This window comes from Struthio camelus, chromosome 3 (genome assembly GCF_040807025.1).
Source record: "Struthio camelus isolate bStrCam1 chromosome 3, bStrCam1.hap1, whole genome shotgun sequence".
In the NCBI taxonomy this organism is placed as follows: Eukaryota; Metazoa; Chordata; class Aves; order Struthioniformes; family Struthionidae; genus Struthio; species Struthio camelus.
The window spans coordinates 117,636,360-117,780,538 of NC_090944.1; the positions used below are offsets into that span (position 1 = coordinate 117,636,360).

The following is a 144,179-nucleotide window of genomic DNA, read 5'->3' on the forward strand; positions in this document are numbered from 1 at the left end:
AAACACATGTCGTTCCTATATATACAGCTTTAATCCAGTCTAACGATAGCATTATGGACAGGCAAAGGCTGGATGATGATAGAATGAAGTGATAAACTTGCTAATTTATCTGTAGATGTTATGAGGGTAAGTTGTCCTCACTAAGGAAAGCTTTCCGAGATCCTGCTCTGTGCCTGCAGATGGAGAGACTGGGAACACTTGATCAGGATTTGTCTTGTTCGTATCCTCTCCTGTCAGGATGTTCCTGCTTGCTGGAAATATAGCCAGTGTATATGCTAGCATTAAGAACAGCTAAAATTCGCTCAGGACAAGCCTGGAAGCACTCCAGTGAAGTCATGCTGGGGTTACCCTAATGTGAGGAAAGGATGAGATCCAACAACTTTATGCTTAGTTTAGACAAGTAAATTAGAGGTGTTAAACCTGTGTCCAAGCCATACCCATTTCTTTCTACTTTCAAGACACATTTTGTTGAAAATTGAATTTTGAAATTTTCACCTGTATGGAAAACTGAAGTTCAGTGTTAACTTAAAGACAGTTTTGAGTGGACCAAGAGTGCCAAATCTATGGGGATTTGGAGGGCTTCATTTTGCAGGCAGGGAGGAAGTGAGAACTTGGGTTCGGTGCAACTTGCAGACTGCTTTGGCATACTGGGAAGTCATACTGGGAGAACTTAAGTATCCAGACTTTAAGTAAGCAGCCAAGTTCAGGCCCCTTCCCTAACACACACACCCGGGAATCTGACAGGTTCCACTTTTCTATCCACACAGAGAACAGAGATGAGGAAAAGCAAAATTATGCATAGTCTGTTCAAACTTGCAGTCTCTAGTGGAATTTCTCAGTATGTGTCATGTTATGAGGGAAAGGAGGTGGGGGGAGGGGGCAAGACAAGATCTTTAGTTTGAGGATGAGGGACTTGGGTCACTAAATTTGGAGAAAACTAGGGTACCTCAATTAAGGTACCTAAGGTACCTAGGTCTCCATTGAGTCAAGATACTCCAGAGTCCTCAAATTCATCTTGAGGAGACTTGACATCATCTGTGCTGGCTAAGGTTGCCAATTTTGGCTCCTCTGTTCCTCAAGTGGACTGACTGGTTGCATCCCCAGTTTCCCTGCTCTATAGGAAGGCTGACTGAAACAGGCCTCCCATTTTTTAAGTTCATTTAATGTGGTCTTGTGTTCTCTGCTCTCTCCACTCCCCCTAAAATACCTCTGTTCCACAGGAGAGGAAAGCGGTGTTGTCAGGTTCTCCAACTCATAGGGCTCTTGGAAAGGCACCTGGAAACTGTTGCTTTCTTAAAATTTGGACTGAAAATGTTTCCAATTTCTCTTGTCCCTGTGCAAGGGAAAACGGCCTAGGATCTCCAGCTCACATGCCCCAAGCTCTCAAAGACTGAGGTTAGAGAGATTCTTCCAAACACAGGCATTTAATGTCATCAGGTGCTGAGGCCTCCTCTCAGTTGCAGGTTCCTTGGGTTCTCCCTAACTGAGGTGTCCTGGACCCTGCTGTGTTAAGGCTTTTCTGATACTCACTTCGAGAGCATCATAGGAACCCCCCACTGAGCTGTCAGAGGCCTAGCTGGACTTGGGCCCTTTTAAACTCAGACAATGCAGGTCACCACACATGGAGATATTGGAGCCGTCCCAAAACTGAGCACAGATCCACAGATTCAAAGATCATAGTGAAGCTTCCCTGGTCCCACAATCTGAAGCACTGCTTGCCCCTCCAAACTGAGATATTGTAGGGTGCTAAACTATTTTGAACAGAAAGGTACCTCTTTGGTACAAGCAAGGGGGGCTTAGCAGGTTGCTGGTTTTAGACAATTGATCATGATCTTTTTAAATTCCTCTTCTCTATTTCTTCTCCATGTGAGTCAAAAAACTATCATTCTTCATATAGCACCTGATTTGTTCCTTGGAGCAGCAGACTCCCAAGCTTAGGTTTCCTGGGCCTCTCCCTACTACGTCTTCTTTTGGACTTTCAAACTGAGGTATCACAAGCTCCCTAAATAAAGGAATCCCCCTCAGAAAGCCAAAACCAGTTGTCCTCAGGTTGACTTGAACAGAGGGGTCCTTCTGCCTGAGCAACACCGAGGTGCCTCAGGAGTCTGCCCTATTTACACAACCACATAAAACCCAGCAGAGGTCAGGGCATAAGAAATGCCACACAATTTCCACACTCACAGTGCGAAAAATCAGCAACTCATTCCAGGTGCTCTTTGGAAAGCACTGGGAAACATGATGGATGGATACTCTTTTTTCATCCCTGCAGGAAATAGGCATTAATTGATGGAAGTGGCATTCCTCTTTTCTGCCTTCAAAGTAACATAGGAAAGATTCAGTTGGTAATCTGGCAATTCAGGTTGCATACGGCCAGTTGACAAAGGCTGTAATCTCCAAAGGGAAGTGCCTTCTTTTGTTCTGGTTAAGTTCAGTCTTTTGTCTTTACTTGAGAGGTAGTTGGATGATAACACTCTAATAAATGATTGCCCTTTGTTTTGCTTAGGCTAGTGTTTTTAATTGTTTAGGACCGTTTAAGACTTCTAGTTAGGGACAGCTGTATGGAGACAGGACTCCAGAATTTGGTAAACAGCCTTTCTTTGTGCCTCCATTTCTTCCTAGAAGCAGAAGGTATGACCTAGCTCTCTGTTTGTTAAGTACAATTAATGCAAATAAAGTACTTAAGGAAAACATTAAGAAAATCCAACAGCCTTTCTGTCAGATACCCAATCAGAAATGGGGAAAAAAAAAAAAAAGGACATTGTTTCAGTATTGATTGTTTCAAAGAAATCACCGCAATAACTGGATTAGTTCAAGCTGTGTTGTCTGCACACAAGGCCTCATGTACTTAAGTTTCTTTATGCTAGTGTGATTCCTACCACTAGACTGAAAAGACAACGTCTCTATTCTCGTACACAACTTGAACTTGTTGCATAAGTATCTTGAACCTGGCTCAAAGATACAGCCTTCCTAAAAAGGAGAGCATACAATAAATGCAAACAAGAGGTTTAAAAGATTCAGTAAGTAAAATAAAATATACCATCATGAGAATCTGATGAAAAGGTTGATATTGATTGGTTGAGTTCAATTAATTCTTTATGCTACAAAAATAGCTTTTAAGTATTCAGCTGAACTGTTTCAAAACACATAAACCCCTAGCTAACTAAGACTTACTTTAGTTTTTGTAGCTCTAAAAAAAGGCCATAGAATCCTTGCAAATGATTAAATACTAAATTTAATCGGCTGGAAACCGCTCATTTTACATATGTATGATAAAAGTCCTGCAGGAAATAAACTGCCTCAGTATTGTTTGTGGAAGCCCTTCTTGTTAAGGGAAGCCAAATAACCACAACCAAACCAACTCCATTCCCTCCTCAAACATATCCCTGCTTATAAAAGAACACATTTCACTTCTAAGAATTGAACCTATCAAGTTTATTATAAAGGGCTACACTATTAAGATAAATTCTCAGTCCATTGGTATGTAACACAACCCTTGTTGACTACCTACAACAACAACAACAATTGCACAGAGTAGGGTAAATGACTTAACATGATTTTGTGCCCTGAATATTAAGATGATTTTTGGATGGTAGCATTATGATTAGCTATGGATTCAGCACAGTCGTATCACATGAAGAATGATATGCTGCTTCCAAAAAAAATGGAAAACAGCTACAGAAGAAAAACATCACCATTACAATGTGTCTGCGAAACACAACTAAACAAATTGATCCAACAATATACCTGGATAGCCTGTATGTAATTTTGAAATTATTGAAAAGCCTAATGTAAGAATTAGGCTCAAAGTTTCAAGCTCAGTATCTTCTTTCTTCTTTTTCCTCCAAGCTTGCTTTATCAGCTTTCCAGGACAAGTTAACATCCTCTCCCGCTTTAAGGCACGAGAGATTGTTTAACAGTGTTGGGAATACAACTTGCATAATAATCATAGTTCCTCAAAGCGGCAAGAACCCCAGCTGAGTTCATGTGTTTCACTTCCTTGTTATAATGAAATGAATTTCCATGGATATCAGTTATCTTGCCTGCAAAATAGAAAAAGCTGTATTCCAGCAAACACGATTTGGAGAGAGATAAGCTACCAGTACAAGTGATATAAGTAAAAACAGAGATAGGCTTTGGGTTGGGTACAGGCAGCTGTCTTCAGGTGTGAAATAATATCTTTGCTCCCTTTTTAAGCACAACAGCCTTTTCTTGGCTGAAATCAAACAACTGATGGTTTTCTTTTCCTTAAGCAATACTTAAATTCCTCATGTTTTAGAAAAACAATATGCATCTCTTCTGGATTACTTAAAATGTTTCCTGTGAATTTTATACATTGGCAATTGACAGGAAGGAAAGGAAAGCACAGACTGCAGTTCAAGTAAAGGCCACTATGATGCAGAAACACCACAGCTGATTTTAAATGAGTTTCTAGAAATCACCTTTGTAACAAGAGAGCAACATAAATCTTTATGCAAGCTAATTTAACCAAGAGATGCCTACATAACGAAGAGGCTAAATAAAGCACTGTGCTGCCCCAGATTGGTTGTTTTTTGTGCCTGAGCTAACCTGTTTAAAGCTATCCCAGTTATCAACATTATACTGTAGACTGCAGAAGAGACAGATAAATCATACCAAGCCCATTATGTTTGCGTGACAGAATTCAGGTGATATTAATACAATTTCATCTTACGTCTTGTAAAAGGTCTGTCAACATGAACAGCAGAAGTATGATAATTATCTAATTGTTGTTAATCAGGCTTCTCATAACTTTTCTAGCCCCTTAATCCCCAGAAAAACAAAGCGGTTTATTCTGTCTGGAAACCGCTCATTTTACTCAATTACACAAATGACTCAATTTGGGGGTTTATACATCTGAGCAACGACGGCATGATTTGGCCTGTTTTTGCTTTGAAGGATACAGTGCCCACATATTACACAGTAATATGTTATTAATAATGAACTACTACATCCAGTTAGTAGGACAATGTGATTTTATTGTAAAATAGTAGCCAGCAGAAAAAGAAGCCATTAGTTTGAAAATATCAATATACTCAGAAGTTTGGAATTTGGCCTTTTTTCATTATTTGACAGTTACTGACGATATTACTCCAGGGCAAAATAGATTATACAGTGCTTTCCAAAGCCTAATTTGCTATCCCTCTGGAGTTACTGTTGATTTCAAAGGGCTTGAGGCCCCTAGTATATCATGACTATTTAAAAAAAAAAAAAAATCAAATGTCCTTCCAAAGACATATTAAGAAATTATTTTTTTCTATGAAAAGTATTAAGAACTTAAAATTGTTGCAGTTTCACTTATCTCAGAAATACCTGTGAATATTATTAACTTACCTCCCACAGCATGTAAAATAGCTTCAGGTGCACATGTATCCCATTTCTTGCACCCAGGACTGGCAAATACATAAGCAGATGCCTTGCCTTCTATAAGCTGGATGATCTGTTACGAGTAGAGAGTAGTAATCATTGCAAAGGACGTAGGCATTCAGAAGCGGGGGGAAAGAAGCAAGAACAGGGATTAGATCAGCTTACTCTATACCCGTATGGTTAGAAAAGGAGCATCAACCACCCCCTTTCAGATTATTCCAAAAATTCTTACCAAGATTTAGAAAGCTATGATCTATTTTAGGTTGTTGCAAATATAGTCTATAGGATGAGAATCTTCTCTTCGCTTCAAAGACAAGATTTCTCGTCTTGTGCAAGTACTGAGAAAGTAAAGTGGAAACTATCTCCATGCTGTATTGGAGAGCTTATAGCCCTTGCGCATGTTGGGGAAAAGGGTGTGAAGGCTCCCTTTTTCCTAGGTGTGGAAGCATGATAAAACTAAGCATGCAGGAAATGAGTATTCCCTGGATACTGAGAAGGTTTGCAAAAGAAATACCACTGTGGGCTGGTTCTGTTTTTATCTTTTGATATCTGCTGCTAGATGGTTGGAGCAAAACCAGGAGGGCCATTCTTAGATAAGTACCAAATTCTTAACTCTACCTTACAACAAATGGAGTGCTAGGAAGAGAAGTTGGGCTAGAGAAGGAGGAAGACGACCCCTGCACATTCATGTAAGTAAACAAAAGGATTTCTTTCAAAATTCTTCACTCTTTTTCCAAAGAGTGCCTCCAACTGCCTCCAACCAATAGAAGATTTGGAGTTTGCATACCTTGTTTCCTGCTCCTCCAACTCTGATGACACTGTCTGGGTTCAAGGCACTAATGCAGTCATTTACCAGGGTGCTGCTGTGAGAACGGGTGGTAACAATGATGTGTTTCCCAGCAGGTGCTTCTGTGAGCTCAAATCCAAAGGCACCTATGCCCAAGACTCCCCAGATTGTCCTACCGAGTACAGCATCAGCTCCTGCCTATGCAGAAGGAGCACAGGCAGGGGGTCAGTGTTTAGTTTAAAACAGGAATGTAAAGGAATAGCTGGAGACATCTTTGCATCCTAGGGAGTATAATATTAATACTGAGATATACATTTAAATAGTGTCACTTAAAAAGAAACATTGTACAGCCCAGAGTGAGAAGCTAGGACACCTCAGCTCTTTCCCTCTAAGATAATGACTTGTAAAACCTTCAGTAGTAGATCATTCACTGTTTTTTCATCTGTGAAACTGTAGTGATGCATTACTGCCTGCCTCCAATGAGTGTGACAAATTAATGTTAGTATAATGCTCTACTTCAGGCACAATTTGTAACTGAAGATACCTTCATTGTCATTTCTGTATATTTCATCATATACACCACATGGAACATGTAGCGTCAGTGATGATGTGACTCACGTCAGCTCAAGAGCTTTCTCTTTAAATTACAGGAAGTCTTATTTCCTCATGTCCTTGGACGTTCTTTTTTTTTGCCTCACAAATAATACTGAAATAATCTCCTCACCTGTCTATATGCCTGAAGGGTGATGCAAATCCACCCTGAGATGAAGGTGATGTCTGAGGCCTGGCCTGATACACTCTAACCCAGCTGCCACCAACAGGTGCACTTGGTTTCTTTAGAGTGGGAGATTAATGCGAGTTACCATATATCATAAGTGCACCTTCCGCGTGGGCTTAGAATCTCTTATCCTAGAGTGCAAAAGCACTGATCTGCAAGTGTTTCAGAATATGACACTGCTTTACACGTACTGTAGAATTCATTACACAAGCCTTGAAACTCACTATGACTGTTAATAGGTCCTTGACATTCAGTTCTTGCAAACCAATAATCAAAACTGTATATAGAAAAACCTACCCTTACATTACAACATTAACTCCAATACACTGCTTTTTAGCTGAACGTGTGCTAACTGGAAACGTCTTAGAAGTGACAGTTACAAATCACCTAATGCTCTCAAGCAGATCGATGCATTTAATACCTCATAGTTGTAATACGGCTGGTTAATAACTCCTGCTATTGCTTTGCCTCCATAAGCAATTCCAATAAGAACTGTTACGTGGTCAAGGAGACCTGTACAGAAACAATAAAAATGTAGTTAGGCTTGAAAAAGAGAAACTAAAGGTATTCAAAAAACTCCTGAACATTTAAGCGTTCAATAAAAGTCCACAAACCAATATGGAAGGTGCATATGCAACATGAAAGGTCTTAAAATGCAAATACTAATCAGAATTTTCAGATGTAATAAGTTCCTTAACATGCCTTTTTTTCTGTGCAAAAAAAAAAAAAATGCCCTGGATAATTCATATTAGGAAAATTCAAATTACATTGTAATTAATACATAATGAGAATGAAATTCAAAGATACAACTACCTAGTAGTATATGGGTGACATTCTTCTAAATTTGGGACCCGAATTCTTTAGTAGTACTCAAAACCAAGTAATTCAATAGCAGTTGGACAACCTTTCTTTCCTGGGGTGAGGAGGAGGATGGGAGGGAAATCTGATGCAAAGAAACGATGTTAATCGACTAAAAGATTCAACAAGAGGCTGAAGAAAGTTTTTGACATGTTGATTTTTTCTGCATATTAGGATCTATCCTATGGACACAAATTAGGCCTTGCTGAAAACAGTTTCCTTCCATGACCAAAAAATTATGATTTTAGGGGAAGTTTTTGTTCTATTTTAAAAGGGTTACAAATACAGCTATAACATTTAGATAGTCTGAGACAGGAATGTAAATATAATTGAGCGTATTCCCATACAAACAGGAGATTTAGTTCCACAATAAAGAGTATGTGCAAAATAGTAAGTGTATTTTGCTAAAATTTTTTTAAGACATCCCACTAGCAATCAAAGGCAGCAAAGGTTTCTCCTGTAGAAAGTGTTGAGGGCCCTCAGTTCCCTGAAACGACAAAACTCGTGGGCACTCAGCAGCCCATCAGGGGTATTCAGTACTGGCAGGAAGCAAAATAAGTGATTAAAAAATTCCATAGAACTTAAAATATACAAGCAACATCAGCTTATAGAAAACAATGTCTTCAACTTCTATCATCTGCAAAGCCATGTGCATGTATGCGCTACTTTATTAATCAGAATTGAAAGAGAAGCCAACCTTCAGTGTATTCTTTGGTCCCATCCAGAGGATCAACCCAGACAACAAGCTTAAAAAAAAAAAAAAAAAAAAAAAAAGGAACAACATGAACAAATACAAATCATATTAATTAACATGCAAAATATGTACTTTTTTAATGCTCGTAGGGAGGGGAACTTTACAATAGCGATGATATTAAACAGACATTCTAACTTCTTAGCATTATGATATACAAGACTGAAGTCTACATTAATATTTTACACTAAAGAAAAAGACACACACTGAGTGGAACTTGTCAGCAAATAGCTTAACAGAGATATCAAGACTGAAATTAAACATGGAAGTGACATTACTTTCTCAAGTCCAAAGTTGGTTCATTCCAAATAAACTTGAATCACAAAGTGTAAGGAAGCAGATTTCCATTTCCTGTAAGGGTACACAAGGATATGCAGCATTTCCATCTTTTGAGCTGTGAGTCTCATGAGTACCTTTCAGCATTCAAGGCAAAAAGAGAAACTGACAACACTGAAATAACTTATTTTGTTCCTTAATAATTTCTTAGTTAAAATCAGTAATATCGATAGATGACGGTAAAACATGCAGCCATATGTGTAACATTACCTCTTCCTCTTTAATTCCTGCATACTGAGGAGGACAAGTTTTCTTTAGTATTTCTTCACAATGGCCATCTTCAATCAATTCTTCACTTACATCATGAGGGGGCAGTTCCTAACAAAAAGATACTCAAAATTATTAGTAGAAGGTACTGGGCTCCATCTCAATTTGCCTTAGGATTTGCTTGCAGCTCTCTTGACAAAGTCAGTGCAATAGAAAGATGACTGGGATGGAAATAAACTTTTTCCTAAACCTGCCAATGCAAATTGCAATGCAAGTTATGTTGTTAGTGTGAAATGAGTTAGGTCCTTACCTCTTCTCCTATGATTGTCACTTTGGGGAACTTCCGTGCCAGTGAAGCACAAATGCTCATTTGTACCAGTCGATCAGCTTTGGTCTGTAAGTCATTGGCTCCACACTGTCAAAGGATAGATAGGAATCTGTTTATTAAAACAAACAAACAAAACAGTACAACGGCCTTTATGACTCTGAATACCTACCTTGCAATCAAAAAGAAGTCTAATTTGACAAATTATCAGCCTAAAAAATAGTCTGAAGAGAGGCAGGCTAAAGACTGAAAAAGTCAATGAGGCAGACCTTATCTCCTTGTTCACCTCAGAGCTAAGATACACTGGTATCTTAAGGACACTCACCTCAATGCTGTACATGCTGTGTCTCTCTGATACACTGATTGTGATGGTGTGCTCTTTCCCCCCGCTGAGGTGCTCTCCCCCGCCCAACCTGACCTCTCCGTAAACAGCACATAGCCACAGTCTAATTAAGCATGTGCCCACCCAAATACGGTTGGTATGCAAATATGACTATGAGTCAACCATCTTACCCCATAAATAGGAGGCAGCCCAGAGTCTGTTGAGCTCTCCTGCACACCAGTGGGCTGCATGGCAGACTCTCCCCTTGAGTAGGGATGCCTCGCAAGGTTACTCCTCGAGGTCGAGAGATGCCTTACCCGCAACAGATCCTTGGAAGAGACTAATAGCATGCTAAAACTTTGCAAACTTTGCTAAGTTACATCTCTGATTGATTGCGCACATAATCCTTTAGACATAAACCCTTGACCAAGTCTGTGACTAAAGACTGGATCCAGATTAGATCAGACTCCTCTGAAGAGGAGTTTGGAAAGCAAGGGGGTCCATTCTGAACCTCATGACTCAACAAGAAGGTCTCCTTGACACTTTCATCTGACCCTGTGCTCCACGCAGTAAATAACCAAGTCAACCTTGCCAGTGACCCGTGTTAAATCACTGTCTTATTTATGATTGAACTTTTGTTAAATCACTATCTTTCCTCAGTAAAACCTATTGCTGCTTCTCTCTTATGAGTGAAGTGCATCACTCCTCACTCATCTGCGACAACTGATGTAACTGTACTGCATGTCTATTTGTGTAAATGCTACGCTATATACAGAACAAATTAATGCAAGTATAAAGTCTGATATAATACAAGAGGGAAAAACAGAAATTACATGTTAACAAGGTAAAAAAAGTTTGAACGGTCACTGGAGAAACAAGGTAAATTAGGAAAGAGAAGAAATATAGAGGTGTTTTTTATACAAGCTGTGTTAAGGTTAGATAAGAGAGATGATCCTTGATTCTATGAAAAGGGTAGTAGTAACGAAGTGGGGCAATATTATCTTAATATACAGATTTTGAAACTGGCATGGAAACATTACGTTCTCATGTTCCCAAGGTTAAAGATGTAAAAATTGCAATGTTAAAAGCCCCAAAAGATATGTGAGGCCAGGGACACAATGAGAGATTTAAAAGTCCAATTAATCTAGCTTGTTAAAAGGAACGGAAACAATTATGATGTATAAACTACTGAGTAGTAACAGGCTCTTTATTCTAGCAGAGAGGACATTAGAAATGTCAAAAACTAACCCAAGAAATTAAATTGGGCAGTAACTCCTACACATTTTTCCCAGCAAAAATACTCTAGAGAAAACCATGGCTCTGCCATCTCAAGATGACGTGAAACAACGACTGAAAGCCTTTCTAAAGACGTACTGCAGCCACAAACATTGCTAGGGGGGTTATGGTGGTTTCTTCTTAAATATCAGTATCCTGCTACAGGAAATAAGTAATTCAATAATACTTTCTAGTCTTTACCTTCATTAATTGATGAATGGAGGAGCCCTTTAGCATGATCCAGGGATAGAATCTCAGTAAGACAGTAGTGCTGTGAGCACAGGAATTAATAAAGCCGGTTCATCCAATGATTTGTGTCTTAGCTGAGTTCAAGAAAGAATTTACTTATCTGCTTGTATCTTATTTGGTGACAACGTGGAAGCTGTTTTATTCAGCTACGGAAATTAGCCATAGGGATGGAAGAGTATAGGTTAATTTTGCATGCTCAAAACCTAGTCCTGCCATTATCTGATTGCCTGTTTTTAGGAAACTTAAAGATACTTTGTTTCTTTGACATTTCCCTCTCAGTCCCTAATAAATTTGGTTGAACTCAGCACTGTGTTCAGACCTAGGAAGATCAAGTTATTGGTGTCCTTGTTTCCAGGAATCCAAGCTAATAAAAACAATGTGCCGTGTTCTTCACAACAGTCATCAATGATGGAAGAACAGCTGGACAAGGAGTCTACCTACCAAAAAAAAAAAAAAGTAAAAGTGATACAAGGAGAAGCAAAGGAAATGGAGAGCTTAGGGTTGACTGGGAGAAAGAAAACTCAAAGTCAGGGAGAGAGACTAGCTAAAAAATCCAACCGATCCACTTTTGCTCATCTAGATAAATGATTTTTGATCACGACAAATGATCAAGACAAATCATTGAGGCAAATGTTGCAAGGGAAAAGGTGGAACTCTGGGTCTTCCTATCTTTTCTAAAGCTTTCACAGTGATGCCTGCTGGAATTCGTCTCAGTGGTGTTTTCTGAGTGCAGAAAGGAGGCAAAAGGTGACAGGCAGCACTTCTGTTCTTGCACATCTCTCTCCTCTCCAGGCTGTAGAGCAGACAGATATACATACAAGTTCTCTCGCTCACTCTCTTCACCAGCCACCTTTTACAAGAAACTTGCAGGAATTCTCTGCGGTCAGTAGCTCCTCTAAACAGGAACCTTTCCTGTAAATCATTGTTTTCAATATGATTTTGTATGTTTATTGTTTGTTGTCTTCATAAAGAAAAGTTCATATAAGCAGTCATCTTATTTATAACCAGTATCACCTGTTCCTCTTGTTCATTTTACCTGATCAATTATAGAGCTTAAGATGTGCTCATTTGCTGGTTTTATTACATTAGAAAATGTAATGAGCTGATGTAAATCGCTGATTTACTGGGAATAATATTAACACAGCTGCATTTTTTTAAAATGAAACTGAATTAGTTGATAAAACCCAGCATTTCCTTTTTAGTTAAGTTTACCTTAATCTTGCTGGACTGCAAAGTTTAACAAAACTTCCTTATGTATTTAAAATTAACTGGATAATCAGGCTAACTTCAGACAGTGCTTCCTTTGTGCCTCTAGACAAAAGTATTTTAAGGCATACTATATAGCTATCTTACAAGATTTTCCAAGAACCTAAAAGCAGGTTCAGTGGGAGAGCCAGATCTATTTACATACTTTTGAAAAGCCTGCTATGCTTTTGAAAACATGGATCATTACCTTCCAGGTTTTTACAGTTCTCTGCCCCCCCCACACCTAATCTTAATTGCCTAGGAAAAAAAAGCAAAATTTGCATGTTTTCTCAGTGGTGAATATACTTGACCAAGTGGATAAAAAGAAAACTTTCTTTTTGCATCTACTGGCTGAACTGACACTAGAAGTCATAGAGGATCAGGCTTCTTTGCACAAATGGCTGAACATACTAACTTTTTGAAAAATGTAAATATCGGCAATCACTTCAAAATAAATACTGAAAATGATATAGATAGTTAAGGCAGTCCATAATATTGTGACATACCTATAAAGCTTGAATTAACCTTCCAAGTTCATTCCACCGATCCCAGTATTGTAGTTAAAACCAAGAACCTGGCTCATCAGTGCAGCATACTAACTTACAGTAAATTAAGAATTTAATGCAGATGGTTGCAATTTCATTTCTATTTTATATTTAGAATTAAATATGAAGTTCCAAATTAATGTTGAAGAGCCTAAGGTTCTCTTTTTTGTTTTAAGAAACAAAACACAGATTCATCTTATTCCAAAATGATTAAGGCACGCAATACTAAATGCTATACTATAGATATTAGAACGCAGGTATGGAAATTCCTTGGAATTATTATGAATCCTGACATGCTATCCAAAGTCTGTGTTTTGTGAAGGAAATCCAGACAAAATTATGGTGTGTTCCTTTTAGGTGCCTGAACATCCTTTAGAAATATGGGTCAAAATACATTATTTCTCTAGTGCTCTTTTAATCCTTGAATAAGGAATATTCCTTACATCAAAGAGGTAAGGCTGAGTATCTTGGATTGTTTTTATTTCCATCTCTATTTGCATAAGAGCAGTCTGATCTTCAAAAATACCTCCTTGACCTGCATCTAACTCGGCATTAGTAAGAGAAATGAAATTGGAACAAAGTAAAACAAATACCTTTTCCACTATCCCCAGATCTCCGGTAGCCATTACATTTCTAACAATTCTTGCAGCTTTTTCTGCAACAGAATATGCAGAGGCCACCACTCGCATGAGTAGAGTTGGAGAAGAAGCCATACTGAATGCTGAAAACAAACAAAAAGCAAATTTGTAAGCTTCCTTTGACATTAGAAAGGAGAAGAAGGGAAATATTTTACATAAATAACATTCCAAACACATGTAAGTTATTTATTTAAGCTGAGTAGAAAGGGGACAGTGAGTTGCTGCACATCAGTAGTCAAAAAGTGAGCTGTGATTTAAAAAAAAACAACACAATTAATATAACACAAGGATATGAAACCTACTCAAGCTATTTCAGACAAGAGTTTCAAATATTCATGCTCTGGCAGTTAACCTGTTTTTCATCACTAAATTAAAACTAGCATAAAAAAATAGCAGCAGCAAACATCTTTATCGTAAAAGTTAAGAAAAAAATGTAAATAGTCTACAGTGGATTACGCATGTACTAAATTCATTTTTTCAGAACTGAACCTACAGAGTTGGTTTCTGTTCAGATTCAAACACAAGGCTATCAGAAAGTATGACAAGAACAGCTTCACTTTTTTTAAACAGATGAAACAGGCTTTTGTAGATGGCCTGACTGTAGGTACAAAATAGGCTGATTACCTGCAGATATTGCAAACACTACACTCGTATGTGAAAGTCCGTTCATCTCCATTTTACGATCCTTTCTCTATTTCTGTAAACTTCTCTTGATTTTTTGATAGAAACCTAATTCTATTCCCCTGCTCTTCTCAACATTGTATATCCTATCTTTCTTCCTGTTGTATTGTGTTTTACCTCTGTTCCCCAGAATGCTTCAGTGCAGTTTAGTCCCAACTAAAAAGATAAACTACCCCTCTTGCAAAACACCAATAACCCTCCATTCCTCCCTCCTTTCATCTACCTCAGGAATAAGAATTATTCACAACCCCTCTGTAATTTTAAAGTGCAGAGCTAATTGCTTTTTATTGTTTTCCCGTCATTTTCTTTTAATCTATGGAGACTGCCTACTTTTTGGACTGTGCTTGTATATATGATATACTTCAAAGTTAATCACTTGAGCACAGAGCCAGAAAAAATACAGAAAAAGAAGTCATTAGCAACTGAATCAAAGATGATATATATTAGGCTTGCCTCACAGTCACATAGTATTTGCAGCAATTGCAGCAGGTATTGCATAAGCAGCAATCAGTCATTATATGATATCGTTCCTTTATTGCTTGAGAAATCTACTGAATATAGTAAAGTATCATATAATGAGGTGATAAGACCTGCTACTGTAGATGATGTTGAGGTGACCTCAAGTTCACGTTTGTTTAAAGTAAACTTAAACAGCAAAACTACAGGCATCAAAAACCCACACTTAGGCGATTTTCTAACCTTTTCTAACATTTTGGAAACACTGTACAAGCATCTCAAAAAGTCAGAAGAGCACTGAAGCTAAAAGAGGAGACTGATTGTATAGGTACATTCAAAAGCACAGTTGCTAACGTTAATAATTACTTACTGCTCATGGAAGGGAGCAAAGTGCTCTGGAGTAATGTAAAATAGCCAAGGTCCATGCCCAAAGCATATTCAATCTCTCTTGGACAGATAACAATAGGTACAGAGGAAATTTTGAAAACACTATCTGTGGCAAAAAGCAACTCTTAAAACAATTGAAAGTAAGAGAGCAAATATGTGTCATAACACATGGGAAAACAGATATTATTTTAATTATGTGAAACAAGTTAGCAGGAAGGAAGATTGAATGTAGTTCATTCCATAATAACACAAAAAACCCAGCAACATCCCAGCAACTCTGTGTGCCGTTATGGATGATACCATTTGCATGACAGAGGTAAGATCTGCTCACCAGATTCCTTGGTTTCCTACAATTTGCTGCTAAGTATATTACTCCTGCATGCATTCCATCTGGAACGTGAGCACTTTTGAGAGAGACAGTAGAAAATCTAGCAGATTAGAGGGAAAGCTTGGGGTTATCCTCGGCTCAGCTTCTGATTCTTCATATGAATCTGTTTCTGCTTTCTAAAATTAGGTTAAAACTTACTTCTAATAAATGTTTATTAAATAAACTTTCAAAAACCTCAGAAGGCAATACAGAAATACTATCTTACACTCTTAACGACTGAGCCTGGATGTTTTAGCCACCTTTCTTGGATATTCTTAAAGGAAACAAATCTCCTTTCTTTCTGTAGTGAACATGCCTGAAATCTACGTACAAAGCTTAACGTTAGTAAATCTGTTGTGTGGCACATTTTCCAGTGAGTTCGACACCTTTTTGGTTATTTAGGTAAGTGTATGTGCTAGTTGCCCGTAAGTACCTCATCTCTGTCAATTTGTCGATCTCTAATTGATTAGTTTGTTCCTAAGTTCATGACACATTCTTTCTGATGAGGAAAATGTCTAACGTATGCTTCCACAATCCATCGAAGAATATATTGCTTGCTTTAGACAAACAAATTTGACTCTTAGAACTCTGTACAGCTTACAAGGATTGCAGAGCAACTGCCCCCCAAATTTAAATTTGCCTACTATTTTCAAAAAACATCTCGTCCCCCACGGACCATCCATCCTTTCCCCCAGCCTTAGTAACCATACTGTTCAATATAATGGTCTCAGCTTGACGAGTCCACCTACTTTTCAAATAAATGAGTTCTCCAATTCTTGTTATACATTGTAAGCTTGAGGTCTATTTAAAAATTACAGAATGGCTGCCACCATTAATTTATCAAAATAGGTATGAAGTACCTGCTGATGTTGACATTGTACTGTCTTTTCTGAAAACACATTCATTTTCAGGTCTATAATTTCATGTGACGAAAGGAGAAAATGAACATCATGTACAGCAAGCCTTTAAACGCAAGTGCTAAAATATATCTTCTTCCTCTGCATTATTCAATGCCCAAGAGACTACAGCTCCCTATTTATTTACAATAACCTTTATCTCACATCTTCTAAAAAATGAAATTTTCAATTTGCATATTGCTTAGCTTAAGGAAATAAGAGTATTTATCCACTATCAGTTGTCTAGCATTTAGAGTTTTCAAATTAATTTAGTGCACTGTTTTATTTAAAAAGATACCATTTAAAATAAAACAATGCCATTCCACTAGGAACATAAAAGTTGTCTCCTTTTATAAGCAATTGACAAAAGGCAAAATTATTTCTATTTTGCAGACAGCTTTAATAGGAAGAACTGCCTTTCTCTCCACCTTTACCTGGGTCCAGCAGGTCCTTGTGGGAAGGACACCACAGTCCTTACCACCACAGTCCAGAACTTCAGGTCCTTAAGACTAGTATGTTCACTGTTTTTTAAAAAATCAAATGCCTAATTCTCTTGCAAATAGCATTCCCACTGGTAAACTGCCTACAGTTCAGTCCAATCCAGACACTGTTACTTAACGCTAAACAGCGCTCTCTTAAAGTCATTTCACTGAGCACTACGTAATTTAAAAAAGACGGTTGTGGATTACTGAGAAAGATCTCAGCTTTTGCAATAGCTAACTCACCTCCTTCAGTCTTTTTCCTTGTTCTCAGCAGTATCATCTTACACTTTTCATGTAATTGAGCAATAAACTGGTTTATTTAAAGGGACGCTGCCAAAATTAGCCTGCATGTAAGTTTTTTATTTATGCGAACAATACGCAGCTTAAAAAAGATCCTTCTTACTAAAATATTTTTAATTTTAACCTATGCTATAAAAAAATCTCTTCACTCCACAGGAATAGTCCCACATTTATGAGTCGACGATAGTCACTGTGAAGAGATGACAGGGGAGAAAACGCTTTAAGTTCACCTTTGCAATCGATTAAATAATCAAAAATCAACTTTCAGCTCCTCACCTCCCAAAACACCTTTTGAAAAAGCAACAATCTCCTTCCTCAGAATAATTATTCTGCTGTCAGGTAATAAACCATTACCTTTGCTGTTGTTCTTCTCCAGGCAGGCTCTTTATATTAACACTCCCGTATCTATGTCTAACGACACATATAATTAGCTACGTGCGCGATCCTTTAAAACCCTGAGTGAAAACACTCCGAATCGCACCTTCAGGCTGCAGGTACTACTTTTACAAAGGCAGAAACGCACCCAGCTCCTTCCTGCTCCGGCCAGCCGCCGGGGAGGCCGAAACGCCCCCATCCCGCCCCGCTCCCCTGCCCTGCCCTGCGCGCCGCCCGCTGCCGCGCCGCTCACACAGCGCCGGCCGCCAACGAGCGCCGCGCCGGCGCAACGGCCGCGCTCCCCCGCGCGCCGCCGGGGGGGGGGGGGGCGGCAGAGGGAGCAGAACGTGCCGCTCCCCGCGTCGGCCGGACCCCGCCCCCTCCCCCGCCTGCCGCAGGGCTCGCCCTGGCGTACCGGGCCGGAAGCGCGCGCCGCCTGCCCTTCCGCTCACCCTCCGCGGAGCGAGAAAAACGCGTTGTGACCTAGCGCGTCCCTTGCCGCGGCCCGTCGCCGCCTCGGCGCTTTCCGTAGCGAGGGCGGAAGTGTTTCCTCAGCCCGCGTCTCCGGGAGACGGCGAGGATGTTGTGGGCCTTGAGGGCGCCGCCGCTCGCTCGGGCCGCGGCGCGGCTGCAGCTCCGGGCCCGGGCGGCGGCGGCGGCGGCGGCTCCGGGCGGGTGGGCGCGCTCGGCGGCCTCGGAGGCCAACAGCCGGCAGCCCGCGGCGGAGAGCCGCGAGGACTCCCAGTACCGCGACACGGTGCTGCTGCCTCGCAGCCGCTTCCCCGCGCAGCTGCCGGGGCGGCTGCAGCCCGAGACCGAGCTGGAGACGCAGCAGGTGGGGCCGGCCCGGGGCCCGGGGGGCTCGGCCGGGGCCCGCCCGGCCCGGCCCGGCCCTTCTCGCGCCACCGGCGGGGCAGGGGTGGCCCCGGCGGGGCAGCGGGGCCCGGGAAGGGGGCGGGGGGGCTCGGGCTCGCCTGTCCGCGCTCCGCCGCGGCTAACGTCGGGCGGGCTCGGCCGTTCCTGGCTGCCTGCGTAGGCCGCTTCAAGTTGGCTGTCAGAGGAAGCTGAAGTTTTGAGGGTTTATTTATTTATTTACTTTTAATCTTTTTTTTGTTCCCTATCGTTCGGTTACTATTAAACTTGCCACAGCTGTTGTTTGGGGAAAGGATAACAAGCCTTTTGATAGCGGGGAGCCAGAACAATAACGTTAAGCTCGGTGTTGCCCTCTTCTCAAACTTTTTAATACTTTTAAACTAGTAATATCTTCTCTTACAGAGTTAGAGTAGTCAAATCTTTGTGTTTGTCTTACATGTTTTGCCATCTAGTTGCAATCCGTATTTGTGTGAAGATATGTGATAATTTAGGTTTTTCATGTTGTCTCAACAGAAATGTGGCTTTTCAGAACTGTATTCATGGCAAAGGCAAAGGAAAACAAAGCAGGAATTTTGTCTTCATGATGGTCCGCCTTATGCCAATGGAGACCCTCATGTTGGCCATGCGTTAAATAAAGTAAGTATTTATTCGTTTATACTCTTCTGTTTTAAAGTGGTAGATGCTTTTCGTAACGTACTGTCTATTCTCTGTTCCCATTTAAATTGCTAACACTTTAAAATGTTTGGTGTTTTGGGAGATAGGGCTCTTGATTTTTATTTTACGGATAAAAGCAAATGATAGGACAGAATGTGGTGTCTGTACACTTGAGGGCTCAGTTTGAGGCTAAATACTACACTTTAAAGGGAGAAAAATCTTTTAGAATATCTAGTCTGTAATTCATCCCTGAGAAGTATAAATGTACAACTTCTGTGTGTACAGACGTCATTGCACCTCTGTGTGTATGTTTTTATATATATGTATATATTAAAAAGCTACTGTAACGCACAGTTGAGCTATGACTTGGTGTGTTTCTTTTCCTGTGAGTGTTTTAGAAGCTTGTTATATTGCACTTTTTTCTTTAATTTTATCTAGGTATCCTCAATGCCACCACAATGATGAAATGTTGTTTTTTTTTTTTAAGTACCTATTTTTAGCTTCAGAATAATACTATTAAATAGGTGTGGATATATTTAGATTGAGTCCTGAGAACGGCAGTATTATATATACCACAGAGTGGGAAAGAATAAAAATATGACCCACGTATTAAGGTAAGAGTGTGGACTTCTGAAAACCAAATGTTTTGGCAGGTGATCACTTATACCAGGAAGCAGTAATGTGCACTAGGCTAGCATTGTAGCTCGACCCCTGTTTAAAAAGGAGGGAAAATAAGATTTGTTCACTTCAAGCCATGCAAGTTTTTAAACCGCATCTTTCAGTTGTCCTCAATGTGAATTCCTTTGATCAAAAGTCCTTTGGTGAGATTCTGCCAAGGTGCAAAATGAAGGGCAAAAGAAAGCACACGTGCAAGGCCTAAAATGCAGTTACGCCATTAATCATGCATTCTGTTAAGTTCGTCTTTACAGGAAGATCTTAAGTAATGTATGGCTATTCCACCTGGGGGAGCTACAGTGATAATTGTCCCTTCTATCTTACCAGATTTTGAAAGACATCACTAATCGTTTTTACATGATGAGAGGTTATAAAGTACATTATGTGCCAGGATGGGATTGTCATGGTTTACCAGTTGAGTTGAAAGCATTATCAGAAGTCAAAGGAGCTGCAAATCTTTCACCGATGGAAATTAGGCAAAGAGGTAAACTACGATTTGGAACGTTGGCTTAAATAGTTGTTCATCTTTGTCATCGTATTTTGAATTTTATGATTTTTAAGTAGTTTTTATGCTTTTTTGTACCTTTTTCTGTTAGGTGTTGGTGACGCTTTCTAGGATCACGTTATTGGCACTTTATTGCAAAGCAGATGGAGTACAATGTAATGTTATGAAGTGGAATAATTGAACACAAGCTTAATCTGTTGTTGTCATGAGCATGCATAGTATTGGCTATGAATGTAAAGAACAAGAGGACTTTCACTTAACTGTGTGGCAGCCTGAAACTAGTGTTTATCAGATCAACGTGCTTCTTGTGCTTTTGAAATCTGGGAAGAGCCACTGAACTTAATTACAAACTAAAAAAAGCACATGAAAATTCAGGCTAACTTGGATCATGTTTAGAAATGTATTTACGGACTCTGTTTCTAATAACGCTACAAAACTAGAGGTGTGATGCTTTCAGAGAATATTATTTTGCATTAGATGGGAACTGTTTTGAAAAAATATTTCAAATACCATGTGTATTGAATGATGTTAATGTTCATCTCCCAACTATTTACAGTGAACAATTTAGACTGCTTTAACTTGAAACAGCAGCAGTGAAACTGGCTAGCCTTAATTTCAGATGCATGTTGCTTTGAAGAGTTTGGATCAGCGTCGACAGAAGTGATTAATTTTCATTCTTACTAGTTGATTTTAGATCGTTTCTCAAAATGCAAGCAATCTTCATAACTAAAAATACTTGATTTATTTTCTTCCGCCTTAAAAAGGCGGCATGTGTTCTAGAGTCACGTGTACTATATGTCCTCGTGTTAGTCAAGTAGTCTCTCTCCTGGCTCCTTCTGCCCTTGCCAGTTATTTTATTTAGCTACTTCTGTGAAACACATTTTTGAGGCTTAATAATCCTTTGAATGCACATCATTAATTAGTATGTAGTTTCCCTGTATTCAGCTCCAGCTCTTCCTTCTCAAAAATGTCAGTAGCATATTTTAAATGACGTTAATTTAATCTTAGTGGATCAAACCATATGCTTAATGGAGCTATTCCTTTCAGCCAGGGAATTTGCAGAAAGAGCAATTGAGAAACAGAGATCTGCCTTCATCCGTTGGGGCATAATGGCAGATTGGGCTAACAGCTACCGTACATTCGATGGAAAGTATGAAGCAAACCAACTCAGAGTCTTCTACAAAATGTATGATAAGGTACGTTGAGCTGCTTTTGAACTGTGTTTTGACTCGTTTGTGTTAGGAGTTTTGATTCTATTAACTTCCTTTCCTCTGCTGCCCCCCCTTCTGCTTTAGGGTTTCATTTACCAGGACTATAAACCTGTGTTTTGGTCTCCTTCAGCAAAGTAAGAATCAGCTTACTATTTTGTCTCTGCCAGTTTAACAAAGATCAGTGACTTTTTATGTTCACGTATGTTAACCTATGTTTGATATCCACCCAGTACAGCCTTGGCTGAAGCAGAACTTGAATACAATGAACAGCATGTCAGTCGTTCTGTGTATATGAAATTTCCCCTGTTAAAGTCACCACCTAAGCTGACCTCTGTATTAGGTATGACTTACATTTAGTTCTTAAGACCGGTAGCTTTGTTTTATATTATTATTACATGTAAAATACTTCTAACTTACGTCTGTAGATGGATCGTCCCCTGCTAGTGTGTTAGTCTGGACCACGCAGCCTTGGACTGTGCCAGCCAATCAAGCGATTTGTTACATGCCAGATTCAGCGTATGTATCTTTAATTCAGTTTGCTGGTCTGCTTCAGTTCTTATCAATATTTATCAGCAAAGTTAAATTAAGACATTTTAGACTACTATTAACTTTTAAGTGACATTGTCAGCTTTGTTCTATCTCTCTATTAATATATTATTTTCTGCTTTTATTTTTAGCGTTTTTAAAGTTATTTCTTCTTGGGTTTTTTTTTGGAAATTCTTTGGAGATTTAAAAGTGAATTGGATGTGTAGATTTAAAAACAAGTTCTGTTTTGTTGTTTTCTAGAGTTTAGAGTTTAAACTGCTTTTAGCTTTATGGCATTTGTAATAATTTAGTATCATAAATATTTATTTGTATTGTAGGTATTCCATTGTGAAATGCACAAATACTGGTGAATACTTCATTTTGGCTGCAGATAGAGTTGAATCTACAGCTGCTGCTTTGGACACACAGTTTGAGGTTATCTCAACTTGTAAAGGTAAATAGATGATAAAATATCCTGTCAATGTTAAGTTGCTTAGAAATCTGTTTGTAGGTGTCCATAGAAACTACTTCTGTCAGATTTAGTCTTGTGGTGTATTGTATCTGTCTCTATCAAGCATAGATTTCAAAATGCTTCTTATAATCTGGCTTTGTCTTTGGAAAATTTGAATGTGAAGTTGGAGTCTGTTTAGTACCAAAATCTTAATTACACTGAATGCAGTTTGTCTCCTTCATCCCTGGCCAATGTAAAGAAGGGGCTAACTTTAAGAATGCTTATTGACCTCCTATCTGCTGAAGTCTTCCTAAATTGTTGAAATTACCTAGTGCAGCAGAATCAGCAACAGTATTAGCCGTTGTTGTTATCTGATATTGCTTTTTAAGGTTTTGATAATTATGTGGTGTCTTAAGCATTCACTATAACCGTGAAGACGAGGTATCCCGGGTGACTGTGGGCTTGATTTTTATCTGTAGAATAGCTAATGCAGTAAAGTTTGCATCCTGACATACTGACTAGTAATATCTCTTAATAGGCACACTTCTGATTCAGTGTTTTGAGTTGGGAGTTAGTATGTCATTTGTAAGCTTTATTTTTTTTTTTTTTAATCTTAATGTGTGATTCAAAGCTGGAAATGTGCATGCACAAAGGAGGTGAGAAATACGTTTCTGTCATCTATTCTTTTCAGGTTCTTGGTGCTTTTCCACTCTTCCTCCCCCCGGCCCCAGAGGAATAATTGGTCCATTTCTTTACTTAATCTCATTTTTACCTAATGATAAAATTGCTTCAGTGTGTTCTTTCTACAAGTTGACACCTTCTTGAGTTGCATGACTTGCAGATAACATACAACAGTAGAGCTGGACTATCTCATCAAGAGATTTAGTATTAGAACCTGTTCTTTCTATCATGCCATATAGTCAGTAATAGTCTATACCTGTTACAGTTCTGTATTTGAGTACCTAGTTACCTAACAGCAGTTCCGAAACAACATCTTCTAGGAAGGAAGAGTTCAATGAGGGCTGTTTTGTCATATAAAGAACTGCGCAAGCTTTGATTCTTGACTTTCAGGAAAGCTTTACCTTAAGGTTGTTTTATGTTGTTGTTGCGTTTTTTTTTTTTTTTAACCTTAACTTGTCACTAGCTTCACTTGTGCTGTGTTCTTTATTTGTATGTACTGTAGAGAGCTGCAGTGAATTGTTCATGATATTGTTAGTATTTAGTAGCAGAAGTAGGAACAGATTCGAAGTTCGAGGTTTTTAGCCTAGTAAATTATTACATGTCGTGGCTGCCAGGCTTGATATTTTTAGATATCAAAATCAGTTTCTGGCACACTGAGGTAGTGGACCCCAAGAAATGGGAATGTGTGGAGTGTCTCTAGATGGACCATCACCAGCGATGGACTATCATCACCAATGGACTACGACTGCGTAGCATAGAAGAAAATCTTTTTTTCCCCCACGAAGAAATGTGCAACAGTAACGGTGCAAAGAATTTGTAAGCATTTGAACGGAGACCCACAAAGAAGATAAAATCACATCTGAATAATATCCTGTTTATACTATTGCTGATTTCCATTCTGTTCTCTGATAAGAGAAGCTGAGTGCATGGGTTGTCTTTTCTGTTCTCTCCTTGGATTTTTTTTTTCCCCCCTCCAGGTGGAGATTTAGCAGATGGTTCTTGTGCTCATCCCACAATTCCTGGCAGAGTCTCTCCTTTGTTACCTGCAAATCATGTGACAATGACAAAAGGAACAGGATTAGTTCATACAGCCCCAGCTCATGGTATGGAAGACTACAGTGTAGCTTCCCACCATCAGCTACCCACGGTACGTCTATTTTTTCAACTTTTGTTACTCTTTTCTTGCAGTTGTTTGATCACATTTTAAATCCTAGTAAGTGACTTGATATAACACAGCTGTGGTATGTTTTCAAAGTTAGTGATGCTCATTTCTTCTGATATGTTAAACTCCCTTGTCTGTTGGTAAATTACAGATTAGCAGTTTGCTAAATCTGAAATATACTTACTTATAGCATACTTTATTTTTCATTAGAAAAAATGTTACACAGCAAAGTACTTAATTGCCTTTTTAATATTCAAGAGTGAGTTAATTGCCACACAGTATTATATTGACATGATTAACATCTTAATTTTTAGGATTGCCTTGTGGATGAGCATGGGTTTTTCACAGAAGCTGCAGGTCCTGAACTTCAAAACAAGAATGTACTTGAAGAGGGAAATGAAGCTGGTGAGTACTTGATATTTAGTCAATTTTAACTTCGTAAGGTATCTTCCTTCACGTGTATTTTCAGGTGGTTATAAATCTGAACATATGTTGCATATGGATGAGATATAGGCATCACTTCTTGTGATGTTGATCATGGAAAGGGAAGAACTGAGATTAACAGTAACACTATGTTCAAATCTGATTTTTTTTTTTTTTTTTTTTTTTAATCTTGCCTCTTCTTTTCCCCCCCCCCCCCACCCTAGTCATTCAGATGCTTCAAGCAGCAGGGAGTTTGTTAAAAGAGGAAAAATACGTGCATAGCTACCCATATGACTGGAGGACTAAAAAACCGATGATTATTCGTGCCAGCAAACAGTGGTTTGTAAACACAGCAAGTATAAAGGCTACAGCCCAGGTATCTTGCTTTGTTTTTTTTTTTTTTAATTGTGGGCAGTTAGAAGGTTACTGATGCCATTGGAATCAGCAAAACAGTCTTGCTATGTCTCACTCAAGATTTTGTTCTTCTCTACTGTTTACAAACGCTGCCTAAATCTACATGATGGTTAGTAAGTTGTAGAAGTGATGAATGTTGTCATTTTGTTTTTCGTCAATATTGATATAATGCAACATAAATACATTGACTCTGATTTCTGGTTATCGTATTTACAGGAGATGTATGAGTTTCTTAGAGGTATTGGATTTTTTTCCCCAGAGGACTTTTAAAGCTGTCTCTTGCTTGAAGAAAAAGCTGACTTCCTTGGAACATAATATTTTTATCACTCTTAAAGTTACCTTTTTGTATGTGGTAGCTGTGCATGATTATACATCTGTGTTTCCTCTCACGTTATTTCTGCTTGAATAATAACCACATCCATATTTTTAGTAACTTAAGAACAAATTTAAAGGAAAAAAAAAAAAGCAGTGCTCTTTGAAATTATATGCGTCCATAGAGAGAACTTGGACAAACAAATAGCCTGTGTTGGGATTACAGTGATTTCATTCTAGTTAGGGCATGAGGTGTTTATTCCATATTCCATCTAGCGTGGAGGGAAACACGTCAGTTACTCAGCATAGTTGGAAGTGAAAGTGGTACCCCACGCTCTGGAATACAGGAAACGTTCTTCAAGATGCAGTTTTGAAGCTGGCAACAGCACAGGACACAATGACTGATTAAATGTTGAGTAGAGATACTGAAGCCATTTTACTTCACCTTTGGGTGTGTCTGTTAGAGTGTCAGAGCTGGCACAAAAGCAGTGGCTGCTCTATGGGAACACATGCAGTCTATATGATTTTCTAAGTGTATTATTGAAGAGCAGTGTGCAGTCATGTAAATGCAATAAACGCGATGGCTGCCCAAGAACACGTTATGTAATGGGAGTGTGGGCCTGTACCTCTTTTTCACTGATAGTATAAATAGTGTTTATCTGAATGCTGACTCTTGTTCCTACAATTCATTGTTTACTTTGTAGGAAGTGCTAAAAAAAGTGAAAGTTATTCCCACATCTGCAATGAACAGAATGCTAGAAATGCTGGATAGAAGGACGTTTTGGTGTATATCACGGCAAAGAAGTTGGGGTGTTCCAATTCCTGTTTTCTATCAGAAGGACACAGGAGAATGCCTGATTAACAGGTATTTGTCTAGCTTTATATACACCAGAAAATGAAAGGACAAGAGCACTGTCTGTTGTTCTGCAGTTTTAGTCTTACAAAACTTAACACCTATTTCAGTATAAAACATGGTCTTACTTGTAATTGCTTATGCAAAGAGTTAACTTAGGTATCACAGAATCACACAGAATGGTCGAGGTTGGAAGGGACCTCTGGAGATCAGCTAGTCCAACCCCCCTACTCAAGCAGGGTCACCTGGAGCATATTTCCCAGAATCGCGTCCAGGGGGGTTTTGAATATCTCCAGGGAAGGAGACTCCACTACCCCTCTGGGCAACCTGTTCCAATGCCCTGTCACCCTCACAGTAAAGTTTTTCCGCACGTTCAGATGAAACCTCCTGTGTTTCAGTTTGTGCCCGTTGCCTCTTGTCCTGTCGCTGGGCACCACAGAGAAGAGGCTGGCCTCATCCTCTCGACACCCTCCCTTCAGATACTTGTAGACATTGATGAGATCACCTCTCAGTCTTCTCTTCTCCAGGCTAAATAGGCCCAGCTCTCGCAGCCTTTCTTCATAGGAGAGATGCTCCAGTCCCCTCATCATCTTGGTAGCCCTCCGCTGGACTCTCTCCAGTAGTGCCATAAGTGCCAGTATAAGTTAAAGTAATCAAAAACTCATTACTGAAGGTGAATTTTATGTAAATAATTGGAGTCAGTTTACCTAGATCCTTAAGTTACCTGATGAGCGCCCCCCCCCCCCCCCTTGATAGTAATTTGCAGTTTCTTCCCCCATATTCAAGTTAAGTGAGCTGGCAATAGTCACTGGCTTTTATGCTTCAAGCAAAGAGGGAAATGAGATCTGTAGCTGGAAGAGAAGTTAGAAGTGTAATCCTAGCATTATGAATTGAACAATGCAGATACTTGTTAAAATGAGTTTTGAAGCTGAGTAACTGACAGTGACAAACCTGAAGTAGTATAACAAAGCCAGTTGCAGAATAAATAACTAAGCCTTGTTTCAAAGTTAAATTACAGTGTTCTCTTGAAAAACTGACTTCCATAAATGTAAATAAGTAACTTTTAGGTAAACGATTAGGTATGCTTAAAGTCTCGCATGCTAGCCTTCCTCTATCATATTTTGATGAAGTCAATAGTATACAGCTATTGCAAACAGTGCATTTCAGGAATTCCAGACTATGTGATGCAGATGACCCAAGCTATCCTTTAAAATAGGAAACATCAAATATGATTTTAAGGAGTGTTAGAGAGCTTCTTTTCCCACTTTAGGGAACAGAGGTTTTCAGAAGGTTTTACAACGTCATCAAAAAGATAGCTTTGTAATAAGATAGTATTGTGGAGTTCCACCTTCATTGTTTATTTCCATAATTGTTTTCTGTCTTAAGATACGCTAGTGTAACTCCATTTTATGTGCTTTAACCCCAGAAATACTTGTGCAAATTTATTAGGGTAATAAGATTGCAAAGATGAAAATGAACTTAAGTTATATTGCAGAACCTTTTGCTTTTGATGGTGAACACACTGCAAAGAGTCCAGCTTGTTTTCCAGAGCCTTAACTGAGCAAATGAGTATGGAAGTTGGTGAGGCCTGGGGGATGGGGAGCAGGGAGTGGACTTCAGGCAGAGTTGCTCCACAACTTCACCTAGCGTGACTGTGTATGTAGGTGCACAGGTATGTACTTTGCCTCTCTGAGCGGCAATAGTTATAGTCATTTATCGTACTCAAATAATGCTGAGGCACACCAGAAAATAAATGGATGGAAGCTCTGTGGGCTGTGAAATCGTTTTGCCTGCAAAAATTGTACCTTATTCTTAAAAAGTCAAGTATATATTCACATCACGCATCACAATTTTGGGGGAGTACTTATTACTGTTTTTCTAGGCAGTAGCCTTGAATTTACTTGTACTAGTTTAAAAATATGCTAAACATGTGGCTTAACAACAAAATAAGAACGTAGTGAAATATAACTTGGCACTTGGCAGTCAAATGTGAAGGGCACCATTAAGCAATAGCTACTTCAGAACTTAGAGGAGTTGACCCAGTATGGCAGATCCAGCTGGTGCAGAAAAAACTTGGAGGGAGGGATATACGGGAATTCTTTCAGGTTGCAGTCAAGCAACCTTAAAAGCCTATATCAAATGGGAAGTCTTTTTTAAACCCTTGAGGTGTGTGTGTGTGACTATTGCTGGAGTTGTATGAGGTACAGCAATCGAGTTATTAATCTTTGCAGTAGGTTAACAACTCAACCTTTGTGTGTTCAGATATTGGCCTACCGGTTACACATGCAGGTGAGTGGGCAAAGGGACAGTATGGCATGTTTGGTTAGAATTGATCTAGAAAAAAAAAGACATACACATGATATGCTTGAAAAGTAGATTTATTTCATTTGACTGACAGCTTTTGATGCCTGTTTATTATCAGTAGTCCTTAGTTTTAAGTTATTTTACAGCAGACATGAAGTTTTCAAGTAAGAGTTTAAAGCACTCATTTAAATATTTAAATTAGCCATACCAAACTTCTGGAACAAGAGTAGGGAGAGTGTACAGAATATTGGCCTATAGAAATGACAGGCAAATTTAGAACGCAGTCTGTCAATTCATAGGTCATTTTCCTGGACACCAGTTCTTACTGGAGTAGACACAGAAGCTTAAATATTTTCCTCCATTTGTGTGTTGTCATTTTGAAAATAATAACACAATGGGATGCTGACATATGAAACTTCTGAAGCATTGGAAATAGGTGGTTTATGTGAATAATTCAAAATCATTAAAAACAACAACAACAAATAACTTACATTTTGAAACAAAAGGTGTTTTCTTAGCTTGAATGCTGGGTAGATACGCTTCTAGCAGCAGCTGCTCCAGAGTTTTTGAGTGGCTATCAAAAGTAACAGCACCTCCACTGGAAGTTAGTGTAGTCCACATGGAGTTGCTGTTACATATGAGAGCACTGATGGTTGGTCTTGAATGATCCCCTCTATTAATCACCTGTAAAAGACTTTTTCTTTAAGCAGTTTCCCTAAAATAAACTGCTAGGATTTCCTCTGTTAATCAGACAGTTTCCCCTGACTTTGTCGTTTGAAAATGTGTGGAAAGCTTCTCTTTCACAATGTAGTTGCTTGTCTCTAGCAGAGTAGTTTCCAGACATTAAAAATCCCGTCTTTCTAACTTGAAAAACAAGAGCTGGATTGTAATCTTGCATGCAACAAGTTTAATGCCAGACCTCCGTAAGAGTCCTCCTGTTTACTGTTGTGGCCGCGTGTAGACCTAAAAGACACAGGGTTGTGTGACACTTGTTGTCTATGGTTATAAGTAATACACTGCTGAAGATTTGATCCGTTGTACAGGGTGCAGTACGTCACCTGCATATATCATGCAATCGGGTATTCAAAAATAGGATAAAATAACAAAATCCTGTATGGCATAGAGAAAAGAGAGAGCACTTGTTCATTACTGCAATTTTCCAGTAGGAATTATGAAAATATAGATTATAGAAAATTACATAGAATATAGTGATTGTGCGTTTTTCTTTAATGAGCAGAAACAGAAGAAGACGACTTTAAATAGAACGCGTGCAAAAATAAACATTTGACTTAGGCAGTTTGTCTCTCAGCTTTCAAAGTTGAATAGATTTCATGGCAGAGGAATCTAATTCTAGGAAATGCTGTAAAAACAGATCTGTTCCTGTCTTAGATTAAGTAATAACTGTGAAGTTAAATACATGCTTTAATATGACCTCATGCAATTACTTCTTAACTTTACAAGTTAACTATTCAAATATCAATAACTTATTGCAAAGGTTATTCTAATGCCAGGGAAGATTTGCCCCCTCTCTGTCCCCTCTTTGTTTAACAGGTAACTTAAATTTGTGACACCAAAAAAAAAAACCCTCTATTTTTGAAGCAGATCTGCATTGCATCTAATTTGCTTTCTAAAGTATTAAAACATATTTTCGTGACTTAAAAGCAGTAGAAACTTACCATAGCCTAAATACTTATCCTCAGAGTATCAAAATTCATGCAGAAGAAGATAACGTGTCCTCTTTACTGTTGTTTGAAAAGAGGTCGAGAGAACATCAGGAACTGTTTTCTTCTCCTCCTCGCTATATCTTAATGCTGCCTAATTTCTGTTAACACGTTAAGTAAGTGTTCAGCGTAATCAATATCAGACTCCAGAGTGATTGGCTGGTGTCGTGGTAGCGTGAATTGCCGTAGAGGTTTCTGTGTTAAAAACGTAGCAAGTGACACGTAATGCAAGCTCTTCTAGATACGGTGTATGAATACAGGGCAAAGTTTTACAATGGTGTTTATTGCTAACTCTGGGAATTATCGTGCTCACATTGAAGCCCACAGGTTATAAAGTGATGAGTACTTATTTGAGAAAGGTGGTTTTCACTTGCACCTTATATAAATGTCATTTATTTAAAAAAAAAAAAAATCTTTCTTCCTTACGATGCAGACACTTCAAATATCATTTTCTCTCTATTATGGTAACAGTTATTCATCAGGATTCTAGGAAAAGATCAGAGTAACAGGGTTTTTTGTTTGGGGTTTTTGAAACTGGAGGAGGAAAGTGTTTGAAATGATATATTTGGAACCTTTGGTCTTAAATATCTCCTCTTTAAAATACTAGATTGCATGACTATCAATATTTACCAGAATGCGTTTTCAGTAGAAAAGAAATTTGAATTGCTAAAATGTTCTTTATTACTTGATTTGAAACTGATCAAATTTTGAGAACATTGGTCGATAAGAAGTTGACAGTCGTTGACTGTTTCTTGCAAGCGATTCACAAAAGAAATCTGACGCTCTTCTGACTGAGAACTTTCGTTCGTGGCGTAATCGTATCTGTTCACGTTTGTGTCACAGAAACATGCCTTTAAAATAATCCTGCCCTTCATAAACTAACCCCATAAGCTTTTGCACTGCGTAGCAGTAAGCTTGGTAAAAGCTTAGTCCGTGGTATGTTTCGTAGCAATGGTACACCTACAATGGTAGCTAATTGGCGTGTGGTGTTGGCTGTGCTTACTGTACACGAAGGCAGTCATTTTATAATGTTTCCCAAGGGAAGCTGATAGCAAGGTGTATTTCCTTCTTGTCCCTCCCGCTCTCTGTCTGGTGGAGAGGGGAACAACTTGTCCTCGCTAGAAGGAAGAGTTGGCCCTGCCGCAGGGTTCTGTCCCCAACCCTGCCAGCTTCTCCCCCTGCTTACGTGAAACGCCTGAGGAAGGTGCCTCGCAAAGTACGGCTGGGAGAAAATGCTTCTTTGTACTCTTGAAGAGATAAGTAGGCAGTAACTTGCTCTAAATATAATCTTCCCTTCTTGGTTCTGTAGGATGGTCATCGTTTCCTGTGAAATGTTAGTGGCTATTATGCATATTAAAAGCACATAGATATAGGTACACCTACATACAAATAAATGTACTTAATTTAAAAAAAAAAAACCACACACACACACACTTGGATTAGAGACCGGTATTTTAATAAATGCTGTCATACAGTTTATTTTGATTGGGGTAAGTGAAACGGTTGCCAAATAGAACTAGTATCAGCTGCAACTCTCAACGAACCTTGTCATAGTTCGTTGAACCTTGTCATTACCCCTGAAGGACTGTGAAGTGTTCGTCAGAAGCTACCAGTCTAACTCATCTGCCTCTAAGATCAGCAGAGCAGGCATGGCACGGAAACGTGCTCATCTTCGTGGTAAATCTTCTCGTGCTAATAGTGGTCCCTAGCGGGACTTGTTTGGTTGGTTGCTTTGAACCTACAGGAAGATGAGGGCTGCCAAACTGATTCTAAGGTTAGAGCAGCTTTGACGCGACTCTGTGTCTCTCGAGCGCGCCCAGAGGGACTCGGGGGTTGTTGTGTTTGGAATCCCTCTTCTGTGTTTCTGTAGAAACTCTAGGATAAATTGACAGTTGCAGTGTCAGAATACTGATGGCGCTTCAGGATGCATCTCCTTTACTCGCAGTTTAGAATATCTGACAGATTGAGATTTCTGCTGTCAGTTTTGGCCTGTAGCTGAATTTATCTCTTTTTTAAGATTTGATACGAACAGTGGTTTCATTAAATACCTGTTGAATGCTTTTAAAAAAGTACAGGCTAGGAATGAACTTATCGCCATAGTTTGTGCTGCTCCACTGAGGTGTCTTCCACGCAACTTTCCCATACTGCAAAAACAAGCTTAGTTGCTGTGTAAATTTTTCTACTTGTTATATAGACTTGTTTTTAGACTTTGTTTTACAGACTTTATTAATAGACTTTTCTACTTGTTTGTCATACTGATTAGGGGAATGATTCTCAATTAGAAAAGTTTTTAGGCTCTAACTTGATGCCAGAGCCAGTAGTCAAGCACGGAATTATTTCTTTCGTGAATCTCTCCAAGTGCACTAAAATTTTACTTGGTAATAAGCATGTTTTCGGAACAGTAGCCCGATCGAATGTTAATCGTTCCCTTTTAATATAGGCACACTCTAAACATATGTGAAAGGTTAGCATTAAAGCTGACAGTTTTATTTGGCTTGACTTCTTCATTCCTTGCTATTTTATGTTACAAGATATTTTCCAACATGAGTCACGCTTACGTTCTGGTATGTTGCTTCTCTTCAAAAAATATAAATGCTGCCAGTCACTTTCACAGGGTAAGAGTAGGCCTATAACATTGAGACTGTTACCTACAATTGGAATTAAAGATACACTGATACTGTATCGAAAGAGTCAAAGATGGAGCCGTCTTTTGGCAAGGAATGAAAAACGATGTTGTGTATTGCGTTTTCTGAAGTGTTCCTGCGTGCTACAACTTGTGTCACCCTTGAAAAAGTTGGCTTTACCTCCAAACCTTCAGTAGAAGGTGCTCACACAGTAGGAAAGAGTCAGATTCAGTGGAATAGTTTATTCCGACCTGAAACAATCACAATAAATTTAGTCTTGGCTTATATGATTTTCCTGAGAGCTTTCTGAATTTGCAGATTTAGCCTAAAGTAGGCAAGGCACAAAGGACATTTATTGGCTAGCCTAGGGCAATCTATAAGGGCTGGATTTGTTGTTTGCTTCTGTTTTGGAGAAGTAACACTTAACAGCAGAGGTATCTTGTTGCAAATAGACCTCTGTAAATATTTCTGGAGGGAGAAAGCATCATTCATTGGAGCTCCTAAATTTTCTTTTGCCAAAAGAGTTGTTAGCAGATATATTGCAAAGTCATAAATTGTGTTTTGTGACAATTAAACTTGAAGGTGACTGCCATCCATTGCAGCCTAAAAGGCTGAGAATGCCAGTGGATGCTAGTTAGCTCCGATATTGTAAGTGATACCAGTTAGTGGTGGTGTGTTTTCTCTCCAGAAAATGTACTCGGATGTTTTAAATGGACTTACATTGAAAAGACTGTGATTGGTTAATACAAAATCCTTGGTCTGTCACTGTGATTTTTATCCTCACAATCAACAGCAAAATTGCATTGTCCTCTTACTATCTTATCTCATGTTGTGTTATTATATAGCAATTTGGTTTATATCTTCTTGAAGAACGTAGATTTTCATGCTTAAGCTCTGTCTGTAAGAGGATGCTAAATGTGGTGGTGATGTAGCCCAGCTTATCAGCAGCACAGAGAATGTAGTGTGTGGAAGTCCAAATATAAAACCAAGCGATGATACTGAAGAAGCCAGATCATCTGCATTTTTGTATTTTCAAGATTAATGTGCCAGGGCACTGTTTTGCTTTTTCTCCTATTGCAATATTGTGTCAAGAACTTAGTTAAGTGGCTAAACATGTTTTCCAAGTTAGAAACACACTTCTAGAGGCTAAGGTTATATAGTGGTCTTAGCCTGAAGCTAGCAGGCCATGATGATCTAATATATTCCTTAAATACAGCAGATGCTTTTAAAATAGTCTTTTTAGTAGATGCTCTGTGAGCTAGCAAAATGAAGTTTTTTGGTTTTTTGCTTTTTTTGCCTAGCTTAATGTATGTCTAGACTTGACATTAAATTATATTGAAAATCAATTCCCTCTAGCCTTGCCTGCTGTGGATCACGATTGAATGTGTCATAAACAGTACTGAGAACTGCATGCCATTCTGTTCTGCTCACATCAGGAAAAATGCTTATTTTAAAAAATATTTTTTTCCCGTAGTATCTATTTATTTCAGAATCTTTGTCCTTGCTGGAGCTATTCTATATTGACTGATACATTGCCCTCAGAGTGTACGTTCAATGGTTGATTACATCGCTCCTCTACTGGGGACAAGAAGTACAGTTTCCCCCGTTATTGGGAATGATAGCTTTAGTATATATCTGTCTTTATATTTTAAAAGTGTGTTGTTAAAAGAGAGGAATCCAGGCAGCTGCTAGTGTAATATGAGGTCTGTGCATAGTTTGAAATGCTGGTATTTCCTAGCTCCATGTCCACGTGAGTTCTCAAGGTCTCTCACAGTAAAGTGGAAAAGAGAAGCCTATTATCAAAAAGAGCCAATATTTGGGGGGAAATAGTTTGGGTTGGTTTGTTTGTTTATTTTGTTGCGATTCCGAGGCCAAGAAGTAACAAGTGAAATGGATTTTAGAAATCTTCAAGCTGCTGGCATCTTTTCTGAGTGCCCAAGCTATTGATGATGATTTGCAGAAAAGCTAGCCAGAATTATATGCAGGTTTCTGTATAAGCAGGCTTTTACGCAACCCTACAGCTAGCATCTTAGAAGACAAAAGTGGAAAGCTGTCCATTTGGGAAGCTGATAAATCACAGGTTTAAATAGTTTGATCTCTTTATCAGTATACTTCACCACTTTCATCTCAGGTGCTTGAAGAAATACGTGGTAACTTACCAGTTCATACAGTCTATTTTTCCTTCTAACCCAGTGAAACAATCACAAATATCGTTAACATAGTGGAGCAGCAAGGGGCAGATGCATGGTGGACTCTTCCTATTGAACAGCTACTATCAAAAGAGGCTGTAGCAAAGGTAATTTTTTGACTTCAAATGCAGAATAAGGTGGTTCAGCGATGGGAACTAGTTATAAAGCTTTCACATATTCTTGTAATATTTTTCAACCTTCTACATTTATGAGAAGGTATCTTGTGAAGGGAGTGTTCTACATACTGCGAGTATGACAAAATACGCACAGTCAGATTTGTGCCGTTAATTCAGGGCATAAAATCTGTTTTCCTCCTTTTAGTCCAGGAGGAAACTGACATCCTATTTTACCAATTTATGAGCCCATACTCATATTTAATACTTATGTATTAAGTCTTTTTTTGACATTAGAACAAGTGGGTTTTTTTTTTCTTTCTTTCTTCCTACCTTCTAATGTTATGTTGATAGTTAAGTTCTTAAGCTTACAAACAAACCATCGTGTTACTCTAGCATCTGAGTTTTTTTGGTAATTTTTCTTTGTTCTGCTCGTTTTGATCATTAATAATCTGAGAACTATTGTAAATAATTATTTAAGTTATTTTGTGTTCACTTGCAAAATTGCTGGCAGAACTTATGCAAAACTGGTGCAGAAATCAGATCTGCTTTGTTTCTAGCTTTGAAAAGCACTAATGGTATGGAACGTTCTATTTGCATTATTTAATAATTGTTTTTTCCAATAGGCTGGTGGTCGTGACGTTTCAGATTACGTAAAGGGAAAGGATGTCCTAGACATCTGGTTTGATAGTGGAACTTCCTGGGCCCATGTTTTGGAAGGTATGGAGTTACTCTGTTGATCATCTTCTGTAACACTTGGGGAACCAAATAGACATCTGCATGATGCTGTTGGTATCAGCAAAACTGAATTGGGTTGCACGACCCCCAGTTTGCTGCTGGCATAAAGATGCTTTTACTGGTAAGGAGTAAGGTTTAATGTTGATAGACTCATTTTTCTGTGTAATTGAAGTTGAAAATCTTCTAATACGCTTACCTGACTGACCATGCAGCGTGCCTTTTATCTCCTAACCAGAACACGTTTGTTTTTTCATGTAGAATTTTCATGACACAAATGGTCACTGCTACCTAACAGGTCTTAGATGACTTTCAGTTAACACGTTTCAGTTTGTGCTAGTGCATGCTATTTGAAAGAGGACAACATTGAGATTAGCTGCTGTATTTTAAAAAGTTTGATCATTTTTAATGGAGTTTGTGTATGTTAGTACTCTTTCACTTCTGGTTACTTTCAGTAAGTAAAGCAGCTTATTGCGGTTTAAAATGTTTGTACTCGCTCTATATTATTACATATGCCAGCAGTTGCTATGATGCAGATCTGCTGTAAAACATGAGTGTTATGCTAGAAAAATCATTACTAATTTGTATTTAATTCAGTATATATTATATATAAAATATACGATTTGCCCAAAGGATAATTCAAAGTCAGGAGTCCTTTTTAAAGGAGGAGACTGGTCCAGTGCATCAAGTTTGTTGGACTTTAAACCTTCAGTACACAATTGTGTGATAACAATCTTGTTGAATTATAAAACACGTTAGTACCAGAGGTTTTATTTCCTAGCAACGTGGTCAGGCAACAGTACCATCAGCAAACATTCATTTTTTTCTAAAGGATCTTTACATACACTAAAGTTTATACTCTTTAAAAATGTTTCTGGTTTGGTTTGGTTTTTGAAAAGTTACGTAGTAATGGTATTTTACGTGCAGAGGTACATGCTTGCGTTCTTTAAGGGCTTAACATCTCAACATGTTCTATACAGGACTGAAAATAGTTTTTATAGAAGAAAAACAACATGTTTAATAAGCAGTAGCAGTGTCAAGACCCTTGATTCCCTGTTAATTTGCCTCAATCTCCCATACGGATTCTGTGATGTCTGTTAAATGTTGGGTCTTTCACAATACAAAGTTCCTCTTCTGTGGAACCATTAGAAATGTCTATTCCCCCCCTCCCCCTTCCCATCTAGTCACCTGTTTTCATGAAACTTGCTGGAATTCGGTGTGTTTAAGACTACTTATCTTACTCTTGGACCTGAGTGGATTGGCCCAACAGGTTCAGAAGCTGGAGGGACACAGCCAGCAGGTAGTGTGATCTCAAAAGCCTCTTTATCTTTAGAAACCAGGCAAAAGTTGCGTTGCCTTTTGTTCTGCGTCATTGAGGCTCCCATTTGCTGCCAGAAGTGGAAGTACAGAGTCCAATTCAGATGAAATGGCTGGTTGAACTTAGCATTTTTGAAGAACGCCCTTTGCAAGAGCTGTTGCATGAATAGCGTTGTCTTGTGTTTCACTGTATACACCAGCTTTTAAAACCGTATGCAGAGCCTCTTTCTACGTGATAGTGAATGCTGCCAATTACTAACATACGAAATGATGGGCTTGCTTTCCAAAATGCTTCTGCCGGGGGAGGAGCATGGAAAAATCCAAAATTGCTCAGACAATGTCACAACAGAAAGAGCAACTCCCTGCGGCTAAAATTCCTGAAAGCCTACTGGCATGTGGGAGCTGACGTGCTGCCTGTAAAGGACCATCTATTAAACTTTTTAGAAGATGGTCAGTGATAACAGAAGTTACTACTTATCTTCTGAGTATAGAGTCATGTGTGGTAGTAGTCCTTATAAAGGACAGTGGCACATGAGTTAATTTCAGGACTGCTAGAGGGTTTAGTGGATGACTAAAACTGTGAGACTGATATACATAATTGTTGCAGTCTGCTGTGAACTCAAGTTATTGAAAATCATAAATCAACAGCATTTCTATTAGAAACCAGCAGGAAAAAAACGCTCCTACTGATTTCCCTACCAATTCCAGGCTGGCAAAAATAAGTAATTTTCTTCAACAGTTGCGTGATGTCAGTCCTAAGGAACTTGGACCTGAGCTTTTACTGGACTTGAACTAGCTATGTCAGAGAAAAACAGCTATTAAATGAGGGGCAATAGTTGGTAAATTCATTGTTTTAGCTAATGGCCATGCATATCGTATACATGAAATATGGCAAGTTGGAAAGGGGAAAGGAAGAGGAGAGATCCTGCAATACAAGGTTTTCAAACAGGTTAAAAAGTTGCTCAAGAGCAGCAGTCTGAAGGGTCTAAGTAATAGTAGCAGGGGAGCAGCAGCATTTCCAAGGCTGCACTGTTGCATTTCCCACCAGAGGCAGTGCATAGTTCTAATGGTAATGACTTGAAGTTGTCCGTTACACTAAATTAGCGTTTGCTTCCTTTTTCCAGTGTAGAGGTATCAAAAATACAGATTCTAGCTAAATAACAAATTAGCCAAACTTGAAGTTAGCGTGCTGTTCTGTGTTAGCCTTGTGACAGGAGGGTGCTACTTAACGTTAAGATGGAAGATTTAGTTACCATAGCCACAAAAGCAAAAAAGCAAATGATAATTAGATTGTGTGCAAAACAAATGTTAAACTGCTTGCACCGTTGAGAGCCAATCCACATCTGCTTATTGCAACACGCTCAGAAAAAACAGCGCTAAGGAAATATTTCTGGTGATGCTATTTACTTCACTAATGCTCTATATGCATAGCATTAACTTCATGGAAGAGTTTCTTGTTGTGCAGTCTAATCCTGTTTGTTCCTTGCTGCAGATGCCTCAAATATCTTTGAGAGGAAGCTTTTTCCACTTTCTTTTATAAAGTGTTAAAATGTAAAATGTCTAAATGCTTCATACAGTAATAAATTCATTTTCACAGTATCACTGTGAGATAGTGTTAATCTGCTACCTACAAAATGAATGTGTAGTAAAGGCAAAATTTGGTTCTAAAGCATCTGCCAATTTTGAATACCCAATTTTGTGATTCCTAGGACTCAGTTGTTAACTTTTTCTTCAAAGCTCAGTTCAGTTTGTGTTCAGCTCTCTCTGTGATAAGCATTTAATGGAACTGCAGAACTGAGAATCCTCAGGTCAGACGCAAAGAAAATAGAAGTTGTGAAAATTTAGATTGAAATGACTTGCAAAATCACCATGTGGGCTTTCTGTGGCACAGCAGGGCTGGACTGGTTCCTTGGACTGTGTTCAGTTGCTTTAACTGTCAGCCCATGCTGCAGACAGTGTCTTGCTATGTTCTTTTTTTTTTTTCTAAATCATGCTGTAATGAGTAGAGTCATAGACAATTTCCTTCAGTGTGCGGCCCTGGATGACTTCTAAACAGCGTGTACTGTATGTTCAACAGCCACGTAACTAAAAATAGTTTCATAATTCAAACAGGAGGGTGGTAGATTAAGAGTGGACAAATAACTGCAAGAGTTCATAAATGCCAAAGTTGAATGCTTGGCCTCATATTTCTAATACTTTTGTAATGCAAACTTGTGAAGGTTTATAAGTAGTATCCAAGCTTTAGAGCAAGTACTTTAATTTGAATAACCAAAACAAGTTATTGTTTCTTGGAAAATGTTTTGGAACAAAGAACAAATCTGAATGCTTAAGACATATGTTTTTTTATCATCCCTACCCTCATATTTTCAATGAGTGGAAATCTTCAAAACCCTATAGAAAACAGCACGCTAACTCCAAATTGCAGGGGCAGACTTCCTGTAGCGTGGTCAGTTCCATATAGTTTGCCAATAACTAGAAATGCGCATCGTCTTCTCTGACAGTCTTCTAGCAAGGGGTAAGTGCATCCTTCTCCAGAGTTGACCGGAGGCCCCAATGGGACAGAGCACCGGCTGTGTTTCAGGTGGTGAAAGAGCACCTCTGCCTCAGTGAATTCCAGCTCTGTTCCTTTTCGTTAACGTGTGTCTCTATTTAATGACAATATCAGTTATTAGGTATTTAAACAGAAACATCCTCCAAACTGATCACGGAGGAACTTCTACAGTAACTTTCTTCCCCTTTGATAGTGCTCGTTCCAGTAGCTGTCTTTGGGGAAACCATTTTAGATAAACCTTTACCAACTTAAAATTCTTTTACAAATCACCTCATTTTCCTCCTGGCAGTGTATCTTACACAGTGAACATGGGATTATTATTTCTGAAAATATGTTATATAAAAATGCACCCTGAACTGAGATGTGATCAAACAGCATATTACCCCTAGGCCTGTATCACAGTGATGGTAGTCTTCAGCATCATAATTCTTGTCCCTATCTTATTAGATAATATTTAACTGTATGAATGTAATTATTTTACAACTTGCCTATCTATGTGCTTAAACTTTAGTGCTGACTGAGAGACTTAAATTTATCTTAGCTGATTCATTCCTGGCATTAAAATACAATACGTTTAATCTAAAAGTCAAAGTCTGTAAGATCAAAGATACAGAATCTTGAAATCCAAACCAAAAGGATCATAAATTTTAATACTCTTTAATGACCTATGTACTGTAACGCAGTGTAAAATAAACCGAAAAGTCTCTTCTGGGTTGTTGAATGTATTCTTCCATTTGCAAAGAAATATGCAGAATATAAAAGCATTGCAATTTCAATAAAACTGAGGTGGGAGAGCTAGCAGTAAACTTCAGAAACAGGTTTTGTGTATGCAAAGACTATGCTGCGTTTTACAGAGGTAATTAGGTCTTCACTTAAAATATGTAAGTTATATTAGCCAGCCTCTCAGACTTGCTACTTCCTGTCAGCAAATTGAAGAGGTGTCTTCTGTTTGCCGTCAGGTGTTTGTTCAAATTCTTCATTTGTCTAGATGATTTAGCCTTCTTATTGCAAGGGTTTTTTTTTTAGTTGCCAGAATTTGCAACAATTTTCACTTCTATGTGAAGTTCACCTCTATTTAAAAAAAAAAAAAAAAGGGGGGTGGGGGGGATAGGAAAAAAGAAAAAAGTATCTAGTAAACTGGCAGTAAATAACAAGTGTTGCTACTGTTGATTTTTACAGGTTGTTCTGCTGTTTTCTCCCTCACCACAACTGTTCTTACAGTTTTTTTTAACTGCCCTCACAAATATTATTGCAGTCTGATCTAGACTGATCCCTTTTCAGTCTGCTTTTTAAAACCAGGCTCTTTTGTTTATTCCTTCTGAAAAAATCTACAATGTGCTAAAAACCGTAACGTCCACCCACCCATCCGTACTTTTTTTTCTTGAGCTAGCAGTAACTACGTGACCGTGACCTTTGTAATGTTGAACTTCATTTTATTGCAGGATGGATCTGAATATCGAAACTTCCATTAAGTTAAACAAATAAATCAAGTATGTCAGCAGCAAAAAGAAGCATTGTCTCAGGGGTCCTAGGAGGAGCATAAAAAGGAGCTATTAGATAAAACTGAGCAGAGGAGCTTTTGTCTGGGTATCTGGAAAATGACCCCACCGACTTTTAGAATCGATACTAAATTCCTGCCCCGGCGTCCTCCTGAACATCCATATTTCACAGGCTGTTGGTTTAGTGACTTGCGTGTTCTGCTGTGCTCCGCGTTATTCTGTTCTCACTCTGATGCTGACCTGTCTGGGATTTTTTTAGGACTAGGAGGGACTTGTTGAGTCAACAAGTCTTGTACCTTTCTGTACAGTGGTCGCGTTCCACCTGTATAAAGCCGTGAAGGCTTTGCTGCCCTTTTTCAGTCCTGTGGGAGGGCTGGTTTTGCTCCTTTGCTTTGACTGTGCTGTCCGCTGATATCTGGCCTGTGTGTATTCTAGCCCGTTTATTCTGATGCCAGCAGCGTTCGTTAGTTCAAATTGTTCTTCTCTAGCATTCTTCTCTTTGCGTGTTTATAGAGAACAATTAAATTCTCGCTCAGCCTTCACGTGGATAAGCTAAACCCCGCCAGGTGCCTTCAGGTTCCTCTCTCGTACAGCCGGCTTTGTTTCCCCTGCTGTCTTCACCCTTTCCGAAAAATGTTAATTGTCCTGGAACACTAGTGACCAGAAATGTAAATGCTGTTTCAGGTGTACTCTGGTCACTGCTATGCTGCTAAAGCTTACTGGTCCTACCTGAAAATACCTCGGGCGTTACAGAGGCTAGCCAGTCATGTCACATCTGTGACTTAACACGTTGAGCAATTCCCGGTTGAGGAAGTCTCAGTTCATAGCATAAACTCTTACTAATTCCTAAGCATGTGATCTTACTATGAATCCTTCAGTTTGTTTGAGTGTTTGGAAAGTACTTCTAGAACCTCTTAAGTGCTCCGAGTGTCATAGCTTCTATTTTCATAATTAATTACTTTGGGGGAAGGCAAGCTAAATGTAATTAAACTAAGTTAAAGCATAACTTAAGCTAAGTCAAATTGCAAAGTTCAATGCGTCTTGGGTTTTAATGATTTAAATTTTATGATACTAATGAATCATTTGTATCATATTCAGGAAATCATGTGTCTCATAAAAGCAGCTATCTACTGGATTTAAAGAGTTAAATCAATGGTCCTAATCACTTTCAGAGGGTTTTTTTGTGTATATTAATTACTTGAGGATCTAATATAGGCTGATATTAAGAAAAAATACAAATCTTCTGTTTTTAAAGATGCAGAGCAAAGAGCAGATCTATACCTTGAAGGAAAAGACCAACTGGGAGGATGGTTTCAGTCCTCTCTGTTAACTAGTGTGGCAACAAGGAAAAAAGCACCATATAAGTAAGTGCATGGGTGGGGGGGAAAAAAAAAAACACTTGTTCATTTTTTTTTTAATAATGGGCTTTTTGTACTGTGAACAGCGTATAAACAAGTGAAATCAAGCCATTACTCAATGTCTGATTTGTTTTTGCATTTTCAGCATAAACTTTATTTTGAGAATAAAGATGGTTTTTACAGGTTATTTTTAATGGATTTATTTATTGCTTAAACTGTCCATCTAAGTTTTAATAGCAGTTTCCATTCTCACTTGTTCAGGTTGTATTCCGTTATGCTAGCAGATACAGATCTGTTCTTTTGCCATCCCTCACGCTCCCATAATCAAAGCCTTTTGAAATGCAGTCTGAAAAAACCCCTTAAGAGCATTGGCACATGCGAAATGACCAGCAGACTGTAATGAATTCAGAATCGCTGTGTGCGTGTCTTATACTGGGGCTGTGACATACTGTCTGTCCCCCTTACAGATGAAAAAGCACAGAGAAAGGTAATATGAGCCGGTTGCAAGGGGGCTGTGCAGTTTTTGGAAATGTATTGGCTTAAAGAATAAATAATACTTTAGCTCATCTGAAATACATGTGCCCCGGATATCTGTAAACACTGTTGGTCCCGTGGCAAAATGAAATGAGTAAAATATATTAAAAATGTATGCACTACTCAGATGGTTGTACAGCATGTGGTTGGTTGAGGTCCACAGATGAAGCCCCAGGCTTACCAAAGTAGTGGATTTCCATATGTTTAGACATATGAATGTCTTCATTAGAAATGTATTTCTAACAGTAGATTTTTTTGGCTGGGTTTTGTTTTCACTAAAACCTTTTCTCCAGGACTCTGGTAGTTCATGGATTTACCCTTGGTGAAAAAGGGGAAAAGATGTCTAAATCTATTGGCAATGTGGTTGACCCTGACGTGGTAATCAATGGAGGCGAAGTAAGTCAAAATTGCTAGAATTGCTAGTTACAGTTTTTCGTTGCCCCTGTCTTGTGGCACGTTGTTCTCTGTATTGCTGCCTTGTAGCAGAATTCTAGGAAGCTTTTCTAATGACTTCGGGTACATTTTAGTCCAGCCGAATGGAATTGCAAGCTTTGAGTTGTTTTACTTAAACTGTAGTGCTTAAAAATACTTTGTCCTGTGCTAAGAGAAAAGAAATTCTATGATATAGAAGATGTAGAATAGTGCTTTTTATCCAGGAACACGGTGGATGGAATGACTGTGGCGGGGGAAGAATTAACCCCTGCACCTTCAAACACTGACTCAAAACCTTGTGGTCACAGTTACAAATAATGTTCACAACCTGGAAGTGTGGTGTTTTCCAAGCTGCGGGACCCCTGTCAGGTTTTGTAGTGTGCCTTCCTTTCCCTACATAGGATCACACCAAGGATCCTCCATATGGTGCTGATGTTCTCCGCTGGTGGGTAGCAGAATCAAATGTTTTTACTGAGGTGCTCATCGGACCTATTGTGCTTAATGCTGCAAGAGATGATATCAACAAGGTAAGAACCAAATACGCTAATGCTCTTTGTTCTAATGACAGGTCCTCTTTATATTTGGTTGTATGTTGGCTGAGTAGAACCCATTGCAAAGCCTTTCAATCTTTAAAAGAGCTTTTCCAAACCCGGTTAGGTAATAGTGCTTTGTACACCTGTGAATCGAATAGCAATATGTACTAAGGAAAAAATGTCCTGCAGCATGCTTACCCACAGTGTATTCTTTGTTCTTCTATAGGTCTTTGTGGCGTACATTCTGCATGGTATTTTGTAATTATTTAAACAATCAATTTGAAAAACAACCATATTTAGTTAATTCATGGGAGAATAGTATCATCTCATGTTTCATCTGAAGTGCAAAACGTTACATTTAACTCGTCTGGTTTATTCCTAGCTTCGGAATACGCTACGCTTTATGCTGGGAAATGTGGATGGCTTCAATCCAGAAACTGATTCCATTCCCACTTCAGAGATGTACATAATAGACCAATACATGCTACATTTATTGCAAGATTATGGCAGCAAGGTAAATTGTATTGATTTTTCACTATATCCATACTCCCCAGGTAAAAAGCTTTAAGTCGGCGTGTTGTATTATTTTAAAGAAGAAACTTTGACATGTAGCTGTTCTAACAGTTCATACACAGGAAGGTTTTTTTTTCCTGTGCTGCAAAAAAATTGATACATGTTTTCATTATACCTTTGATAAGAAAAAAATGACTTAAACCTTAACAATGTTCATTTGAGTTGTTTAAAGGCTGTTGAGGCTTTTTAGGCTTCCATTTAAAAAACAAAACAAACCTCCCCCCCTCCTCTGAATATCTAAATGCTAAATTTTCCCTCTGGCATAGGTGTGCAACTTTCATTGGAGCTATTGGAATAAAGAGTATGTATCAAATAGGCAAATCATGACTGCTAAGGTTTTCTTAGATACAACGTGAGAGGAAGTCTTTGGTTTTAATACTCTCAACTTGTTTTTGATATGAACCAGTCTTTTCTCCTACTTCCCTGTGTCCCTTTCCCCCAGGCCTCTAGATATTAATTCTAAAAATTTCTAACTAGAGTAGGATCTAAAGAATCTAAAACTTCTAGAGCTTTGGAAATTTCTATATTCCCTAGAATAGCAGTTTTTATCACTCAGTACCATTCTGCTGAATGGATATAGCTTCCGTGGTTCCCCCTCTCCTCCAACCCCCCCGCATTTGAATTGAAATGATTTCCTTGTTATGATTAACTGAATGAATACGTTTTCCCCTCCGACAACCATTAAAGCAAAGATTATCCCAGACTTCCTGTCACTCAGTACAGTTTGTGTAAGTTCAGGTTCATCAGGAGTTGTCGTATCCAGTGCGATCAGGATCGCTACTTAACTCTTTCTGCTCCCTATCCTAGGTTACCGAAGCATACAAAGAATATGATTATAGCAAAGTTGTTCGATTATTGCAAGCATTCTGTTCCAGAAACCTGTCTAACTTTTATTTCAGCATAATCAAAGACAGGTAAGTTCATTCCTGCTGCCTTTAAGCCATCACAGAAATGGGAAAAAAAAACAAGTTAATCACTTTGAGATGCTGGTAACAACACTTCAGGCAAATGCTGAGTGAATTCAACTACCTTTGAGAATGTCCAACTACTATGTATTGTGCTTTAGTGAACTAAAGCACACAGATGAAAGCTCAGCTGCTTTCAGCTATCTGAGTATTTTTGTCATCAGTGTGCTAGTATATTCTCTCCACTAGGGGTGCTGAATCCTTTTGAAAAGTGGTCAAGCATTGTACACACTTAAAACTAAAGGAAGTTGTAAAGATAGATTCTTAAATCTGTATTTCTACCTATAGATATGTACATTTGTGAGTTTGGGGGGCTGCAACACTCATCAGGGCAACCTGAAGTCTTACTGGTCTAAAAAACAGATAAAGAATCCTAAAGGCATGACTCCTTAAAAAAGGATGTAGTCTGATAGCTTAGCAACCTTTGAAAGGGCTATTTCATGGGGAAAGGAGGGGAGAGAGTTGCATGATCTTTCCTTTCCAGAAGGAAGATAAAGGGCCAAAAAAAAAAAGAGCCTAAATATTAAATTAAATTAAATTTAATAGATGAACTAGAATAAAGAGCTAACAGAGCTGCAGGCTCACCTTTGTGAGAAAAGATTCTCTTCTATACAAGTGAAGCAAATTAACATGCATTGTGCAAAAGCTCCTTTCCTATAACAGAATGTGGCTCCATATGTAAATGTTCACGTACCCATACCACTATGCTTTCGTAGGGAGAGTAATTGAGAAAAGCTTTTCTTATAAAAGTCTGATCCAGGTTGCCTTTCTACTTTATGTGAAGGGTAGTACTGGCAGCCTTGAAAGTATGGCCCTTGAGTAATAACAATACCATGGCAATGCTAAGATGGTACTTTTCAGTTTTCAACTCTATCTCACAGGCTCTATTGTGAAGAGGAGAAAGATCCTAAACGTCGTTCATGTCAAACTGTGCTTGCAGAGGCTTTGGACGTAGTAGTCCGATCATTTGCACCAATTCTTCCTCACTTGGCAGAGGAAGTTTTCCAGCACCTCCCTTACAAAAAGGGTAAAGCATATATACTTTCTAAGGCCTGGTAATACTGTTTAATTGTGCAGTTAAAAAGAATGCAAATCCAGAGCTACACCGTTCTTTATTATTCATTTAATAAACCCTTGAATAGAAAGGCACTGCATTGAAAATTCCTTTTTTTACTTTGCTTTCCAGACTCAGGAGGTGTGTTTCGTAGTGGCTGGATTAATGCAAGCTCAGGGTGGAAGAAACCTGGGATTGAGGAAGCAGTAGAAGGTGCATGTGCAATAAGAGACTCTTTCCTTGGGTCCATCTCTGGCAAGAACGCTTTAGAATATGAAGTTGTCATTGTCATTGAGCCTGGACTGCTATTTGAATTAATGGAGGTAAAAGATACAACTAAGAACACAACTGTGGGGAAATGTTAACTTCTATAAACACCCTTCTGCTTCAATAAAGGGCTTTGTGCTTGTCTGTGAATGAGTGTTCTAGTGCCGCCGGCAGTGTTTGCTCTCAAGTACTCTGTTTTCTTCATGCGAGTGTCAAGGTAACTTGAATTTCAGTGTCTAAGGCTCCCTCTTCAGACAGATGTTTTCAAAGCTGTAGTGGCAGAGGGGGCTTCCTGGTAGGAACAGTGAATTTAGACTCTTGGTTCAAATCCACATTGATTCACTAGCAAAGAAACTTACTGGTTTGTAGGAACTATTCCCATTATTCATAGCATTTAATAATTTTAAAGAATAGAGAATCTTAGAGCTTATACCATAGATCTCAGTTTTGACACCAGATTTAAAAATATATATATAAAAAATAAAGTACGTACATGTTACCCCTTATATGGGGCATGTATATATCTGTACATGCACACACTTGTGTGGTATTCATGACCTGTTTTATTCTGGTGGTGGCAGCCACACTTTCAGATGTTCTACTATGAAAGCTGTTGCCATCACACATACAGAATAATTCTATTTTTGCTTTAATATTTGCTAGCAGGAGGGCTGTGCTTTAACTTTCAGATTTGCAACCTGTTTTTCATCTTTTAATGTTCTTCCTTAGGCACTGCAGGCTGAGGAATCTTCTACTGTGTCACAGCTGAATGAAATAGTGATGGCTTCCCAGACAACCCTGCTGAGTGAGTTTCCTAAAGAAACACCTACAGATGCAAACATCATCAGTGGGACCTTTCTGATTAACTTAGAAGGTAAGAAAGAGAACTATTCCTGACTTGCTTTTCTGCTAAGCAGTATCTGGTTCTTTTCTGCACTGCAACACACTTGATTGAAGTGAACAATCAATCATTGTTCACGTCATATGTAGAGTTGAGCTTCCCTTTTTATAAATAGAAGTATGCCACTGTACCTTCACCTAGCTGTTCAACAGTAATGCTTTCCTTAACAGGTGGTGATATTTGTGAAGAATCATCATATAAAGTTATAGCTCTACCAACTGCCAAAGCCAAATGCCCTCGCTGCAGGAGATACACTTCTGATTCCTCAAGCACTCCCTGCCCACGGTGCATGAAAGTCATTGCTGGAAGAGGGAATGTTTGAAAATTATGTCTATGCTCAAGCTGGTCAAATGTAATGTAGATAACTCCATTGAAATAAGAATATTAAAATGTGTAAGAGTGGTGGTTAACCAAAAGGTCTGTATATTGAAGACTGCAGAACCAGCTGTTTAATACACAGTCTGAGCAGAATTATATTGTGAATGGGGGGGAGCCTTCTGTATTATATGAAATTGTGTATATCACTTTTAAGCTTAATTAAAAGGCTGTTCAAAATAACAGATTTACTTGTTTTAGTAACCTGTGTTCACATTAAACTTACTTTCATTTAAGTGAAATTCTACAGCAGGACTGTTACATCGTGTACTGGCCTTAAGTAGTTTTGTATAGTCCCAAGGGATCAGTCCTCTATGCTGGAGTACTTGCTTCCCTTGTGGAAACAGTACAAAAGGGAAAAAAGAAGATCCCCTAAAAAGAAGATACAATCAAACCTCAAATTTATTTAATCAATTTACACAAATACACAGCAAGTAAGACACAAAATAGCACTATATACAGAATATTACTTACAGTACATTACAGATTTGATTGGTGTAGAGTATGAGCTCTGACATGATTCTCAGTTACAGTAAAATCCTTTACACAGCTGTACCAGGATACAGGAATGTAATGCAACTAAAAGTAGTCTTTGTTCTCCTTAGTTTTCATGATTATTCAGTCTCTCGTTTCTGCAGAAGTCTGAAGTGCTGTCAGGCAAGGTGGTAAAGTCATTGTACAACTTAGCTTTTTCCATTTTTTTTCCCCCCCATAAATGAAGTTAACAGCTGTAGAACTATAGAATTATCAAAAGTGTAGATCGGGATGGCCAGTTATTCTTACTAGAATTCTTACTGTTCTTTACTGTAACAACTAACTGATTTCATACCACTGAAGGAAGTCAAACATTTAGCACCATAACTTTTCAAAGAACCTTAGTGAGCTACATTAAAGTGCAGCACTTACTTACTTAAGAATGGGGACATTGAACAGGTGAAGGAGTTAGTTGTTTGTGTAGAACAAGCTACCTAGAGAATGGTTTTTTTAGGAGGGGTGTAACCCTTGGATGACAGCAGCACATACTTCAGAAAGGTAAGACCAAATTCTGTGTTAACAAGGCAGACTTCTATGAAAGTTTCTTGCATATAATGCAAGAAGAGCGCAAGGTACAGGATTGAGCTAGTAACTTAACTGACTTCAGGACAAAAACAGTTTACACCAATATTATCCTTCCATCCTGGCTTTTCCCAGGAAACATTCCTTTAGGTAGAAAGTAAACAGTACTAACTGATGAAGGATAATTGTCTGTTTAATATACTACTCCAATAGTGAAGATACTATGTAATTCCCTGTAGGTACTGTAAATAAACTTTTTTTTTAAGGCTAAGGTATTCAGTAAAGTCAGGCCAACTATTTAAGCAGCTTTTGACTACAAGTGAACATGAGAAGAGATTTATAGCATACTACATCTTCTACAGTTTTAAGATGCGGGGGGGAGACAACTGTACAGTTAGTTAGATACTTCTTGACCCACTGAGACTCAGAAGAGCTTAATACTTAAGGACAGGATATAAGTCCAGTTTTAGCTGAGGCCCAATACCCATGGAAACAGTGCTCGGAGATCTAGACTAAAAGAGGAATCCATATTTGTGCCTAGAAGACTGAGAGGTTCTCCCCTTGCATAAGGCCCCCAGCACATTCTGTCCTATGTCTAGTGCTGTCATCGTTCTCATGTATAATGCAGTTAAAAGGCGTGAGCCCAACACCAGTTCTAGCTCTGAAAAAGTGGTATTGGCTTTACAAGATGATAACTTCAGAGATTGAAGTTTCTCAGGTGTAATTTTACAGCTTGCTTTGAAAAACTAATCATACATGGAACACTGAAACTACAGCAGTTACCACTAGTATGAAATACAGAATTTCACAAGATGTAATTTTGTAAATAGACTAAAACTGCTGTCAAATCTATCCAATTTAGACTACTGCAAGAAGCGCCCAAGTAAGTGAGAAATAAATAACAAAGCATTTCAGATACTGACAAATGTACTAGAAACTAACTATCTTTGTACTAGTGCAGAATTTAAAATAAATTCCAATTTAAAATTGTCTTCTGAAATTCTGGGGTGGGGAGGGTTGTTCTTTTGGTTGTTTTACAAAAGCCACATTAAAGTTTCCTTCTATAAAGTTCAGCCTTACTGGGTAAAGTCATGCATTATACCACTGTATCGAAGACCTGTTTCAACAAGAACATAATGATGAGATTGCTTCTACAGCCTCTATCAGATTCAAGGCAAGGCTATACTGCCCGTGATTCTCTGGTAAGTGCTCTATTACTTTGTTAACAAGTTTAGCTGTTGTTGCAATTGGCACTTCTGGATTTTGAAGGTCCTGGGGGTCCTATAAAAGAATAAACACAGCATTAGAGTCATTTTACAGATGATCTTCTGCAGATAGTTCCTGCTGAACTTGTGTGAACAAAGTTAGTGCTTGATCATTAAGCTGATGTTTTGACCCAGAAATATAATTGTACTACTGATGTTTTTCCCCCAGACCCTTCTTAAATAGCTTCTCACACTGCTAAACAATATTCCCCTTCGAATTTATTTATGCAGTCAGTAAAACATCAAACCTGTAATTTGGATAAACATAAGGCATTGATTTCTGAGTACTGCCACTAGAAGAGATTGTCAATAGTCCGTTTAAAAAAAGAACAAATCATCAACCACAACTTCAGAAAAAAGTATTTCACAAAGTCACAAGTGCAGTTCTACATCCAACATACTCAGCTCTCAAAAAAATCAATCTTCAAATTACAGTATCATGCCATGTAAACCAGTAAGACCCATGGCATTTATGCAGTGGAGTTCCTCTCCTCTACTTCTCTCTCTAGACAATGAGTTTCACTGATCTCTTCAGGAAAGCCATTTTCCTAGGGTTTTTTTCCTCCTAGATTTAGTCAAGTTAAGGAGTCACTTAGGTACACCTTAGAAAGAAAACATTTGCTGCAAACAATTGAAGAGTCTGGTAATAGATATTTGTACCTCTTGGTTTCTCGGTTTCTACACAAGCTATTTAACATCCTGATGACTTCCAAAGAGAAGGACGTTCCCAAAATAGAATTAAGTAAAATTAAGAAGTGTGAATTTGTTGTTCCCATTCTCAAAAAGTAACTGACAATCAGTGACCAAAGTCCCCCTAATTTTTAGTAAAAGTATTTTGGGTAAAGACAAGCAGATTTATTGAAAATTTACTTGAAGGCATGAGCTTTACAGTCTGAATCAGCAAAAACATACAGTGAAGCTGCACTATCCACAAGACTTTATTTTGAAAGGTGAAAACTGATTCTTGTTTCAGCTGATGAACTGAAGCCTCTGTATATCAAGCTGTTTTCCTAAATCAGGCTTAACTTACCATAGCTTTAAGCCAAGTACATAGTGTTGGAGGAAGTCTAGCAAGGAGTTCCATACCCTCCTTCGTCTGCATATGAAGTAAAGCAAAGGCCAGTCTCTGTCCAGTCAGTATAAGTAGTTGTGATGCAAGCACTTCTTTGTCAGTCACCTGAAGAAAGGCCTGAAAATAGAAAAATACAAGGCATCAGATACTATTTGAGCATGACGTAACTCACTTATCTAGAAGCATCTTTTGACTCAGCTTTTCTTTCAACTTTCAGATACTAAAAGGACAAATGGTTTTGAAACCGTATCTTGGGTTATCTGCTAGTGTGGTAAAGCATGTTAAAGTGAACGCTTTCTCCTAAATTTCAGTGTTTATGAGTATAAATCTGCAAAGACTTCAGTTTTGCTCTGTTCTGTTGGTAACAGCTCATACTAGGAATCTGCTAATTTGTTAACGTTATCCTCTCAATTAGCTGCATGTATAAGAATAGCTTATCAACTCCTGCTATACCTCCACCATATTTCATATTATGTTCCAACTCAAAATGTTGTCAATTACAGAGATTACAAGCGTCTTCACTTGACAGCAAACTCCTGAGATATAAAATATAGTACCATACAAACAGCTGTACTGATTCAGACCAGTCTGTCTGTCTCGCTATTGTTTCCATCAGTTGCTATACACAGACGCTTGTTGGGATGAGAGAAGAAGTGAGCAAGAATACTGTTTTTTTGCAAATACTTTTGCAAAGCATCCAGCTTTTTCAGCTTGGGAATTTTTTGAGCCTGATAACTTGCCTAACCCTCCCAAGGTTTCCCTTACCAGTAAGTGAAAAAGTAATCTTAGCAGAGATTCTGACGTAATACTGTATTGATTTAAAATTATTAAAAGGTGTTGTTACCTCTTCACCAAGATGATCCATGCCATAACTATAAAGTTCACAGACATAATGCCTTCTAACTGCATCTTCACAGATTTGAAGATGCTGAGCCAGATCCACAGCTAAAGTAGGCCAGTCCTTCTCCTTTTCAAAAGGAAACAATCCCTCTTCTGAGACTCCTTTGGCCTTTTGTGATGAACATAGGGTTTGAACCACTGCACTCACAACTTTCACCAAGAACTTGGAAGGAAAAATTGCAAGTTACTTCAGTTTTATTTGAAGTTTTAGAAGCTCTAGAACTTTCAGTAGAAAACTTGCACCTACCTGTTGTCGTATGGATAACACATTTGGATCCATATCCCCACTGGGTAACAGCTGAATTGAAGTCAAGTCTTTGAAAAACGCATTTTTGCCCTAAAACAAAACCAAAGACAATCCTCAGAGATTTGGGAGGGGGAAGGATCCACACTTTGATCCAAAACTGAAAAGTCGAAACATCCTTCCATTTCAATTGTATTGCATCTTCTCTTTATGCTGGGGATGAAAATGGATGTTGTAAATCAAAGCTATGGAACATAGGAACACATTTCAAGAATTTGCTTTCACGTAAAATCACCTGCCTACCAAATTAGGTATCTGATATACTACCAGATGGTGCTTAAATTTGGATATATTTTCTGGTCTCTGGTTTATCATTCCAGACCAAAACGCCAGGCATGACATTTAGTAAGAAATACAGACGAGCTGGTACAAAAATACATTTTAACTATTATCTACTGAAATGCAGTTGACACTGCTGGATTTTTAAGGTCTCTTGGGCTACACACTAATCAGAGTTCAGGTAAACCCTGAATGACAGTGACCACTGTTTTGCCAGCCATCACACTTGCTGTATTCAGAAATAGGCAGCGTTGCCCATGGAGAAGAATGGCGCATGCCGCCCTTGTTTCAGCCCACCATGCTGCAGCAGTGACACACTCGGTGCCAAGCATTTCTGGCAGTCCTGCTCTGTACTAAACCAGGAAATAGGAACTACGACACACACAAAAAAGCTTATATGTTAGAGGACAAAAATCATCATAGTTTGGGGGTTCTCCTCCAGCTCGAGTGAGCAGCTACGAGAAATACCTAATGGGATTGCACTTTAGTCATGGAATTACACAGAATTGTATTACAGATACCGGACTGGTGTAGGTGATGTGTAGGTCTAGGCTGTGACTTGCTTTGTCAGAAATAAGGTGATAAATGCCCTCTGAAACTTCTGCACAATTTTTTCAGTCAGTCATCAGCCAAGAGTCCCTAAAGATCCATTAGAAGTTCTCCCATGAAGCTCACAGAACAAATGGGAATCTTGAGTGACTGAAGGTAAAAAACAGAAAGCTGAGAATAACAGTTCTATGTAAAAGGCAGGCATAGGAATAGGCTTTAATTGTACTCTGGAGAAGTACTATGCAGTCTTAAATGACACAAGATAATATAATGCTTTTTGCTAATGGATGAGCAGAAAAAGAGGCATACAAATTAATCTATGATAAAATGCTAAAACCAGAATCCAGCTGCTGCATCAGGGCCAGCACACAGACAAGAACCTATAATAGCAAAAGCAAGGTAATATTCTGCATTTAGAAAGTTGCAATAAATCATTAAGAAAAAAATCTTCAGTGCAGTATTACACAGTTAAATCATTTTCTCTTCAGTAGAAATTAGATGTTCATCTACATCAGTTCTTTGTTCCTATATTTATTATATCCATTGTAGCGTGATAGAGTAAGGAGGAAGAAAACTCAGTGTGTGGTCCCTCTTTATACCAGCGTCAGACTCTGATGGGAAATACACCCTCACTACAGTGAGGGTGTGGTGGTGTTTTTTTTTTTTTGGTAGAGTGGTTTATTATTTGCATTTAAATGACAAGCTGTTTGTTCTCTTTGAGAAGCTCAGACTTCTAGAATAAGCATCAGCAATAACGGATACAACAGCAGCAGTCTTAACACAACATTTCAGTATTCAAATATTTATGTTTTCTCTGATCTGGCACCTCTCAAAACAACCAAAGAAACCTGTCATACAGGCTGCATCCTGTGTTCTCATCGTGCAGTATTTTGAGGCCAGCTAATCATTAAGGAGCTAACTTTTACGCATCTGAGGCCACTGCAATTCTTTTATTTGTAAGACAAAAGGACCGCAGTTGGGTCTCAACCTGAATTCTAGTGACAACTCTATGAACACAGCAGTTCAACACCACAGTGGGCTAAATTACTTTCATAGCACTATGCATGAAATGTCTAAACAGTGAAAGCTAGCATATTTTACAGATAACAAGAGAGTGATAATTAGATGTATGCACATAAGTTTCAGAAGACATACCTTACTATCAAAAAGGGAGAGGGGCTTCACACTCTTCAGAGAAAACCTCATGATTACGTACAATACAGTACATAATACAAACTGATGTTCCACAAGCGGGTAGTGAATGCGTTTCTGCTCAAGGGCTAGTTCTACTATCGATATTGGTCCTTCTACCGACAACCAAGCATCTTCAGTATCCAGGACAGGAGCCTGCATTTCATCACTGCTAACATCAGCCTACGAGAGCAACACAGAAAAGTAGTCACACATAAGATATCATCTATATTTGGGCCTTCTGTGCAGAAAATGTGACATTCCACAAGTTTTCTGCAATGAAATTGAAAACAGAATTTCATATTTTCTGAAAGAGTTTATTAATGTTTGTATGGAGTGAATAGTACAAAAATTAAAATTAAATTTCAGTAAGTTCCTTATTTTCTACTGGAAAAATATAAACCTTTACCTCTAGTAACGTTTGCAGAAGATCTGAACAGCAGCCAAGAAAAGATGTCATTGCAGTGTCACCCATACCTACATCCTGTTAACAAACAATGTGATTTTAATGTTTGCAGTTGGAATTGAAAGGATCCTTTATCAGCTCTATATGTTTGAGAAGACAGTTATTGACACAGAATATATTATTATGCTCAGTTTATCTACCTATTATATTTAAAGCTAAATAAATGTTCAGTTAAGCATAAAGATTTAGAAATAATAAAAATAGAAAGTGTCTAATATCTTTGAAAGATTTTAATTAAAAATAGCGTGATTTACCCATTTACAATGCTGTATTTCTAAACAAGACTGAATTCCCCAAGTAATCACATCTAGTAAACTTCATTTTCTGAACATAAGAATTCTTTTCAAAAAAATTTTAACTTATGAATTATACATGAAAAAGGATAGTAATTAGTCATGTTACAGTCTCAAATCTACCTTCTGTTAAAACTGTTATACCTGTCTAATTTATTTTGTCAGATAAAGATTAATTTTTATTTTCTAAAAATTCATAACATTTTCTTAGGGTTTCATTTTGAATTTTTCTGAATTTTATAATGGACTGTCGCTTTCAAAAACAAATAATAAACTAGTACTGAAAATAAGTAGTTTTTATTATTTTTCCCCATTTAGACAAAAATGGTATTACTTGCCCTTCTGCATAATCTGTCCTTAGGAGCTTTTCCAACCTGTTTAAAAAAATTCAGCATAATTAAATAATTTTTATTGTAAAGTATGTATTGTCCTAAGATTTAAGCTAATACTTAGCATTTTCCTAACACAAGAAGAGGAAATAGTTCCTTACAACTACATAAGGGATTACATTGCAGAGCTTTCTTTTGAAAAAAAGATGATTTGATACAGATCATACAACACAGAAATGAATATCGCTGATGCCAGTACAGTTTCGTTCATCCTTCCTAATGTCGAGATTTAAAAATAAGGCCCCAAAGTCCTCATTCAAAGGCAAAAGGGAACTAAATAATTACCCGTGATGTCTATAATGCAAGACTAGAACTATAATAACAAGCATGAGATTAAAAAGAAACATTAGAGAACAAGAGGAAAGGAAAAATGAATGCCCTGGAATAATCACTGGGATAGGAAAGGTCTAACAAGAATGTTATCACATAATGTTTTCACGCTTTCTGGTCTAAATTCCTCAAAAGAGACACCCCAGTCATTTCCTGTTTGGCATAAAGTTACTATGGTGTTGCTTAGATGCAATTTCTGCAAGTAGAATCACATCCTACAGGTGATGAAAAGCTTGCATCAGTGGAAGCTCGCTCCGCCGCAGCAGAAAGAAACCAGACTGCTGTTCACAATGCCATGGCAAAGCCGGAGAGACATGCCAGAGTCCTGAATCACAGCGCTATTTAAACTTGAATTCAAGCGATCGAGCACTGTGTTTCAAAGCCTGAATAGGACAACTTCCAGCTGTCATTTTTGGAACTGATTAAGTGCCAACAGCTATGCTATTTGGAAACAGTATTTTTACTGTCGGTGAGAGATCAGTTACGCTTTTGTTACATAACACAAACCCTGAAGGCTCTGAATCATCTCTTTCAAAAGTACCATAAATAACAAATGTTGTTAACTTTTAATAGTTATTACATGGTGTTAGTTTGAGGTGACAGATATGATGTGTGCAAAAAAAATGGTTAATAACAAATGCAGCAGAAAACCTTTATTTTCTTCTCCTGCAGGCATTAATATAGGCAGAAAGAATGCTGTTAAATCTAAACAAAGGCATGTAGAACGAATGGAAAAGAGTCTCTGCAAAAGAAACACCTCCAGAAATTCTGTTTCCCTGAACCTATTTATTGAAAGGAACACCACAGATAACAATATTCTCTAATTATTTTAGAGCTAAGGAAAAAAGGGAGAAAATAAGAGGCACAAAGGAGGAGGGGGAGAGAAGAAGTGAGAGCAAATCCTCGTATTCTTTAAATCACTGTCAACACCTTCCTCTTTTGCTCATCTGGACCTTTATGCTAAAAAAAACATTTAGCTGCTGCCCTACATCGGGCAAACCAATAGGCAGATTCTCTTCTGCATTTAAACATCTATTATTTACTGACACTACTCTCTCTCAGTTGTCTTCCTGTCCTAAACAGAACTATCTTCCAGTAAACAGATCTGCATCTGCATCTATATGCATGCAAAATTGAAGTTGAGCAGGAACAAGAGTGATAAAACTCATAGTAAACAAGCTGCATACTAGAGTAGAAACTAATTTAGCAAGCTAGTGCAAGTTACAAACACTCAACAGCATTCGCAAAGTGTTCTGCATCCAGAAGAGTAAGAGCTCATTCATACACCCAAAACCTGGGCCCCAGCAGGCAGAAAAGTTACTGCTCATAGAAACCTGAAAGTGTCAGGGCAATAACCCTCAGGTGCAATAAACAAGCCTATGGAAAACACTTATTGCTCTCCAAATTAAAAATAAATTTTATATATGTACGTATGCATGTATGCATGTACACACAGACACACACACAAAATCAGGAAGAAAAAGTATATACTCCTTAAAATAAAATCATTATTAAAAGGAGGTTTAGGACAACAGGTTTTGCAAATATTTTTTGCTTAGCAATTCAGTGCATTTTTGTAATCTGCACTGGTTAAGAGCCTTCATTACATCAGCCAATTTCTCCTATTGCTTAAAGCTACCGGTAGTTGATCACTCCAAAGAACAGATACAGTATTTTAAAATAAGCATTAATAAAGCAGTTAATAAAAGCCAGCCTCCAAACTACTGTCATGATACTGCACTCACTTTGTCCATTAGATAAGTAGCAGAAGAAAGTCTTTTTACTATGAACGTATTCCACATCATCAGAGCGATACCTAGAACAATCACATACTTGTAAGCTCCAAGTGAATAGAAGAAACATCTTATGTAACAGACGGAGCAAAATAGGGCTAAAATTCCTTTAACAGTGGGGAATTGAAAACAGATGGTGAGTGAAACAAGAAGGTAACGCCAGGTATCCTGGCTGCTTTACACTTGCACTTTAGATTTCAGATTTCTCAGGAAGAGACTACTTTGGTGCCCAAAAGCAGACAGAAATACAACAAGTAATTCATTTAAATTACTATATTATACACACTGGGTTAAACATTGTAGGGATACCATAACTTTGATGGTAAGCATGAAGGCTTAAAACTGGTGCTTTAGGCATAGCATGCACTATGTTTTCATACATAAATAGTCTACCAAAAGTCTACCAATTCTCATCACATACTCTAAAATTTGGAGTATCAAGAAATCCGTGAAATGTAATTGGCTGCAAGAACTGCCCACCACTGTTTGGAATAAAATTAAAAAAAAAAATAAAATTCAGAGCAATTTTTTTTTACTATTTAAGTTATACGTACGTTAGCTTTATCTACCCAACTTATTTCCATGCTTATGGTGGAAACTATCAGTTTTAACAGGAAAAAACAAAAAAAAGCTTGAATGTCAGCCCAAAGTCTTTTCAGACAACATCGCCATCACTCCTACTAAAATGCACATACTAGTCTACAGACAGTGAAATGTTTTTACAGTTTCAAGAGATCATCTTTAATTAGAACTTTTTACCTACCGTGTTGAACGTGAGCATTAACGATACATCTAAGGTGATCTATAGACCTAATGAGAAAACATGCTTCCTTATGTAAAACAAATAGAAAAAAGTAAAAGAACAAGTTATTATATTATTCAAAGTTTGTTTTAAATATAAACTATTGATTCTTAAAGGGTGCAGGAGATTACTCGTTTCTGACAGCTATAGAACTCGAGAGGAAATTATTCTGACATTGTAATCTTCTCTGCTACTATGTCAAAAACATACATGCACATGCAAAGTATCTTCACGAAACGCACTGACTTTAGCGCTATTTTCGAGGCTTTGTTTCAGTATGCGTGTACTGACATGCCCTTTGCTGAAAGAACCTCCACTGACTAGTAGCATTCCGTCTTGCAAATACAAAAGTCATTTGTGTTGGAAACATTACATTTCACTCCACACCATTATGGTAGAGTAAAAATATCAAAGGAAACTTTTATTCTACAGCAAGGGGTTATGTTGCACAGACATGAGGAGCACTAATCTCAATTTTAAGATCATTGTTAAAATCCTGATAGCATTAAAACTTAAGGCAACATTTTCTAACATTAGAGAAGTTGGAGGAGAACAGCGGAATAAAAGCAATATAGGTAACTTTTTTGTTTTGTCTTTTGCTATGACAATTCCAGGTGTGGGCTAGCAAAAAAATCTCAGCAGAATCTTCAAGAAATCTCTCTTCCCTCTTTAAATGGTACGGATTATAGTCTAACAAATTTAGTATTCTATGATCTGTTAAAGTACATACAGAACACAGGAAAAGTTCATCTTTGTTAGCAATACTTAATACATTATTTTTTATGTATACAAAATGCGATCAAAACATTTGAAGCAGCATGAATCCAGTGTCTATAGTTTCAATTTTCAGAATCTGATAGCTTAGGAACACGCTCTCCTGCCTTTGTGAGGTGCCGCACAACTTTAGTACTTCTGCTCACTTTCTCAATTAAATTTGTACTTGCAACTTACCACAGAAAAATATTAACTACTATTCTTTAAAGTCAGTGTCTTAACTGAAATGTTTATGAATTAAAACAACATTGTGAAACTGTTTCTAGTGAGATGTTTTTAACCATTACTCTCCCAAGATGAAATTGTTTTACCTCTGGGTCCTTATTCCATTGCACTACATATTCCCAACAGCAATGTGCATGGAGTACATCCAGTTCAAGACTGCAAGGAAATTGCTCATAGGCTAGTTGCAGCAGCTCTAGGATGGAGGGCAAAGAAAAAAAAAAAAAAACACACACCAAACCTTAAGTTACACACAGACTTATTTCCACTATAATTTCTGCTACTGCAGGACAGTTTTAATGAAAACACCTTTGAAAACATTTAAAATTTGAAAAATTAATTTTATTTTCTTACCTAAGATTGTTTCCAAGCCTGCGTCTGCTTCTGGTTCCTCAAGAAAGATGTTATTATGCATTTCTACTGATTCTTCAGTACTATCAGTATCTTTTTTGCATTTTGCCAAATTCAGTACAGCAGGACTGAAGCCTTGCTTAAAAACCCACTTCGCTACAGTGTCAGCGACTCCTCCTAAGACATTAAAAATATATATATAATATGTAGTAAGTGTATAACAGATGAATTACATTTCAGAAGCAAAGGACAAGTGAAGAGATACTCATGACTTTAACTGATGCCATTAATTATATAATGATGACTTTGTCAACTGGTTAGATGTTTACAAAGAAGTCTTTCCAGCAATACCCTTTTATTACAATTTTAAAAAAGAATTCGGTGTGCCTTTTTTTGTTTTTTAAATTAAGGAAAATAACCAGCAGAAGAATTTCCAGTGCAGGGAATTTCACAAAGTGGGTAAGAATAGCTTAGAAGTCTGTTGGAAAGACAATCAACCATCTTTCTGGCTGAAAAAAATATATATACCTTTTCCACCTTCAAGCAATTTCTTTACAGAAAGCCTGCCCAAAGGCTCAGTCTGTAGAGAGGAAACTCTCTTTGTCCTCTTGCTCACTTTGCTATGCAGGAGTGTTTGAAGAATCAGACAATCCTCTAACTGTTTCAGCAAAAGATTCCAATATTCAGTATCAAGAGAAAGTGCTTCCCATGACTCCGTGTCCGAACCTACAATTATTTGGGAAAACTAACAGAACATATGAGCTGTTTTAGGTCCAGTTATCTAAAGTAGCCCAGTTTTCTTTAAATATTAAAATTGAAAGATACATCTTAAGAGTTATTGCATTTTAAAGAATAATTCAGTTCAAGATATGAATATTAACTGTTATACAAAGGTAAATTAATATCCTATACTGCTCAAGACACACAAATTTCTCAAATGAATGCATAAGGAAATAAAAGGCCCTGATTTAGTCCCAGTCTTTAATTCACATTTAGTTAAAAAGTGGACTACAATCCCTTCAAACAGAAATTAATTCTTCCAACTCCTCCACTAGACAAATCACTTTTCATTCATTATCTATAGGGTTAATCTACCTCTATTTCCATTTCCCTCCATATTTAAAAAATAAAAGATATATATCATGTCTCATGCCCAAAAATTAGAACATACTACATCACCATTCTGTACATTATTTTGATGCTTCCCATATTTACAAGCAAACGCTTTGCCAGGAAAGCCAAGAATCTTTCCTGTAGAAAATCTGAATCTTTCCGTTTCCTCCATCGATCTGATTTTTAGCGTTTTGCACAAAGACAGCAAACCCTTGAATTCTTAGAGGTCTGACCTTTTAGCAGTGTTAGGCTTTAAGTCACAGGACGGTGGAAAACGGGGGAAAAGATAAACGATTTTATGAAAAGGAAACTGTGGCTGTTGCTTATTCTTTTAAGAGTAAAAGAGAAGAAAATGTGACAGAAGACAGCGTATGGTATACTGCAACATACGGTGCTTCACCCAACATGCCCATTTGAGTACCAACTAAAGGTTTAAATATATAGAATTGCAATAGTTCAGATGAATGTGCAAAAATACTACAACACTCCCCCACAACTTAGGTATAATATTTGCAAGCCCTAAATTCCATCTAGTACCTTAAGATAAGTAACAAAAAAATACACAGGCCTACTACTTTTTAAGCATGGAATGATTTTTGCTCTTTTACATGACAATGCTGTGTGCAGTTTCACAGGGTTAATCACAACTTTGTGAAAAATGCATTTACTGTTAAAAAAAAAAAAAAATTCATCACCTTAAGAAGTAAGGCACAGTAATATAAAGGCTAAAGAAAATTCACCAGTATATTAAAAAAAAAAAAAAAAAGAATTGCAAGTATATTAAAATAGGCTTGCTATCTGAAGTTCACTGAATTTTTGAAACTTATTTGGAAGTTGCATAGTCTTTTTCTACACAAAAGTATTTGCTATCAAGTATTTGCTACACGTTTCATTATATATACTTAAATACTCATAGCAAACAATTCTAATATACCATTCACTTACCTCAGCCTAACAGTCTTCAAATTCCATTTTTTTAGGCTTGCAGGATGGCATGCTCCTGCCAGTGTGAGAATGACAACAAATGAATGCCGAGGATGTTTTACTCCACTAAGGCTCCAGCACGCTGCTTGATATTGATACAGTAAATAAAAGAGAGGAGAGAGGTCCAAGATTACTTACCCTTTTCTGTGTCGCACTGTCAATTATCTCTGCAGTAACAGAATTTCCCACATGAGCAGACACCAGGGCTGCGACATTATTTTCAGACTGAATACAAGCTGTACGCATCTGTTGCCACCAGGGGGAAACTGACTGAGTGTCCCACGACTCATCTATGGCAACTGTATGGAAGGGGAGAGGAGGACATTTATTAATAGCATTTATTAATTCAGCCTATATCAGCGGCAATTTTCAATTACTCCACAGTGACTGCATTATCTTTTTCTAGATATTTAGCCTACAATTTCTAGATCACAACTCAAATTTTAAATGGAAGAGCCAGAATGTGAATTACTTAGAACCCCAAATTTCACTGGTACAAAAGAGGCAATAAACCTAAATTACTAGGCAGTAAAATCTGCTGCACACTTACTACATCTAAGGAACGTTTCAAAATGACACTTCACCACACAAACAACTCATCTTTTGTGATTTCAAGATACCGTATGTATTCAATGTACTCAAGCTGGCTCTCTTCAGGCTACCTCACGCTCAGCGCAATTAATTCAGACAACAGCAGTGGGCTGCTCGTGCTCCCAGTTTCAGTGCTGTCCACAGCAGCTCTCTGTGAGGTAGGAGAATCAGTCCTCCTCCATTACACAACTTTCCCCAGATAACGGAAAGCTGATTTCATAGAGCATCCCTCAAGCTACCGAGGTATTCAGTAAGAAAGTGCTGCCACAATAACTGTGTCTCGATCCGTGTTAAAGCAACTTGAAGGATTTCTGAGTACCAAGTAGCACAAGGGAGAGGGGCAGTACTACACACCCAAAACAGCGAGGAAGGGGAGCTTGACCCTCCCCCATCTTCTGGTGCAAAAAGGAGTTTAGTCATCAGTGCAACTTCAGTCATTAGTGAAACTGCAGGTTATGATGTAGGACTTTAATGAGGGCTTTGACTGTATTTTTTTTTGCCATTTACTTCTTTTAAAATGCATTAATGTTCAACGTTTAGCTCTCTTACATAATTTGCTACAGGAAAAAATGCCTAACTGATAGTAGTCAGGTACCCTAGATGTAAATTAGTCATTTTTTAGTCAGTCTAGTCAGAGCAGTAAATGTCTAATAATTAATCAGTCATGTCTAATGTTCCAAATGCACATTTCACCTTTCATTTTGCTCAGAAGCAACAGCATAGCGTGAAGACAGCCGATACAGTCTGGTTTATCTAGAATATCCTTTTCCATGGAAAGCCACAAATTGAGGAGGAGTGACTGCAGGAAGAAAAAAATATGAAATAAAAGTAACAGAATGAAACTCTTCAGTACTGCAATATACTTAGCGCAAAGAGTTGCTTGAAAAAATTCTGTGTCCAGGAGCAGGACTGTTGTATCCATGAAACCTTACTAACATAGAAAGTTATAAGTATACTGCAAATGGCACCCTATGACAGACTTTGAAGTGAAATAATACAATCAATATCTTCCAATTTAAAAAAAAAAAAAAATCTTAGAAAACCCTCCTTTAAAGGCACGGCCACTTAATACCAGTAAGTCAGCCATCTCAACTTTGTAAAAAATAGTACAGAGTTACTAATATTTCAGCTGAAAATCTTAGCACCTATTTCAGTTATCAGGTAGTGAATGGGAGAAAAGCAGCAAAGTACCAAAATTCCCAGCAGATGAAAGATAAGGATGATGGTCTGAACTCTGCTAGACAGATTCTGACAAATTTCCTTTGCATTCTTCTTCTTTTACACTTCCTTGCTCGCTTACAACAAGGAGTTGTAAAAAATGTCTCAGTACCAATTGTTATCCCACTAAAACCACTCAAGTTATTAATGCAGTTTATCTGAACTTAACTACTATATGATTTTGTTTCTCTTTGCAAAAGCATTGAGGAAAGTTTTACGAGACAGTGTTTGTAGTTCTAAAAGCATACTTTAGATATTACCACTAGCATACCCACCAGATATTTCCTACTAGAAGATTTTTATTTTCTTTCTTTTACATCTGTTAAGTGGAAAGTATAAATAGGAGCATCCAAAGAACTGAATGTGGGGGCACATGAGCATGAAAGACAGTCTGAGTACAGCGCTGTTACAAAGGTCAACACTCAAAACTTTTCATATCAGTGTTTTGCCTTCAAAATACTAAATCAGAAAATTTTAAAATATATAATATCTTACCAACAAGATTTGAGGGCTAAAACCTGCTGATTCCAATGTATGACACATTTCTTCAGTGGAACTCTCTCCATGCAAACATTTCCAGAAGAAAAAGCTGCCTGAAGCAAAAAATGAATTAAAATTATGAATGACCTAAAAAAACCACAGCGTATCTCCTCCCATACTTATACCAAAGTCCACCTTATCGATCTGGTCGCGATTACTGCAATACAAAGGACTAAGTTACATCTAGGGTACCCTGACAGTTTACCCCTCATGGAGAAGGTTCATACAGATTCAGCCTTCCTCCTACCAGCCAGGAATAGGACCAAAGCACTGTATTTTGGAAGATAACAGCAAAGAGAGCATCTGTGGTTGAAATGATTACTAATTTTAAAAATTTTAATTGCTCCTCTGCAATAGAACACGCATGCTGTCTCACCAGCAGGCAACCCTTTCCACAGCGGACCTAAGTGTTCCACCTCTACCGAACGCACGTGGAAAATGAACTTCTAACAGAATAATGATTATGGTACTGCTTGGACTATACACTTAGTGCAATTCATACAATGGTTTGAAGTGTCAAACAAGTTTATCCAGCAAGTAACCCATAACTGTGTGGCAGCACGTTGCATCTTGTACAGCAAACCAGAGGTATAACTGCATAATTTATACCTTATCAGTGCTATAAAAAAAAATCTGAGTGTCCCTTTGAGGCAAAAGGAAATTGGGAAAAGACCATCTTCAAGAAACCATCTAAACTGCTCAGCACGACATTTATGTTTCACTTATTTTCAGGCCACCTACCTACAGCTGAATATCCTCATAAGTTACTGAGGATCCCAGTCCAAGGAGGTGGGGAGAAGAGCACTTCTATCCTAGTTCTTAAGCCCAAGTATATTTCCATGGTAGAAAAAAACGCAAATGTACTTAAGTAGACTTAAAACTACTTAGAAACAGCCTTTGATCTTTATGTAGATGAAAGCCAAGCTCTTTTGCTTAACTTTTCAGTCCCAATTCCTCTGCAAGTCTGACAAGGCCAAAACAAGCAGGTGGCTACCGAGTGAGCACCACACAGTGCTGTGAACAGAATTGCCCGTTTGCACCCAAAATTCCCCAGGAAAGAGTCATCTGGAAACACAGTGCCTTTCAGACAGATTTAACTCAACCTGCTCCCACTAATTATTTCCCAAGAGCCCCTCAAGTCAGGAAGAGGTCTGCAAACTAAAGCAGACTACTAGCAGTAACCTGATCTCAGATACCAACAGACACCCCAGAAAGGCTCATGACCTCTCCCCGTCATTAGAATTTCAGATCAGCATTGTCAGAAATCTCCCCTACTCCACAAACGAAGAATGGTTATTTCCTCATCTGCTGCTCCTGGGCGCTCCTCCTCATGCTGCCTCCGGCCAGCCTCCCCCCACCTCTGAGGCTAAACTCCAGTCCTATCACTGATAACTGTTGAGGTGCTGTGACCAGGACAGAAGAAAAGTGCAGGACACAGCTGCTCCATAGAGTACCTAGTTACCACTTACTGGTGGATCAGCCTACTGGTGTTAATCAGTAAATGAAAAGTAGTAACAGGGCTTTGGAGTAAACATATCTGCAGAGGTAGTTAACTACTATTAGCATTCACCTAAGCAGAAAGACCTGTCCCATGACTCAAGGTAGAATCAGAAGCTACCACTTCACATACTACTCTGGGGTGGCAGAGCTTAGAAACCTCCAAGTTAAGGCTAAAATATTTATTTTTAGGTTTTTAGAATATAATCAGTCTTTAAGGTAACCAGACAAACAGTTCAGCAGTTCTTACCCAAAGCCACATATTCTCCATCTTCCATATTTTTCACATTAATCACATCCTTTTCGTATTCTAAATACTCTAAGAACGTTTTTACAGGCAGCATACAATCTCTCTCATCAGCAACCCAAACAGCAGTTTGAGGGTTTTCTTGCTTGTAGTTCTCCAGTAACATTTGAAGCCTATGAAAATCCTTTTCATCCAGTCGAAGTAGCTTAGCCAAGTCCTTAAAAGCAAGAAAACAACAAAATCCTGTATCATACAAGACTAATGCACAGGGGTTTTTTTCAGAAAACAGTGAAGACCAAAACAAAACTCGAGTCAAATCTTTTCAACATAAAAATTAGTTTTAAAAGGGCTAAAATAAATGAATAATCTCAGTTATTTGTATAGCTCAAAATGAAGAAACATATGCCCTATATTCAGATCTTGCTCATTGTATGGATGTTATCTATCAAGCAAACAAGCCTATACAACACCATTCTGTATGTTTTTTAATAAGTTCATAAGCGTTTCTATAAATTATATCAAAAGCAAGACAAATTATGATGCAGACCACTGCCTTTACTTAAAACCCCAGAAACAAGAAAATATCAGAATCTGTGATTACTACTGGTCCCAAAATACCCCTCTTCAATCAAAAAAGATTTAAAGAATGCCCTGTGGGCTTTGGATAAATGACTGAAATCAGAAGCTAATCAGGGCTCTATTTAATTTACCCCTCAGTCTCAATATTCTGTGACTGCCAAAGGATTTCAGGTTGATTTTTTTTTCTTTTTCATTTTTTATACAAATGCTTAATAATAGGAGTTATAAATCAATTACTTCACAACAAGTCTCAGTTAATAAAAAACTGTTAACTTGCTTAACTACTTATTTCATATGAGGCATGGAAAACGTGTTTTTAATGTATACATCATCACTCATTACTGACAGAACTGAATTTTGAATTTACTCACATTATCTGTGGGTGGAGTGTCTTCCTGTATTCTCTGAGAATTTAGTTTGCTTACTAGTTCATAAAGATGTAACAGTTTCAACTTATTTGCACAGAACTGTAGTAGTGCTTCATCCACACACTCGAGCTCTGAAGAGAAATAAAATTGTGTTTTAATTTCAGTATATGGCCTGGAGCAGTGAAATGTATTTTGCAGCTGCATTAAGCTCCTTTATTAGAACTGGAGACCATATGTAATTTTTTTTTTTTGAAGTACTGTTGCTTGCAATGGTTATATTTAAAATCACGTTAGCATAAAACAAAAATTATTTTTACCAGAAGAACTAAAGAGAATGTTATTAGGCTGATTTTTAAACTGAAGGAAGTTGGTAATATGAAACTGAACAAAGACAAATATATTGCTTTCTCCTGGTCAAAGGCCAAACCACAGACACAAAAATGAAAGACATTAAGTCTCAAACAGATTATCTTTTATCAATAATTAAATGCCAACCTATAATCTTTTATTCAGGCTGCTAATGTTTTAATATAGCACATCCCATACACTAAATTTCCAAGACTAAGATTGCAGAAATACAAAAGCTATCATCTTACAGAGATGATACATCTTTTTTTTTTACATCTTTTACATCTTACATCTTTTTTTTTTTTTTTAAATAAGTTATAGCTTCAGGGAAATACTCGCCTATCCTCACTAGTCTTCTACCTATTACTTGTTTACTACTTTAAACTAAAGAATAAGATACCATTCAAAAAAATGGATCGTATCAGAGGAAGTAACTGCTGCTGTTTGCCTACTCCCTGATTTTGTACAGAAAAGAAGGCAAGCCAACTTTGAAGGAACAAAATTGGACAAATGCTCTTTTGCTGCAAGCTTTATATCACATTTCATCATGCATTATTTTTGGAATATATCATCTTCAGGCCAAAACAGCTCCTAAACACAATTTTCTCCCAGGAAATTTAATCACCTTTGACACATTGCTACTAAAAATCCTACAAACAAAAAAGAAACCTGTACAGCTTGCCATACAGTCACTTGACCTTTCCTTCACAACCACAGCATTCATATAACTGAACATCTGCTTCACAATATGTTTTTACCTACTAAGCACAAGTGGAAGCGCGCCTACTCCTGTGAAATTAGAAAGCTGGAACATCAGGAAAGTTTATTTACTTTGGCTGGCAGGAAATACTGTGATGTATGGATGCAAAAAAGCCCCACACTCAAATGAAAAACCTGAGTAAGCATAGAGTCCTGTAAATCTTTTCAGTGCAAAAAAAAGGCACGTTTTCATTTTATTTTTCTTTGTTTTTTAGGACGACATTCAGGAACGGGTAACAGTAGCAACTTAGAATGCCAGATCTTGCCAAGGCTGGGTAGAGAATTACGCACGTGAAACCCTCACTCTCTTCTACCCACTTCAAGAAAATGGTTGAAAACCCACTGATACCTGTGGAGGAAAGATTTCTCCTCAAGGCTTTGAAACTAGAAAAGCATATTGTCGCATTCTCACTCAGGCAGGGCAAGGGACACAGCCATTCTAATGGACAAATAGTTTATTAAGGACTTCCATACAACAATGGTAGAGATTGTGACCATTAGTCTGTTGCTAAAGCCTCAACTCCTCCTCCTAATAAGCTGAAATGTTCAAAAAATGAAACAGATATACAGACTTCTAATGCATTCACACATTACTCAGCAGAAGTATGTGAACCCCAATACACGTGAAAGGAAGTGGCAGGCATATGCTTCTCTGCTCTATTCCTCAATACCCAGCTAGGCCTCCACAATGGGGTTGGTCACTCAAGCACAGAGAAGGTTCTTCCAGTTTAGAAAGACACAAGTTTGTCATTTCAAATAAACAACCTCACAGAATTTCAACATAATTTTTTTGAATGGGTAATGACATTTCCCCAAGAGAGGCTCTGAAAACTCTAGAAAACGAGATGAAATACAACTCTAGTGACGTTTTCCAAGAAAGGATAGTGGGCATCCGGCCACAGCTCAGATCCTCTGTGATAACGATCCATTAGATTAGAATTCACACATCTGAAGCACCATAAACTTACTGCCATCCTTAGCAAAAGAAAAACACTGAGAAACTTCTGCACAGAAAAACCTGGGAAATCTTCTTTCAGAAGAAAGCCTTTATCAAATGAAAACACTGAGCCCAGATTTTGGGTTGGGTTTTCTGTGGGGGGGGGGGAGGAGTTGGATGTGTGTGTTTCATTTTTTAAACACATAATCACAGGACACTAAGCACCTGACAAGAACAGCAAAGCACACTTATTAGCAAGCGATTTGATATCTACATGGAAGAAAAAAAAAAAAAAACAAAACATGTGAAAGTAACAGCTTGTGATACCTAACAGCAAAACTAAGCAGTCTCCTTGTGGAACAGAATAGTTCCACAATAGCCTTACACCACTAGTCTTTCATCAAGACTCCTTGCAGACAAAGTGCAAATGACTCTCCATATTTACAAAATAAATATCCACCTACCTTGTTTTTTTAAATTATCCATTAACGTCTGAGTGATGTTTGTAAGAGATAAGAGTGGCAAGCGTTCACTTGTCAATATACTTTCCAGAGCCTATTAAGCAAACATTCAACAGAATTAAACACTTAATTTTACTGTGAAAACATGTAACATAAGCCCACAATAGCACAACTTTGGGAATGATTTTCAGCTGCTTTTTGTCTTCAGGTATATTTGTTACATAATTTGATCCTATAGCAAGCTCTGCTCTATTTACCTTATTTCAATTTTATCATGGAAGATACCTGGAGGAAGTCACAAATCAAATATTAACTCTAGACAGTATGTTAAAAAAGCACTCCAGTCTGATAACGAAATTTTTTTTTTCAGTGTTCAAGTAACGATTTCTGAATATTCACCTGTTTCTTTGTAGCAGGGTATTTAATATCAAGTATTAATTCCTTTGCTTCAGCTTCAACCAAGTCTGTAAACAAAGACAATGATGTCTTTAATTCATATTTTCCAGCTAGATTGTAAAAAGCAAGGCAATCTGCACCCTAGCTAAAATGTACATGGGTTCATGCTATAGAGCTGATGGACACTATTACAAGAGTTGCCACAACAAATGTAGTAGCAGCTGAGTGGAATCTCTTATCCAGATTTGTCTTTTGTAAGAAATATGTATTACATGTACATTACGGGGACATCTACACTCAAATGCTAAAATCAACTCTCCCATGACAAGGCGTAATGGCTTGCAAATAGCCAATGCTTCACATAAGCACTCAAAGTAGAGTTCAAGTAAGATGTAAATGGCAGATAAGGCTTACAATGGGTCCTTGTATGGGACAAATTTAATCTGGTAGCTTCTAAAACACACAAACCATTTAAAAAGATCCTGATTCATACAGCTGTGAGCATGCACTGCTATCATACCTGTGATCATACACTTACAGAGCAGATAATACAATTCTTAACGTTGATAACAACGTTAAGAAATTATACAAGAGAACCTACCTGGATCTGAGGTTTTGGCTTTGAGTAATGCATTTAACTTCTTCACTAGATGCATATCCTTGGCTCGCTCACTCTTTTTATCACTAAAGGGAAATAATTTTACTTGCATATATGAAGAAAACTGAAATGAATGATTTAGAAAAAATATAGGTTTCTTTTGTTCATGCTACCTTAAGATAACATCACATTAATAAAAATCAAGTTAATGCATATTAATCAGTGAGACTATTAACAGAGTAATACACTATTCAGCTTGAGAAGGAACACCAGAATTGTTCTCTATAAATAAATAAATTATTTCCAAAACTAATATTGAAATTAAGTAGGGTATTCAGAACACAGAAACCTCTTACCTCAGTGCTAAATGAAAAGGTACATGGATAGTTTTCACACTTCCAGAGACTGGATCAAGAAGACATATCTGGTAGGTCTGAGGCTGCCATCCCTGACTAGTCACATTGTTTAAACCCATTATTTTATAACCAGGATACAATAATCTGAAACCAACATAAAAACATGGCCTTTACATTGAAGAATGAAATCAGCTACTTTCCCTTTTCACACACTGAATAAAAAGGGGAACAGTTTCACTAAGCTAAGGCTTAAGAACTGCTAACTGATAACGTTTATCAGGAAAAACTGCAGAGCCACAAAGCAGGACAAAAACCCCTTCTATAACACAACAACAAGCTCCATTCGGTAGAAATACCACTGATAGTGCAAAAGCAGCCTACCAGCACTTCCCGCTCTTGCCACCGGAATACCCCAGCAGTGCAGCTAATCTATCTACATGCAGATCACTTCTTACCTACAGTACTTCCCCACATTGAAGGCCCCGACCCGAGGCCCCTGCTGAGTGCTCCACACTTCCAGGATTCCTCTCCTTGGAGCGTAGATCACAAGAAACTGAGCCACTCTGCTTGGACCCTGTGCATGTCCAAAAGGAGAAAAATCCATCTTCTCAGTTTCCCTCTCATGAAGGTCCTCTACAGTTTGTATCCAACCAATTTCTGCATCGCGGTATCCTTTGTAAGAGAAGAACAAAGTTCATTAGAGTACAGAAATTAACAAATGAATAGTATGCATCAGTTTACCTAAGAATTACTCCTGCAGCAAGCTGTTTTAAACTTTGTTTCAAAACATGCACCATTGGCCAGTAGCCAGGCTTCTTTAAGAGGGATCTGCGGTCCATGCACTTTGAGCACGGCCCACTAGAGGACTCCTCAGAGCCAAATGCAGCCTCCTACGGAGCTTTTTTGGGAGGGACCAGATCTTCTCCGAGAAGTCACAGAAAGTAAAATGCATCTGGTCTGTACTCCTGGACATTGTACCAAGACAAAAGCTTCTCTGAGAAGAAAGCATTAAAAATATATTTATAATAAGATATATTACACTGAGAAGGTTGCAGAGGGTCCGTAACTTGATTAACGAGAAAAGATAAGACTTCTCAAAATGTTTTCCGTTATTTCACATATCAACAGCCTGACTCATAAGGCTCTAACAGGCAGAAGGCTGGCAAATTGTAATTGTGTGTTTGTCCATCATATAAAGCTTGGAACTGCAGCAGGAAATCCTAGATAATATTAAGCTGTCAGGAACAAAGGAAAAAGTGAATAAAAGCACAGTATTATACCAAATAAGCTTCAAATATGAGAGGAGAGTGAACAAGGGAAACGTGACTACTCTAAGCTATTTTACTACTGTTAGTATGTCTCTGAAGTAGGTACTATTTTCCTGCCCACTAATCTTCTGAATTGGCAGTGTGGGAGAGGGACAGCAGAGCTAGAGATTTTCTCTGTTCGTAGAACTTATCCTCCATGTGATAAAAAGCTGCAAAACTTTAATCCTATAGGAAGAACCAGGAGTATTGTTACATTAGCTAGAATTACAATTACAAAAATCAGTCAAGAAAGCTTAACATCTGTATTTTCTTACAAAAAAATCTTTGGTTTAGAAGAGACTAACTATTCCCTTCTTGCGTAGTCACCACAATGAAATGAGAAACTAACAAGTCATATCTATTATTCAGACTTCTGCTTAAAGAAGCATCACAGAACTTACCAAGAGAAAGAATCTTGGAAAACAGAGCTAAAACTCTTCAAAAAATGGTTAGGTCAGAAGCTTTCTCTTAAGATACAGTCGGGGGGGGGGGGGGGGGGGTTTGAACGCTACATCTACACAATACAGACCAAACAGACCAAATTCTTACCATAGTCCATATCTGCACTTCAAGGACTGGCACAACAATGCCCTCACTGAGTTCATATTAGATCTGTCTTTAATTTGGTTTGTAATAACGCAATGTACTAAAATCTTTCATAATGATGGAAAAGCTCCTGGGATTCTAAGCCAACTCTGAACATAGAAGCCCAGCGGTCTGACGCATATTAGTTGCTACACTGATATACGCTAGCACACCTTTCCACATGCGAACTGCAAGTCCTCTTGTAACATCCAGTAAAATAACTCTTCCAAAGTCATCTGTTACTGCTGCCAGAGTGTTACACGGAGAAAGACATATTCTTTCGCCATGGCGACGGGAATCTGGAAGTCCAAACCTAAAAACCCAATAAAAAACACTAAATATCTAAGGTAAGTCTTCAGAAATAGTAAACAGAGTATCTTATATGGACTAAGATTTTTTTTAAGGTGTCATAAAGATATGGATAAAATTAAGAGCATATTATGACTAGAGTTTTTGTGCTACTGGGAGATCTTGCAGATGTGCTAAAGTTCTACTGAAAACTAAAAGCTGGTAAAACATGAAAGGCTAATAAATAAAACATGAAAATTTCAGAAACTAGGATTAGCAACTGCCTTATCAAGGATCTCAGAGAAGTGGGTTACTTTATAAGTCCTCTCTTATTGCCAAACACCCTTAAGAATATTTTGAAAAATCAGGAGAGAGTCAAGTTTTTCATCAGCTTTCTTGAAATCATTAAGCTATAAACTGGCATGTTCGCACTCGCCCCTTCTTTGTTCTCCTCGTGTCCAGCAGAGAAATAGGATACCTCTTAATTTTCGTGAGATGTTATAAGCTATCACAAGCAGCAAGTATCTCATGCAGTGTCTTTGAGGCACTTCAGAGAAACTTCAGGCTTGACAGTCATGCACTTATGCTTAAATAGTGCAGATTGTGCTTTTATAGTAACAATAAACACACATGCACACTCACACACCCACTAGAAGTTACACAGAGATGAATAAAGTAATTTGTAGAGGAAGTTATAATGCGATGAAACAAAGATTAAAAGCAAGTCATCTGCAAACTATCATTCCTGCTTAAAGTCAGGAAAAAGATAGAGGTTGATCAGCTACACAGTTTTCAAAAGGAATTTAAATAATCAAGAACAAAAGAGCTTCAAAGCAATTGAGATGGAATGTCAAACTTGCCTGACTGCCAATGGGGTGGCAGGTTCAACTTTTGGTTTCTGTTTTTGGGCAGTTTCTTCTTCATGTTTGCTCTTCCAACCAAGCCAGCCACTTCCAACAAGAAAAAAGTATTAGGAGAATCGTACTTATGGTTCTAAAAATCCTCAAACTATTACATGGCTACGAAAACAAAAATCATTTAACATTATTTGTATGTTATTACCTGGCAGCATTAAATAACGCTGAAGTCAATTTACTTGCAACTGCTAAGGCAACATGAGACAAGAGTGGCTGTGAGCTACCCTGAAAGGAAGGAGAAAAGTGTTTAGAAAGGCAAGAAATACTTCTTAGACTGAATTCAACTGCAGAATAGTTTTTCAGGTCTCTTATGGACTTTCAACTCAGAAAAGCATAGCTTTAAGATTCTACAAAATTTTAATTCCTTGTCCCCAGAAAAGCCATTCTGATATCTCTTTACCACTTCAAAATCCTCCTGCAAGGCACTAGTAGCTCAGTATTTTTCTCCACAACAGAAGTTAAGAACCACTTTGCGTATGATTTATCATGAAAGGTTAGCTCTGGAATCACAGAAGGCTTCGGTACCACAGAAAGTATGACTCCAGCATGCTTGCAAACACCGACAGTAGCAGTTGCCATAAATACATTGAAAAAGCAAGTGCAAAACCAAAATTCTGATTCTAGCACTTTCAGTCAACTTTTGACCCCTGATAAAGACAGCACCCTTTTAGGGTCACAACGTACAAGACGCACATACGTACATTGCCATCCTTTTCCTCCAATATTAAAGAAGAACATGTAAGTGTGCTCACAGGCAACACTGAGCAAAAACTGTAGTTCTGCTATATGAACAGATACTATGATAAAATTTGCTCAGTATACCCAGGCCATATATATAACATGATCAAAGCCCAAAGCTCTCCAATAATCCGTGAGGTGCACGTATACACAATCTCAACCTAATTTTTTAAAACCCTTAAGGTACCTCAAAAATTCCCCCCTCCTCGCCAAAATAAGTTTACTCGATTACTACATTGATTTTAAGATAAAGGTTCTCATTGGCAGCAACCTGTGGAGACATCACTAACACATCCAACCCAAAGAGATTTTTTCCTCCAGATGATACCACTTTCTGAAGATCAAGAAGAGAGGGAAATGTCAGCATGAAATGAACATAAGAATACTTTAGCAATACCCCTACAGAAAAAAGAAGGATTAATTATTCAAACAGTTTCAGTTAAGTCAGCTTTGTAGTACATACCTCTAGAGCAAAAAAGAAACCAGTAAAAGGATTGGATCCAACAGTAACATACTGAGACATAGCAGGTGGGCTATTTTTTATAGCTGCATTATATCCACCTATATTGGAGGCAGTCTTCATTTGATCAAAAGGAGACAGTGTTGTGATACCTAACAAAAAAAGCATTAAAATGAGTGTCTTATACTTTCAGAACAAAGGTACACGATTTTATTCCCGGCTCTAAAAGTCTAAGTATGTTCCCACCTTCTTGGCTGACCAGCAAAAATTCAGGGGGAGGGTAAAGGAGGAAATAAAGATCTAGCTACACAAATTCCAAGGGAAAAACAGAAGTAACCTAATGTACTTAGGTTATTACAAAAGAGTGTTTGTTTGCTTAAGAGAGCAGAAGCCCAGTACAGTTTCCTTCAACAGTAAGACAAAGCCACCTAGTTTTCATAAGAAACTGAGCAAGATTTGTCATGATGATGAAAAATAGGAAAAGAATCTTACATGACAAGGAAGGGAAGCTTCCCACAGATTGTGTGATTATTAACGGCTACTAAACCAGGAGACATGCACATTGAAGAACAGTATCAGTGCTTTTTAGAGCTTAGCAGCAAAAGTTTTTCAGCAAAAGCACATTGATGGCTATCCAAATGCACTTCACTTGCCTGTTTAACACACTTCTGACTACCTACCTGCTTTTGTGAAAGGGAAGGAAGAGACCTGCCTGTCTGATAAGAACCCGGGCTTCTGCAAGTTCCTAAGGAGTCAAAGTCTTTGACAGCCAGGTTTTTTTCGTTTTGCTTTGGTTTTGGTTTTTTTTTGGAAATGAATAATCTAAACTCATCATTTCTTGAGCGAGCCAAATTCACACAAGATCCATGCCGCTCTTATCCTGCCTGCCGAACAGTTCTTTAATCTGGTAGAAACGGCAAGAACTGAATCTGGTGTAGTCTCTCTTGGCTGTTCTGTTTCTTACCAAACAAGAGGATAGAGTTACAATTCTAATATCTTTTCCCCTTCAAGTGCAGGGGGAGGCAATATATTTGTTTTGATGGTTAATGGGATCGTTTACAAATTCACCCTTCTCCCACTATTCTTTTTCAGCCAAACAGTACCACAGCTCCATACTGTAAATCCTAATTTAACAGCCCTAACACACCTAGTTTCATTCAGCTTAATGTTTGAAAGTAAACAGAAATGCTTACCAATACTAGCATGGTCAACGATTGTGTCCACATCCTGCAAGCCCCACTTCTTATAAGCTAATGGTGGTGGCTGAACATTCTCATTGCCAGATGCTGCAGCTGACAAAAGTTGGTAAAACACACACACAAAATCTTCATTGAGTCAAAGACAAAGGAATAGCATAACTGAGTAAAACAAATTTTCAATACATTCTGAAGCCACAGAATAACCTAGTTTTAAATTAATATATATTGAAACAACTGCTGAGCTAAAATGGAGCTCTGGAATACTTTCCTTGATGTACTTAAAACATTTAAGAAAAAAATACCTGAATAAAATTTCATGTGATATCCATCACAACTATATTTGCTCTTTGCAGAGAGCTTTGCCTTACCAGTCATTTACGGACTAACATTCTGTACAAACTACAGAATGCTACTACAACTTATTTCTCTGCTCCAGGCATGTTTTAAAGGAAACTCCTCAGCCAAAGTAATTGCAAAGCCAGCACATTCACAAGATATGCCACAGTTTGAAATACAAACACCGTTAAAACTAAGGCGATGACTCAAACTCCCCAAAAATGTATTACGATAAACACATAAATGGTCAAGAACAAAAAAACATGTAGGACCATTGCTGGAGATATTACAGCTAGTCTTAAGTACTTGGCTAGAAACAGTGATCTTCTCTCAAGAAAACAGTAGGATGCGTTTTGGTTGCAGAATTAGATGGATCTTTCTCATTATAGCTAAAATTAGTACCTGCATCTTTTCTTTCCAGTTTGCTGCATGATTCACAGAGTATCAGTTCTGATTACAGTTTTGATTTATGGGAGCCTTCCCTCTCCTCTATTCTGTGGAAATGCTACACCTCCATTAAGAGCATAAAAACAACTATATTAGACCAAAAAATCCATCTAGCCCAGTAAAGGATCTGAGCACAGCTAAAACCAGATGTCTAGGTATTAGACATACCTAGACATTAGACAATATTAGAACACGGACACATATCTGATAACATATCTCTAAATCCTCGTCCAGCTTCCAAAGAGATTGTCTAAGCCAGAGGTAAATTCTAAGCGCTCAGTAAACCTCTATAGCTTTCTTCTTTGTTAACCTCTCCAGTGCTCCTTTCAGCCCAAGCAAGCTTTCCGCATTCACAACATCCTTAGGCAAGGAATCCTACAATTTAACTCCACACTACATAAAGGCCTATCTGCTTTTATTTTGAACTCCCTACCACCTAGCTTCATTTCATGCCCCTTCATCCTGAACTGGAAGAAAGAGCAAGCAATCTATTCCTATCCACTATCTCCATACAACTCAAAGAGCTGTCTGACCACCGTAGCATTCCTCGATTCTTTACCGCTCATCCCTTCTATGCAAGGTTCCAGCCTCAACCTAAGGGTGCTGCTCTCCCAACAGTTCCTAAAGCTGTCATGCTGGCAGATCCACTGTGGTTCTTCCATATACTCAGCCTCATGACATGCCTATTTTCTGCTAATGCGGGCTGGTGCAGAGGAAATGAGAATCTGACAAAGCTGAAGTGCAATGAGAACAAACATCAGGAAATTCAGTGGAACAACCCAGCAACAGCTCCCGTTTAACATTTTATCTCCCGGAGTTGTAACAGTCCCATACTTGCACAACCTACAATGCAGTACTGTTATGTGGTTCTCCCATCACCCCAGGAAAATGACCCAGTTTCCAAATCACAGTTTAAACAGACACCAAAGTACAGGAACAGCATCAAAGGCTACACAGTCAAACAAGGTACCAAACACTCTCAGACATTAACATGAGGATCATAGACCGTTACCAACATCACCACTACAGCAGTACGAATTCCCAAAAGGTTTTTCCCTTTTGAAGAAGAGCATTTCAGTAACTCTCAGTGAAATCAGCATCCCAACTTGCTAACACTGTTAAGGTGACAATGTGCGAGACAGGCAATACTACTCAGACAACTTGTGCTCTGATGGCACTTTCTGTGGGGGGAAAAAAAAATTGCTCATATTCAGCAGAAGCTGCACACCAATGGACAAGCAAGGAAGATCCAAACTCTAGCTTGACTTGGTATTTAACAAACAAAAATAAATTTCATATACAGTAGAAGTACTATTAACAGCCCCAAAAATAAACATTTCCTTTTAAACATACCTCGGGCTACCTGATTACGACATGCACGAAGTGACTGAAAGAGGCTGAAACCATCAATTGTCACAATTGCTGCTGGATACAAGATACTGAGTTCTTCATTCTGTTTAAAAAAGAAAAAAAAAAAGAAAGAACAAACTGTCACTGTTGTAATAGCATCTTTTCTAGCTTTTCGTATCATTTACTCTCTGAAGATGAGCATTGCATCCAAAGAGTTAATTTCTAACAATCCCGAGACAACAGAATAAGGCAAAACCAAAGAAATCAAGTATTAATATATGAATATGCAACAGCTATTCGGGCACGTTATTTTGAATTTTTAATCTTCTTTCACTGACTTTTATATTTCTGTAATATATTTTATGGCTTAAGGAGAAAACACAAAAGTTACAGCATCTTATGAAGGCCACGGAGGAACAGACTTATCTAGAATACAAATATCAAGGATTTATGAGCCAAATTCTGAAACTGGATTAGTGCCTGAATTACCACTTCGGCACATAAATGCTAATTTGGTCATATAAATGCAAGATGCAAATACCTTAATGCGTCTGCATTTCAAAACTGATCCCAAAAGGTCACACTAAATCACATGAGCATTTGTAAAAAGCCAGCTCAAAAACTTCTATAACTTCATTAGTTTTCTGCATAAAGCATGTCAACTCAGCCAAGAGCAAGTAAAGCTGGCTCTTCCACTAAATCGCACGAGCTCTACAAGCATCTTTGTAGGAAATACTTGTAACGAAATGCAGATTCCTAGCACTATCTCTCATGAAGATTGTTTTACTTTTCAGCTATCTTTTCTGTGAAATAATTAGGATCAAGTGATTATGAAAGAATAGGTACAGCTCTTGGTACCGATCAAGTTGCATTTTCTCCTTTCATCAACAATACATTACTATATTTTCTGCACATAAACGAGAAAAAAAGCAGGAAACGAATGAAGCCTTCCTTTGCAAGGATTGCACAGAAAAAAACAGAATAAATCTATTAAGTTAAGTATACACCAAAGGAGACAGAAAAACTGCTGAATCCTCGAACCATATAGACAAGAATGCTTATAAAACAAGAAATTCATAGTTTCTTGTTCTAAAAAATTTTCCACCTATCAAAAACGGGTAAAGGATGTAGAGGATTCACAGAGAGGACTCCCTTTCCATACCCCAAAACACTGCCACTTCGCTTTTGAAATAATCTGACAAAACCTGTTCTGTGACACCAGGATGCCTAGGAATTTCATAGGTTCTGCACTTAAGCTGCAGGACAGGATCTTCATTTAAAAGTTGCGCAAGAAGCAGTACTCCACTCTAGAAGAGAAAAAATAATAAGCATGAACATTACCTGCCCCCCTGCTTAGGAGAGGTAAAAAGCAGTACCTGCAGACATAGATGTTTTATAGAAATAAGATGTTTATTACGATAGCTTCCATGCGGCCCTGCCATGCTGAGAAACCTACCTCAGTGTAGAAACGAACGTAGCCAGAGGTGAAGCCAACCACAATGCAGGTCCAGTCAGGACGGCCTGTGGAACTCCTGTTTCACGAAGATATACCAGAAATTAAAAACCAAAACCGGTTCTGAGCTATATGTGTTCAAAATTGTACTGTAAGGGGACGGATTACGCACATACAAAGGAAAAGATCAGTCCTTACCTCTTCTGACTTGCCAATGGGATACATAATACACTACTCACGCATTCACTGGAAACAGAAAGATATAACTAATCAGCATATTCCATCCTCCAGTTCTGTGAAATTTTGTTCTATATGATAGATCTTGCCAAATTAGCATTTAGAGCATTTAAAAATATATATTGATGCAACATACAATTTACCATACAAATTCATACTTGAAAACAATCTAGAGAAAAAAATTTTAAAGACATTTTAATTACAAGTTCATATTAACAGTGAGGCACCATTAGTGTTCAAATATATTATACATTGTATATGCTTATTACACTCTGTTAATGCTCTCTTTTATCATTCACAGATTGATTAGTCTGCTAATAGTCTTTAGTAAAGATTCAAACAAGTCTAATCTCATGCATCTAAAACCAAACTAAATTTGTTCCGATTTTTAATGATTACCAAGAATAAGGATTAAAAAAAAACCCCTAAACTATACTTATCAAAACACATTTTTGAAATCCATTCTGTAATCGGTAGATTTTATAGCCATTGCACTTTATCACATCATAATCTGTAAGTGTTTCAAGAGCTAATATGGTCTTCCCAGTTAGTGCAAAAACCTGAGAACCTTTAACGAAGGTGTGCCTGCTCAATAAATGCAGAAGAACAGCCTCAATTTCTCAAATCAAAAGGGTTATTTTACTGCTGCCTTGACAGAAAGTTTTGCATTGTCCAGGGAAACAGAAGCAGTGCAAAAGTTTTACGAAATGGCATAGAAATTGAGAAGACATAGCAAACAGTACTTGAAGCATAAATGCCTGCAGTATTGTTGACTATCTACATTTCAGGTTATCTCCATTCCTCGAGAAATGATTAAATAAGCACTCTAGACAATTATAGAAAAAAAGCTTTCTAAATGCAAGTTTGACATGTAATAAACTATAACTTGAAAGAGATGTTCAGTATCTCAGGGAAATCTCACTTTCAACAGGAAAGCTTAGCCACCATAGGATTTTATCAGTTGAAGATGACCTTGGGCAACAAATTTCAAGTCTAGACAATCTGTGTCATATTTACACATACACAAAAATAGAAATCTCATCTACACGAAACATTTGCAAAACTTAAGTCAAGCAGTAATGCACACGATTGTGTCAATCTAAGGAAAGCTTCCCATTCCATATGTTAGCGTCTCTAGGGATTCTAACTGTAGCAAAAAACAAACACCAAAAAACACACCCTTTTTGTTTTTTAAAACTAAAAGAAACTTCAGTGGTAGGATGGAAAAAAAAAAGAGAGAGACACCCTACAAAACAGTTCAAATCTATGCCCGCTGCAGGTTTATAAAATAGGATTATGCTTTTACAAATTGGGGAGAAGCGGGTTAAGTCAACGCCTCCCTCAACATAACAGAATATTGAACCCAACAGGGAGGATTTTCAAAGGGAGACAGCAGCTCAAGACTGGAAACATAACAGGGCTTACAAAAACATTTGTAAGAATGAAATGCAAAATCCTCCTCCATACGGAGATTTCAGAAAGAGTCTATCAGCTATTTGAAGATCGATCTAGCAGAAATATCATATAAATACCAAATGCAAGACCAAAGTAAATTTTCGAAGTCCTCTAAATATCTTAGAGTGCAAAACCTATTTCTAAAAGTGACTCAGACATGTACGAGGCTATTTACCATGGACAAAGATAAACTGCATACATGAAGTTTACTGCACCTTCAAAGCTAAAAATTTTTTGTATTACATGAATTTTGCTCACCAGTTATGACTCGGAGTGACTTCTCAACCAGGAAGATGACTTCTGTATTTGCGTGAGGTTAGGAAGATTAAAAGAAGCATATCTAAAAGACTTCTCACACCTCCAGTCCCAACATTCCCTGACAAAATTCCATGTCTAATACAAAAGCAGATTTTCAAAAAGGGCATGCATACTGGGGTTTTTTGATAAAAAAAGAATTTATGAAAAGCATTGTGATAACCCAGACCTGTTAAAGTTTTTGAATTATATGCACTTGCACTGATTTCCACAGACTGTACCTCTGTTAATTTGTATGAACTCATATGCTATTTCTCCATTTATAACATTAGGATGCATAAAACCACGAAACGCACTTCAGTCAGAGGACTTCTTCCCAAAAAACTTATAAGGTGTTTTTAAATAAAAAACATGTTACTATTTATTAAACACAAAAATGACATTTTAATTACAACTACAGTTCAATACCTACCCTTCTTCAACATTCAGAGAGCCGCTCCAGCCAACAGCATATTGCATTTCCTCTTTTCCCTTGTCACTGTGCTTCCATTTAGCTGCCATTAAGAATAAAGATACCGTCTATAAAACTGTAGTGTCTTGCATCTCACAGATGTAGTCCTAATCCTAATCTTTCTCTTCTATACAGTAACATCCTGCCACAGTTCAGCATCAATTACACAACTTGAAAACTGTAAAATATATACTCGTTTTTTAAAGTGACCTTTAAAGAAAAAATCTTATATTTTCTTAGAAATCCACAGGGAATGACATACTACTAAATGCCTGAAATGCATAATCTTTTTTTTTAAAAAGATATATACAATCATACCTACTTCATCAAATTGTAAAGGGTTCAATTAATAAAACAGAAATCCTTAGGAGAAAGGTTACAAGCAAGGGTAAACTTCTTCTGGGATGTCTGCTGAAAATGAGCCTAAATAAACAGCAGAATTGTAATCTAGTTATCTAATTCTCAGCTTCAATAGCCCCTTTTTTTTTTAAAGGGTATATAATAAACCCTATGTCAGAAGAATCTCTTTCATCATGCTTGCATACCACCAATTGCACCAGCTGTTACTAGCACCAGCACCTCAGGCAACAGTACATGTGAAAACGGCAGTTGGCTGCTCAGTGTTCACATATCACTAACGGTACTTAAAAAACAGTTTAGTAGCCTTCCTTTACGGAAAAATAAAATAAAAAAAACTAATAAAAAAAACCTTGCCATCCATTCTAGATAGAGAAGAATTTTCTGTCAAAGTAGAAATCTTAAAACAATCCATCTTGAGACTCTCTCCTCCAAGTGATACTGACCCAGTTAGCTCATTTTTTCAAGGGAAAGTAAAAAAAAAAAAAAAAAGTAAAATATTTCTTAGAAGATAAAACTAACACAAAAGATAAAAGTTTTGTTTTGTTCACTGAGCACAATTAACGTCAACATCTCTGAAAAGTTACAGTATGTTTTAAATCTAGTCACTTATGATAAAATTGTTTTCCCACACCCAAATATAATTGAGAAGGAAAGACAAAGCATCCAACTTGCCCAGCAGTACCTGAAGAATGCATGGCACGTACCACAAAACACTCAGCCATTCCAAAAATCCTTGAAGACAGAACTTACAGGGTCGAGAGTGATTACTATTAAATGTACTAGGATATACAATTAATAGAAATTATACTTACACACTAAAAAGACAGCTTTCTGTTCATTAGCTATTACCATCAGGTCATTTGTTGGTGACAAGGACAACACACAGTCTTGAAGCCAGTAATTTCTCTGGTTCTTGGAAGTAGCTTCCTCTTCTTCCTATAGGTAACATTATAATCAATGTATGCAATACTTTTTAAACATAGCAGAAACGACGCAGAATGCACTACTACCCACCAAGTCACTAGAGCTCAAACTTGCACAAAAAGATAAGACAAAAGCATCAACCTTGCACTAATTATATTAGCATGTCTACAGAACAGAAAAAGAAATAATCACTGACTCTGCTCCTTGAAACCCTCTCCTTCACCAGAGGAGAGGGACAGACATGGAACGAGATTTAAAGTTTTATCATTATCAATAAGAGACTGGATAAGAACATCTTCAGTTATACTCATTATAAATCATACCCAATACTAACAGTTTATCCAAGCTTATATGCAGATCAGCATTCAGTAAAAATACTGGCATATGAAGAAAGGATTTTAAGGGCTGGCATTCAGATTAAAGATTAAAATTCAGCTACAGCAGAAGCCTTGGACTGTATTTATTAGCAAATCAGTTAGTCTCCTGCAATAAGTTACAAATGCCACTGAAAGCTAGCTTCAGCCAGGACAGTTATAAAAAATATTTGAGGCTTAAAAGCAGAGCTGTCATTACATCTGACTTCCCAAAGCACAGTAGCAGGAAATGCCTCTAAAAGATACTGAAAGATACTGCGCACATTCACCAAGGACCCACTATTTCTATGCATTAATAGAGATATATACACTCCACTACCATATATGAATTGTGCATTCTCCTCTTAGCTATAGCAAATCTGCTAGGAAGAAAAAACTGTGCATAAAAATGAAAGCTCATATGAAAAAGAAATGAGGTTCCTCCCAGTCCTACCCATCACTAGTATGAATGACCTAACCCTTGCCTACGGAAAACCAGCAAGATCACTGGCCTTGTAGAAATGCAGTTCCATCATAAACGTAAAAGACAAAAGCCTTTTCCTTTGATATAGCAAACGATCATGTGACCTCAGCAGGGACACCTGCAATCAGTTGCAGCATTACTGCCCCAGTTGCCAATACTTTTATCCACGTATTTCAAACACAAGAAATACAGCATCATATCTGCAGAGTGAAAAATGAGCAGCCTACTTGGCATTTTTCAAGGCTTTACAAGAGGTGAAGAAGTTGTCTGGGATACTCAGGACAACTTCAACTCGTTGTGACAGAACAAAACTTGGAATGAACGAAAAGTATGAGCCTATCACATGCCAAAAGGCATAACCAAAAATATCCCAAAGAAAATCCATGTAGTTAATTTTAATGTACTGATTTTCAAACAGGAAAAGAACAGAACTGCTGAAAGAGTAAGAGAAACTAAAATTATATCTCAAAAAGAGAATTTATACAAAATGTTTTGTATGCATAAACAAAGAACTTGAAATGTACGACATAACATATGGCGATCTCACATTAGTGACAAAAATAAGCAAAGAGTTCAAATACGGAAAGCATTTAACTTGCCAAAAGCAGCTCCCTGAAAAAGGTGAAAGATAGAACGATCACAATCAGCACTGAAGATCTGACCATCGATACTCTTACAAATAACTAATCAGCTGCACAAAAAGACACCTTAGGGAAGAAATCCCTACTTTTTTTTAATTTCTAATGCCTTCATAAAAGTTGCTGTATTCCATGAAACAGATATTGTCCAGGTGACCTTGAGAAATTCCAAAAAATATATATATTTTACCACCAACTACAACGCAAATGAACAAACGGTTGGAATCTTAAAAAGGAATTCATTACAATCATCATCCTCAATGCTGCTCTAGACTGACACAATCATCTCAGCTTGTGTTCACCGTTCATACACTTATATTTAGGCTTGTACACAGAACAAAGAACGCCCTGTTTGCTGTGAATGACAGTTCTTTCTTCCTGAAAGAGTTTAACCTGGAATCATAAGCAGCTTTGGAGGAAAGCGAACAAGTGAACAGGGTTTCACACATTTGGCCAGAAGCACTGGAAGGAGGTCTTTACCTAGAAGGGTTTGAACTACCTGGAAGAAGTGTCTGTCATTTTAAAGAATAGATTTTAAAACCTCCCTTGACAAGCTCACCAGCCGCAAACAGGAATAGGTGCTTTAAAAGAGGTTTTCAAATTTTGCGTGAACGAAGGTCATGGCTTCATCATCATGGTTTTTTTCAGTTTACTTTTTCAGAAGAACAAATTTTGTTAAAATGACTAAATAAAACTAATCTTAACCGTAGCCCAAGGTTTTGCACAGGACAGGCTCAGTGTGCATTACAAGTTAAAAAAAAATTATTCATTAGGTCAGATGAAGGAACCTTACATTTCAATATACAAATTCTACAGACTTCAGTATAAAGAAATTTAAACGAACTGGAAAATACGTTGATGTGCAAAGAAATACTGCATTCCAAAATCCTAAGACAATGAGCAGTGGAATAAGAGAGTAGAAAGGAAAACAATTTGTCAATACATGCAGAATCTATCACAATGCAGCATAAGTAGAACACTAAGGAAATTCTAAATGTTACAGCACTTCTAAGAAGGATGTGGCTTGAGAAACACTCATTTCATGGAAATCACAGTGGAGCTGAAGACCCGTCCTATTTAAGAGTTTTCACATTCTTTTCTTTCCCTGACAGCATCTACAGTGATTCCTCCCTGAGAGACCACACGCTCATGTTGTCTTGCTTTCCTCTCAGCTGAGGACCTAGTCACTGTTGAAGTAAGCAGTTAACAAAGATACTCATTGCCCAACTCATTGGCGGACTTCCTACATATTGAGACAAAGATAGCAGGTAAGAGAGTTTCATTAGCAAAGTCTGAACTCCTCCATCCATCCCATTAGCTCTCTCTAGTACAGAATTATTCAAGCAGTTCTGTTCAGATGACTCATTTGGATGCAGAGAACTTCTGCACCAACAGTTTTCCCTAACAAAACGTCTTATGCAAGTCAGCTGGCAACTGAGAAGTCTCAGCCTTGCCAACAATCCTAGACTAGCTATGTTATTCTAAGTGGAACTAGTTGGATAGAGGGATTTTTTTTCCCCCTTTAAAGAGCAAGTGTGCTGCCTCATCCTACAGAGGCTGTATCAGCACATGCAATTTGAGCCCTCATACAACACCATCCACACATCACACCATAAAAGGAGTGCTATGCACTTATTAGAAAGATGCTTTTATATCAGTGGTTCAGGATTTAGGAGTCTGTGAATTCTATTTATTCACGGTAGAGCTTCACAACTCCATTGCCACGTCCAGGCTCCCAAAACCCATCGCTCAGCCAGCTAATACGAGCTCCGTATCCAAATATGGCCGCCTTTGCCATCATATTTACAATAAATAAATAAACAGAAATCAACTATTCATTCTTCTTCTCAATACTTTTTTTTGGCACAAGTGGAATTAGTCACAAGTGGAATGAAGGTCTACGCATCGATTTTTTCCCAGTCATTTTACTTTGTAACTTTTACCCCATTCCGATGCATTTCCAGCATTCCCTCTCCTTCATGCATATTTTGGACTGTCATTCACTAACTATACAGGCAGTTGCAGGACATTAAAGCCGACAGCCAAATCCAACTCTTGCTCAGAGAACAGGGCATGTAATTACATCAGCTTGCATCACTCTTTTAAGAGTTAGGGTAATGACACTTCTCAGTATTCATTTTATATTGTAATGGTGGCAAGCAGGAGGAAAGCAACATGACTGTGGATGTGAATCATCTGACCAAAGCAATGAAAAACCAGACAACACTTAAAATTGCTCATTATCAGGTAGGCATATTCTACTTTTTTTGATCACTTCTTAAAAAAAAAAAAATTACTTCTCTTAAGAAAATAATAATACGATGCATACATGCATACACTGCTGGGAATTGGATATTAAAACAACCCTTGTCATCATTTCAGCTTTCTTCTTTCATGCTATAGTACAAAATTCTGAGATATCCGCTCCAGTCTCTTACCTACAGATTCTCTCGTCTATCAGCATTTTGCATAGGATTAGAATTACTCCTTATGATGCATTCCTTTATTCCAAAAGGTTAAATAATTTTTTATGATAACAGTTGACAGTATTGAGAATGTTGCTACCTCCATATAAGGAGCACTCCTGAGGGACTGATAGTTCACTTTTCCTACAGATCAGTTACCAGCCCACTTTATAAGGAAGCTCTCACTGAAATCCCAGAAAAAACGTTTGGTGTTCACCCTAGGGTTTGTTTTTTTTTTTTTTCTTTTCCAGTCATAACCATGGGCCAGAGTTTAAGAGTCACCCAGATCCTGGGATTAGATGGCTGAATTTGTCCCTCCACAGTTAATGTTCAGAAATTGGATGGAAAAGGGGGCCGAAAGGCAGAGACCCCTAAAATAAAGGAGCCTTATTATGGATCTAATTATATGCCCATGATTTCTTTTTAATATAAACTGAAGTCAATCTTCAGTTCCCTAGTTCTTTGTAGTATATCTATGCTTTATCAAAGTTGAGGTAGGTTTTAGATACTAAAAAGACACCTCAAGTCTTTACTCCCTCAGAAAAGACTGCAAGACTGTTCCCACCAAAGAGAGACTGAGTGAGACAAAAACAAAACTCACTTTCTCTTGGTGGCTCTGGAGCATAAGAAGATGCCCCCAGGAACAGCTCCACAGAAAGATCTGTGGATACTCTAGTGAGAGGAAAAAACTAAAGAATACAATATGAGTAATTATCGCAATAGATAACATACAAGATATATTTAGAAACAATTACGGGATTAATGGACAAACAAGCAGTCACATTTAAAACGCTGTCCAAGATCCTTCTTGGCCAGGTGATAACTACATAAGGGAAAAACAAACACATACAAGACAGTAAAGGAGTCCCTTTGAAAAGGCAAGTTAGCAATGAAAACTCACACATAGGAACTTACAGGTTCTTGTATTTCAGCATCATCCCAGGCTCCCCAGCCATCATCTTCCCAGTTTGCCAATTTACCTGCTTTAAACAAAAAAAGGTTTATCATATAAATATAGCGCAGACAGGGAACAAAACCAATCCAAAAAGATTTTCTGGCAGTTATTTTCCTTCCTCAATGCATTTCCGTTCCTCTAATGCATTATAATTTCATTTATAAACAGCTATTAAATGAGTTCTACAGAAAGAACCTGCAGTAGCAGAAACAGATGTTTTACCGCTATGAAAAAATATTTATTTTCACTTTTAACACTATGAAAAACATAAAAGAAGATGTAACCTAAAGTACAAAGTGGAAAGAGGCTGTAACAACACCTGTGTTGCATAAATTAGTTTTGACGGACTTCATCTGGAACTCTCGGCAAGTAACAATTTACAGTGCCTGGTACAAGACATCTCTGATCCTTCATTAGGGCCTTGGCACTTTATAAGGACAAATTATTCAAACAGATTTATCTTTTCTCAGTTTCTCCACTGCCACTTCAAGATAACAAAGACGTATATCTGGTTTTATACAGCAAACTAAAGCCAAAAGTAGAAAAAAATCCAACCAAACAAACCAAAAATCCCACACCCATGCGTCCACTTGACAAATGAACTTCTTCCAGTGGGATCACCAATCAGAACTTCTTGAGTCTTACTCAAGACCTACTGACTGCAAAATTTAAACTTCAGTTTGATTTATCCATTGTTACTGCTCCAAAGGTAGCAAAAGCCACATCCTGTGCATATTAGCAGGCAGCTACAAAGGAAAAAAAAAGGGGGAGGAGAGCTGACTCTCCAAACCTTCGCAACCCTATGTACATGCCCCCAAACAACTTACCAACTGATTTAAGATGTCCCATAAGATATGACAAGAACCACATACAAACGATTTTGTGATTAGTAATATTTTTACACTTAAATAGAACATCGCCCGTTCCATAACGTGTAGTGTGTTTGTTTGGTTTGTCTTTTTTCTTAAGTTAACTGCAGGATCAGTCAGTAGCAACATACATTTATCTTAACACCTCAGGGATGCATATGGAAATTCATCTGTAACAGCAGAACACCTGAGGCCAGGATGATGCAGATTTCACCACCACCACTCCCAAAGTAGCCAAAGCAAAAGCTGAAGCGGTGGCCTCTGAGAGGAAAAAGAATACAAGGGCATTGGCTGTTCACCTCCCTGCCAGGCAACACAGAAGAAAATTAGGATGACACTGATTAATTTAAACCGCAGAGAAACCACAAGCTTCAAAAATGCCTGAAACATTTGGGAAAATTGTGAATTATAAAGATAGGCTCAATTCCTAATGGTCTTATAAGGGTTAATGTATTAGTCCTTTATAACAACATTGACACCTTCTTTCATCTGAAAATACAAAATTTAATGTGAATTAAAGAGCCCATGCGAAGGGTAATTAGGCACAGGCATTTCCTAGTAAAAGATCAAGATTTCCTACAGCTAGCAACAATGAGAAACTATTACTTGCCTATTTTAAATAAGGTGGCAACTTTGGTACAATTCTCAAAGAACAAACTCGTGAAGAGTCTCAATAAGCCAATACGCGTTACTGCAGTTCAGCAGGAAAGCCAAATACCAACTCTTATACAGAATCACTGACATCAATATTACTACTTCAGATTTCATAAGACTTCAAGATTTTCCCAAGGATTTCTTTCAGGTTTTTCCACTAACTGATGTCCTGTCTACAACAACGTTAAAAAGAAGTTGAAAGGTCATGCCTCGCTTCAGTTTAAATTTAGTTTTAAGCAAGCAAGATTCTGCCATTATGGATGGTCAAACGGTATAGACAACAAGATTTGTATCAAGAACACTCCAATCTTATTTGCTCTAAAAACTCTGGTTCCTTTAACATTACACAAAGAGTCCGTTACAACAGAACAGAAATCCATACTCTGTCTGCTTACGCAGATAGTTAAACTTTTGTAGAGCTAATGAAGATAGAAACTTAAAAATACGTGAGCTTTAAGACAGAAGCTTTTCATCAATACTACTGAGAAGACTGAGTAAGACAAAATACCCACTCCACGAATAACCTTTATTAGAATTTGAGAAGTCTACCATCCACAAAAAGAGCGAGTCAATCAGTTTTACTGTATCACTGCCAATACAGATCTCATTGCGCAGTTAGTTCAGGCATAACTATGCAAGTAAAAAGCTTCAAAGGGTCACGGCCTCATCTTGTACTCGAGCTTGAAAATTTTCCAGTGTACAAATATATTAATATAAGGGAGAATTATGACAAATGTTATTGGATATAAACTGCAAGAAGAAAACTTTAATGTTTACTCTAAGACAGCTAAACACAATTCTACTTCTGTTTGAATTTCACTAGCTCAAAAGGCAACAAAATCCCATTTCTATCAAATTCATGGAGGAAAGAAGTACCTTTGTACGCTGCAGTCCAGTTTTGCTACTTCTGAGAGAAATATTACCTGATCCATGAAATACAGTCAGCCTTGAGGCCCATGCATTCCCTACAGCACTAAGGAGATCACCATTTCAAAAGATCTCAGCCACGTCATTTACGAGACTGAACACCCAACACAAACCTTTCACTGTGAGGACTCCTGCTGCCTCTTTCTGAACAGTTACATTCTCATTGCTGTCATCATCATCATCCTCAGGTGAATCTAGATGAATCAAGGATGGAAAAATAATGTTGGGGCATCATTCTATAAATGAAACTGCTGGGATCTTTCAAAACTGTGACCTACTTTGCAAAGCCAGCATCTGCTACAGCTTGCAATCCTTACAAGCCTACTGCTTCCTGTTCATCCTCTACACTATATATATTGCCCTTGTGTGTTTTAACTGTATATATTTTTGTACGTGTTGTACGTGTGTTTCAACTGTATGTTTTTACATGCATTCCCACCTTTCGTACAGCGATTCTTGTGGGAAAAATTTTTTCTCTATGTGATTCAGACGCTTCACCTATGCAAACAAAATGGCTGGTATTAAACAATCAGCAATAAAACTATGAAACAATGGATGGAGAAGCAACAGAGAGAGGGATATGCCTGTAACACCTGAAGTCACCAAAATAACCACAATGTTATTCATCTGTGCCCAGCGAATCACAAAATATCCCACAGAAGTTGTCAGCTTGCAAAAGCTGACACTTCCCCATGCACCAGTGCCTGTTAACAGTAGTGAAGTGAGAGAAGACACAGGAACCTATATGTCTACAGTGAGGATTTTAAAGAAATCTCTCACAGCTTCCCTTAGTAAAATTAGAGCTCAGAAGTAGTAACTGTGGGAAAAAAAGACATTACGTAGTGGTCAACAGCTAAACAAGCCCTAAACAAGGTCTTGACTTGTAACATGCTGTTACTTGGGAAATTTTCAAGTTTTCTCGTGCAAACCTACATTTCTTATTCACCTCTAACTAGTAGTAGACGTATGGTAAACAGTTCTCCCTATTTTGATAAAGCAGCAACAAATGCCAGATTTTGCTTTACTGCTAAGATAGTAAAACCAGAAATTGATCTACTGGGTTTACAAGAATCACTTCATTCTTTAAATTAAAGTACACAGTATTAAAGTTTTACCACCACTGCATTTGAAACTTTAAGGCTGCTTATAATTTGGCAGAAAGTTACTTTAAGATGAATTTAATACTCAAAGGTTCACTAAAGAAAATCTAAGCAGAACATCTGAGAAATCAAGTACCATCCTGCTAACACTTCCATGCAACCAAAGTAACGTCTCTTAAGTTAATGGTTACATCAACATTTGCAGCACTGGTGCTAATGACTAAGAGACTTCATTTCAAGTATGTTTATCATAAACTGATAGGTGCCACACAAGCAAGCACAGGACTCAGGACTTATAGGCTACTGGTGCAGCCTATAAGAGGGGTTTGCTCTGTGGTGCTCCCCAAGAGTTTAGGAACCCCAGGCGTACTACAGCCGGAGTCACTACATTGTGGGGTTGCTGTAGCCCTCCAGTGACCCTACGAGTGCTGGGCAAATCTAGTCAGCAAAGGAGAAGGGACACTGCAGATTCACACTGTAAGCATCTAGGTATTGTGAAATTTTGCAGTGGGTTATCTGTTGAACATCTGTACTGAAATCCACTGATATGTGTACTGTTACCTGTTGACCATCCTGTTGGTATCCATACTGTTACTGACTGAAGTCATCTGTTCTACCGTCTAACTGTGCTCTGGCATTGATCAATTGGATAACGAACTAAGTCCAAGAAGGATAAAAAAGTAAGCCATGCAACTCTGGTGGGGACTTGGACTCACTGTCAGCTGGCCTGCAGACCTGACAGCCCACCCATCAGCAGGGACACCCCTGATGCCAACTGCCAGGGAGAACCTGAATCATCTTGGCACGGCTTGAGCGTGATTAGAACAACCCAGGGAAAACTATACCAGAGGGGTGGTCCATAACGACAAGGAAAGGGCGAGAACAGTCATGGTACCATGCATCCATGGCTTACCCATAGAGCTCTGATATGTGTATTCTATTTTTAGTTCTTCGCTATGCTTTTTAGCTTTGTTATACTTGTAGATTGTCTGGTGTTAATTGTTTAGTGTTGTCCAGTGTCCATCATATGTGTAAAATCGCTTAGCTCTAATAAATTCTTATACTTGACAAACGATGATCTCAAGTTCAGTGCAACTAACCCTGGAATCCGAAAGAATCCCCGACGCCCCTCTAGTGGCGCGTCACAAACGTAAGAGCCAAAAGAAAAAATTTCAATGGATAAGCATATTTTGTTTAAAAGACAAGAAAAGAAGACAAACTTTAGCAACGGAAATACACCACTGCAGTCTAATTGGCAGTCAATGGGTCAAATCCAACATGACACAGAATGCCATTTTCACTCAGTCTAAGATTTTCTTCCCAGAAAAAGTGCAGAATATGTCCCTGAGCGCTGAAAACTGCCCCAATTGGTGAATGGTTAAGTCACAGGATTGCTGGTGATGCTGGAAAGGACTGGTGGATAACAACTGCTGCAGTAGCTGGACCCTTCCCATGCTGACTACCAGCCTCCCTGCTCCCATGGCAGAACAATGACCTGGGCTAGACAGCAGCTGCCTTTCCCTTCAGGCACAGAGCCCTTGCCTCTCCCTTGCAGCTCTCTGTAGCGGGTGCCAAAAGGCAAGCTTGACATGAGCTTGACAGTCGCTGCTTACACAGGTGGAAGAGTATATGTGGAAAAAAAAAAAAAAAAAAAACACACCAGACTCCCAGAGGTTAAACTAACCCTACTTATATAGCGATATAAGTTTAAAATACAAAACAGAAGTTTTAGTTCATAAATTTTATTTTTACAATATAAAAGGAAAGTTTCAATTCATGCACAAGCCAATAATCTCTTTGCACTACTTCTGTTTTCATCAATTTTTAGATTATCAGCCATGAAACTATTAAATTGCATCAGCTAAAACCTTAATACATGCTTTTTCTATATATAAAGTGTTAAATAAAATCAAGTCATGCACCCATCTATTTCGTATCTTAATTTCATGCTGTGCAGTTTTTCATTCTCTTGTGTTTATGATCTCCAGCTTCTTTTCCATCCATGCTTCAAGAATTCATAAAATGAATGTTTCTTGCACTACTATTTCTGTGCAAGAGTTTCAATTTTTTTTCCTCTATATACTTATTGGTATTCTAGTACCTCTGCACTGCATAACCAGTGAGGCAAAAAAAGACATTTCTTTTCTCTTCAGACTAAGGAATTTCAGACATACTTTAAAATCTTCTTGCTATTTAGTTATCCCAGGACATTTATTTGAAAAGCTCCCCTGACTAGGGACTGCCAGATTTATCAAGCTGTTTTGCCAGCATTACTAGGAAGCCCCTTTTGAGACCTGCATTCTGTTTGATTTTCACTTATCGCTTCAGATTTCCGTAACAAGTGGGGAGGAGGAGAGAAGAAAGATGACACTCAATCAGTTAGTTAGCTCAGTAATTTGAAAAGCAGTAATTGGAGAGATTCCTCCTCCTTTAGAAGGTCACTACTGCTTTCAACAGAAAAAAAAAGTTAAAAAATAATTGCAGGTACTGCATACCTTCTTTAAAATAATGCTGCAAATTTCTGTGGCTTACAATTATAACCTACCTCCAGAAACAAATTTTGAGGTCCTATAGAGAAAAGAAGCCTTATGCTGCTATATAGCATGGAAGCAAATGAAACATATGATATACAAAGTATAATATCTCATCTTTGTTTCTGGTACAGGTCACAGCTCAAGTTACTGCAAGAAAGAAAGAAAGAAAAGGACTATTAAGTAAAGGAGACATTAAAGCAGCAAGAGACTCAGGGTGAAAATGATAGAGACAAAGTACTCGGATGCCATTCTGCCATGGGAGTTGACAGTATATCATCTAGTCTACCAATATCTAAGAATGTGTTAATAATTATGCAAGTAACAAAATACAGGCAGAGCGAGTACTTTATGATATGCTACATGAATATTGAAATGGCAAGAAAGGATACTTAAATGTATATAATGCAACCTGGAGAGAGAGGATCTGATTAAAAGATGCAATATAATAAAGCTTGTCAGAAGGCTCTTCCATAAGAACATACTAAATTCAATAAGAGGGATATAGAAAGAGTTAAGAACTCTATTGCTAAATGCAATCTAGAATTAAATTTTATAATACATTTTTTCTTTTTAACTTTGTTTGCAACTCGGAAATAAAAAGCCTAGCCGTCTGTATCTCTGAATTAAATTAGTTGATCCAAATAAAGTCAAGTATGCAAGCACATTTCCAAAGACACGATTACAAGACTCCAGGGCTGAAAAGCACTTTTCAGGAAGCTGCCAATTTAACAGGACTGGATTTTGGGAAAAGTTCCTCTACCACATACAAGCCATCACCCTTGCTGTAAAATGAGGCAGTAAAGGACACGTCATAGCTCTGAACTAACCCCCAAACCAGTCAAAACCTTTTTTTCTTTTTTTCCCCCTCCTCCTCTGTATAAGCAGAAGCAGCACAAAGCTTTATGTTGGGCCACAAACTGCTCTTAAGTGAACTGCTTGTTATCAGAGACGCATGTACAATGGTTTTGGAACACCCAAACATAAGTTTTGTTTTGATAAGTTTCATTTAGGTAATGGGAGATAAACACATTTAGAATTAATAATACGTGCACACCAGAAAAATACTGAATTTTGTTTTATTTTTATTTAAAAAAAAAATTTACCTGCAGCCTACCTGGTTATGTCACTACACTGCTGTCAACAAGCCTACCAAATCAAGCATTTTCAAACACACAGTGTGAGCTCAGAATCTATGGAAGAACAGAGAGGTCTGATATATCGTTTTAAACAAATTGCAGTTAAATTCCTCAAACAAACCAGAAAAAAAAAATGTGGAAAATGTTACGTGTGTCTTTACCGCTTGATTTTCTGCTCTCTTCAGTTAAATATCCTTGAATTTGCTAATGCTAAAGTTCTGTTATGCCTGAGAAGCTTTATCACATTTTGCAAACAGGATGCATTTAATGAGTTATTTTTCATTTATGTTCAATGTCTTATTACAGACAGTTGTATAATGGAGATAACCGTTACAGCTGTTTTTTGTTCTAGCCAACGTTCATCGCCAAACATCCTGCATCACAGCAAGCTGTCAAATTAAATGTAATACAAATACTCTCTATTCCCAGTATTTGTACACTTGAAACAGCAGTTTTCAAAGCCGCTTAGATACCACCAGGTTCAGGCTCCACAAAAGCTTCGTGCCTCACTATTAACATTAGCATTAACTTTTCCCAAGAACCTTAAATTCTCATGTTTTACAAGTCCTATTCTTCATTGAAATGTGAAAAAGCATTCAAACCCTTTTTCAGGAAAGAAAGGAGCAGGAACTCCATATGGAGCAACTTCATCTAGCTTAATCCACAATAATGTTTTTATTGCTTTAAAGCCCAGTGATGCTAGACCCACCACAACACGTTTTATTCTAATGATAAAAAAAAACAAAACATATTTTTATCAGGACAGATACAGAGGCACTTCAATAATCAATGAACATTTTTAAAGTTATTTTAGTATTGCATCATTATAAGTTTCAATTTATGATTCTGTAATGCAACCAAGGAGAAGGATGCCAACACTTCTTTTCAATGTTTCCTGGCCTGCTTCACAGGCAGTTGCTGAACTGACTTTACATATGGTACGATGGAGGTAGTCTTTTTTTTTTTTTTTCTCTCCAGTTTATCAGAAGAGCATGAACTCTTCTTCACATGAACTAGACAGATACAACCTGCTGTGCCACTGAAAGGGGAAGTGAAGTTGTACTTGATAGCATGCTTTTTATTATCCTTTTCTACTGTTGAGCTGTGTTTAAATGTTCAGCTGTAAAAAGGAAGAGAAAACCTCACCTCATCTTAGAATGAATAAAGATGAAGATTCTTAAAAGTCAGTTATCTATATCAGTATTTTTAATACACGTATCATTTTGATAAGCTTTTTAAAACTAAATTTGAAACTGACAACGTAGGTTAACTTGTTATACTTAAAATAAAATATACTGCATCAATGTCAAATATGACTAGATTAAAAGGCAAAGCTTTTTTATTTATATACATAATTGGAAAAGTTAGATAACTTCTCATTTTACAAAACTTTTGTTGATGTCACAGTACCACATACTGATTTAGAAACACATACTGTTTGCACCTTCAGAACAAAGCAAATTCTTTTCATTTAGGATGTATACAGAAAGGCTTTTACATTATTCACCCTGAATTTTAGCACAGACAGTACATTCACAGAAAATATTTTGATATGTTTGGTCAAAATTTAAAAAGTGTCCACAGAGCAGAAAAAGTTTTCATCTTCTGATCTATAACTTCTCAAAAAAAAAAAAAAAACACCACCCTCACAACACTGGCAATACCTTTTCAGAAATATTTGTTACCCAGAAGGTGACAGGAGCTTTTGAAAATTCTGCTAAGCACCTAGAACACTTTTATTTTAAGATACGACTCCAAAATCCAGAAACAATTGGTCCATTAATTACAGCTAACATACTCTCTGTATAAGAAAATCCTTTAGTATAAACACTTCACTTAACCTTTTTCTCAGGTAGCCAGGATCTTTCATTTAACTACAAAATTTAATACTAATTTTCCACTACAATTAAATCCAATTTCCATCCAAATACAGTTTAACTTTACTTGGATTTTTTTTTTTTTTTAACAAAAAGAGTAGGTTCATTACAATTTTGGTGTTTATTAAGCTATATTTATTCACATATAAGCAATTATGTAAGTACAGTATAGAAGCTGTATGTGATTGCAAGTGAGCTATTTTCCGTTAAACATATAAGCAAACTCCTCTCTACTTTTTCCCTTAAAGAGTAAAAATGTAGATAAAAGTCCAAGTTTTCCAATGTAAAATTTTATTAAAATATCATTTTAAAACAATACATTCTGCCAAGGGAGCAGTTTTTATAAAGCTTTCTGATAGGAAACAATTATTTAGATGTTGTTAGTTTAAAAATCTTTGCCTTTGCTCTGGTTATATCAACATGCATTTTTTTTTTTTATTGCTTGGGACAATGTTTTGTTTTCTTTTCCTGGTGCACAACATTAGAGGCAGAGGATTCTTTTGTGTTCTCAAACTTCCCGTTACTCTTTATTTCCAGCAAAGAGTTCTTTCACGTGAACAATGTAAGAGCCAAAGTATACAATTATCACTAAAGACAAAACAAAGCAATTTTTAGACTGCTATGCAAGAAGTCAGATGCTTACTAATAAGAAAAGTGAAGAGGATAATATGTAGATGAAAAGAATAAAGGAAGAAAGAATGAAAAACTTAATGAACCAGAGCAGCAACTCCTGACACGCATCATCAGCTAGCAGCTTTTCATACTCTCATTTACATCAAGAGAAAGCAGATCCTCTAAGATTTAGATCATTCCTTGTGTTTTCCTAAATTGAATCAGCTTGGAGTTCAAGACCAAAAGGCAAGCAACGGCTGCAGTATCTATACCAGCTCAGTTTAACGTAATGATGTTCCAAACAACCCTGCAGCTTAACTATTCAGTTCGTTAGGCAGCAAAGTAGCAGCAACGCAGACTTGGCGAAACAAGCGTGACAGGAAAAGGATTTAACGTCCCATGCAGTCAAATTCTTTTTTTCCCCCCCTAACTAAAAGATACTGTTGCAACTTGTGAAGGTATCTTAAGATAAGAGATAAGTTTTGGAAGTGTTTCTCCCTGTCAAAGATGAATGCACTAGCAATTTCTTCTTCAACATCAGTAGTTTATATTCTTATATAAAAGTCGCTTTGGGAACTCTTTTTCACTCACATTTATGCTTATTTATCCTGAACCAAGAAAATACCTGCAGTATCAACAAAACACACACATGCAGTATCAATAAATTACAACATATAAATCTGAAAGATTTGAAAATACCCAAATGAGCAGTGTTTTGAAAAATACTTGATTCCAACACTGGTCTGCCTCAATGACTGAATGAGTAAATATAAAACTACTCCAGAACACAGCCAACTCATTAAAATTGAAGAACAGCACATTTTAGAACATTCTTTGCTCCTCTCGTTTTTGGAAGTCTTCCAAAACTTTAAAAGTTTTCTCTCTTTACAGCTGCCATTTGATAGATCTACTTTGACAGAAGAAAAGTATTCAGCAGAAGTTACTTAACACAGACTATTCTCATGTACACTGCCAAATGAGAGAGAAATATTTTAATTTCTTCCGCACATATTTTTGGAAAACAAATGTGGGTTACCATCTTTCACCTTTATCTTCAATGTTCAACAAACACTAACAATTTCTAAAATGGTTCCAAAACCTCTCCTTTAGATTTAGACGATACCAAGAGTGCACGCATTTTTCAGAGCATTACAGGAGTAAAACAACATGTACCAAAGTAGCACATAACTGTTTTCTAGCAAAAGTTTTGGATAATCTAAGGTATGACAATGAAATCTGACTGTATAAACTTCTTCTGAAGTTACTTTCTTCCAAGTGCATTTCAACAACAAAGTAAATCGATTTCAACCTTGAACACAAGAAGAAAACAACAATAAAACACGTTATAGTAATATTCATGCAAAACTTTTACTGGTAAAGTTAACTAGCAGAACATAAAGTGTATTTTTACATCACCTTCACAACCGTTGCACCATTTCCCCCTCTTTCCTATCCACCCTTTAAGTAAGCCTCTCTGCTTTCTCTCACAGCACTGTTAATACTTGACAGGTCTTTATAAGCACCTCCACGGGCCTCTACCAAACTCTTTATTTACCACACAGTTGCCAAAAAAAAAAAAAAAGAACAAACAAAAAAAGCAAATATTGGCCTATACAGTTAATTTCACATTGCACGAACAAGAGGCAGGGCAGTGACTCATTGCCCTGCAGCGTCCGGCCTGTGTATGGATCTGCCTGTCCTTCTCTTCTGTCCAGAAGACAGCCTCTGCTCCAGACAGCTCAGCTTCCTGCTCAGAAACCTGCTCCTCAACTTCAGACTGCAGTTCTCATGAGGCGAATTTACTTTTCAGGCCCCCGAACTAAACGTTCACCTTACTCGCAGTGCCTTTTACACCGTCAGACAAGCCTACGCGGGCAACACTTGTTGACTGTGACAGGAGCCCCTCAGAGAAACTGCAGCCCTTTAAGGAGCAAAACTGCAGAACTTGCGGCACACAGGCTCCGCGCCGGCAAAGACCTTCCCCCGCGGCCTGCAGGACGACGGCCCGCACCTGAGGGCAGGCGTCCACCAGAAGCTCCCTGGGAGCAGGGAGAACCGCTGCGCTACCGCTCGGCCCTGGCGCCAGGCGCCCGTCACCGCCGCAGCACGGCAACGCCGCTCGGCCGCCCGCGGCCGCCTCCCCTCCCCTCCCGCGCCGCCCCGGGACGCGCCGGGGGCCGCCTCGCCCCCGCCGCCCTCCCGCACGGCCCGGCGGGCCGGGCCGACACCAGCTGCCCCTCAGCCCGGCGCGGACTCACCGCTCTCCCGGCCGGCCGCGGCGCTGCCCTGGCGGCGGTGCGGGCACAGGAAGTCGCGAGCCGCCTCCAGGTCCTGGAAGTGGCCGAAGGGGACGAGGGTGCACGACATGGTGCTGGTGGTCGTGGCGGTGGTCGCAGCGCAGCCGAAGCCGCAGCCGCCGCCCCCTTCCCGGCGCCGGCCGCCCAACCCGGAAACGGTCGCCGACTTCCCGGCCGCCCGACGGCCTCTGCAGGGCGCATGCGCGGGCGGACAGGGGCCGGTGGGGGCGGTGGAGGGCACGTGACCCCGGCAGCCGTTGGCGGCGGCGGGGGGGCCGTTGGTGGGGTGGGAGGGTGTGGGCCCGGCGGGGCCGCTCCGCTCCGGTCCTTGCCGCCCGGAGGAGCGAAGGCTTCTCGGCGGGGTCGGCTGGCGGAGGTGAGCGGTGTGCGGGCAGCGGCAGTGACTGGGATGCGAGGGATGCGCCGATCCCCGGGGCCGCGGCCTGACCTGCAGGGAAGCAGAGGCGGCGGTCGCGAGGAAGGTGCGGCGACATGCTGCAACGGTTTCATCGTCCGCAGCTGATGGTGAAGAACCCAGAAAGGCAGCAAATGCTGCGGCGGATTGGGACCGCACGCCTTCAGTGGGTAGCGAGAGGCAGGGTTGCTTTCTACTCTTAATTATTTTTGCAAGCAGGTATTTCTTGTGTTTAACGTGAACGTACCGTGTTGACAGCTGACCCCTCCAGGGTTAAGGCGGAGAGAAGCGTGTGCGAGCAAAATTCGGGGGGGTGATTTCTGAGCTCCACAGACATTGCCCCGTTAGCAGCCCTGTAAGTTATTTGCTAATAAATCTTACTTTACAGGGCTTTAACTGTATGGAAAATCCTGTTGCTTCTTGTCCCACAAACGTCTTTTATTTGTTATTGTCGATAACAACGTTTGTGCTTTTTTAGTAGTGAAAAGCAGAAATGACTGAGCAAATAGTCCAAATAAACCATTCTTAAAGTATAGAAAGTTTGGGCTTTGATACACTTCTTCGGGGTGACCTTTATCTCCAAAGACTTTCTGAGACTGAACACGTTTGCTAGAAGTTTCGTTCTAAACTGCAATTGCTTCTGACTTACCTGAAGGCACAGAGCGTAGCAGGCTGTAGCCTCTAGAAAAGCTCTATCCACTTTCCAAAGAAATTGGCTTCAACTGGAAACTTGTTTACCATTTTCAGCTGTATATTATTTTGCTACAGTAATCAGGATCCAATAGCAGTCATGCCCTTAACAACAGCATGGACATTTGTTTTTGTATTTTAAAGCTGTGGCCCCAGGCAATACACAGGTTGTCTTTGAATTTAAGCAGATGAATAATGCTGTGCCTATTTAATACAAGGTTATTGCATCCTGTTTTTTTTTTTTTTTTTCCTGAACAGGGATGACATGCTGTGTACCAATGGGAAGGAAGTTCTTGGAAAATAAGGTCGCTCTGTGGGAAAAGTTGAAAGCACTGGTATGGAGGAGTGGCTAATGATTTTCAAAAAGAAACACTAATTAGGCATGTAAAGCCTGCGGAAAAAACATTTAATGACAACTTATATGTGGAACATGTGCAAAGTCTCTAGTAATGTCAAGTGAATAAATAAAGAGCACACAAGAAATTAAATTAACAAGCTGGTTCATCATTGTTTGGTGATGCTTTTATCACATTATGAAAATTTTCTTCTTTAGAGACTCTTAATGAACATTGCAAGAGACTGTAATATCCCTGTCAGATGTGTTGTACACAGAGAAGTCAAGTTAAAAAAGTGACAAGATACTAATTAATGAATAAAATAAGGCAATGAATGATTCAGTAAATGAATTAACAAATATTTAAAACCAGAGTTAAGCCCTGATGAACTAACCTGAATACCTTGTCTACTGAATTACTGTTTTTTGTTACTTTTATTTTTGAAGTATTGAGGTTTGTAAGATCATCTGGAGCTTTTTTCATCACTGAATATTTGTGATTGATGCTGTCCTGTCCAACTCATAACTTTAGCATTTCTTGACTTTTGTCTACTGATGTGGTCTTAATAGAGGGCCAAAGCATATTCCTAGACACAATTACCTGTAGAGGATAGTGAAAACCCCCAAAGTTTTCTTCCTGCAGTTTCCTCTGGATTCTGTGGAAGGCAGTCTTGAGCCAGAAAGATGATCCGATTTCAGACTGCCACACTCACTCCCCTTGTTTCCGTGCCACGGGGCTCTCACACAGGATATTGGTGCTCCCCTCCCAACACTCCAAAACATTCAGTGAGCCAAACTCAGTAATTTCAGCTGCTGCTATCACCCAAGCCAGCAGTATAAAGATACTTTTTTTGCAGTTGCTTGTGGCTACTTTCATACAGAATAACATTTTCCTAAGTTATGCTTAGTGATAATTGTGTTTCTCACAGCGCCGTTCTTCCACCCATAGAAAATACGCTCTTGCATTATAACATACAAGTTACGTACATTTACTTGTCAATACAAGTTAATACAAGAAAAGAAGTAAAATGGCATTTATTGTTTAAATGTTAAAAGCCTCAACAATATTTTCTCATGATAAAACCATGTTAGGTGCGCTGTCGGGCATTTGTTGGGCAGTAGATTTATATTTCAAATTAAATTTTAATTTCTCCTTTTTCCTTCAATTTTTATTGAAATGATCTTCCATTGTATCTCCTTTTTTATCATTCGTCTTTTGCTTGCACATCTTTTTGGCATGTGAATATGTTATTAACTTGATAAGTGATTTGGCAGGAGAAGATTCCAACTGCATTTCATAAGCTGAGCAGTGTTGGGCACTGGTGATCTAAACATCCACTGCATGTACAGCTTTCCTTTAGCTTTGGATGTGCATGGACAGTGTGTGCAAAATAATGTGTGTCTGCCTCCCCATGAGATAGCCTTTGATAATAGCAGTGTTTTCACATGTAATTGTACTAGCAAAGCCTGGGCCAAAGTAGCTTGTAGCTGCTATCCCTGACTGATGAGATTTGACCTTTCTGCGATCCTGCTAAATCTTATTCAAACAAAGTATGTCACTATAGAAAATTATGTTTGTTGAATCTTGATTCAGTTCCATTGTAACAAAGAGGACATCTCATAATTTGAAGTTAGGTCTCGTCTGTTTAGGGGCTCTACTCAAAGCCACTTGAGGGTCTCTTACTTTTGATTCGGTTCTGGCTTTAGCCCCAGCATTCATGGCAAGCTTTTCTTCAACAAGTTTTACAGATTAACGATAAGCCTCCTTTTGTCTTGGTGGAGAACAGCAAACTCAACTTCCGGCTTGTGATAGGCACGCTTTTTGATTGATTTTTAAAATTTTGTCTTGCATCCGACTTCCGGGATATTTCTAGTCTTGCTTGTGTTTAATCACTGTTTTGTCACTGTTTGGATTATCAAAGACATTATGGGAGGAACGTGTACAGTTTGTAGCATACAGAAATTTCTATTTCAGAATATTCAAAATCATGAAACCTACAGCCTTGTGCAGTGCTACTTCTGTCTTGCTCCATTTTGGTGTAAAAACACTAAGAAATTCTGTAGTTCGTCCATCTACCAGCAGAGGTGGAGATCCTGTTGTCCATCTCACTGCAACATCTTGTACTTGTGCATCTATATCTACTGTGATTAACAGCCCTTCAAATGGCCTCTTCATATTCATGTATTTGTTTTTCTTCTGTTAGAAGATACGTTGCACTACGTATGTTTTTACCTCACTGAGCATGTTTGTGACAGTACAGGAGATTGCCCTTTGTCAGATTCATTGCTCCCCTTCCCTTTTTCTCTAGTAGCATTCAAAAGTGGTATCAGTGTGCACATGCTGCACATACTGAGTCTATGGTATTTTTTGTTCCCTCAAGATTTTGGTGCAGATCAGTGCCTAGCTCTTCTCAAGGCATATAAATTGCTTATCCTCCAAACGCATTCCGAAGGATGTCCGCTAGCATCTTTGCGTTGCCACTTATTCCACAGAGGTAAGCCTTGCTGAAATATAGTTACCTTATGTGTAAACGGTTACGTTTCTGCCTAGTGGAAAAGGGAATCTCTGTCAGAATGGATGTCTATGCAGTTTATCCCCATCTCAGGTCTGTAGGTGAGGAAGGAAGGAATAAGGGATATCCCTTTTCTCCCCTTTCAGCTCACCTCTGCCATCTTGCTGATCTGTACGTTCAGAGGAAAACCTCTGCCAAAATGTCTGATCCTCTGCTTACCCATGGGGGAGAGATACGATCCATGTGCCTACAGGATAAGTACAGTGAAAATGTTTCAATTACTTTGGACTAGCACTACATTAATAAAACAAGGTTATCCAGTTTCCTTCTTGGTACACTTTGGGCTTATGTGAAGTTGGGATTTGATTAATTGTGACACATGCTTAATGCTTAATAATAAAATGTTTTCGATCTGTACATATGCATCCAAAACATAGTCAGTAGTGTGCACTTGATTACTGTCTTGTGCTGAGCCAGTATTTGTTGCTCCAAAACCCTGTTCTCAAAACAAAAGCAGACCCTGCCCTTTTGAAGTATCTGCCAATTTGTAGCAGTATCATGTGCAGCTTCAAGCCTAAAGGGAGACCATCTATTTTGATCTTTCTCTTCTCACCTTTCTGGTCCAGACCAACACATCCCTGCCTGCCTGTTATCTGTGCGTGCACAGGCTAGGTGTTGCTAAGCAACTGTGCACCAAACATGACAGGCTGGTTTTAAAATGGAGAATTAACTAAATTAGTCCTGATGAAGACAAGATACAGACAGGAGGGAAGGAAAAAACAACAACAAAAAAAAAAGCAGCTGTGATTTGCACTAGAGAACAAGAGGTCTCCAAAAAGGAAAGGGAGTTTTGAAAGGAAAGAGGAAATCATATATGTGGTGCAAGGGAAGTAATATATAGAAAATTAAGTGTTCTTCATGCCCAGCATTGTCTGTATATTTGTACAGCACATAGGACAGCAAAGCTCCAGATCTAGGGGGAATTTCAGGACACTATCATAAGACAAACAAGTTTAAAAAAAAAGTGATGCCATAAAACCTTCCCCTTCCCCCTCGTTTTGGTTCCAATTTGAATAAAGATTCACAGCCACTTCTAATAGGAGATAAAGGATATGGAAAGACGTGAGGAAATTAAACCATTCAGTTTTGTGTGCTGGAGAATCGCTGTCTCCACTGACTCCTGAAGCCAGCCTGGCCTGCGTGGTGTCACTAAGGCAGCAGCCTTGGGTGACTGAATGGGAGCAGAGAGGCACAGTGAATGGAGACTTGCCATATTTTCTTCTAACCCTAACAAAGCGGCTATTGGCCTAATGCTTAGAGCGTAAAGAAACTTTCTTCCAGTTCTTCAGCACATTCTGTGCTGAGCGTGGCCAAATTTCATTCTTTTGTGCTGCCCAAGTTCCCTGACCTCAGAATGCAGAGTGTAATGTTCCGTGAAAAGGCACATCAGCTATTAGGCTCGATATCTTGCGTTATTCTTCTAGAAATATAAGGGCCAAGCAAACAATATACAACCTTTTCTGAGCATATTCATGTTTTGTCATTAATTGCAAGTGTACTCTTTCCCATCTATGCCCCCTTTTCATGAGTATCTCAGCAAATAAACTCACACGGAAGAATGTTATTAGGAAAAAAAATATGCAAATATTGAAGAACATTGCCAGAAAAAAAATGCATTACAACTATGATTCTACCAATTATACCCCTCCAATCATGGAACGTGTGCGTCTTCCACTGTATTTTTGATCTAAGTCATGACAAATCAATATGAATAAGAATTCAAATTTTGAATAGGCAATTTACAGGCCAGGAATTCCTTGTTACCGTGAGCTTGTGAGTAATTCTGAACAAGCTTAATACAATTTTCCGGTGTTCAGAATCCTCTAAACAGAAGCACAGAGAAATAAGCAAGGTGATTGCTTTTTGTCAGTGCAGCTTTGCTTGTAATAGACAAGTCAGTCAGTCATTCTGTTTCTCTCTTGGTTTTAAAAGACAGCAGTAGATTTAATTTAAGAGATGTTAGTTCACAAATACATCTCCAGACAACTCTGAGGTACTATTCTGAGTTTTATGTAAGCCTCTTTAAAAGTAAGATACTTAAACCATACAGGCTTATTCAGTGACAGAGTCCAATGAGGTGGATTTCTTAAATAATTCAGATCCCTGAAACACATTCTTTGGTTTAATATTGTTTTATCTTGATAAAAATGCTATATGTCTGGGTTTTCAGCACATAAGCTAGAACTCTCAGGAGGGGTGATTAAAAGTTATGGACCTCTCTTTTGTTCTTGACATTCTTAAGAGTAGAGCTGACATATCCATAGATGCTGTCTCATTACTATTTTGCTATGGTGCTATCAAGCAAGCAAAGATACTCATTTGCTATATTTGAAGTTCATCTTTTCAATGTCTTTATTCATTCCAGTGAGACCTTGATGTCACACATCTGAGAGAAATATGCGGTAAAGGATCAGGAGAGATATAAACACTCAGAAGAAAAGATGCCTACTTAACCAGAGGAAAACAGATGTCAGCAGAGCAAATTAACATCTCTGAGGATGAGTTCAGACTGCCATCTGGAGGATTTAGGACTGATAAATCTGGCTGAAGGGCTAGAAATTTAGCCTACTTGGTAGGTTTAGCTGGACACATTCCATTGAACAGTAGTCAAAGCATTGATTGCCAGTATCTTACCCAGTGAACTTTCACTGAGTTTAGTTTGCAAACTCTTGGCCTGATTTCTGCAGATAATGTCTCTGACAGACCTGAGTACTTGCAGAATGGTTTCAATGAATAATTTTCTATCCACAAGCTGTTCACAAACTTCCCTTCAGTTTGTTTATGATCTGTGACTGGTCACTTCATTTACACAGGATTTGTTGTTGTTGTTGTTGTTGTTTTGGCTGTATTTTTTGCCCTTTGTTTGGAAGACCATAACTTTTTGAAGAAGGGAATAAAAAATAGCGAGTAGTAAACAGTGATTAATAAGCAAAGAATCATGCTGTCTATAACAGACCACTTACCTGTGATCATTACCAAAACCAAAAAACAATCAGTCACTACACAGGCACTTTCCAAAGGGTAACATGCACCCCACGAATAGGTTTGCCATAGCAGGTAGAAGACAGCTCAGAAAATGGATTAATAACACAGGGTGGAGCTGTAGGGGGAAGTACTGAGTTTCATTTTCTTGAAATGGAGATTTGGCTTTCATAAGAGGTTGTGCAAATGCTTCCCTAAAGTTTGCGTGGACAACATTAGGTTTTTCTAAACGTTCATGAATAGTGAAACACAAACACTGTCTAACATAAAAGCCAGCTAAGAGTGCTAATCACCATCCACAAAAATACTTGTAAGGAAACCAGCATACCTGGCATGCAAGTAGAAGACAGGCCTGAACTGCCAAACCACGGTGGTGTGACAGGAGTCAAGGGTGGCAGAGAGCTTGACAGGGGTCAGCACTGGCTCTTGTTACAGTGTGGATCAAGCCATATTCATCCACATCATGCTGGCTGTAGGCATCCTCATCATTCTCTGGAGCAACTGAAATTTCTTACACTAGGTAGAGGGTTCTTCAGGTATTTTAACTTACTGCCACATACTTCTCTAGAGAGGTCCTCTAGGGCAGGTGAAGGCATACGCTAGAACATTTCCTAGCGATATCGGTATGTACGCTGTAAAAGTGGGGCGGTGGCTTGTTCACTATGTATCCGTATTTTCTGTCTCTAATTTCACCTGCTGTCTTGACTTTACTCCCGATATATGCGTCTAGCTAAGACTTCTTAGAGACCGGGCAGATTTTGTTTGTAACTGTAATTGATTTGTCACTGCTTAGACAAGGCAATCTCTTTGCATCTTTGCTTCTGTCTTTCTTCAAGGGCAATAACAGTAATACAACATCATCCTAGGTTCCTGGATGCAAATAATCTTTCTTCTTTTATCACACTTAAGGCAATTTCCCTAGGGCTGATAAAACCAGGATTCCCTGTGTCTCATCCATCAGCTTAGCTGTGGATTCTAGGTAAAGGTCTATTAGACCTGAATGCAGTTTTCTGCAGTAGCTTAGGTGATGAAATAAACTGAACAACGATACATAAAACAGTGGCGATCACAGATTCCTCTGTGCATGCTGTATATAGATGTCAGCAGGCTGAGACTGAGTGAAAAGCAGATCATGAAGAAACATATCTATATACCATGGTATTGAGATTTTCTGAAATAAATGTCATTGGGCCTGTTTTCCTATACATAGGGAAATCTCAATCGTATCTGAGCTAGAGTAAGCTTCACAGCTGGCCATTACATTGTATTTTCTTCTGCAGTTTAAGAACAAAAATGAGCTCAGCACTGAGTCTTAGCAGTACTGTATAATGCTTTTTTAAAACCACAATGTTTGTGGTTTGCAAGCCAAACAGCCCTGTCAGGCTGAGATCAGGATTGTGGTAGTATCTAAAAAGCTTCTGCAAACTACCATTCTTTCCTTACTGTATTCATTTTATTATTTTACATATTCAGAAACGGACAAAAGGAAAAGTAAGAGATGGTGACTAATCTAAATAAGGGAAGTATATCTTAAAGATGTAGTACACTATGCTATCTCTGTTTTCTCTTTGGTGTTTCTGCATTGATCTCCAGATTGCTTCCTTTTTTTCCTGAGGTAAAGGAAGCATCTTCAGCAGGAAAAAAAATCATCGAAATTCCCTCACCCACAGAATACTCTCTTCTTAACAATTACTCATATAAGAAATCACATCAAAAATCAGAATGCCATTCATTAAAGTGTGTATAAAAAATCTGTAAATATGTTTTCTCAAAGGGTAAGAGAAGAGTAATTTGTCTTTTAGACTCCTAATTAAGGATGCCATTAGATAACTAGTCTGATTATCACAGAATCACAGAATGGTTGAGGTTGGAAGGGACCTCTGGAGATCATCTAGTCCAACCCCCCTGCTCAAGCAGGGTCCTCTAGAGCATATTTCCCAGGATCACGTCCAGGGGGGGTTTTGAATATCTGCAGGGAAGGAGGCTCCACAACCTCTCTGGGCAACCTGTTCCAGTGCTCTGTCACCCTCACGTAATTCCATGATTATATAACCATGGAAAATAATTTCTGTAAAGGCATGGCCAATTTACATCCTGTTACCATCTATTCAATTCAAAGGAATTTCTATAAGTTTTCTTATTCCTAAATATAACCCCAGAGAAGTAGAGAAAATGTTTTGAGGACAGAAGTCGCTCTCACTTTTGTGAGAAGACATAAAGAAAAGGAACTTCTATAAACACTTCTGGGATTATGTCTGCCTGCACAAAGCAAGTAGCTATATATTGCTGAGCTGGATTATGGGGTTAGAAGTCCAGATCTCAGGTATAACCATATGAAAATTGCATGATTAGGGCCTTCTGAGAGAAATAAACAACCCCCAGATAGGAAAGGCAGGCAGACCAGCTGCCAGCTTTAAGCTCTGTGTAATTTATTTAACTTCATAGTGCCATGGGCTTGTTAAGATTGGCCTGTGTCACAAGCACTGTGTCTTCCAGTGGGCTAGCAGTTAACCCAATTAGCATTAGCTGTTTAGTTTCTAAAACTGGATCAGAAATATTGGATGACAGTCCTGTTCAGCTTTATTATTTTAGCTAGAGTGCTCCTTCAGATTTGAAGATTTAGATAGCATGAAAAGTAAATTCTCAAAGAAATTATGTTGTCAGGGAAAGAGTTTCTCTTCCCACTTTCCGACTGTCTGCACAGGAGAACAGAGTGTGTGTATATCCTACATACAGAGAGTGAGATAGATACCCATTATACTAATTCCAAACTATAAAGAAATACTAACCTGCCTTTTCTGTGACTGTACCTGTATAGGTTTCAAGGAAAAAAAAAATCCTGTTTCTTACTGATGTTATCCAGAACAGTAATACATTTGTATGAAGTAGAAGCAAACTGAAAATCTAGCACAGAAGCCTGTTTCATCTCAGAAATTACAGTGGTGCTTTTTATAAGTCATCCATGCAGTTGGAGGGGAAGATATCCCAAGCGCTGTAGCATGGATATTGATACTTTATATTTTTTCATGGATTCAGGAAGACAATATGCCTTTAAAATTTAGTTTCAGTTGTTACAAATGCAGCTGCAGCTGGGATTCACTCAGTAGCAATTAAACTTTGTATGCGTGCAGGAGGCAGAGAGAATTTAAAAAAAAAAAAGAAACTCAAAAGACCCTTTCTTGCCTAGTAGAGTTGTTTTGTATTTAAAGTTATGGTGTTGGAGGGAAGACCCCCAAGCTACAAATACTGATATTCCCTTTAGATTTCTGATGGCTGAGTGAAATCAACAGAAGGATTGCTAAGGGGCAAAACCACAGCAGGAACTCACAAGCTTGCATTTTGTCTTCTAAAGCTGTCGAGACATGAAAGAAATCCACACTTCCACAGTTACAGGAGATAGCGAGGTATGTAATTCAGAGCAGGATGTGGACCTGTCTCTTCTAGTTCACTAGTAAATAACAATATGTGATTTCTATGTATTGCTGTTAGAGGGCAGCATATATTGTAAAAAAGGTCTCAGGACACTGTATGACCTCATCCTGTCGCAGGTCTGTAGCATCCACAATGCAAATTCTTCTTCTACAGCAAGGAAGTATTTACACAGCATCCATTTCAAACCTTATTTTTAGTCAACCATAATTTTTTAAAGTTTTAATTGTTCAGGCTAATATTTTCCTTGATCTCTTAGCTCAAGCTTTCTGAAGAGTTTGAGTAAGGTTTTACAGCCATTTTCAGTATGAAAATTAATGAAAAGAATCTATCATTCTGTCAATGCTAGAAGTATTCTTACCACACATTCCTTCAAATCCTCTAATGTTTCTAAGGATTGGGGATGGAAGTTAATTTTCAGAAAAGTGTAATGCTAGAGTCTGGAGCTCTTTGATATTTTGGTAAACATACCATATTCTATTCAAAAATTATAACATAACCATTTGAACCTGTTCAATATCTGCTTTTTAATCTTCCAGATATTTCACTAATACTCTAGAAACGCCTGAGGCTTTTACTGAAGCCTTTTCATCAGGATACTTGCCTGATCATCATCTGCTCTTACCACAATAGACCTAGGAGACTGTCCTGTGGCAGCTGAGTTAAGTCCTGCTGATTCTATTGCCCAGAATATGGACTGTATCTTTAACTTCAGTTACTGTCCATTTAGCTACACCACTTTCCAAGGGAAATAAACTGTCTATAAACTTAGCTCTGATAGCTATAATTACTGCTCTAAGATAGACATTTAATTTGATCCTCTGGATTTTGTTTAAACAGTAGAAAATTCTGACCAGAGCCTTCAAAATATTTTCTTTCTAGAGAAGAGTAGGATCTCTCTTTTACGATGGAATGCAAAAAAAAAAAAAAAAAAGGGTAACCTCTACTAACTGCTTGAACTCAAGACCCCAAGAAATCTAACTCATGAATTTAGGAGTCATTGTTGTCATTCCACATCAGTGTTATTACAGATAAAAATTATGGAGGTTCAGTTTTCTTTCAAAAATTGTCCAGGCAACATCAAGAACGGATCTTTTTTTTGTTTGTTATTACTTTAAAAACTAATCGAACACCAGATATCTAGAAATGCTGCAATCAAGATTATAGCCCGGAGTTGCAAGCACAGTTCTCCCCATATCTCCTGACTCATCATCTGCCAACCGTCTTTTGTGCATGAGGAAAGCATCCGACAGAAACCAACCTCATCCTGAACATATTTCTGCCACATTCTCTGTCTGTCCTGTGTGTCTGAGAATACAAGTGTCTTCTGGAGGAAATATAACTTAATTATGTAGTTTGTACTGCAATGCACACATGCAAGGGAGAAGAAGCTTTACAGACAGCCTTAACTTTGACATTTCTGACTTAACTTTTAAATGGTTTCGAAACAGTCTTTTATAGGTTATATAGCAAAAGCATATAGCTAGGAATGTTAAGATAGGACAGTTAAGCAATGACAATGCTATAATCTTATAACTTCCCTGCTATTAAATATATATACATATATATATATAAAATTATGATAGTCTCTAATTACACAGCCATATGCTGAAGTAGCGCAATATAAGCGTTTTCTTCCCACAGTTTTATATTCTTTGTTATGTGGCTCTGGGAAAACCCTCTAATCTATCTGTGCTATCTTTTATTTAAAGAAATAAAAAAAAAAAGCCATGTTACCTTATTTCCTTAGGAACACTGACCTAAGATCTCACAGGTCCTGATTCCATTTAAATAAAAGTCAAAAATTCTCCCTGCTTTGAAGAGAAGCAAGACAAAGCCCTTGTTAGCATAATAGTCTCTGAGCCATTCAGGAAGCTGGTTATCAAAGCTAGCTGGTGGACAAAGTTCAAAGAGACTGTAATAGACCCTTGTGGACTTACCTCTGAGCCACAGCAGTGTTTTGGTGAGAAGTGCAATGACAGCTCCACTGCAAGTGTCTCACAAAATTAAAAGTGTCATTAATACTTTAACCAATAACTGGATCAAAAATAACTCATATAAATACATAGTTATTTCTTTCTAGTTTCTTGTCCCCCGGAAACTAGCATTGAACAGTTTACAGTAAGACTTCTAATAATTCTGAGCTACGTTAACAGTGTGAGGGATTTCTTATAATAAAATATCTTCCCAGTGGTAAATAGTTAAGATAAAAAAGCAGAAAAATCAAACTCTTACCTTGCTATTTTAATAAAAGACTATACTTTTTTTTTTCCTCCAGAGACTGAAAATAAAAGCCTTTCTAGCAGTGAAAAGGCATATACATTTAGGTCCCATTAAAGTTTCTAACAGTTACATGCATAAACAAATCTAATCAAATTCATGAAGTAAAATCACTTGCTTCAGTGCAATTTCTTCAGAAAGCTCAGATTCAGCTAGAGAAAAGGATTTCCCAGTGGAAGGACTTTATTTACCACGCATTATTCATTGCTGGATTTAAATAAACAAACAAACAACTAAATGAACCTCTTGTGGGATATGAAGCGTCTTGGTAATGGATAAGATAGTCTTATAGTATTCCTTTCATATAAGTTACCTTTCATTTTTTATATTGAGAAGAAAAATGCTCAGCAGCAAGCTAACAGTAAACTGTGGTTATGAAGGCCACATTTTAATTTCAAGGAAGCAGGTACAATTTCTCTGAAAATCTGTGCCTGAATCAGAAGTAAACAGTAGTATTTGGTAAGCCAAAAATATGAGCATGCAGAAGACTGCAATCATTGTAGCATATGATAGATATTTCATAGATCTCATATGGGCATATAGAGGAGGACAGTAAGAAAAGCAAGAGGAAAGTGGTGTGAAAAAACAGTAGGAGTAGAAAGAGGCTGCCTCAATCATAAACAGTTGTTCATTTAATATGTCAACATTACAGCTCTGATGAGAGTCAGCTGTAACTCCAAGCCTGGGAGAAAGGCACTTGACAGAAGTTCTGGGAAATAGAGGATTTGCCTATTTTTAAATGCAAAATTGTCATGTATCATGCTGAATCTTTCGAAACAGGGCATTAGCTAAGGCAGAACGGATTACTATTTATAGTCGCACAGGACCTCCCAGCTATAGAAAACTAACTGGTAGGTTTTTGTGTTATAGCTTATTCCCCGTTGTAACTCCTGTCTATGTGGGCCCCATTGTAGGGCCACAGGCCCTTACTGTCCCTCATTGAATCTTCCTATTCAGGTAATTTATGTGAAGCTATTTTATGACAGTGTTTCTGCTGATCTACACAACCAAGCTACTATAAAACAACCAAGATAAGCAAGCCAACATCTGCATTATTCTACATTTACCCCTATAAGTACACCATCTCACCTGGGTTTTTTTTTTTTTTTTTTTAAGCAGGAAGTCATCTCAGTTTGCTTAAAAGCTCTACTTCATCGTTAAATCTTAAATAGAAATGTTCATTTTCAGGAATCAGTTCTTCTCTCCCTTCTTTCCTAGTGAGTCTATTTTGAATATAGACATTGTTTTTGCTACAGACAAACCTGTGATTTTTCCCTTCAGGAACCGCTATGGCTTTGGAAGGATTATTCTATACAAAAAATTAGTGTACTGTACAAAAAAAGGAACTCCAACACTTACTTTCTGACTGCTTCCCTTGGAAATCATAACTAAACAAGTCAGCCTGATCAAAGATATTGTTTATAAAGGTTTCCTCATAAATAAAGGAAATGAAGAAAAGTCAAGGGTTTGCACGTGCAGGGACCACTCACATCTCTTTCAAAAAAATGCATGTCACAAAGGACATTTATGAAGAAAAGCATAGATTGCAAGGAGAACTGCACCATGAGAAATTTTTCATCTGAGCAATGGCTGGGAGGCTTTGAAGAAAGCACAGCCTAAAAGAAGGGTTAGGTTTAAGATTTGGGTTGAGAGAAAGAGAAAGCCTGGTGAGTTGCAGGGGGCTAGAAAGGAGCAGTCAAAGGGAAGTGTGAGCTGCAAAGAGATCTGGGTTGCGTGAACCTTTTTCCTGGGAAACGTCTGGTGGCCCTTATCAAAGGATCCAACTCCAGTTACAATTATTTGTACGGTTAGCGTTCAGGTTCGGGTTGAGAGAAAGCCTACCGCTGCAGATGCGGTGGGACCGCAAAGGGGCTGCCAAAGAGAAGCGTGGGCAACAAAGAGAAGGGGCTATGAGAAACTTTTCTTGTGAGCAGGCTTGTCAAAGGCTCTGTCTAATATTATAATTAGGGGTACTGCTAGGGCTTGGGTCTGGCTGAGAGAAAGAGACAGCCTAGGGTTGCACTTGAAGCCCACTGGAGCTGAAAAGGGGCTGCCAGAGAGAAGCATTTTCTGAAAAGACAGCTGGGTTTAGGGTAATTTTTCATCTAGGCAATGGTTTGAGGTCTTTTTAAAGGCTTAGCTGGAAATAACAATTAAGCTTATGCTTACATTTTGGGTTAGGTTAGATACTTATGACACACAATCATCACTTATGCACAACAACCCTAGAGCAGATACTGGCTAGAAAGTGAATAAGTGTTCAGGAAAAAATGGTAAAAGTGATATGGACTGGACATCAGCCAGTCCAGTGAAAGTTATCTCCTGTCGAACAAAGATAATGCTCAGGTTCAGCAAAATTTGATCTAATGTTGTCTTCCTTCTCTCTTTCTGACATTCATTTCTGCAGATGGTCAATAAGAACAGCTTATTTAAGCAGAACATCACATTGTTAAATGAGATGCTAATATCAGAAGACCCACACTTCTGTACCACTTTTATTCTAACTGGTTACGGGAATTATTCATTACTTCATTAACTATCCACTTTTCTTTTAAGCATTTGTCTGACCAGTGGTAATTCATTTAAGAATTCATTCCTCTTTTCCATTCTTAGGTATTTCAAGTCCACATCTTTTTCTAATGCACACCTTGGTGCAATACCTGCCCACTAGAAACAAGGTCAGCAACTGCAACAGCTGGACTGTATTTTTGATGTGCATTTAGTTTATTAAACAAATAAGTTAATTCATGAGTGTGGAAATAGCCATTAGTACCAAGAATAATCTGTTTCAAGTGAAAGCCAAAGAAAAAACATTAATTACATGGGAGATTGAAAGTCAATATACTAATTCTTTGGGTTAAAAAAAGTGGGGAAGGAGAGAAGTTCCAGAGAAAAGGCTTCCCTGCAGCCAGTTTCTTAATGCACAATCTGAGGCTGTCTAGGAACAATTCTTCAACTGTATCACTGAAATCAACCTGCAGGCGGAGAATTAACAATAAGGTGTTCTCAAATTAAAGCTTCAAACTGCAATCCATGTACAAATACCCTTAATTTTATAGTGTTTAGAGCTGTGCCCAGATGTGTATGTCATTGCTGATATTTACCTCATCTATAAAGAAAAGCCTTAAATATGAATATGCTAGATAGCAATGTTTTTAATGCTTTTCTGCTGGTGGAAATCTCAACAGAAAATTTTGTAGGTGCTAGCAGGTGTCTGTGCCCATACGTATAATGCAATAGAGCTTAAGGAAACAATGTCACACAAAACAAGAACAGCTCAAGTTATTCATTTTCAAGATAACATTAACACAGTGAGAACATTAAGTTGTTAAACACTGGAAAAAAGTGCCTATTACCTTGTAAAGGATCTTGTAGCTTTCTCCTGTGCACCCTTTTCTGCACTTAGCCGAAGCTGACACACACCTGCTGCTGCAAGCTTGCAAGCAAATGTAGAGAAGAGACTTCTCCTGGTCTGTGGGGGTGATTCTGGCCTGGTTTGTGCACCAGAGAGAACTAATACTGCCTGGAACATCCAGCTACTACTCAGGTACGTGGGAGCAGAAAGCAAGCCGGTTTAGCAACAGGTATGGGTCCTGGCAGGAGAGAAAGTACACTGTCTTCTGAGGCATCCAACTATGTCTAGCTGCAAAAGCTGTTCAGATAACTTCTGAAAAAAACAGCTGCAGTGAGGATATAAGAGCAGTCTTTCGTGAGGTGCTGCTCTTCCACCATGCCAGTACTTCTAGAAGATTTATTAATATCAGGATAGTCTGACCTAGCAGAACGTAGAAAAGCAATCAAACTGAGTAGATAGCCCAAATACCTGCTAGTTAACTTCAACTTCCTCCAGGATCACCCTAAGAGCAGGCTATAGCTGGAAATAATTATAGGAGACCTCTAAGGTTTTATCTGTTTCATTTTCTAACTGTTTTGTCCTAACTAGGGGAATCTGTTTACACTTTGTCACTATCACTGGCCTTTCACAAAGAGCTGTTCTGTAGCTGCATTTCTGCGGCTGGGACGTACCTGACCTAAGTGCCAAGTCATCACATTTATCATGAAGGACATGAGTTTTGCAGAGCACCAGCAAAATAGAAGTCTACACTGTACAAGTGTGAAACAATGGATCAAGCAAGTTCCCTCAACCCAGAGAGCATAGGCTGAACTTCTGCAAACAAAGGTTGAAAAACACTTTTCATCTAGAACGAGAAAAGGAACATAGCCAGCATGCTATTTCAGCTTTGTATGAGGCTGCTCTATTATTCTCTAGTCCCAGAGGAATCAAGGCCAATTTTACCCATAATCTTTATAGGTGGCAGACTTTCTTTTTTTCCCCTCCCCTTGGAGAAGACTAAAAGATTCAAGATAGGTTTACTAAGATCATACAGGTGCAGTCATTCCCCTTCCCAGGGAGAGAATAGTAACTTTTTCCCCCCCCATCTCAGCTCCTATAGAGGAGATTTCCCCTCTGTGTGTCTTTTGACAGTACTAAGAAGCACTTGCTGAATGAGAGGGGGAAAAAAGAAACCCAATGCAAGACTAATTTAAGGAAACCAGAGAGGCCAAGCAGAGGAGCAAACCTGGTCTATGTTGACATTCTAACCTAGTTCAGTATCTCTTTGTGGTCCAGTACATCCCTCTCTCGAACCGATTGCAACGGTCTAATGATTTGTGTTCTTATTGCCTTCAATGGCCTAGCAATATCCTACATGTTCTCCACATACTGTGATTTTCTTCCGTAGTCAGTACCCCAGTTCTCTGCAAAGACTGCAAAACTGTCAGCTTGCTAGAGCCCCAAATACCTCATATGCCTTTAAACAGCTATCCTATTGCTAATGGACAAACCAGCCTCAAGGAAACCTGGAATACAACTGTGCAACCCTCTCAGCTTTGGAGGTCTGTTTTTGTTTCTTTTTTTCTGCTGCATAGAAGGAAATTCCTGCTTAAACAGCTCCCAAATGCAGCAATGCACAGTGTGATCTTCATTTACTGGTTCACAGCTACATTTGTCATCTTGAAACAAACTCCTTAGTACAGTTGTTGCACTAATTCTTTTACAGTGTCCTCATTCCAAATCAAGACATTGTATAAAGGGAGCCTGGGCAGTTGGGTCAGCATAACCCTGGGCTTGGAAATATATCTGTAGTTTATGCTAACAGTTATTTTTCAGTCGTCTTGCACCACACAGCCCACCTCTCCCAATAGGATACAGTCCTTGGGCTCCTTTCCCCTTTGGCTTCCTTAACCACACTGCCCTCCTTTCCCAGACAAGATACAATCCTCACATGCTCCTTTACCATGAAGATCACAACTGCCATCTCTTCTAAACAGGCCCTTATGCTCCTTTTCCTCTCTCCAAATGCACAGCCCACCTCCTCCAAACAAGGCACCACATTGGGTGCAGCTTTCCCTGCTCCCAGTTCCAAGCCTCCACCTTTCTCCCAGGTGAGTGTAATTGAGATGTAATACCACAACCCACCTACTTTACTTGATTTCTTCTTGTTTAGGTAAAGGCAGAAGAGAGATGTTTTGCACTTTTAAGATTCTATTATACAAAGTAAATTAGTAGGCAAGGCATTACAGCAAAAATGCTCTTAGGTCATGAGAAGTCAGTTTTAATTTCATTTGATGACAGTTGTGTTGCATTTCTTCTTGTTAAATTAAAGCTAGCTCCAGATTATTTCTGAACTGTATTTAATTATATTAAATCAACATTATAAGTGATCTTATTTGAAAAATCTTGAAATATCTTGAAATAAACTTCAAGTTAGACAGTATCACTTCTACCAAAATCTACAGAGGAAAGTTCATTAGTTTATTACTAATTAATAGATGTCATAGCTCAAGAATATAAACCTTATGCTTTTTTTTGGGTGTTTTTGTTTGTTTTTTGGAGCTCAGACTTACAGCAGTCCAGTAAGTTGCTGGGGAACACTTCAGCTAGACATGGCCCTTCTCAGCCCAGTTAGGCCAAAGAAAACAGGCTGAAGTAGTCAGCTAGGTCTAGTCCCTCTTCACTTTTAGAAAAACATCCCACATTAACTTTCCACACCAATCCCATTGCACTGCACAGGCAACCTCAGCTTTGCCCTCTGCATTGCCAGTCCCATACAAATAAGTCTCTTAGTCCCTTGCAAAAAAAATCCAATTTTTATGAATTCACACTAAACTAGTGCTGTCCTCTCCACATCGCGCCTCAAAACAAACCCATTACTCTTTCTACAATAACCCTCTGCCATCAACAGATTCCTGCATGATAATTTTCACAATAGCACTCCACCATCAAACTCCTACATCAAAACTTCAATAACTCACCCTCATCAACAAATTTCTGCATGAAAACTCCCACAATAATACTTCACTGTCAGAAAGTTGCCACATGAGAATTCCTACATCATCACTAAGATTCTACGGAAAACTGAAGAAACTAAAACACACTGCCTACAAAAGCCAAAACACTAGTGGTATGGGCAAAGTTAAAACTTAATGTGCAATGCAGTTCTGTTGGCATGCGTTAAAGCAAAGCTGGGTCTGAAAGTTGCTAAGTGTATACCTTTCACACTCAAACAGCTTTATATTGAGCAATCAATATTCAAACTGGGAGAAATGTAGATATAGAAGCTTTTTAAAGCTACTAAAGGAAAGTGCTGCCCTCAGCTTCAGAGACTGAGCAATCGGTGGTATCCATGTTCCTGGGAATCACCGTCTGGTCCACTTGCAATCTCATCTGTTAAGACAGTGAAAGAGACAGAAATTGAGGACTGAATTAACCACTTCAGAATTCCCTTAAGCATGGTACTTCAAGCCAGCCTAGAAGTCAACTTCAGATTTGTGCCATACTCTCATTAACTAATGTCCCATACTCCAAAGTCTGTGCAGCAACATAACCATATAGCAAGTATTCTGTATGGTGGAATCTGGAAATGCTGAATTCTAATTACTGTGAAGTGCAAATGATGAGGTAAAGAAATTATTTGACTATTAACAGCAGAGCAGACTTAATAGATTGGAAAGAACGACAAGGGAAACTTTTTACTGATCATTATATTCTTTTGCATCTTACAAAAACCTTGTATTTTCCACCGAAGAATGTAGCGAGAAACTTGAATCTTCCCAGTAGGATTCAGTAAGCCTGAAAATGGAAAAAAAAAGGGAGAGAGTACAGTGCAAGATACTGGGGATGCCTTCACTGTGACAAAGTGATGTAAGTGACATCACCCGTGCCTAAAAAGTACTAAATTCGGGAAAATTAAGTAATGCAGCACAAAGAATGAGAAGGAAAAAGACTCTAGATATAGTCACAGGGGAAAAAAACAGTCTGTATGACAGGAGAAGAAAATCTAACCAGTAATCACTGAAAAAGTGTGAGAAAAAACAGAGTAACGTGGCATAACACAAAGAATAATGGAAAACTTCATCGTGGAAAATAAAGACAGTGAAAAAAGGTGAAAAATACATAAAGCAGAAAGAGAGCAAAATAGACCACACTGACACTAAACGTATATTTACTGGGAAAAAAACAGAAAATAAAAGTTAGATTAAAAAAAGAGGAAAGGTAGGGTGCCAAACTGAAGGCGGGGCAAAGTAGTCTCCAAACCCAAGGAACGTGGTCCAGCAAACACCTCCTCCCAAGCCCACAAACCCTCCTGTGCAAGCCTCCCCCGGGCTCACCAGCAGCGCCTGCTCTCGAGGCACGAGGGGGCCACCAGGCTGGAGTGACACTGCAGCTACCCACCTCCTGGCTGGGCACGACTAGCCCAGCGGTGAAACCTGCTTACAGGGTGCCCCAGCCACAGGCGCAACAGCACAGCTTGGCCCTGGGGCAGCCCTGGGCCTTTGTGCGAGCGGCTCCTTCCTCATGTTGCTCAGCCTCCATCGCTGGGACCTGCACCCCGCTAACGGGGAACGGGGTGGTCACCCCCAGTGGGGCAGAAAGCCCCCAGGACCTGCGCCGAGCGCATACAGACCCCCACTGACAGGGCCAGCCCCTCACCACTGGCACCAAGCCCCCCGAGCCAGGGGCTCTGGCCTACACCCCAGTTACGGGTCGGCTGGCCTGGCCGCAACGCGGCACCCTGTCTTCCCAAGCCTGGGGACACCTCCCAACCCCAGCAGCAACAAGGGAAAAAGCCAGGGGGAACTCCTGGACTCACCCCTCGAGCAGAGCACTTCCCCCAGCGGCCCCTTCGGAAAGGGCTGGAGGGGTCATTCCTGCTTGCCAGCTGACGCGGCCGCAGGCACCTCGGCCCTGCTTACAGGGACCTCAAGCGGCGCAGGGGCTCAGCGGGCTCCAGGGGACTCGCACCTTGACGACAGGGCTGTCCCGCTCCCTCAGCTCCCACCCAGGCACACACCCAGCCCCGCTTACTGGGGGACCACGTTGCCCGAAGGACTTCCAGGTGGCGCAGCTCTGCCCACCAGCACCACAGGCTCAGCCTGAGGTCTCAATCAGCTCAGCTCAGGGCAGGGCAGGGGCGAGCACCTAGCCACTGCTGCACACAGACCTCTGCTTTTGATATATTTTTTTTTCTTAATATTTTTCTCTCTTCCTCTTTTTTTCACTTGGTGTGCTGCCAAGAGAAAAATAAATGTAAATATTATCTGGGATCATAATCCTTACTCTAATTCAAACCTGATTGTTAGTTTTATTCGTATAGCTTCAAATTCCAGGTTCCGGTAACTAAATGAAAGGTTCCTGTGTTTTTTTCTGTCACATCCCTTTCTTTTTCCAGTGAACTCTGCATCCTGCTTCTTCAACTCATCTACTGCTCTGCACCTTATCACTCTCAGTCAAAACCCGCTGTATAGTCCCAGAAATCTCCTTCATCAATCCTTGCTTAAATCCTTTTCCATTTTGCTGTTTTATCCATCCTTCTCCTTCGAAAGGTGCTGTCATTTGCTCCCACTGGTTTTCTCCCCCCTTCCCACTGCATGTTACCTCAGCTCTTCCCATCTGAGGTCTCACTCCTCCACAAGTGCCCCATAGCAATGCTTTTGGGAGCTCTATCCCCAAAAGTTTCATCAAATTTCTCTTCCAACTCCTCTGTTCTTTCTGCCCAGTGCGTCAGTCTGCTCCTGTTTAATTTCTCTTGGTGCCAAAACATGCTTTCTGAAAGACCGTTAGGCATCCTTAAGGACTCTTTCAGGTTTTCCCATTAAACCCTCACTCTTTTTACCCCTGGGGCCATTCTGGTGCCTCAGACTGAGCCTGTAGCCATGGGCTGGCTATCCCCTCCCCAGAAAGGCTGCAGTGATACCCACCTAAAACCCAGCTCCACCTCATTCCTGCCCCAGCATTACCCTACCTGTTCCCACTGGGAGGGGATGTCCTACTCAAACCCTTTTGAGGAACCACAGCGTTTCCTGCCCCAACACCAGTGCTGCCCCCTCCAGGTAACACAGCATTTCCCACCCAAATGCCTGCATTGTCTCCACTGGCTCTGTCCCTCCTGCAGTGCCACCATGTTTCCCACCCAAACCTCCATCCCATCCCCTCCAAGGCACCTCAGCGTTTCCCACCCAAACCTCCATCCCATCCTGTCCCCTCTGAGGTGCCTCAGCATCTGCCCTTGTCCCTGTTGAGGTTCCTCAGCACTTTCTGCCCAAGCCCCAGCACCGCACCATCCCTGCCAGCACCTGCCCCATCAGCACCCAGAACACTACCCCTTAACACATCCCACATACTTCCCCATCACGCTCCACAGCACCCTTGTACACAGGCAACCCCATAACTCCACATCACCCCCCTACCCCATGGGCCCAGGTCTCTCCTCCACCCCACAGCAGCCCTCTCCTCTAGCCTGGTTTACCACCTGCTGATGTTACTTCCCAACCCAGCAAGAGCCCAACCCCACTACAGCCAAACTTCTCACCCCCTTCCTTCTTTTTATCTGCTTTTCTTGCCTATGTACAGGTGAACTCAATTTCTTAACAACAGAGCCACCAATGGCTGAGCCCATGTGCTGCTCCACAGCACAGCTGAAGGCAAAAACACTATTTAGCTTCCTAATTTATTTTTATTTTCTTTTATTTTTTTCAGAAAAATAAGCATTAATGCTTCTGCTGTGGTTTCAGCAAGTTTTCAGCCGTAGACACCAGCACACCTGCTTGCTTACCTAACTATGGGAGATTGTTCCACCCTCAAGACTCCAGCAAGGTGAATGCTAAACAATGAACCTCTGCAACTCAAGCAAACGTAAATGGGTTCCTGAGACTTAACGTGTTATCAACATAACTGCCGTTGTATAAATGTTAGCTACCCCCGATGTTAGACAAGTTTGGATTCAATTTCACAAGTAATTCTGAAAGCTATAAATTAGATCCACTGCTGCAGGTAGGTATCATTTAGCCAGAATGGTGGTGATGGGGGGACAAATTAGTGTTGTAAAACAGACTTTTTTTAGACAATAGAAGTGAAAGGGGTAGCAGCCTCCTTTTGTCAGCCCTCTCAGTTACTTCTAGGTTGCCACAGATGAAGCAAGGAACTCTCCCAACATTTTGGGGGACATCCTATAGAAACATGGACACAACGTATAGAACAGTAACTGCGTATGAATATGATTTAAGATACAGAGCACAGTGACAGAATAGTATAATGAGTAAGCTCTCAGTACTCATATTGATGTTATACTTATCCAGTGTATCAATAGAGGGTTTTAGGTTCAATCTCAGCTGCTAATCCCTCCAATGTCACAGGAATCAAATGTATCAATTTCTATTAAGGCTGATTGTAAGGGTATACGGGCCTCCTCCTGCCCTCACTGGAAACAACGGGAGCTCTGTCAATGAGTTAAGAAGGGTAATTTTAACAGCTAGAGCCGTGAATTATTTGCTCCATTGGCATATCTGGTGTTGTTTTTTCTCCTGATCTGAGCACCTTAATTGGTGGCTTTGCTCATCAACATCTTTATTCACGATATAATGCAATTCAGCTATCTCCACGTGGCAGACAGCTGCAGCTAAGTTGCTCTTCTTGCTTTCCTTGATATGGATTCTTCAGATCAGGTCTGGGACTATGTCAGCCAAAGGCTGAGTACTAAACTCACTGCTTTCTGAGATCATTTGCAAAACAAATACTTTGCAGTGTAGTGACTTGTTTCCACATGCAGGTTTCGTGTCTGACAACTCAAATACTTCCAGTTATTTGTGAAATTATACATGTCGAACTATTCTGAGACGAGGATTCCTCCCAAGAACAAGATGTCACTGACCAATAAAAATAATGTGTTTGCATTCTGAAAGAAAACATCCTCTTCCTTTAGGACACAATTGCAGGTTTGGATAGATAACAGCTGTGAAGCTGCATTACAGAAGTATGTTTTCAAAGCAAATGCCATATCTTTATTTTAATTTAAAAATGCAAACATAACTACTGAATAACAAACAACTTAGGCAAAAAATTTGTTTTGAGCGATCCTCCACTCCATTAAAAAGTAACAAAGTTTTCATTTGTCAAGTTTTCAGGTAGGCAACGTTGAGAAAAAGTCTCTTTCTAAAAATATATTCAAAGCATCCAGAAGCATTTTGTAAATGATTGACTACTGATTAATTTTTCTAACATTTTTGCCTACCTATAAAACAATTAATTTTTTTCTTCATTTTTTATTAATATATATATGTTTACAGCTTTAGCATTGTTTTCTGCATATGAATTCATGTAGTTACCTTATATAAGTTAGTAAGACAACAGCACTCTGCTGTCCCAGCCCAAAGCAGGTCATTTCCTTTGTCTATGTTAACATTTTGATAATGCTTCCTTATTTGTTCATGCACTTCAAGACACTCTATTGCTGTAGTTCATGTTATTTTATTTCTGATAGATTGAAATCTCATTTGCCAAAAAAAAAAGAAACTAAATAATCCCAACTTACTAATTAGGTTCATTTATTGATGTACATCAAGTTTGACATATTACCAATGATTCAGTAAGCTGCAGTTTGAAGGACAAATATGCTATTTACGCTGTAATCCCTTCTGCTAGAGATCAGACATCTGTTTTGTGAAGCAATTTTTATAAAAGCACAGGGAAGCCTTCCTGGCACCCATCTGGTTAATATATATTCCCTGCTATATTTAAATTTTTATGTTAAAGTAATCTCCTCTTGCTTTGTAACTTAAAATATCTTGTGGTGGCCACTGACTACAAATTCTGTGTTTGCATGTATTGTTTATTTCAGAGCTCTATTTCTCCTGATTTTTTGTAAGATGCAATGAAGGAGTTACAGTAACCACATACTAAAGTTTAATAGCAAATCACAGCCTTGTCAGTATCAAGTAAACAGACATCTAAACTAAGTATCAAGTGCATCTGAGATTTGATATCTATTAACTTTGTTTTGTCCAAAAAATATGTGTATACATTTACATTCGGTCAACATTAGTTTGTATCCTAAAATATTTATTTTTTAAAAAGTAAATGATTGTTCCTCAGTCTGCATAGCACCTTAATAACAGGAGTGTGATTTATTCAGCTATAGATTTAAATTGGGTTATACTAGTGTGAACAGCATACCAAACCATATACAATTTAGAGACTTATTCTTAAGTATCGTTCACTAACTAGATATACATAAAAAGGTTCATTCTATACATTCCTTGCTGGAGCAAGGAAAAAGGATGGCATAAAGCTATCTTTGCAACTCCAAGTCTTGGGACTAGTGGATATAATTCCTGGAAAATCTAAGAGCATAGTAAACACTGTAGGCCCAGTCTATATTTGACTGCCTCAAGGCAATCGTATTTCTGCTCTGACGCACCTGCCCCTCAAAGATAGCGCACGTATCACCAGACAGCGACACTGCTGAGGAAGGCCTTAAGAACTTCCGCTTGTTCCCCCCTTGAAGGGGCTGATACAAAGCAAAACATTATAAAAGTCTGCAATGGGAAGAGCAGAGAGGGAGAGAAAATGCTAATAATGAGGTAATTGTTCACCATTCTACAAAAGGAAGTACTGTAGCTTGCTCCTGTTTCACCTACAAGTTTTGTTTACCTTAGGTCTAGATTAGAAACATGCCAGGTGTCCTTTTATGCCTGTGTCCAGTATCTACGAGGTTCCTGACTGGAGCATGCAAAAATCAGAGTAAGTTCCTAGACAGATTCCTGATTTATAACTCCAGGCTGAAAAACCACCCCACCTCCAGTACAGCATCTTCCATGCCTCTCTCTAAATGCTGACTCAGAGGTGTGAAAGATACTGTCTCAAGTGCTGACGATAAGACTCCATTCTTCTTTCCTTTGAAATCTTGTCTCTGAGTATTGAATAGGAGTGCCCTTGCACAGAAATTAGAAAACACCAAGGAGTGAACTGGCTACAAAGATGGCACCTGCTTTCAGAGGTGAAAGCAGATTTTTGTTATAAGAAGTACATCACCTTTCTCATTTCAATTCAGGGCATGATCATGATTAACTAATACTTTCAGAATTTAGGAAGGTATTACATCTTTTTGCTTATTTTTTTATTTTTGCCATTTAAGGGCTGATAGTGATTTGAGTGAACTTCAAATTTTAAAGTGAATGCCTTAAAAAGCAAGCGAATACCTATAGACATACACATGACACATTAATGGCATCTGCTGCAGAGTTAGGAAGACTACTGAGAAATGTAGTCAGATCCTCAGGAGATATCATGTCAGTTTACGTTAGCTGGGGTTGGAGGCCAAAGAATCCAATGACCTCTGAAATTTATCTGTTACTGTTAATACAATTTCTGTTGTAATAAACCATACTAAAAATAAACAAAAAAAACCTCCTGCCAGGTGCTGTTTAAAGCTGGAATGCTTTATCAGTCCCAACAGAGGCCGAAGACTGAGTGAACTAAAATCTTATTCATAAATACAAGCCCTTAAAGTCCAGGTTGAGAAGCACTAGGATTGAAGTAGAGAAGCTTCAACTCTCAAGCCTTGAGAAGCAATGACAGGGTAAATATGCAGTGCTAGGGTTTTTTCTGAATTGTTTCTGTGGATAACAGTGTGTTTTAGTCTTCATGTCTGTGAATCAAGTACCTCACAGTGCAATCTAATTCACACACAAATGTGGAGGAAAAAAAACACTGGGTGGTTTTGATGTCTGGAAAAAAAGTAAGAATAAGGAGGATTAGTCCAGAACATTGAAAGCTTCCAGTAAATGACTCTTTCCATTTTCTGGCCATTTTTTGGCCCGATTTAACTCTGGGATGAATCTGTGAAGCCTTATGGGAGTATTTTATAAATGTAGATGAGAGCAAGATGTGGTTTAACATACACATTTATATTGAACGTCTTGCACAGTGCTCCGCAAACAATGACTTAGATACTGGTAATGCATCAACTATGTAAGCAAATGTGGCAGCAGCTCTGTTTCAGTAATAGCTGACACAAAGTAGATGCCACTTTACCGAGAAAGGAATGTTGGCCAGGCCATCAGAAGAGGAATTATTCCCCAGTCTATTTCTAAAAGAGTCCTGTAGTCTTAACTTCCTTCTGGACGCTGGCAGCATGAGGGAAGAAAGGACTCGGATCACAGACTTGTTAGAAAGCCTGCAACAGAGGCATGTAAAATTTCACGCTGGATATAAGGATTCGTGCATTTTATCTCATCATACTTTGCGTACAAATTATGTCACCTAATCCAGTTTCTGCTAGCATTTTTATAAATAGTCCTTAGTTTTAGGTTTTAATATTTTTCAAGTACTAATAGCACGTATTGAAAAGTTTATGTTCCCATCTGAACTTGAGAAGCAACATCCTATGTTTCAGAATACTTAGTCCTAAGCCCTTTCTTTTGGTCATGAGATTTGTAGCAACACCTTTGCTTGTAACAAGAAATCCCTGATTGGCTGTCTTTGGGAGAGAAAAACACAAGAATTGTGAATACTTATTTGTCTGTGACTATCACAGTAGAAAGTAAAAAAGGGACTGACTAGTTTAATCGATGATAATGCCACAAGATGGTGCTGGACATTTCAATGATACAGGTCCTTGAAACTTTTCAGTCTGTTGCTTAAGAATTATTGGCTTTCTCTTTACTCTGACTAAACTTCTGCCCAACTGAAGGAACAGTGGAAGTTTACACTGCATCTGTACTGGCTCACTCCATGGGGATATTCAAACTGACCGTCCTTTCACCCAGGCTGGATAATGTGTTTTCTTTTTTATAGCGTTCTGAAAACCTCATTCCTACTGATTTACAGTTGCACATCCCAAGGTGATTTCAGGGCAGGTCAGCATATCTTTGTTCCTACTATGAAAAAGTCCCCTAAATTAATATACTTTTCCAAATCAGGGGAATCATGGCAACCTGGGATGAAAAAGTCCCCTAAATTAATACAGTTTTCCAAACCAGGGGGATCATGGCAACCTGGGATGCTAACCTGACAAAGCAATTAAATTTACATGGCAGTTATGATGCTTTTTGTTTTGGAAGAGAGACAGAAAAATTCTTGCTAGAAAGAACTATATAATTTCACTCAATTCAGTAAAATCTCTAGGAAAAAAAAAAAAAGACATCTGGGGAAAGAGATTAAATCCTACCTGTAGTAGGTTACAATGCACTCTTGAACACAGGGATGTGATCATTGTATTTTTTTCACTAATATCTCTCTAAACAAAAATTGCTCTCACAATGATTTATAGTCACTGCATATTAGGTCTTCAGGTAGGAAAAGGGTTTTATTCATGCTTTTATAATGTTGATGGAGTTCAGATTTGGATTCTGACGTAACTGGCCTGTGTTTTATAATGGGAAGCATCAAACTTTTAGAAGTGTTAATGTTCCCATTTGAACTTGAGGAACACATCATATCTTTAATTTGTGGTGTTTCTCCACAGGGTTCGTAGTCTCCTTCCCCACAGACAATACCTCCTACAGTCTCTTTTTCGAGCTGCTCTTCTGATTTGACATCCAGTCAACCCGGAACAGCATAGCAGATGCAGACTTCTAATGTACAGAATCAGCTATATCTCTTCATTTGTTTATTTTTCTTGCTGGTCGAGATGAGTGGTTCCTGCGTCAACAACAGTAGTGTGTCCAGATCCCCTCTTACCTCCTGTATGGAATATAGAAGCCATCTCTTCTTCTACTTTAGTTTTATACCACTTTTATTGACCTAATTGTTTTTTTCCCCCAAACTGGAAGTGTTTTTCATGCCATCCACTAAGGTATATGATGAAAGCAGGCTAATGAGTGTGTCTTTTGTGTACAGTCAAAGTCACCTGAAGGTTTCTTTGTGTTAGTGCTGTTGTTAAATAGGAAAGCTTAAAATCCACTTGTTATCATTCACTGAAAATATTGAAAGTCTTTTTTTATTTGTAAAATAAGAATGTTTTGCATTTATGAATAAAATTGTATAAAGAGATCTCACAGTGTTTTATGGAGGTAAGAATTCATTATTATCTCAGATTGAAAGAGAAACTGAGAAACAGAACGCTCAAGTGAATTACAGAAAAATGAACCAAGCCCAATATCACAAGTAAAGGCCTGGATTTCTAACCGCCTTTCCCATTCCTTTAACAACTTGCCCACACTACATTATATGAAGTGAGAAGTAGGTAGTATTGAACAGTCCATTTTAAACAATGCAATCAGCCAAAACTTCAACAACAACAAAGCAGTATTTCTGAGTCAATTTTTAAATACAACCATGCAAATATTTTGCAGTAGCTTCTCGTTACAGGACAATGACTATAGATTCAGTATAACCTTGTCATTTTGTAGTAAGAAATGTGACGTTTTTGTTTTTTAAAACTTATGATGTAAATGCAGTATCAATTAGACTAACTGCAAACAACAGTTACTGGTGAAAATACAGTTGTTCTTAAAAATGGCATTATGTAACTAAAGCATCATGTTTTCCCGCTCATTCTTCTATACGTTTTTTGCAGAGTTTAAGGTTGGCTTTCTTCTCTTTATCCTTCAGTGTGGCTAGCAGAATGCGTTATCTGGTTCTAAATGATACTGGAAACGTGTGGCAGATTGCTGCGTAAGTAAAATTACAACTTTTATTTTAAAAAATCTGAATTTTCCTAAGCACATTCAAATTTAGAATATCACTTGGATTGCAATAGATTCTTAATGGGAGCAAAAATGTGGTGTTCACATGGTATTTTTGTAGTGACTGGTTTCTGGAAAATGCAGTAGAATATTCTTACTCTTCACCCATGAGAGATATAGTTACTGCAGCTTTTTGATAGGTGTATTCAGAATAAAATCTGCATTCCAAGTAACTCATAACTCTTTCACATTGTCTGTCCCTGCCAGTATACCTGTGCTTTAGGATTCTCTTGCTCTAAAGGAATGTAGAGAGGCCTTAATGAAAACAGAACTCAGTCTAATATTTTGATCATCTAACTAGTCTCTCCACTATGTCAGCCTTTCAACTACGTAGCCAAAGTCAATTGGAGGGAAAAAAAATCGAGGATTTCTCATTGCAAAATGATACCTGATTTATTGTGACAATTTTTAAAGTGTTATTATTATGATACTTCCAAAACAGGCTTCGCTCTAAGTAATGAAATAATTAAGAGCTATCACTTTGAAACTTCTTAGCTTATCCTGGGGATGCCTAAAGGTACCGAGAAGCCACGTTGCCTAGCGATTTGAATGGGAATGGGATTTCATGGGAATGGGAACGGTATTTCATGGGAATGATCAAGCCAGCCACCATTCTGCCTGCCTTGTCCTATGGTGTTGGGCAAGGAAGAACAAGAGATGCAGAACAAACTCTGCTTTTCCAGCTTGCTTTACTATTGCCTTGAAGCATGTGGATTTGCTTACAGGTAAGCAAAGCAGGTAAAAACCCCTGCAGATTGTATGCTTCCCTGACACACACAGCTGGGATATAGAGTCACTTTCTGCCCTCTTACTTGATGCCTTACTAACGATCCTTGCTTGGCTGGTTGTCCGAGTGCAATTGTTTATGCTCCTCTTCTGGGCAAAGCAGTCTGTCTATTTTCCATCATTATGAGTGCATGCACTCTGTGAACGAGCTTTTTGAGTACACGTTTTAATCTTTGTGGCAACTTTTACGAAAAAATAGGTTTTGCTTAAAAATTGTCATGAATTTTCTGGAACAGTCATTGGGAGTGTATGAATTCTCATTTGTATGCCTTAAAGGAATAAGGACACCAATTCTTAATTCTGGGGGTATTATTGTATTCTAGATAAAGCTCACCATCACAATACTGACTTAAAACTTGGCTTAGCACAGTGTAATACATGACTTGCAACAGTCATTGAAAACTCTTTGTGAATAATGTGGCAAAGGATAATGTAAATAAAGGAAGATCAAAGTAAGCTTTGAAGTAAGAATGGAGCCTGACATAGCTTAGCAAGACATCCTGTACTTAGGCATAACCCAACAAACTGGGAATATTTCATTTTCAATTTCCTGTCCAAGATACCAGCCTTAAGCTCTGGGTTTTTTTTTTAATTATTATTATACATTTTGTTTCTCGTTGCCATTAAATAGAAGCTGTCTGGAGACCAATTATACAAGCTTTCCATAAAGATATTGACTATACTTTTTTTTTGGTAAACATTATTGACAGCCTTTTACCATGCATCAGAACAATGCCATTTGCTAGCTCCACCAGCGCAAGATGGATGCTGTCAGTGCCACCACAACACTGCCATGCAGCAAATAAAGAGCGCAATAGGGGACCAGGAGAAGGTGTCAAGCTTTAACTGCATGAAGGAAAGGGTACAAGGAGTCTCCTTTCATTCACCTCCATTTTCATCTTCATGTACAGCCTCTCTTAAAAAATATGGAACCAGCCATGCTGAGTTCTGTTTTCCAGATCTGTTAAATATAACTGATAAAGGGTTAGCTTATGGTTCCAGCCTTACCTGTCTATGCACGCTGTTAAGGGAAGCAACACCCTTTGTTGCACACAGGTCTTCACAATGCTTTATCTCCCACATTGAAAGCTATTTGGAGCAGTCCTTCTCCCACTGTGTCTCACCAATGTATACAGATGAAGCCTTTTTCCAGCCATTTCATTCCATGGAAGAAGACGGATGAGCATCAGCTGCAGAAAAATCTCCATCTACTGTAATTGCATACCAGCCCTTACACACAAACACACCTAAAGGCAGTCTCCCAGTTCAAGTGTCTTCTAACTGACATGTGTAATGCATCTACTCAACCACTGGGCTGTAGTAATGAGCTAGAGAGAAGGCAGAGTAATTCTTGGTGAGCTATGTCTACTGGAGACAAGGCTGAGCAAGAAACTCCGAATCCCAGTCTGGATTTCTCCCAAATGCTTGTGTATTCACATCCTATAGGTTAATTGACATCTTTTATCGCTGTACGATAGATGAGATTCAAGTGACTTTGATTTACTTGGCAAGGACTGTTGATAGTGAATTCTGATAGTTTCCTACTCTCTGCACAGACCTGGCTCTGCTCCCCTTCTCCTTTGGTGCTGTGAAAGTGGCAGGAACATCCTGCCTTGCTTGTTCCTGGAGTCCCTGAAGGACACGGCACGGGGGAGCACTGCCGCTGTTCTGATCAGAGCAAGATGGCCAACAGCAGCCTAATAGCAACTTGCCTTCCCCTCCTGGTTGCCGCCCCAGCTGTCAGGAGAAGCCATAAGGTAGCAGAAAGCTCATTATGCTCCCACTGCATTGCTTGGGTGCAGCCAGCAAAACACACAGAATTCAGGACCCCATTTTGAACTGCTCTTATGTGTAACATGAGGGGAATCAACGTGAGAAAAGCTCTAGATCTAAGTGATTACCATAGATCAGCCATAGCATAAACAATGCCATCGACCCTTGTGGAGATTAAAATAAGTCCCAGAGTACTTTAGTCTAGCTATAATCCTAAATAACAACAAATTTGGATGTGCTGTATGATATTAAATAATTCCTCCCTCACTTTTTGTCTTCCCTGTGTCAAAGACCATCACAAGCTTCCACAGTCAGGTACTCAGGAATAAGGAAATACTTGAACGTCAGCTGTTTTTTTCTTACAGAGAAGGTCTGCTCCCTAAGGAAAAACACAGTGGAGTTACAGCTAGCCACCATGTACCACTAGCTAGCTTAACTTCATTACATGCTCTTCTCTAGAAAAAAGTCTATACCCAGCTGAGCAATCTCAGGGCCTGCGCTCAAAACTGTGATTGCTAGGTCAGTGCTTTCATTATTACAGGTTCTTGGTGGAAACATAAACCACGAGAGCAGAGAGCTCTCATGGTTTGTACAGCTCAGCAGAATGCACAGACTATTTAGTTTGGATGTATTTTAATAACACTTGAGCATTTATTTCAAGAACAGATAGCTTTTGACATTGCTGGCACTTGTATAACAATTATAGCCCCTGTTATGCGGCATATTTGGAAAAAGTCTTTTTCTTTTCCAAAGGCATCTGCCTTTGCAATGTGAGGTGTTTCTTTATCATCTCTCTGCCTTGAGGGATGTGGTACGATTGGTATATCACTGAGCTAGGCCCTGGGGATGCAGTTGTGTTGCCAGAAAGTCTGCACGCTATAGATGTATCTTTTGTGCGCTGCCAGTAAGTTGTGGCTGTGACTATACCCCTAAGGCTTCCTGAAAGGTTTTGGACTGTAGGTGTATCTCCATGCTGCCAGAAAGCCTGTGGTTGTGGATGTCTGTCTATAGGGCTGAAAAGTTGTGGGCTGTTGATGTATCAGAGTATGCTATAATAAAGCCTGTATACACTAGGTGTATCTCTTCCGCTAAAGGCCTTTGGGCAATTTCAGAGCTATTTGTCTCCATAGCATTTCGGACACATGCTGCTTTATTTGCCTGAACGTATCTACGTGGTAATAAAGTTCTAGGTGTGATAACACATTTGTGCCAAATTACTCACTGTATTAGCATACGTGCAAGCCCTCTGAAGATCTCAAAATGATTTAGAATTGTTAATTTAGCTCCCTACAGCTGAGACAAGTAAGTATTATTATGCCCGTTTTACAGATGCATGTTGCCATGTTTACTAGAAGCCCCATGTGCTGCCTGCTGGTGGTATATTTAAAAATCTTTGCGCCTTTTCAGGTTCCTAGCTGTCTCTTAACCAGGTATAACACTGACCTATATAACAGCAAATAATGACTCCTCAGTTGAAGCTGTGGGCAAGAGGAGCTTAGCTGGCATGTATAGAGCATACATAAGGAATATCATATGCATTCATTTTCCTGCTTTCAGGAACTGCAACTTCCGCTTCAAGAACAAGTCCCAAATGCATATTCTTGCTCCAAAGCTTGGGCAGTCTGAATGGACCTAAATACTAACTTCAATATGACTTTGTAGCACAATACAGTGATCTGTACTGTGTGCATTCCCAGATGAGTGACTTATCCTGCAGGACATGCTGTACAAGTACATAACGAGGGTTCCATCCAAATCTTTGCATTTCTGCCTGCTGCGTATTTCCCCCTGAACAGTTACTTGGCTCTAAGGATGCAGGCTAGACAACAGTTTCCCTTTCATTCTGAAGCTAAAAATAAGGAAGTGCAAAAAGATACCAAACCCAGACAGATGTGTAACAGACTAAGATTTTCAGAAGGTTATAGAGATTCTGCTTTTCATGTTCACATATTCTGTGCACAAAATATCCTCGATGACTTACCACAGTTGCACCTTATTTTGTCCTCTGTATAGGAAGAAATACTGATTGTATCATTCAGCAGTAACATAAAGCTTAGTACATTTTTCTCTGAATGCTCAAAAAGTACAGATACTGATATGTGTTTAGCCATGAAATGAATCTGATCATGTGCCCAGATGAAAACTCAGACTCCAAATTCCCATCTGGACTCAGGAACAAACTCAGCTCCTTGGGCTCATTACTAATGAAAGAATGATACACAGAAGCATGACTTCATGGTCATTAGGCCTTGAAAATATACACGCTAAATGTCCGTAACAGTACTCATTTTATTAGTTTTGGAAGCTGCTAAAAATAAGAGCCCAATGATGAAGCAGAGTATCTGCAGTGAGAAGGTGCTTTGCGCCAATAAGTCCAGGATGTTAGCCTTTGGCTCACAAGTCTGAATTATTTTCTGACCGTATAGTCAAACTTGAATCATGTAGATCCTGTAAAAATGTAAGAGAAGCAGAAGATGTCATTTGCTTCCTCAGGCTCAAATGCCAAATCTTAAAAACAATACTGGGTGTTACACATAACATGTTTATAGCTGATTTTCTTCCCTTTGAAATAAATATAGGAAAGCAGCCATTCCTATTAGATGGAATCAAAAAGTAATGGGGAGTTTCTAGATGCTCTGACTTGTGTTTCTTTTGTTTTCTTTCCTCCCCCAGGTAACTGTGCTCTGTTTTTCTAATGAAATCTGTAATACAAATTTGTTCCTAATACAATTAGTTGTGATAACCATAGGAAATGGAGCCATTTTCCCCTATAGAACTGGGTGAATATTCCAAGCTTTTGCGTAAATATTTGCTGGTTTGAATGTTTGAAATGACGTGCTTCAGGCACAGCTGTTAAGTATGCAACTGCTCTAAATTTCACAAGCTGGTGGAGCCCAGGAGGTGGGTTGTGGAGAAAGAGAGTGAACAACGGTTTTTGCAGTACTTATGGCTAAGTGAGGGCTCCATTTCATTTCTCGCACCAAAGGTCCAGATGAACCATGCTGTCCCACTGGCTTGCTCTGAATGGATTCCTCCCTGTTTTGTAGTTCCTCTTTGTAAGCACTCCAGTAAAGGAATTACTGGCAACACTATGTGATAACAATGGAAATGTAAGCAAATATTGCAAAAGGATTTGTCAAAGGTCTCTTTTTGAACATGCAGCCCTGAGGATTTACATTGCAAAGTTAGTTCCAAAAGTTATATCCTTCCCATCAGAAAGCAGAGCAATACCTTGTGAGCTATATGTTGAGGCAACTTAAGCTAAGAGCTGCAAAATTCCCATGAACTGTAGATACTTCTTACCTTGCACAGACACTTGTTCAGGCAAATGAAGGCAACATCAGCTCCACCTTCAGCTGCCTCAACAAACCAGGCTACTTCTACCTCCTTGACTCTACAGAGAAAAGCTAGCACCAGTCCCAAACCAATTCCTGCTCTCTGGAGGCAGTGCTGCTGTGGATGACCCGCCATTTGGGCTGGACGGCAGGACAAACATTAAGTGCCGGATCGCAATGCTCTTCCCTCAGACAACAACCAGTGAACCCAGAGTGAAACTGGGCTGAGAACCTCGGGGCTGGAGTGGAGGTGCCTTGGGGTTTCTCGGGGTTTTTTGGGGAGAATAGGGGAGATCCTCTGAAAAAGGATAATGTCCCTTGAGCTTGATTAGCAGGAAAGCCTGCAGCCTGTCCCATACACTAAGAGAACGCTGTTCCAGGTCACCTGCAGGAAATGGCAGGGAATACTGTGGGAATATGAGGGGGAGGAAATAGTCTGGAGTAGAGCGAACAGCACGAGGTAATAGCTGGAGAAGCTTGGACTTGCTCTTCTTTCCCAAACCTGCTGCTCCCTCTGCTCCAGCAATTTCCAAGCACTCCTAGTGCAATATCGGTTTTTGCAGCTGCATTGGTGGTTGGTGAATATTTGTAATCAGCTATGATTTTGATGAGCTGCCAATGATTTGGTTTTTTTTCCCCCCATAATTCAAGCAGAAGTGAGAAAATAGTAAGTTTTCAATCATTTATATTGTGTCAATACCTGAAAAGAAATTCACGGAACAAAAAAGGGGTACTTTTCTGGGCTGATTGCTTTCTCCCAACCAGATTTCAAAGCATGAGGCAAATAATAAAGGTGTTGGAGCATCTCAGAAAAGGTGGCAGGAACCTTTCATAGGGTGAAGTGCAAGGTAGCCCAGCAACAGGGATCACTGTGAATTGCCTGCCTCTATAATGCTGACGGCTGAATTTAGCCCATGCGGATTAAACAGATTAATGGAAGGTGCCAAAGGAAATTCAACCCTACATAAATAAAATAAAAATGCAAAGCTCTCAAAGGCAAAAATCCTTTTGTAAGAAAAATCTTCTTTCACAAGAGTGATCTTAGCCTTCCTGTCCTCTTGCCCCAACAAGGTGTCTGTGGAAAGACCTGGGAAGCTGCTCGCTTTCTGTGTCATCCTACAGCCTTTAGGTATTGGTCACAGGAGTTGACAGCGCATCAGAAGTTTATTAGCAGTTTTGCATTGCATCATCTCAGACAGCCACTGGCATGAAAGCTACTGTTGGTCCAACTGGTATGACACAGGCTTTGTTCTAGCCCAAAAGTATGTCTAAAACTATTCAATCAGCACTTTTTATACATATCACATTATATATGCAATGATTAGTCTAGAGAGAATGCATCAGGAAAGACCCCACCCTCATCCATCTATTATCAATTACTATCTGCAGAAAAGCTTGCCTGGGCATGACTCGACTACGTTAGCTTGGTGAGGTGTTTTCTCAGGAAAATAAAGAGATTATTTATCCAGAGATTAGGGAGCTTGATTTAACCTCTCTCTGGAAGGACAGACTGTTTAATGACACAGCATTCTCCTAACAATACCACACAGCTGTATTTGTCATGTTGGACTTGCAACTGAATCTCCTGACTCAAAGGTATGGGTAATACTAACTGCTTTCCACTAAGAAAGAAGGGTTAGAGGGAGCGTAATACCTTCTAAAGACAGTATAGGTTGACGTTTGTTGGATTTTTTTAATAAATCTACTTTTTTATTACAACTTTTTTCTTAAACTGAATAATTAGACAGGCCTCATCTTTGCTGCAGATGCATGAAAATACTTCTTACCGGGGAGTAAGCTGTACAGTGTAAAAATATTTCCACCTTACAATTGTTTTTTATTTGTTTGCTCTAGTCTTTCAATTATACCGATGTAGTTAAAGCATCTTCATCTGGGAAAGGCTTTAATTTTTGATGGCCGGCTCAGTGAAGCCAGCTAGCGTGTTTGTAAATTCTGGTTTAAACATTTCTAAACATTTGTTTCCTGGATGCCATCAGTTAACTCAGCCCAAACTCCAGCATGGAGATATTTTTGCAGTGAGAAAGTAGTTATTTTCACTTTATGTGATGTTTATTTTGACAATTCTCCTTGTGCCCTTCCCAAGATGTTCACTCCAGGGCACCTTCACAAATGTTTGCTGCACAGAACAGGTGGTTGAAGTCCAAACACAAAACGCATGGCAGTAAGCTTTCATTTCAGACTGAGTCTCAGGACAGCTGGGATTTTAAAGAGGCAAGCACATTTTTGTTAACATTTTTTTCCCTTAATTGTCTATAATTTGTCATTCTGTTTGTTTGTTTCTCAAGGATTGTTACTAGAGAATGGCAAATGAATAAAATGCAGTGTGGTTTGAGGCAGATTTACTGCCAATTAGATTTTTAAAAGCTACAATGAATCAATGAGTCATCTGACATTCACAGGAAAAATGTGGGATGTACAGTAGGAAGGGAAAGTATACCATGGAAAGGGTTGCTGTGGCATGCCCCGTTCTCTTACTGTGCCCGTGTGTTACTGACTGCTGGAGACAGAACACCGGGCTTGGATCTCAGCCAGCACAACCGTTCCCACGTAGGAAACTGTTTCATGAGTATTTCACAGTAGGAGAGGAAAGAGGAAAGTTTATAACTCACGTCTAGGGCATAGCCAGAACAAAATGGTTGAGAAAGAAAAAAATAATAAAAACTACCTCTGGATATATTTCTATTCTATATTGACAGAGGTCACATGAGCTTTTAGAGAGCCAAGCTAAGGTCATTAGTGACTGTGACAATGGGGAGATAGTAAGGCATGAAGAAAAATGTATTCACTCTTAATTATACTGTGGACTTTTTCTCTTGGGTTCTCTCTTGATATTAATACCTCACAGATAATTAGCTCTTCTCTTCTTCAAAGCAATTCTGCAATATTAATTAATGCAACATTGTTAACCATATCCTCAAGCCAAGTGGCTTGAGGTATTGCACAAATGGTTAAAAACAAACAACAGTTAAAACAGACCCATTATTTATTCAAGGTTTTTTAAATCGAAATAGACTGCTCAGCCTCACAAACATACAGACAGGATCCCTGCCTGTAGGAGGTTTTATGCAGGTACGCTGAAGGCAATTTAGAAACGCAGGTCCAAATTCTGAGATACTGTCTCAGGTAAAGTCTTAAGTCCTGATTTAGTGAGCCTTTTAAAGTCATACTTAATTCTCAAAATGTGAATAGTCCCATAGAAACAGAATTTTAAAAATGTCTAAGAGCTAAATGGTGAATTGAAATCCCAGGGAAGCTGATCCAAGCCTCCAATTTTCATTTCAGAGGGAGTTTTGCATGAGTGTGTACTACGGGATTAAGGCCAGCTAAGACATTAGGTGCCAAGATGTGTTCAAATTTTTGAAGCCAACCTGCAGAGGTCATTATAAATGGCTTCTGGGAAGATGTGGGAGACTATAAGGCAGGAAGAAGAGTCGGTTTTGAGACAACCAGTAATTTAATGTTCTGCAGAAGGTCATCAGTAAAATATAGAGAGTACTGTGGTTGAGTCTAGACAGCACTTGTACTGAGCTATACTGGTGGTATGACACATTGGCACCTCTCATAAGCTGCTATTTTATTCTCCAGAATCTCATGTTTCATTAAAAGAAATACAGAAAAATAGGAAAAATGTGTATATAAATAGAAAGGCATAGAGGCTGGGTGGAGAACAGAGATGAGCCTGCACAGAGCTTGGAACACTGCCACTGAGAGGTCAGAGAAGTTAACTCAGCAACGATAGATGAAATATCAACATTTTAACTGCTATATTTGCTTGTGTAATGGCTGGATGCATGGAATAGGCACACCCTGCAAGCACACCCCCGGCTGACAGGGAACAAAAGTCCTCTGGTGGTTATAGAACATATGCACACAATGGCTAAGCCCCAGCTTTGAAAACAAAATCCAGAAGAGATGGGGTAACAGCAGCCATTACGCCAGCATGCTTTTGCCACACAAGAGAGAAGAGACAAGATCACAGATCTCCCCCGCTCACTGCAACTTGCCATCTCATGGAAATGTGATTTTTTCCTCCCGTAAAGAAGGAACCAATCCTTCAATGTCTACTAAAGCTCCCAGACACGTTTGACATGAGGCAAAACCAGAATTTTGCCTTCTTAAGCCTTCCTTCCTCCCAGGTGAGGATAATGCTCCAGAAAGATGTAGAAATTGCTGGGAGGGGACACTTCCGCATGGAATTTTATTTGGAAGAAAAGTATGTTTCTCACAGAATACCAGTAGCGCTATTTTTTGTATTATTAGCCAATAAAATGTAATGCATTGCACCCCAGCTTTAATAGAGAAGCTTCACAATCATATTATAAACAAGAACATTAGCAGTTTTATCATCTTGTTCCAGGTCATCATCTTGTTCCATATAATTACTAGCTCTTACTTCTTGGATGAAATAATCTTTTAAAATCTGTTTCTGTTTAATTAGCCACATTCCCTGCTGACTGCCCCAGGCGTCTCCTGTGCAGGTGTAGTCTTGAAGCTGTAAGTTCAGTTTCAGAAGCAATTCCAAAAAGGAGCTGCTCAGGCTGGAATCAGCAGCAGAAACCCTCTTCTGAATCAGTGTTATCATTTAAGGAAAAAAAAAAAAAGATGATATCGTCTGAGGCTGTGCGACAAGGAATGCAGCTTGCTTCTGAGCAGGAAACGAACCAAGCAAAGAGACCTGGCCACGGGTAGGCAAAGGGATAAACATTAAAGACAGGGCAGAAAAGACGACAAGCTGCACTTCCCAGTACCGCCACTTCAGCTTGACTGTTATTGTTGCGCTCAGTGCTGGAAAACCTTGATCTTAGCTCCCATTGAAGTTACCTGGAGTTTAGGTGTACTAAAGTACACTTTAGGTGTAGTCACCGCTTCAGAAGTAGGTCCTAATTAATTGATGAAGAGGCAGGACTGCAAATGATTAATGGCCTGGAGGTCAGCTTTATAGTCCCATTGACTGAGGGAAAAGTCCTGTGATTGCACACGCACTGTCGTATCCTGCCTCCAGTCCATGCTGATCAGCGCCGTGTGATCTGGAGATTTAGTGCCCATGGAAAAGGACGTGCATTAAAACTGACAGCAGCGTGTGACCACTCCCAGGATTTCAGCCTGTTTCCTGACTGCCTTGACTTTTTTAAGCAGAGAGAAATGGCAGTTCTGACTGTCCTGAAAAGGAGAGACAGGAAAAGGGAATATAGCATATGGGCAAAAGCTTGGCTTTATTGTATTCCACAGTGAAAGAGAAATCAGCCTGAGAGCACCTCTACTGCACTATAACAGTAGGGAACAATGGAGTGACTGTACTGTAGCCTTTTGACTAACAACAGCAAAGAAAGCCAGTTTCCAGCCTTCTGTCATTTACAAACCACAAGTATATCAACCTGCCTAGTTGACGCAGATTACACAAGCTTACAACATCTACCTTAGAAATCACAAAGGCACATATTCGATTCTATCTGCCATCATGATCCAGTAGTTTCCAGAGTCCAATGTAACAGGTGATTGGGGATTAAAGAAAAGGAGCAGAAATACGCATTTTAACTTGACCGGACACCACGAACAGGTCCTGAGGGCAAGGGTGGTTTCCCAGCACCTTGTCCTGGATCCTCCCAGTTGTCACCTCAGTACAATTGTGCCTACTCTGAAGCACTCAAACCCTGATTTTAACGAGAAGATAACAGCTCACTATTTAGGTAGACAGTCTGAGCTTTTGATGGTGTCTGACTTAGACAAAGTAATAACCATGTACTAAAAAACAGAAATCATTTTAAAAGATGGTCCCTAGGACTTTCAAAAGAGCTGACAAAGTGTTTACCTTAGACCACAGACTCCATAGAATAAAAATTCCCCATTATAGCTGTTTAGCTTATCCGCTCAGTTTTTAAAATAAATCTCTATAGTCTTGTCTGGGAGTTTCACGTGGGACTTGAGAAATCAATTTCTGCTTTCCGTCTCCTGGTGCTGCTTTTATAGTAGCAAGTGTTTCCCCTGGTGCTGGTCCAGCTTTTTCACTCCTCACTGTTACACGGTACGCTTTGGCTAGTGATAATTCAGCTCCAGTCTTTTAATCTCCAGAAGCAGCTGTTTTTCTTTAGATGCTATAAGAAAAGACTTTTGGGATCCTCTGGAAAGAAGAGGCTGGGTAGGGAGGTCAAATTCTGTTTTATATTCACAGCTAGAACAAATAGCCTAAGGTAAAGCGAATCCTCCTCTGCTCCAGAAAGCTTAATCCCCTGACCCATGCCATAGAAATAGAAAAGGCCTTTGAAAGTATTCCACAGTTCATGATAACCTTTCCCACATCAGGAAGGGATTTGGCAGAGATATTGCCATTAGCTGTGCCGTTATTCTTTCTTTGACCCTCATCCAAAGCACCCTGGTGTTAGAGAAGACGGAGTTCTCACTGAATGCCCCTTCACAGTGTGGCAAGGGGAGAAAACAATGAGGGGGGGTCTCTGTCTCCTGTCTCTTCTCCCTCCTCATTGCTGCTGCACTAGGCTCTGATAGGGGTAAAAGCCAATCTTCATATGGCAGTATCATAATTATTACTAGTCTTGGATGATATCCCAAAACGACATCAAGCTCGCTAGAACATACAATAAGTCATTAAGAGGATTAAACCTAACTTAAGCTCTTTCTAACTGTCAATATCCATTGCCTACATACTTGCATCTGAAACAGAGGAGACTATTCTCTGTCGGTTAGAGTCTGTTCTCATTTCTCCTGAAGGAATTTCACAGAGACAAATCCATTTGGTTTCAGGAGAGATGATCTTTGTTTAAACAAGCATAAAAAGGATGAGAATCAGGCCCTTGATATTAATATATTACCCTTCTGCTTGGCTGCCCACCCTCGTCCCCTATCCCCACGATAAAGACGTTGACGCTAGTGTGATTTCTGAATATAGTTAGATGAGGGGCCTACGAAATTAATTTTGTTACACGGGAATTGATAGTATACCACTCTGTGTACACTGCTGGCCTAACTGAAGGACTATTAGGCCCCTATACTACTTTTTCTATATTTTTTCTTCAATGTACACCGAACAGTATCTGAGCACCTCCAAAGGATGCAGGGGTCCCACCTCTCAGTGGCCTGGTGCAGTGGGATAGTATCATTATCCCATTTTACAGGGGATTAAGTATTCACACTGCCTACCCTTAAGCTTCTAATTTGGCACATAGGAGCCTAAGGCTCCTTATAGAAGCAGTTAAGGCTCACAGCCTCCTAAGTTAGGTATTCTGAGTAATCACAGAGATTAAAACCCTGACTTTCAGGTATAGCCTCTGATTCAAGGATACGACATTTCTGACCGTTCCTGGGGCATCCTGACCTCGATTTGCACATGGGAAGAATAACAGCTAC

General features: G+C 38.8%; 3 protein-coding genes and 1 long non-coding RNA gene across 16 annotated transcripts; 2 read left to right on the forward strand and 2 right to left on the reverse strand.

Annotated features, from left to right (window-relative positions):
- Nucleotides 1–3,408: 3,408 nt before the first annotated feature.
- Nucleotides 3,409–18,175, reverse strand: BPNT1 (3'(2'), 5'-bisphosphate nucleotidase 1). Of its 9 annotated transcripts, none has more exons than XM_068939890.1 (10): nt 18,095–18,175; nt 17,211–17,457; nt 13,654–13,781; nt 9,410–9,514; nt 9,103–9,210; nt 8,503–8,551; nt 7,369–7,460; nt 6,170–6,367; nt 5,350–5,455; nt 3,409–4,040 (listed from the first exon to the last, which is right to left on the reverse strand). In XM_068939890.1, the coding sequence occupies exons 2-10, from the start codon at nt 17,245–17,247 to the stop codon at nt 3,892–3,894; spliced, it is 972 nt and encodes a 323-aa protein (XP_068795991.1). In that variant the 5' UTR covers nt 17,248–17,457; nt 18,095–18,175; the 3' UTR covers nt 3,409–3,891. The 9 variants fall into 9 exon arrangements, with proteins under 9 accessions (XP_068795991.1, XP_068795990.1, XP_068795992.1 ...); XM_068939889.1 differs by having other exon boundaries at nt 18,058–18,163; XM_068939891.1 differs by lacking the exon at nt 17,211–17,457 and adding an exon at nt 17,622–17,678 and having other exon boundaries at nt 18,058–18,106.
- On the forward strand, nt 17,486–48,613 carry IARS2 (isoleucyl-tRNA synthetase 2, mitochondrial). Of its 2 annotated transcripts, none has more exons than XM_068939888.1 (23): nt 17,486–17,606; nt 19,029–19,151; nt 20,172–20,328; nt 21,397–21,545; nt 21,645–21,694; nt 21,791–21,900; nt 21,986–22,076; nt 22,424–22,539; nt 24,195–24,364; nt 24,694–24,784; nt 25,027–25,178; nt 26,233–26,393; nt 35,224–35,326; nt 35,959–36,052; nt 42,690–42,798; nt 43,620–43,722; nt 44,160–44,285; nt 44,674–44,805; nt 45,672–45,778; nt 46,711–46,856; nt 47,016–47,206; nt 47,880–48,024; nt 48,222–48,613. In XM_068939888.1, the coding sequence occupies exons 3-23, from the start codon at nt 20,202–20,204 to the stop codon at nt 48,371–48,373; spliced, it is 2,625 nt and encodes an 874-aa protein (XP_068795989.1). In that variant the 5' UTR covers nt 17,486–17,606; nt 19,029–19,151; nt 20,172–20,201; the 3' UTR covers nt 48,374–48,613. The 2 variants fall into 2 exon arrangements, with proteins under 2 accessions (XP_068795989.1, XP_068795988.1); XM_068939887.1 differs by lacking the exon at nt 17,486–17,606 and adding an exon at nt 18,206–18,477.
- Nucleotides 48,614–48,810: 197 nt separating this feature from the next.
- RAB3GAP2 (RAB3 GTPase activating non-catalytic protein subunit 2) lies at nt 48,811–101,361 on the reverse strand. 4 transcript variants are annotated; one of them, XM_068939884.1, is made up of 35 exons: nt 101,139–101,361; nt 89,132–89,196; nt 84,165–84,288; nt 82,954–83,035; nt 80,733–80,780; nt 80,538–80,613; nt 80,287–80,388; nt 79,085–79,184; nt 76,943–77,041; nt 75,753–75,901; nt 74,697–74,776; nt 74,495–74,584; nt 73,520–73,659; nt 71,910–72,126; nt 71,455–71,598; nt 71,102–71,184; nt 70,504–70,568; nt 70,108–70,198; nt 67,603–67,730; nt 66,656–66,869; nt 64,864–64,961; nt 63,844–63,949; nt 62,698–62,858; nt 60,991–61,207; nt 60,466–60,639; nt 60,201–60,307; nt 59,077–59,143; nt 58,266–58,336; nt 56,140–56,175; nt 55,452–55,526; nt 55,007–55,225; nt 52,967–53,056; nt 52,664–52,882; nt 51,778–51,936; nt 48,811–50,763 (listed from the first exon to the last, which is right to left on the reverse strand). In XM_068939884.1, exons 1-35 carry the CDS (start codon nt 101,245–101,247, stop codon nt 50,605–50,607), a joined length of 4,164 nt encoding a protein of 1,387 aa, XP_068795985.1. In that variant the 5' UTR covers nt 101,248–101,361; the 3' UTR covers nt 48,811–50,604. The 4 variants fall into 4 exon arrangements, with proteins under 4 accessions (XP_068795985.1, XP_068795984.1, XP_068795987.1 ...); XM_068939883.1 differs by having other exon boundaries at nt 89,132–89,199; nt 101,139–101,360; XM_068939886.1 differs by having other exon boundaries at nt 76,943–77,035; nt 101,139–101,358.
- Nucleotides 101,362–101,393: 32 nt separating this feature from the next.
- Nucleotides 101,394–102,770, forward strand: LOC104140314 (uncharacterized). The gene is made up of 2 exons (XR_693286.2): nt 101,394–101,758; nt 102,541–102,770. It is a non-coding gene; the product is annotated as an uncharacterized lncRNA (long non-coding RNA).
- Nucleotides 102,771–144,179: the final 41,409 nt, after the last annotated feature.

Bases quoted from the DNA above. Each gene is read 5' to 3' on its own strand.
- BPNT1 (XM_068939890.1), bottom strand. From the start codon at position 17,247: ATGATACTGCTGAGAACAAGGAAAAAGACTGAAGGAG. The intron at 13,782-17,210 runs GTGAGTTAGCTA...GTTTGTTTTCAG, and splicing joins AAGGAAAAAGACTGAAGGAG to CATTCAGTATGGCTTCTTCT. The intron at 6,368-7,368 runs GTATTAAATGCA...CCTTCTGCATAG, and splicing joins AGCCGTATTACAACTATGAG to GCAGGAGCTGATGCTGTACT.
- IARS2 (XM_068939887.1), top strand. From the start codon at position 18,223: ATGTTGTGGGCCTTGAGGGCGCCGCCGCTCGCTCGGGCCGCGGCGCGG. The intron at 36,053-42,689 runs GTATGGAGTTAC...CTGTTTTTAAAG, and splicing joins CTGGGCCCATGTTTTGGAAG to ATGCAGAGCAAAGAGCAGAT. The intron at 42,799-43,619 runs GTAAGTGCATGG...CCTTTTCTCCAG, and splicing joins AGGAAAAAAGCACCATATAA to GACTCTGGTAGTTCATGGAT.
- RAB3GAP2 (XM_068939883.1), bottom strand. From the start codon at position 101,247: ATGTCGTGCACCCTCGTCCCCTTCGGCCACTTCCAGGACCTGGAGGCG. The intron at 84,289-89,131 runs GTAAGTTCCTAT...TGTTACCTATAG, and splicing joins ATGCTGAAATACAAGAACCT to GAAGAAGAGGAAGCTACTTC. The intron at 53,057-55,006 runs GTATGTCTTCTG...GTTTTGTTTTAG, and splicing joins TCTCCCTTTTTGATAGTAAG to GGCAAAAATGCGTTTTTCAA.